The sequence below is a fragment of the Ovis canadensis genome, chromosome 3 (assembly GCF_042477335.2).
Source record: "Ovis canadensis isolate MfBH-ARS-UI-01 breed Bighorn chromosome 3, ARS-UI_OviCan_v2, whole genome shotgun sequence".
NCBI classification, from domain to species: domain Eukaryota; kingdom Metazoa; phylum Chordata; class Mammalia; order Artiodactyla; family Bovidae; genus Ovis; species Ovis canadensis.
In genome coordinates, this window is record NC_091247.1 from 229,273,793 (window position 1) to 229,417,971 (window position 144,179).

A 144,179-nucleotide genomic window follows, 5' to 3' on the forward strand; every position below is an offset into this window, starting at 1 on the left:
CCGCCTGATGTGAAGAACTGACTCATTTGAAAAGACCCTGATGCTGGGAAAGACAGAAGGAAGGAGAAGGGGATGGCAGAGGATGAGATGGATGAGATGGTTGGATGGCATCACTGACTCGATGGACATGAGTTTGAGTAAACTCCCGGAGTTGGCAATGGGCAAGGAGCCTGTCGTGCTGCAGTCCATGGGGTCACAGAGTCGAATACGACTGAGTGACTGAACCGGACTGAACGGGTGTGCAATGAAAACATCGTCTAAATTGCATTTCCCTGATGACACAGGATGTGGACACCTTTCCACATACTTATTGGCCGTCTTCTGTGGGGAGGTATCTGGGAAGATCTTTGGTCTATTTTAAAATCCGGTTGTTTTCTTATTATTGAGTTTTAAGAGTTCAGAAATGGTCTGGACCTAACAGAAGCAGAAGATATTAAGAAGAAGTGGCAAGAATACACAGAAGAACTGTACAAAAAAGATCTCCATGACCCAGATAATCATGATGATGTGATCACTAATCTAGAGCCAGACATCTTGGAATGTGAAGTCAAGTGGGCCTTAGAAAGTATCACTATGAACAAAGCTAGTGGAGGTGATGGAATTCCAGTGGAGCTGTTTCAAATCCTGAACGATGATGCTGTGAAAGTGCTGCACTCAATATCCCAGCAAATTTGGAAAACTCAGCAGTGGCCACAGGACTGGAAAAGGTCAGTTTTCATTCCAATCCCAAAGAAAGGCAATGCCAAAGAATGCTCAAACTACTGCACAATTGCACTCATCTCACATGCTAGTAAAGTAATGCTCAAAATTCTCCAAGCCAGGCTTCAGCAATACGTGGACCATGAACTTCCTGATGTTCAAGCTGGTTTTAGAAAAGTCAGAGGAACCAGAGATCAAATTGCCAACATCCACTGGATCATGGAAAAAGCAAGAGAGTTCCCAAAAAACATCTCTTTCTGCTTTATTGACTATGCCAAAGCCTTTGACTGTGTGGATCACAAGAAACTGTGGAAAATTCTGAGAAAGATGGGAATACCAGACCACCTGACCTGCCTCTTGAGAAATCTGTATGCAGGTCAGGAAGCAACAGTTAGAACTGGACATGGAACAACAGACTGGTTCCAAATAGGAAAAGGAGTATGTCAAGGCTGTATATTGTCACCCTGCTTATTTAACTTATAAGCAGAGTACATTATGAGAAACACTGGGCTGGAAGAAACACAAGCTGGAATCAAGATTGCCGGGAGAAATATCAATAACCTCAGATATGCAGATGACACCACCCTTATGGCAGAAAGTGAAGAGGAACTAAAAAGCCTCTTGATGAAAGTTAAAGAGGAGAGCGAAAAAGTTGGCTTAAAGCTCAACATTCAGAAAACAAAGGTCATGGCATCCTGTCCCATCACTTCATGGGAAATAGATGGGGAAACAGTAGAAACAGTGTCAGACTTTATTTTTTGGGCTCCGAAATCACTGCATATGGTGACTGCAGCCATGAAATTAAAAGACGCTTACCCCTTGGAAGTAACCTAGACAGTATATTCAAAAGCAGAGACATTACTTTGCCGACTAATGTCTGTCTAGTCAAGGCTATGGTTTTTCCTGTGATCATGTATGGACGTGAGAGTTGGACTGTGAAGAAGGCTGAGCACCGAAGAATTGATGCTTTTGAACTGTGGTGTTGGAGAAGACTCTTGAGAGTCCCTTGGACTGTGAGGAGATCCAACCAGTCCATTCTGAAGGAGATCAACCCTGGGATTTCTTTGGAAGGAATGATGCTAAAGCTGAAACTCCAGTACTTTGGCCACCTCATGCGAAGAGTTGACTCATTGGAAAAGACTCTGATGCTGGGAGGGATTGGGGGCAGGAGGAGAAGGGGACGACCGAGGATGAGATGGCTGGATGGCATCACGGACTCGATGGAAGTGAGTCTGAGTGAACTCCGGAGTTGGTGATGGACAGGGAGGCCTGGTGTGCTGTGATTCATGGGGTTGCAATGAGTCGGACACGACTGAGCGACTGAACTGAACTGAACTGAAGAGTTCTTTACACATTTTGGATAACAGACCTTTATCAGATATGTCTTTTACAAGTATTTCCTCCCAGTCTGTGTCTGATCTTCTCCTTCTCTTGATGCTGTCTTTTGCAGAGCAGAAATTTTCAGTTTTAATGAAGTTCAGTTACCAATTAATTTCCTTCATGAACTATGTTTTTGGTGTGGTATCTAAAGAGTTATTGTCACACCCAAGGTCATCTAGGTTTTCTGTTATCTTCTAGGAGTCCTGCACTTTGCTTTAGGTCCATGATCCATTTTGAGTTAATTTTAAGTGTAAAGTCTGAACTAGAATTTTTTTTTTTTTTTTTTAGCACTGGGAAGCCCAGTTGTTCCAGCACCATTTTTAGAAGCGTGTATTTGCTCCATCATGGTGCCTTTGCTCCTTTGTCAAAGATCGGTTGACTACGTTTATTTGGGTCTATTTCTGGGCTCTGTTTTGTTCCATTGACCTCTTTGTTATTCTTTCACCAACCCCACAGTCTCGACAACTGTGGCTTTTTAGTAAGCCCTGAAGCCAGGTCCTGCCAGCCCTCCAACTTTGCTCTTCTCTTCCCGTATTGTGTTGAGGGAGTTTGTGTCTTTTGGAAACATCTGCAGTTACCCTACTTCCTTATTTTGGGGAAGATACTGGGATCGCATCTTTATTCCCTTTTACTTTTTTCATATGGTGAGACTTTTCCATGTCATCCCATATTATTGCTCAAAACCAGCGTTTTCAGTTGGGTAAACTCGACCCTTTAGAGTGGAGATGTGTTCACGGCTCACTCTTTCTAGATTGCTGGTCATGTGTGGGCTGCATTTTCTGGAATCGGGAAGGAGGCCTCTCATTCCGGAGCAAAGCTGCAGGGAAAGATACAGATTGGTCTCCTTGGACAATCAGCCGTCTCCGGGGCGGGGCTCTGCGCTTGGCCACACCCACTGGAGTGAGTGAAGAGAGGAACCGCTTTCTGTCCCCAGAAGAGGAGGGCTGGTCCTTCCCGGAGGAAGGGAGGCCGAGAGGCAGGCAGCAGAACAGATACCTGCGCTGGGTGAGTCGCCCGAGCTCAGTCCTGGAAAGGAGTGGGCTGGTGCTCGGCAGAGCTCACAGCAGCGCTTCCAGCGAGAGAGGGCGGCCCTTGGGCAGCGCCGCACACACAGCGAGGGGAACCGGCACGTCTGGGTCGTGAATGCAGACAGGCAAGCCTTGGGGAGGGGCAGAGAGTCTGGACAGGTGCCCGAGAGGCCTGCAGCCGGCCGCCCTGCGTGCGGGGGCCTGAGTCTTACCACACAAGTGGTTCGGTGTGGACGACGTCTCAGGAGCCCTGGTTAAGGAACGCGCCCTCTCTCTAAAGTTCCTGCAAACACCTGCACCCATGCTTTGAAGCTGTTCAGTCATCTGGGGCCACATATCTAGAATACAGACCCAGCGATCCTCCCCAAATGCTCTCTCCTTCTCTAGAACTTTCTCCTTCAGACATGTGTCTGGACAGTGCCCGAAGACTCGACTGTGCACTCAAGCTCCTGGTGCCTGGAGAGGCGGCCTTTACCGCTTAGCAGATCTGCTTTCTGGCAACGTGTGACAAGACCAATGTGAGACTCAAGACAAGTTCTCTTTTTAAAGCAAAGACCCGTACCGTTTGGCTGGGAACGCGCTCCCATCTTTTGGGATGGATCACTGCTGCTGGTCGAGAGAGCAAGCTGTGGGTTTTCACTGCTCTTCACTGGTGCCCCCTGTCCTTCAGGCCTCTGAGTCCCGGTCTGCGTGGGAACTGTGCGTTATGGGCCTCATTAATCCACGGTAAGGACGCGGCCCAAGCATAACGTAATGGAGGCGGCTCTAATGACCGTGGAGGAGCCGCAAACCAAGCTTCACCGATTCTTTGCAGCTAAGAAGGACGGCAAGTGAGGGGAGTGAGGCTCACGGCTTCAGGCCGCATTAGAGCTGGGGTGCTGGGGTGTAGGTCCATCAGCAGTTATAAGAGCTGGGCTTGGGGTCCGGATCTTGGGTTGGTCACATAAGGTCCAGTCAACTGATGCCCGCGGGGTTGTGGCCGAGGCCCTGTCCACTAGGACGTAACCTCCCCGAGAGTGGAGACCCCTGCCAACTCGTGTCTGGACGTGGGGCCAACAGAAGGATTTAAATCACGGCTGTGTCCAGGAAACAGGCAGAGCGGTGGAGGCAGCTGGGGTGGATGGGAGGGGCGGGAAGAGAGCCAAGCGTGAGCTCCAGGTGTGAGGTTCCCCAGTGTCCTCCACCTCCAGCTGGGCGCCCCAGAACTCAGTTCAGTCCTCACAGAGACTCCTGGGGTCCGTACAGGCCCCCCCGGCAAGGGCTTCCTTCCACCAGCCTTGCTCCCTCTAGATTCCAGCTGCACCTCTAGGGAACCCTGCACTTCTGACAAACAGCTATAAACGTGGGGGTTATCCTGAGACCCCCTTGCTGTCACTTAGTCGATCAGTCGTGTCCAACTCTTTGCAACCCCATGGGCTGTAGCCCGCCAGGCTCCTCTGTCCTTGGGATTTCCTAGGCAAGAACGCTGGAGTGGGTAGCCACTTCCTTCTCTGGGGGATCTTCCCGACCCAAGGATCGAAACTGTGTCTCCTGCAAGTCTCCTGCATGGCAGGCAGATTCTTTACCACTGAGCCACCAGGGGAGCTGCCTTGGGTACAGTAATTTGCTAGCCCAACCCACAGAATTCGGAAAAACACTTCACTTGTGTTTACCAGGGAAGGGCCCGGCCTGGTGAGGGACATGGGCAGCCAGCCTGAGAGATGGAGGGACAGCCAGCCTGCCTCCTGCTCTTAGGAAACACTGCTGACCAGACCCTGGCTGGGCCCTCCCCTGCAGCCCCGTCACCGCCCATGGAGGCTCCAGGCTGCGGGCACCGAGGGAGGCTGAGCGCCGTGCTGGGGCAGATGGGGCTGGGCGTGTCGCTTTGACCTCGCAAGCTGCAGTGATTGCCCCGAAACGTGGTCTCCTCTTTCTGACATAAACACAAGCTGTTTCCCCAGAAGCTCTGCCACCAACAGACACCAGGCATCCCCACCAAGACCACACACTTGGAACACTGCCCCCTTCTGCATGCCTTCCCGGCGATTCCTGGAAACCTGGCTCGGAGACGGGACTTCTGGGGGACGCCCCCCACCCCTGATGCTGCCCCCCCAGGCCTCCCTCCCTACCCCTCCAGCTGCAGCCCCTCAGGACTGTAGGTGGCACCCCTCTGCGTCCCTGCAGAATCCACACTGTCGGGTTGAACCAGACTGAGCATCTCCCAGCCCAGGCTCCCCGGGGCACCTAGCCCTGCCCCTGACACACATCCTGAGGGCCAAGCACCTTCCATGTGCACTCGACAAAGACAGTGTAGAAGCTCAGAGAGGTCAGGTTACTGCCCGAAGATCACCCAGCTAGAAGGTAGTGGAGAAAAGGCCCAACCAAGAGTCTCTTGATTTCTTAGCTCATTCGTGTTCATTCTCAGTGTGAGTCAAAGGGGGCTTTCACCCAAGGTCTTTCCTTACTGGAGATGCTTCCAGATCTTTCCAAGGAGGGCTCAGTGTGCACGCGTTTCTCGTCCCTTCGCTCTGTGCCACGTGACCCATTTTCCTCATTATGTCTTAGCCTATTAATAACCACCCATTTGTCTTAATTCAATAAAAAGATGATTGATCGTATTTGCAGCAGTTTCATCGAACTTGTGAAAGTGATGGATGGGGCTTTGCTGTAAGAGGTGTTGAGAAAAGCCACGTCCTTGTGCTTGGAAGCAGTTCTCTGTCTCGCTGAGCATTTTGAGACAGAAATTTCAAAATATATATATATATGTTCAGTGTTGTCAGGAATCAAAAGCAAAGCGGAATTTTTACCTTGACATCTGGGTTCTGAATCTTTGGTCCTGGGGTTCCGGGCAGGGAGCTTCAGTTACTTTTTAAAATTCACTCATTGGCTAGAAAACCACTCACTTGTGTGTTTAGGAAGAGCAATAAGGCAGCTTCTGTCTGCAGGGAGGGAGAAGGGACACTCGAAGGGTGCTGTGTGAAGCCAGACCCACCCTGAGTCCAGACTCAGGGCCTCTCCTGTCCACCCGTAAGGGCTGGTCACGCTGGTGCCTGTTTGAGTGGCGAGTTCTCCCTAATCTAACATGAACTCAACACTCCTAAGCTTGCAGCCATTCTAACTCCACTGAGTAAGGCCCAGCTCGCCAGCCGGGCCGTCCTGACCTGGCTTCACAGCAGCACACAGCCCGCTGGGCCTTTCAGCCTTGTGTCCTCTGCTCTGTGGGACCTGAAGATGCCTCCTTTGAGAAACTTCCAGACCACTGTCCACGAGTCCTCACTGTCCCTTCACTGGCATGTGGTGGGTCCCTCCTTCCCTCTTAAAGGTAGAGATCCTGTGCCTGAGTCTCTACACTTGGGGTTCCAGTAACAGACCACTGCACCCCAATCTCTGCCAGGAGACATGTGTGGCTACCCACCTCCCCCTCCTTTCTGTTGGCCCTGGGTCCTCCCGAGGGGTCGGCCTGGCCAGGAGCTGTGGTCACACAGTCACCAAACCAGAAGCAGAAGGATGGGGGCGGAAGAGCAGAGACAACAGCCACCCTGATGGGGATCAGGGCCCTCCTCTCCAGGCCTCTGACCCCACCCTGTGTGGGCAAGACGGATGTCACGAGCACACCTTCTTGGAAACAGCATCCCAGTGCTGAATTGTTCTGTCCCTTATTTTAGCCAGTATCTCAGAACCCCAGAAAAGAGTTCTAATCAATAGGCTGGGAGGATGATAAAAACCTATTACCGGGAAAGAAACATTATTACAAAGATCAAAGGATAATAAGGCTCCAGGAAGGGTGGGGGTGGGTCCTGCTCGCTGTGGTCGATGCTGTGTGTGAGGTTTCCGTGGCTTCTCTTCCTGCGAGTAGGTCACATGTCCAAGTGCCTTCTCTTTCATGTAGTTTCTGTTCCATGAATGTCGCTAAGATGAAATCAAGAATTGTCACTAGCCCTTTTCTTGAGGACAATTTCCCAGAACCCACGAGAGCAGCTGATTGTTGGGTCTTGCCCAGAGATGCTGTGGGTGTTCTCTCCGTTCTGCAGAGCTCCGGGCAAGGGTCCTGGCTACTGTGGGCAGCCCCCTCTTCCAGCACTGACCCTGAGTCCACCGGAGGCTGTAGGAAGCCAGGCTGCCCAGTGCTCGCCCCTGTGCCTGGAACGCTAGACATGAGGCAGGATCTTGGGGTCTGCACTCTTCTTGCTACTGAAGTTGGGGCCCAGTGTTTGTGCGAGAACCCCATGCTCTGGGTGGGCACAGCAGACACACTTCTGGTAGACATTTCCAGACCCTAGACCCTCCCTAGATTACCCCTGGCTTGTTTTCCTCAAGGAGGCTCCCCCAAGTCCCAGGATTAGTGGAGGGAATGAACAGATCACCCCTATTGGACAAGAGAGTCCAGGGGAGAGAGAAGGATGCTTCCTGACCATCAGACAGGAAAGAGAGTCTTCCAGAGAAACTGCGGATTCCCCAGTCTCAGCACCGGGGCATAGCTGGGACCCGTGGTTAGGGGTGCCATATTCAGCCAATAAAGACATAACATGCCCAGTCAAATTTGAGAAAAAATCAAACTGGCAAACTACATTGTTTTACTATGTGTATGTCCCAAAATTGCAAGAGACATATTCACACTAAAACGTGTTTATCAAAAATTCAGGTTTACCTGGATGTCACGTGTTTCATCTGGCAGCCCCAGGCAGGCTCTCTGGCCCCGATTCTGAACCCTTTTCTTCTAGCTTGTTCTCTGAAATGGAAGGCTGTGTGAGAGTGGGGTGGCCGGCTCCTTATTCACTCACTCGCTCACTCACTCACAAGTGAACCCGTTCGCTCCTTGAAGTTCTGTCATCCGATGGGCGTGGGGACAGACGATGTCAGGAACACCGGTGTGAATGAGACAGGGTGTCTCTGGTGAGCTTACCGTTGAGGTGTGACATCCATTTCAACACTTGCATCTCAAGTGTTCAGGCTGCGTCAGACTCACCCGAAGGCACCCGTGATCAGCAGAGCATGACCTTCTGGAAAGGTCTGCACCCCAGTCCTTGAACCTGTGACTCTGACTTCACGTGGCAAAGGGGGCTTGGCAGCTGTGGTTGAGTTAGTGCCTTCGAATGCAGAGATAGTCCAGGGGATCCCACCCTAGTCCCACCCATGGGGTCTGAGATGTGGGATGTGATAGGGAAGGGTGCTCAGAGAGATGCCTGCCACTGGCTTTGAAGATGGGGAGGGGTCAGGAGCCCGGGAATGCAGGTGCTTCTGGAAGCTGGAAAACCCTTTCTCCCCTGGAGCCTCAGAAAAGAAGACTCTTTTGTCTTTTTTCCTTTAACTGCACTGCTTGGCTTTTGGGATTCTGGGTCCCTGACCAGGGATTGAACCCGTGGCCACTGCAGGGGAAGCTGAGTCCTAACCACTGCACCTCCAGGGAAGCCCCTGAGGAGGACACTTGGACCTTTGTGCTTGTGACCCAGATCAGATCTCTGCCCACAAAGCTGTAAGGTCATCAGTCTGTGCTGTTCTTAGTTTCTGAGTACATTTCGATCTGTGCTGGCAGCGATAGAAAATGAATACAGCTTCTTAAACTGCCCAGGGCTTCCGGACCCACATCCAGGAGAGGGGCCTGGGAATCTGCATTTCTATCAGGAGATGCTGCTGCTCTGGACTGCGGATCCTGCGGTGAGAACCGGCATCCCAGAGGAGGATGAGGGAGCAGAAAGGGGAGCCAGGCCCCCGAATTCCAGGAAGGAGAGGGACTGGCGGTCATCTCTGGCTGACAGCAGCTCCCCCGAGGCTGGGCTGGAATGCCAGGGTCCTTGCCTTGAGAGTATGGACCGGCAGGGCTAGTGGGCCCAGACCGGGGCTCCCAGGCCCTGCAGCCCCAGAGGGGACCCATCAGCCTCGTTCACAGGCTGGGGCACTGAATCAGGTGCAGAAGCAATTCAGCCTGGTCCTGAGGACAGTCCAGCCCAGGGCCCAGATCTGGCTTCTCTGAATTCAGGAACTGTGTTGGGGCCGCAAGCACAGGAGAATGAGGCCTTCGGCATCTCAGATGAGAGAAGATCTAAGCTCTAAGGACCCCGAGGCAGCTGGGGACGTCTGGGCCAAACACCAGGCAGAAAGCACTGTGAGTGGAGGGAAGGCTCACGGTCACCGGGGTCCCCGCTTATAACTCAAAGCGCAGCTCAGCCTTGCCTCCCAGCCCTGCTGGGGTACGAAGACAGCGCAGAACAAGGGGACGCACGTGTTGGCGAGTAATGGACCACTGCCCCCCGCCCAGAGGGCCGTGAGCTGCCCGGGGCCCCACAGAGGCAGGAGGGGCCGCCGGGAGCTCCCTCTGGCCGCTAGGCCCCCTTCCGCCCTAGCCGCGGTCTGGAGACAGTGACAGAGAGAGCGTGTTTGGCTGCAGACGCGCGCGCTTCATTCTCGTCTCTCGCTGGCCGTGTTCCCTCCCAGCTCCTTGCTCTCGGCAGTGGATTTATATATCACAGGGTGTCCGCCCCCTCCCAGTCCATTCCAGCAGAAGCCTTTTTGAAGGCAAAATAGATTCCAGAATGATCGTTCACTAAGAGACATTCATCAGTGAGATGTCCTCCATAAAACTGAAATATCATAAAATCGTACACACGTGGGCCTGGAGCCGGGCAGGAGCCATATTTCAGCAGGAACACGGCCCGTGCAGAATACAAGCGTCCGTGCTTGATAAATCGGCCCCCAGTTCACACTGTTCCTTGCTTGTTGGAGAGAGTGAGATGGCCGTTCCATCAACGTCCCGGCTCCCAGGACGGCAGGGACAGCGGCCTCGTCCTCATCTGTCACCGGCTCGGCCTCGGGCACCGCTCTCTGCAGGGCCCAGGCCCCGCGGGCACTTGGGAGCCCTGCTCGGAAGAGGCGAGTCAAGGAGACAAACGATGCCCAGGACGTGTGCAATCAGGGGAGCCGGCAGCAGGTAGGCGGCTGAGGGCCTACTACTCAGCCCCTGCGCTCGGCTGGCGTCCCGGGGACTCGCCTGGCAGGGCCTGGATGTGTCTGCCGTCTGACACGAGATGGGCAGGGAGTGAGGCTGGGCAATGGAGGGAGCCAGGGATGGGCAGGACACAGCGGTAGGGAGTCCCCTGACAATGCCCCTCCGCTGTGTCCTGAATCTCCCTTGGGGCCTCACGGGGTCTGCAAACCCAGGATCTCCCTCTCAAGGAGACGGCCGGGAGGGGAGGGCAGCAGTCGCCTGGCCAAAGCCACACCTGTGCCAGGTGGTAACTCTGCAGTTTAGGCCTTCCTTCCCAAACCCAGCAGTTAGGCTCCTCCAAGCCTGCGAGGGTCAGCCCTGGGCTCGGCCAGGCCAGTTTCGTGCTGGGTCATCGGCAGTCACAGAAGCAGTGCAGTGGTGGGAGGGATAACAGGGCTGTGTGAACTTGCCACGATAGAGGCTTCCAGGAGGCTCAGCGGTAGAGAATCCCCCTGCCGATGCGGGAGACGCAGGTCTGGTCCTTGGGTCAGGAGGATCCCCTGGAGAAGGAAATGGCAACCCACTCCAGTATTCTTGCCTGGAGAAATCCCCTGGACAGAGGAGCCTGGCGAGCTACAGTCCATACAGTTTGCAAAAGAGTCGGACATGTCTTGATGACGGAACAACAGAAGTTTCTGTGACACCCCTCCTGAGCGCGTTGTCCCACGCCTCTCAGCCCTTCTGGAGAAGTGTGCTTGCCGAGTCCACATCAGAGGCCCAGGGCGGCCATGCGCTGGCTAAGGGTGGGAGCAAACAGGTAGCGGATCTGGGTGCCTGGCTGCATAACAGAACCTGCTGTGCACGTCTACCGCTACAGCTGCCGCTGCAAAGCGAAGCCAAGCAGGGCTGTGGGCCCCCAGAGGAGGAGGGCCAGCTGCTCTCCCGGTGGTCCTGATTTCCATGTGGAAATGGCGTGGGGGCCGTGAGCACCCCACATGTCCGGCCACGGGGTCTCCCGGGGTGTGGATCCAGCCCCGTAGCAGAGGTGGCCTCACCACAGAGCCCCCTCTCCAAGGGTGGCGCTCACCTCTGATTCCAACACGGTTTACGAACGTCAGTTAAGTACAGATTGATAAGCGAACGTACTGAGATCCTGAGAAGTGGCTCCAGGTACAGGAGTGATAATAACTTGTTACTGTGAGAAATAGGCCTGGGCAGTGCAATGAATTCTCACCCCTTGATGGCCCCAGGTTCGCACCCGCTCTGGGCAGGGCACCGAAATAGGCAAAGCAGGACTGGGCTAAGATCTGGAGAAACTGAATTTTGAGTTTGGAGGTGAAACCAGGCCCAGGGACAGAGGAGGAGTGTCCTCCAGCCACTGACCAGCCCTGGCCAGTCGCAGCATCGCAGGGGACAGACACCCTCCTTCCGCTCACTCTCCTGGTCCTGCCACCCCTGACCTGTCCCACTTTGCTGGCCTCTCCTCTTCCTCCAGCTCCTCCCAGAGGCGAACATGCCCCACCTTCCACTCTAGTCCTTTCCACACTGACCTTGAGCCAGTGCTCAGGCCCAGCTATGCCACCCGGCAGGGACCCTCAGTGTCCAGTGGCTGGTCCTGACCGCGGCCCTCACCCCATGCTGTCCGTTAGGGGTGTATCTCCCACTCCCTGGGATAGGCCTACGTCAGCCTGCCTGGGCCACCATCACTATAGGACACTACAGACCAGGCCGCCTAAATAAAACCGACCTTGGTTTCGTGCAGTTCTGGGGGCTGAAGTCCATGACCAAGGTGCGCTGATTCTGTTCCTGGTGAGACTCTTCCTGGCTTCAGGCCACCTCCTCACACACTAGGTCCCCACGTGGTGGCAAGGTAGCATGCTGGTTTCTTCCTCTGCTTGAAGGACACTAACTCCACCCTGGGGGCCCCACCCTCATGACCACATCACCTCCACAAGGCCCTACATCCCAGCACCGTCACACTGGGGACTAGGACCTCAACCTAGGCGTCAGGGGGCACCCAGTGGTGAAGAATCTGCCTGCAGTTCAGGAGACCTGGATTTGATCCCTGAGTGGAGAAGATCCCCTGGAGAAGGGAATGGCTACCCCTTCTAGTATTCTTGCCTGGAGAATCCCATGGACAGAGGAGCCTGGTGGGCCACAGTGCATGGCAGCACAGAGTCTGACATGACTGAGTGATTAACACTTTCACTCACATACACACAGTGTCACGTGAATCAGTCTTTCTGCCACGCAGCGTCAGGCAGACACACATACACACACACACACACACACACACACACTCTTTCCTGGAGCAGTCTCCCAGTCCTTCGCCCGGGCTCTGGGGTTCAGGAAGGCTGCTCGCTCTGGCATGGAGGAGGTCTTGGGTGGTCCACTTCTCCAACCACAAGGGATGGACAGGGAGCCATGCGGCCGAGGGGACTCAGTGACACGTTGCTGGGACCTGACGCTCCCTCTGGTCTTGCTGTTAGGAGGATGTAGCTGCCGTCTGGTTAGTAAAACACACGGGCTGAGAGCTGAGACTCCTCCATCAAGCTGTGCCTGCAAGCTACACTGCCTTCGAACCATTCACTCCTGTGGCCCAACACACTCCCTGTGCCTCAGCGGGTTCTCCTGGGCTTTGCTCACTTGCCCCGTTGTCACCTAGAGTGTGGATTACAGGCAAGGGGGGGACGGCCGCCTCCTGTTACGTGCCTTCCAGGAGCATCTGCTTGCCTGACTGAGCTCCGGAAACTGGCTCCGGGACCCTGCGTCCTCCCCGAGCCGCCTGGAGAGAAACGGGCTCCCGGCCGTGTTCTGGGCGGCCTCTGGGCGGCTGCTCCACTTTAAGCCTTTCTCTGCTGCGCTGCCTGCCTTCTGCTTCTGGTCTGGGACGTTGATGTGAATTGCGCTCTTTGTTTTGGCAGCTGAATGTCTGATTGTACGGCTCCCAATTATAGCGGGTATGAGCGCGAATGTTCTGGAAAAAATATGTATGCGTGAGCTGCCAAACACGGTGAGTCATCATATTTCCCAACTTTTAGGCAGGTTCGGGTGCCGGGCTGCGTGACCCATGAATCAAGCAGATGCAGTCTTTGCTCTTGGGGGGGGGGCGCTGATGATCTACTACCTCGGGGGTCAGGGGAGGGAGCATATTTCTTTCTGTCAGAGGATGCTCGGGAAGCGATAAAGAGGGAGCTTGTTACTCCTATAAAAACTGAGATGGGCCTGACAAATTGTCTTTAATAAAATGTTCTCTGAGGAACGTAACTGGGGAAAGTCAGGGCGAACCCCGGCAGCACTGGGACTGACAGACACTCACGGACGGAAGTGTCCATGTGTCGTGGCTGGGGGCACGGCGCTGTGTGTGTGTGTGCGTGTGTGTGCGTGTGTGTATGTGTGTGTGTGCGCCTGGGCAGCCACGCACAGTCAAGGGTGTCGTGTGATTTTACATATACAGGCTTGCCCAGATGTGTGTGCACACCAAGGGCCCAACACATGCATGACAAACGGTGGGGAGACCCCGGCTCACCAGGCCCCTGTGGGGTGTATGCCTGGGTCCTGGGGGTGCCCAGATGGCCAAGGGCAGCTCCAGGCATGGGCTCGCCCCTGAAGTCCACACTGCCCTCCTTCCCGGTGTCCATCTGGGAAGGTCTCCCCCAACTCCAACCAAGGCTGAGGGGAGGTGGGGAGGGACCCTCTCCCAGCTCAACTAGAGCTGCGTCCAGGATCACAGGTGGACCACGCACCTGCCCCTGCCCCCAGGGCTGGGCCGGGTCCCCCCAGCCACCTTTCTCTGTCCAGCCCATGGCCTTGTCTCTGATCTGGTCTGCATGAAGCGCCCCCTTCTCCAGGGAATCTTCTGTCCAAGCCCAGCTGCACCTCTCTGGACCCCCCCGTGTCAGTCAAGCTGGAAGGGGCACCCCCTGGCATACCTCACGCTCTGTGCCCAGGCCCCTTGCCAACAGGGCCAGCAAGAGCCCACCCCTACCTCTGGGACACAGAGCAATGCTGGCTGCACCCTACACGCACGCCCATCAGTGACTCAAGACCCCCACCCCTGGAGCCAGGCGGAGTCCACAGGCACTTGCCCCCCTGGGAGGATGGAGAGGCGGCTAGGGGTGGAAGGACATGGAGGCTGGAGGGGCGGGGGGTGCGCCGGTGGGGGAGGCAGCCAGTGATGGAAAAGCAGGAGAGACATGGCTGGGGGTGGAGGCGTGTTCGCTCTGACGCCTAGAGCTGGAGAGAGTCAGCCATGGACCCCAAATCCCACCTCCCCTCTTCCTTAGCAACAGAGGCAGTGGGAGCCAACCCGAGCTGTGATCTCCCAGCTCCTCCCAGAAGGTGGGGGCTGCGGAGAGGGGGCAGAGTCACTGTAGGGAAGGGGCTTCTAGGGAAGCCCCCTGGGGACAGATCAGCCAGCCTTCTGGGGCCCTCTGCCCCTCCTTCTTCCTACTGCTAGACCAGGAACATCCCCGAGGTGTCTGGGACCAGAGGGTGGAGGATGGAGTTCAAGGCAGAAGATCCAGCCAGCCTGGCCCCCATGGCCCCTGAGCTGCCATGCTGACCTCAGACAGCACAGCCTGGATGCTTCTGGAAACAAGAAAGCAGCCTGTCTCTAAGGTGGAGGCTGGCGTAGCCACCTCTCTACTCCCGGCTGACCCAGGGGATCTCTCTGGGGGCTCCGGGGATGTGCCAGGTGGGACCTTCAGGCAGATAGGACCACTTGGGGTTTGGGGAGAATACAGCCTTTGGGCAAAGGGTGGGCCTGGGAGAGGGGGGCCCAGGGCGGGGGACCAAGAACAGGCTGACCTGCTGCTGCAGGGTGGCTGCTGGATTCAGGGAGCCTGAGAGCCGCGTCCAGCAGGGCAACTCCAGGGATGCAGGGCCGGCAATCAGGGCCAGATGCCTCATTAGCGAGAGGGAGCCGTGTGCAAAGGACTCTGCGAGTCCTGTCGGTGTTCTGGAAGGTTCTGTTTCAGAGGTGGTTGAGAGCATCTTGGTTGCTGATGGGGAAATGTGAGCATTCAGATAACAAAGGTGAAAAGCGGAGGGTGGAGAGAATGGGTCCAGAGGACCCCTGGGCGTCAGGTGGTGGTGGGACACCCCTGGGGGAGGGGTGCCCTAAGAGGAGAAGCAGGCAGTGGTCCTGGGCCACCTTGGGGGAACGCCGAGGACGTTGTGGGGTTTTAAGCCAAGGAGTGACATGGTAGGTAGGGCTTTGTGGGGGCAGACATGTCCGGCGGCAATGCCTGGGGCAGGCGGAGAGGGTCGGGGCAGAAGACGAGACTGGCAGAGCCCCCACGGGGAGGCCTGAGCCTGGGGAAGCCGCTGTCAGGACCCTGGGGGTGGGGGAGCATCCTAGCCCGCCAGGCCGGGTGTGAGGGGGCACCCGCAGACCCCATTTTGAGAGAAAAGTCTAGGGGCGGGCGTTTTACGTTCCTCACTTCGGGGGATAAAAGAAGCTATAAAAATTGCAGGCAGGTGTGCCTCACGTCTTGGTAATTTCCAAAGGATTGCTTTTAATATGATAGGCACATAAAGGAGTTTAAAAGCAACTGCTTTGCATAGACATTACCCGTGCAAGCGGAGCCTCGTGGAGCCAGGGGGGCGCTTTGCCCTTCCTGGAGACTTGGGGGCAGCGGGAGATGCAGGCAGGTGGCTCGGGGGACCAGGTCCGCTCCATCACGTGGAAATGTGTTCTCAGGAGGCAAAGTCCTGCCCCAGTTCACAGATTTGGGCCCTCCTCCCACCCCTGCCCTGCCCTTAGCTTACCCCACATCGTGCAAGGTCATCCCCAGGACTGGGAGGTGCCTATGGCATAGACCCAGAGCCCACCGTCTGGAGCGAGGTAGGGGTGATGCGTTCTTGGGCAGAGGGAATTTCCTGACAGCCCTGTGGGGGCGGAACGTGGGGCCCCAGGGATCAGGGTGTGAGCAGATACCAGCCGGTCACCGTGTGAGCTGATGAAGAAGTACCCACCTGTCTTTCTGGAGAAAGATGCTGGCCAGGAGCTGGAGGTGACAGGAGTGTCCCCCTCCCTATGGGCTCCTCGCAGGCTGCGAGCTACTTTGCGTGTCACTGGTGCGTGAGCTGTGCACCATGCACTTGAGTGTGAGCACAGAGGCGGCTGGGGGCTTGGAAGACCCTGGAGGGGCAGGGAAGCCTGCTTGACATCTGAGCACCGCACATGACGTCGTGCGCAGACGCGATGAGCCCAGAATCCGAACCGTCTGCAGACCAGAGCTAGTGAGAGAGCCCGTCGATTCTATTTGCCGTTCGCTGCGGCTCCGTGCCGTCCGCTTTTGAATCTGTCCCTCTTTCTGGAGGCGAGTCTTTTGATCCTCACTCGCGTCTTCAATTCCCTCTTTTTCCGGTTCTGCATTTGCTCTGTTCTGCATTCCGTGGACGGCGGTCAGAATCTCTGAAGTCTGGGTCTGTTCTTTCCTCCCGATCTTGCTGGGCTTTTCTGCGGGTGATTGTTCATCCCTGCGGTTGTGCAGGTGTTAGTTATGAGATCATAGAGGTTTGATCTCTCCTGTGGAAAGCCAGGGAAGGGCCCGTTTGAGGAGGTGAAGGGGCCTGGGACTCTTGGGTAGGCGTCTCTTCTTCCACCAAAGGCAGGGCTGAGAAAGACCCTTTTTGCTGCTTTCTTTTCTGCAGGACTCTTCCTCCCTCACTCCCCCCACACTCCCATCAGCTCACCGCCTCTCTCCAATGACCCCTGAGTCCTGGCTTCAGGAGGTGATTTCTGGTCCAGTTATCAGTGACTGGGGCGGGGCGGGGGGTGAGTCAGCATTTTCCAGATTGATTGTAGACCTGTTAGTCTCTTCTTGTTTCCCTTCAGCAATTGCCTTGTAGCTCCTAAAGCTTCTTATGTGCATACAAATTTACTGCTACCACTTCTGCTCCCCTGGGGGCTCAGACGGTAAAGCGTCTGCATGCAGTGCGGAGACCCAGGTTCGATCCCTGGGTTGGGAAGATCCCCTGGAGAAGGAAATGGCAACCCACTCCAGTACTCTTGCCTGGAAAATTCCCTGGACTGAGGAGCCTAGCAGGCTACAGTCCATGGGATCGCAAAGAGGTGGACATGGCTGAGCGACTTCTCTAATTCACTTCTGTCCTCTCCCTATTCACCAGGGAGGTGGCATAAGGTAGCTAAGTAGGTCTAGTCTTTGTCTCCGAGGAAATAAAGAAAAGCTATTATTTCATGCATCCTTGGGTGGGCTTTCCGGGCCCAAGCCCTTGGTCTGGCCTCTGGCCTGCCTGTGTTGCTCTTCCTGGCTGCAGGCATAAGCCCCTGAGGGTTCACCCACCCAGGCAGCAACACCTGTGAGCTGTGTGTTTATAAACAGCCTGTCTGCTGGAAATAAATCTTGGTCCTTTCCCCGGGAAATATAGTCTATAAATCACTGCGACATTTGAGACAAGGATCCCCTGCTCCAACTCCTCCCCCTCGCCGGCTGGCCCCCGACGCTGGCTGCAGAGCCTGGGGGTGGCCAACCAGGGTCGTGTGGATGAGGTAGGGAGTCAGTTAGAGATGAGATCAGTGGCGTCTTCGAATGTCAGCTTTGTCGCTGCAGAAATGGCCTTGTGCTGCAGTGGTGGGGAAAGATGAGTCTGGAGCATTCAGTGCGAGGGCTGCTGCTACTTTTCTTCATCCTGGCCTTAGGACACCTCTGACATCACAGCGTGCAGTCAGGTTTTAATCCTGTGATGGGAATTTCACGTGTCCGCTTGGCTGGGCTTTGGTGCCTACTTGTTTGGTCAAATACCAGCTTAGATGTTGCTGTGAAGGTGTGTTTAAGATGGTCGAAGCGAGCATACGTGCTCAGTCGTGTCTGACCCTTTGCGCCCCAGGCTGCTCTGTCTATGGGGTTCTCCAGGCAAGAATACTGGAGTGAGTGGCCAGGCCCTCCTCCAGGGGATCTTCCCAACCCAGGGATTGGACACAGGTGTCCTGGATTACAGGTGGATTCTTTCCAGTCTGACCTACCAAAAGACCTTTTTAAATGAGAAAGAAAGTGAAAGTCTCTCAGTCATGTCCAATTCGTTGCGCCCCATGGACTGCAGCCTGCTAGGTTCCTCTGTTCACGGGACTCTCCAGGACAGAATACTGGAGTGAGTAGCTGTTCCCTTCTCCAGGGCATCTTCCCAATCCAGGGATCGAACCCAGGTCTCCTGTATTGAGTCGGACTCTTCTCCAGCTGAGCCATCAAGGAAGCCATTTTAAATGAGATGAGCATTTAAATCAACAGATTTCGAGGAAAGCGATCACCTTCCATAATGTGAATGGGCCTCATCCAATCAGTTAAAATCCTTAAGAAAAGACTGAGGTTCCCTGAAGAGGAAGGGATCCTGTCTTCAGATCACCTCCAGATTCAAGGCTACAACGTCGACTCCTGCTGGAAGTTCCAACCTGCCAGCCCATCCCACAGCCTCGGACATGCCAGCCACCTCAGCCTCAGGAACTGACTCTTTAAAATAAGCCAATCTTCCTCTCTACCTATAGCTAGCTAGAGAGATAGATGGATAGATAGATAGATAGAATATCTGTATTTGTATTAGTCAGGGCTCTCCAGAGAATCAGGACCAATAGGAAAGAGAAACAGATAGATAAATGATAGGTTGGTACTGTTGGATAGATCATTCTAATCCAAAAGATCTTTCTATCTCTCATTATCTACCTGCCATCCATCAGTCAATCTATCTGCCTATCATCCTACCTATCTGTTTATCTATCTATCTATTTACCTATCATTCTCTCTATCTTTCTATTATCTATTATCTGTCTATCTACCCATCTAGCCATCCATCCATCCATCCTATTGGCTGTTTCTCCGGAGAACCCCGACTAATACAAAAGCAGACGGTTGGTGCTCATTTAACATTTTTGCAGCGGGACAGCTTGAAGAAATCACATTTGAGTGATTCACTCAAGGCCACAGGACACCAAGTCAAGAAAGGGAGATGACAGAAGGCAGAGCACTGCTTATTGTGCCCTCCACCCCGTGTCCTTCAAATCCAGCACCTGATCCTGACGAGCCCCCCGCTGGAGGCACCTGACCCCCGGCTTCTGCTTAGTGTTCTGAAGTGGACCACCAGTCTGGTATGATAAGTGTTACTTGCTAAACAGCTTGTTTGTGCTTCTCCAAGAGAAATGTAAGGACTGGTGCCTGGAGGAGGTGCTCAACTCAGTTTCCACTGAAATTGCTGAATTATGGTCATGAGAGAGCTAGTTACAGCTTGTGGAGTTGAAGTGTGGAGAGTCTCAGTTTGGGAATCAGATTGAGGTTTAAATCCAGCTCATTCGTGTCCTTAGTCATTCACCCTCTTTGGGTCTTGCTTTCCACGTACAAATGAACACAGCCTCATCTGCCTCACTAGATGTATGTGCTGGGCTGTTGCTTCCATTGTGTCTGATTCTTTTCAACCCCATGCACTATAGCCCACCAGGCTCCTCTGTCCATGGGATTCTCTAGGCAGGAATACTGGAGTGGGTTGCCATGCCCTCCTGTAGGGGATCTTCCCAACCCAGGGATTGAACCTGTGTCTCTTGCATCTCCTATATTGGTAGATAGGTTCTTTACCTCTAGCACCACCTGGGAGGCCCAACTACACACACACAGGCACACGCATTCATCGACACTTCTGTGCTTTTCTCTTTCCTCCCTGCCTTGGAAGTCCACGCTGCTGCACGGTGAGTGCTCAGCGCACGCCTGTGAGAGCACCTGTGACTCGTGGACAAGTGGGCCCGCAGATTGCATGGTTCTTCACCATCCGTATTTTAGGTGCATGGTGTTCCTGTGTGGGGATCAGATCCTTTCCCCTAGATGTTGGGTAAAATTCAATTTTCAGAGGGTCCGAGAGTTGAAATCCAAATGGAATCTGTTTGGACCCCAGCAGTGAGTAGACAGGAAGGGCAGCACTTCTCACAGATTCAGAGTCTCGTTCAGTTGGGGCTTCCAGTGACCCCGTGTGCTGGACCTATTATTGATGTGATCGACTGTGGGTAGAGAATGGGGAACTAGGGCTATTTGGGTGTTACATTAAGGGCTCCAGTTAAGCTTAAGGGAGGTCTACAAGGTGAGGAGTGGCCTTGGCTGGCATGGCCCTTTGCTCCACCATCCTCCTGCTCTAGGGAAAGAGATGTGACCCAAGGAGGGAGGGCACGTCAAGGGCATTGGCGCCTCTTGCCCAGATCCAAGGATGGCTCTGCAATGAGCAACTGCTGGAAGGGTGTCATGGGCTGAATGCTCATGTTCTTCCTGCCCCCTCCCAATGCTTATGTGAAAGCCCTGACCTTTGCTGTAACTGTATTAGGACATGAGACCTTTTGGAGGTGGTTAGGGCATGAGAGTGGAGCCCTCATGAATGGAGATGGTGCCCGTATAAAAGGGCCCAGAGAGCCCTCTCATCCTTTCTGCCATGTGAGTGCAGCAAGCACATAGTCCTCTATGAACCAGGATGCCAGCCCTCATCAGACACCACATCTGCCCGCGTATTGATCTTGGACTTGCCAGGTTTCAGAACTGTGAGAAAGAAATGTGTTTTGCTTAAGCCTCTAAGTCTAGAGTAATAATATCTTATTGTAACCACTGAAACTTGCTAAGACAGGACACTAGGGGATAAAAGAGAAGGTCCAGATAAAAGTGGGGAAGGAAGAAGAAAACTCAGATCTCCAGAAGAACAAAGCCGCATTTTTAACACTAGGTGATAACATCAGAAGAGGCAGCCCTAGAGTTCTGAAGCTACAAAAGCTATTCTGGTCCACTCTTTCCTTCTAATAATAATGGGAAATTATGTCACTTAAACTTCAGCAGCAACAAAAGATTATAGTTGAATCACATGCAAAATTAGTATAAGAAAAAATAAAAGAGAACAGTTAGCATAATAGTAACTTTACCAAAAAAAGTTAGGCACAACAGAAAGCTATATCCACACACAAAAAAAACTTTAACTTTCAGAAACAATCTATTTTTTTTTAACAAAAATCAAAATTGGTGAAAGAACAGAAAACACTAAAAATGACACATACATTAGATGATTAAGCAAAGACAAGGGAAAGAGAGCTCACAGAACTCAGTGAATAATTAGAAACAGAAGGGAAAAGATCAATTAAAAGGATATGAAATTAAATATCTATCAAAGAAAATGCCGTTAGAGAAATGAAAATTGTAAAGAGGGAAATATGTTAAAAAGATAATTGGAAAAGACATTAAAACTGTTTGAAAGTAATAAAGGAGACTGGAAAAGAAGACTCAATATATGTGCAATGGGGGAAGCTGAGGCGCAAAACCAACTCGTCAGACAATGAATCCCAAAACCAACATTTTAAAAATACACCTTCTAAAAGAAGACTTAAACTTAGATATTAAAAAAGGACACACTCCAAGTATGGGAAAATCTACACAGCATGATCAACGCAAAAGCATAGTCTTGTAAAACTGTTGGGCTTTAGGTTTAAAAAAATCATTCCTGGATATTCATGCAAGAATGGGGATCTAAAAGAAATAAACTGATACTGACCTTAATTTTTGACAAGTCTTTATATCAGAGGAAAATAGGGGAAATGTGAGTCAGCCAGACTGACTGACTTTCAGGTATACAAACTTATGAAAACTCAGAAAATGTTGCTATGAATCCTTCTTGAAGTGTGTAGCTGAGAACCAGGGTTTGCAACAGAAATAACTGGAGAGGCACTGGCAGAAGGATAGGATGGACGGTCAATGAGGTGGACCAGGTGTGCCCGCGGAGGTGGACCGGGTGTGCCCGGGGAGGTGGACCGGGTGTGCCCGGGGAGGTGGACCGGGTGTGCCCGCGGAGGTAGACCGGGTGTGCCCGCGGAGGTAGACCGGGTGTGCCCGCGGAGGTAGACCGGGTGTGCCCGCGGAGGTAGACCGGGTGTGCCCGCGGAGGTAGACCGGGTGTGCCCGCGGAGGTAGACCGGGTGTGCCCGCGGAGGTAGACCGGATGTACCTGCGGAGGTAGACCGGGTGTACCTGCGGAGGTAGACCAGGTGTACCCGCGGAGGTATACCAGCTGTGCCCGCGGAGGTATACCAGCTGTGCCCGCGGAGGTAGACCAGGTGTGCCCGCGGAGGTAGACCAGGTGTGCCCGCGGAGGTAGACCGGGTGTGCCTGCGCAGGTAGACCGGGTGTGCCTGTGGAGGTAGACCAGGTGTGCCTGTGGAGGTATACCAGATGTACTTGCGGAGGTAGACCAGGTGTGCCTGCGGAGGTAGACCAGGTGTGCCTGTGGAGGTAGACCGGGTGTGCCTGTGGAGGTTACATGAAGTAATGGCTATGAGGAAGATAGGAAGTGTGTGATGACCATGTGCTCAAACAATGTTTAATCTGGGAAACTATCAAAATTGGGGAAAAGATAGTGAAAAAGAAAAAAAAAACACCAGAGTAATACAGCTGATTACTTTATAGGCATTCACTGAGAAATGCAACTGCGCTCCTTCGAGTTAGTTGCTTTGGGAGAAGAAGGGTAGAGGGAGGGAGACACTAGGGGGCTGGTAATCTGTGTCCAGGGAAAGAGATGATGATGGAAACATAAAGGTATTATTGGAAAGATGTTCATGAGAACAAAAATACGAGCCTTTCTGTATACCTGAAGGTATTCCTAAGAAAGAGAAAGATAAATATATAAAAAGAGCAAATAGAACATGATGGGCGAGTATATGAGTGTGTGGTACATACGTCATTTACATACGTATGCATACTTCACAACGATGACAGAACGTGGACAAGCGTTGATTGTACTGACAAGTACTGTACAGAAATGGACTGAATTCAAATAAAAGAAGCATGACTCTCAGATTGGCTAACAAAGCGAGTCAGTAGTGTGCTGTGTGCATGAAAGCTGCCTAAACCAAAGCCGTTTTTTTAAAGAATTAAGAAGAAAGGACCCAATAGCATGGAAGCAACTTTCAAGGGGGTGGAGACTGCAGGAGATAGAAGGAGAAGGGGACAAAGGAATGCTCATAACCGAAGAATTCTCTCCGCCACTCTCAGTCCAAGAGAAATCCAGAGGACGCACTCAGGAAGGAGATGGGAGAGCCAAACGCCATGACTAATGAGGCAGGCCCTATAGAGACGTATTGACCTCTGAACTCTGGTAATCGAGAATACATCATTTTAAAAGTACATGGAACATCCCCCCAAACTGACCACATCTTATGCTGTAAAGAGAACCTCATTAAGTTCTAAAGCACAGAAGTAATGCAACCAGCATTCTCTTACCATGAGCAATAAAATTAGAAGTTAATTATAGCATTAACCAAACAAAAAGCCTGCTTACAAAGATATGCTATCAAATAACTCTTGGAACAAAAGCAAACTCAGTATGAAATTACAAAACTTCATAAAAATAACAATAACGAAAACCAAAAGTATAAGAAGCCAAACAGTACAGTGAAAGCAGTTATAAACGAACAACTCTAGCCTTAAAAATGAATGTAAATAAAAATGAAAATATAAAAATAAATAAATATCAAATACAAAAAGTTAGAAAAGGAGCAGCAAAGTCAGCCCCCCAAAAAAGCAGAAAATGGAAGGAACAGAAATACTACAGTGTGAAAAAAAACTGAACCAGTAAATGCACCCCAAATCTGATTTTTAGATAAACTATGAGGCTATCTCAAAAAAGGCGCTGTTGAGGGTTGAGAGCGAGAGAGCACATATTAGGAATGACAAGTGTAAAGTGAAAGAAAGTGAAAGAAAGAAAGTGAAGTCCCTCAGTTGTGTCCGACTCTGTGCGACCCCATGAACTGCAGCCCACCAGGCTCCTCTGTCCATGGGATTCTCCAGGCAATACAGGAGTCGGGTGCCACCGCCTTCTCCAAGTAGCCATCAAATCTAGAAGGGCATATTTTTAAAACAAGTTTATTCTGTAAAATATTTTTAAAGCAAGATCACTTTGTAAAATTGCCTGCAAATAAAGTTAAATGCCAAGATGGAATATATAACTTTTTAGAAAAATACAAAGTATAAAAACTGACCCCGTTAGAGAGAAAAGATCTAAAGAGGCCAGTTACCACTGAAAAAATACAGACAGTAGTTAAAGGTCACTAACTCCTCCCAGCACCATTTGCACAGGGGAAATATACCAAGTTTTAATTAGATCAGTTCATAGCAATACTACTTAAATCATTTAAGAGAAGAGGAAAAGGTGGAAAACTTCCAAATTCTATGACAAGTAAAAACCCCTATAACATGACAGAGCTTTTATTAAAGAACCAAATTACTGACCAATGTCACTTATAATTATAGACACACCAAAATCTTAGATAAAACATTATGTAGCAGAAGCAAATAGCAGTTTCAAAATACAGCGTCATGATCAAGTGGTTGTTTTACCAGTAATGGGAAGGGGGTTCAATATTAGAAAACATATCCGTCTGATTTATTACGTGAACAAGGACTAAGCAAAAAATCTGATCACTTCGAAAACAGAACAGACTTTCTACATTAATTAAACACATTTGTGCAAAAATACTCGATAAAATATCAATTGGTGTGCGCAAAAGCTAGCACAAAACTCAGTGGCTAAAACAAACATCCTTCCAGCTAAAGACAGGAAGAAAATAGCAGGGCACGCCCCTCTGACCTTTTAGAATTGCAATTAGAAGAGAGGAAGAAAATAGAGGCACAGGAACTGGAAAACAGGAGAAAACAAGATCATTTCTATTTGCGGATGATTTGCACAATAATTTGCAAAATTAAATATTTTGAAGATACTCCCAAATCAAAGGAAAGCGTCTCACAGAAAAGGGATGGGGACCATGTGAACGTGAACGTCACTCAGTTGTGTCTGACTCTTTGCGACCCCAGGGACTATACAGTCCATGAATTTTTTTCCAGGCCAAAATACTGCAGTGGGTAGCTGTTCCCTTCTCCAGGGGATCTTACCGGCCCAGGAATGGAACCGGCGTCTCCTGCATTGCCACTGTTTACCAGCTGGGCCAGCAGGGAAGCCCAGGGCATTAAAGTAGCATACTGTAAAAGCAACATTTAAAAATCACTAAGAACTTGAGATGGAATAACTCCCCTTATTTCTACCACTAAAACCCCTGGACACTGTGTATAAAAGTAAGGAGTCTCTAGGAGGGGGAGAGGCAGAGACAGCCTGACTCGGGGACCCAGACAGTGACACAGCCGTGAGTTCTCTGGGTGTGGATACTTTCGCCTCATACATCCGGGGCTTGGAGCCGAAGATACAGACAGTCTGGAAATACAAGCAACAGCAACGCAACGAGAACAACCCTGCTTTCTGCGGCCGAGGGGCGAGGAAGGGGGCAGCTCTGCAATGTTTGGGCAGCAACTGCCCCGCTCCAAGAAACACCAGAAGAATCTGGGGCCCACCTCACTCACGTCGGTAAAGACCTCTCCCACTCATCAGGAGGGAGACAGCCCTCGACTCCTGGCGGGGTGGGTGTCAGAGGGGTGCAGTGAAGAGTGAGGGTGCTCAGCCCCACCCACCAGGTTGGGAGGGAACCCCATTTGCATCAAGAGCAACAAAGCACCCTGCCCACATTGGGAGTTGAGGGAGGTCCAGTGGGGAACCTGGCCACGTGCGTCTGCCTCCACTGACCTACAACGAGAGAGACTGGGAGCACGGTCCCCCTCCCCTCCCCTCCTGAGCAGCGCGAGAAGGAAAAGAAGTTGTCACCTGTAGACCTGCTCTGCAGCTGACACAGGCTCGCATGAAAGCCCGTCTCATAATATAACACAAAAGTGTCTAGGCTTCACTTGCAAAATCACTTGTCAGACCAAGAATTGGGACGATCTTAAGCTGAATGGGAAAGACAGCCACCAGAGGACAGAGGTGTCAGAGTGACCTGATAAACCTTGGAGAGCATCTCTGATAAAAAGGCTCCAAAGAGCAATTATGCACACACTGAAAACAATGAAACAGAGAAAGCAAAAGCAAAGAAATACGGATATGAAGAAAAGCAAATAAGAAATTCAAAACTGAATACTATAACAGAATGAAAAAGCACCGTGGGGTAGAGTGGGTTCAACATCAGGATGGAGAGGGGGAGGACCCATGAACCAGAGGATGAAGCAAATTTAAAAACAAACAAACAAAAACAATCAGTGCATCAGAGAGAAAGTTGCTTGAAAAGAAAAGAACAAAGCCTCAGTGACCTGTAGGATGATAGCAAAAGCCTAAAATGTGGGTTATTTTGTTCCCCAAAAAGAGAAGTAGGGAGGGGCTGAAAAGTACTGGCAGAAATAATGACTGAAAACTACCCAAATTGTCAAGACACAGACATCGACAGATTCAAGAAGATGAAAGAACCTCAAACAGGATAAACCTACAGAGACCTGTGTCAAGATACATCATAATTAAACTTCTGAATGGTAAATACAAGGGAAAAATTGGAAAGTGGTCCAAGAAAAACGCACTACTTGGAGATAAAGCAGTTTGAACAACAGTGGATTTCTCAGGGGAAACCAAGGAAATACTACTTCAGATACTGAGAAGAATGAGCTGCCAACCCCAAATCCTATCCTCGGTGAAAATCTCTCTCACGAATGAAAGGGAGCCAAGATATCTCAGATGAAGGAAAACCAAGAGAGGTTGTCACCAGCGGACTGACCCTGGAAGAACGGCTCAAGTAGCTCTTTAAACAGAAAAAAAAAAAAAAAAAGAAAAATTATGAAGGGACCTTAGCATACCAAGAAGGAAGACAGTGCAGTGAACAGAACCGTGGGCAAACGCCGCAGACTCCCCTTCTCCTCCTGGGTCTTAGAAATTACATCTGACGCCTGCAGCAAAAGTACAACAGTCTCTGACGCGCCGCTCAAAGTATGCGAGATGCTATCGAGGCAATGTTATGTGTGATTAACCGTGGAGATAAAGGGCTGTACCTCATACACTACAGATGAACCAAAATGGAATCCTAGAAGATGTTCAAATAACCCACGGGAAGACGGGAGGAAGTAAACGAAAAACCCCAGAGAGGAGGAACAGCAAACAAGAATTAAAGTCGCAGAGTTAACTCCTCGCATATCAGTAATTGCATCAATATGGATATGCTAATTAAGATACAGACAGTGGAGGACTGAGTTAAAAAGCATGACCCAGCCATGTGCTGTCTGCAAGAAACTCACTTCAAATACAATGATACTGGCAAGTTGAAAGCAGAAGGGTGGAAAAAGATGTACGGCGTAAACATTAATCAAAGGAGAGCAGGAGTAGCCAAATTGATATCAGGCAAAGCAGGTTTCAAAGCAAAGAAAATCACCAGGGGCTGAGAGGGACACTCCATAATGATGTTAAGGTCAGTCCACCAAGAAGACTGGGGGCTTCCCAGGTGGCCCAGTGGTAACGAATCTGCCTACCAGTGCAGGAGACACAGCAGACTTGAGTTTGATCCCTGGGTTGGGAAGATCTCCTGGAGAAGGAAAGGATTTATCTGTAGTGTATGAAGGACAGAAGGCTTCCCTCTCTTTACAGCCCTGGAGAAGGAAGTGGCAACCCAGTCCAGTATTCTTGCCTGGGAAATCCCATGGATGGAGGAGCCTGGTGGGCTACAGTCCATGGGGTCACAAAGAGTCAGGCGTGACTTAGTGAGTAAACAAGGACAACCAGGAAGACGAAGAATCCTAGATTTGGATGCAGTGAACAACAGTGCTGCGGAATCGATGAGACAAACTCTGTAGGATAGGCAAGGGAAAAAGACAAACCACAGCTGGAACTGGAGACTTCCACAGCGCTCTCTTGACAACTGATGGAAAACCTATACAGAAAATCAGCAAGATAGAAAAGCGCCCAGCAACACCATGAACCAATAAGATCTTATAAGACACTCTGGCCAACAAAAGCAGAATACGTTCACTTTTCAAGTGCCCACAGAAGTGTTGGCAATACACCAGGATAGAACACATCCTTGGTCATGACATTTCTTTCAGCAGCTTTTAAAAGAATTGAAATCACACAGGGTGCTCATTCCACAGTGGAATCAAACTAGGAATAAGCAACCAAATGAAAACAGGAAAACATCCAGAACATTTGAAACCTGAACAACACCCTTCTGAATAATCCGAGGGTCAAAGAAGAAAATCTCCAGGGAACTAAAACAAATACTCGAGCTGAACACGGATGGAAATAGAATGAATTTGTGGAGCACAGATAAAGTGGGGATGAGAAGCAAACTCGTAACACTGAAGGTACATGTCGCAAAGAGGGAAATTCTCAGACCAATAATCATAGAAGCTCCCACTTCAATCAAGAACCGGAAAGCAGGAGAGCACAGTGGAGTCACAGCGAGCAGAGAGCAAAGACGGGAGTGGGGATGAACAACAGGAATGTCACGAAGACGTCAGCTTCACCCAAGCTGGCACACAGGTTGAAGGCCACGCCTATCAGTCTCAGAAAGAGTTCTTCCTATATACAGATAAGATCATTGTAAAATTTATATGGAAAGGCAAAGGTACTTAAAACTGCTAAATTTTACATTTTGAAAAAGAATCACGTGGGAAGAATTGGCTGACTTGACTCATTTTCATTTCTCATTGTGGTGGGCTACATACAGAATAGAAATCACCATCCTAATCACTGAATTGCACCGTTCGGTGGTGCTAAGTACGTTCACATGGCTGTGCAGCTAATCCTCGGGAATCTTTTCATCTCGCAAAACTGAAACTCTGCCTCATTAAGCAGTATCTTGTCCTGTCCCCTCTACCCAGCCCCTGGCACCCACCATTCTACATCTGTCTCAGTGAATTTGGCTACTCTTGGGACCTCATATAAATGAAATTGTGTAGTTCAGTTCAGTTCAGTCACTCAGTCATGTCTGACTCTTTGAGACCCCATGGACTGCAACACACCAGGCCTCCCTGTCTAGCACCAACTACTGGGGTTCACCCAAACCCATGTCCATTGAGTCGGTGATGCCATCCAGCCATCTCATCCTCTGGTGTCCCCTTCTCCTCCTGCCCTCAATCTTTCCCAGCATGAGGGTCTTTTCAAATGAGTCAGCTCTTCACATCAGGTGGCCAAAGTATTGGAGTTTCAGCCACCAGTCCTTCCAATGAACACTCAGGACTGATCTCCTTTAGGATGGACTGGTTGGATCTCCTTGCAGTCCAAGAGACTCTCAAGAGTCTTCTCCAACACCACAGTTCAAAAGCATCAATTCTTCGGTGCTCAGCTTGCGTTATAGTCCAACTCTCACATTCATACATGACCACTGGAAAAACCATAGCCTTGACTAGATAGACCTTTGTTGACAAAGTATTGTCTCTGCTTTTCAATATGCTGTCTAGGTTGGTCATAACTTTCCTTCCAGGGAGTAAGTGTCTTTTAATTTCAGGGCTGCAATCACCATCTGCAGTGCCAAACTGTGAAACTGTATAGTGTTTGTCTGTTTTTAGTATTTGTGACTGGCTTGTTTCTCTTAGCATGAAGTCTTCACGCTTCATCCATGTTGTAGCTGGTATCAGAATTTCTTTCCTTTTTAAGGCTAAGTAATAAATGTCCTATTGTATTGAAGTTCCGATACTTTGGCCACCTGATGTGAAGAGCCAACTCATTGGAAAAGACCTTGATGCTGGGACAGATTGAGGGCAGGAGGAGAAGGGGGTGACAGAGGATGAGCTGGTTGGATGGCATCACCAACTCAATGGACATGAGTTTGAGCAGACTCCAGGAGATGGTGAAGGACAGGGAGGCCTGGCATGCGCTACAGTCCATGGGGTTGCAAAGAGTCAGACACAACTTAGCAACTGAAAGACAACATCCTATTGTGCGTACAGACCACATTTTGTCTGAAAAAATCATTTGCTGCTGGACAGTTATTTGAGTTTTTTCCAACTTTTGACTTTCGTGAATGATGCTGCTATGACTATGGGATAGCACGTGTGCAAACCCCGTTCACACCCTGCTTTCAATTCTTCTGCGTAGCCACTGGGAAGCAGAGTTAGTGGATCACATGACAACTCTGTTTTTATTCTTTGACGAACCTCCACACTGTTCCTCAGCAGCTACACCACTTTGCATTTCCAACAGTGCACAAGGCCCCAATTTCTCCACATCCTCGCCAACACTTACTGTTTTCTGTGTTTCTGACAATAATGGGTGTGAGGTGACATCTCAGAGTGCCTTTTACTTACATTTTCCTGGTGATTAGTGAGGTTGGAAATCTTTTCATGCGCTTAGTGACCGTTTGTGTGTCTTCTTTGGAGAAATGTCTATTCAATACTTGACCACTTTTTTGATGATGTTGTTTGGTTTTGTTGTTATTGCTGAGTTATGGGAGTTCTTTATGTTTTGACAATAGCCTCATACAGATGCACGATTTGCAAACTTTCTCTTCCATCTTGGAAGTTGCTTTTTCACTCTGTTGATTGTGTTTTTTGATGCACTCCAAGAGGACGTGGCAAATCCACTCCAGTTTTCTTGCCTGGAGAATTCCGTGAGCTGTCTATAGTCCATGCAGTCACAAACAGTCAGACGTGACTGAAGTGACTGAGCACAGGCATCTGATTTTAAGAGGTTTTAAAAATAGCTACTGTATTCAAGGCCAGTATTGGCAGAGAATACCAGAGACAAATAGGGAACCCACAAATAAGTCCACACAGATATGTCAACTGATTTTCGACAAAAGTGCAAAGCAATCTAATGGAGAAAAGATACTGTTTTCAGCAAATGGTTCCAGGGCAAAGCCCAGAACCCAAACCAAACAAAAACTCAGTTGGTTTCTTGCATATGATTTCACATTGAAAGGGACTGCAGACTTGAATGAAACCTATGGGAAAGAAATACAGGAGAAAATCTTCAGAACTCAGGGCTAGGCAAGGGACTCTTAGACTCATCCCTGAAAGCACACATGTACACGCTAGTGAAGTAATGCTCAAAGTTCTCCAACCAGGCTGCAGCAATACGTGCACCGTGAACTCCCTGATGTCCAAGCTGGTTTTAGAAAAGGCAGAGGAACCAGAGATCAAATTGCCAACATCCGCTGGATCATGGAAAAAACATGAGTTCCAGAAAAACATCTATTTCTGCTTTATTGACTATGCCAAAGCCTTTGACTGTGTGGATCACAAGAAACTGTGGAAAATTCTGAAAGAGATGGGAATACCAGACCACCTGACCTCCCTCTTGAGAAATCTGTATGCAGGTGAGGAAGCAACAGTTAGAACTGGACATGGAACAACAGACTGGTTCCAAATAGGAAAAGGAGTATGTCAAGGCTGTATATTGTCACCCTGCTTATTTAACTTCTATGCAGAGTACATCATGAGAAACGCTGGGCTGGATGAAGCACAAGCTGGAATCCAGATTGCTGGGAGAAATATCAATAACCTCAGATATGCAGATGACACCACCCTTATGGCAGAAAGTGAAGAGGAGCTAACAAGCCTCTTGATGAAAGTGAAAGAGGAGAGAGAAAAAGTTGGCTTAAAGCTCAACATTCAGAAAACGAAGATCATGGCATCTGGTCCCATCACTTCATGGGAAATAGATGGGGAAACAGTGGAAACAGTGTCAGACTTTATTTTTGGAGGCTCCAAAATCACTGCAGATGGTGACTGAAGCCATGAAATGAAAAGACGCTTACTCCTTGGAAGAAAAGCTATGACCAACCTAGATAGTATATTCAAAAGCAGAGACATCACTTTGCTGACTAAGGTCCATCTAGTCAAGGCTATGGTTTTTCCTGTGGTCATGTTTGGATGTGAGAATTGGACTGTGAAGAAGGCTGAGCGGCAAAGAATTGATGCTTTTGAACCGTGGTGTTGGAGAAGACTCTTGAGAGTCCCTTGGAGTACAAGGGGATTCAACCAGTCCATTCTGAAGGAGATCAACCCTGGGATTTCTTTGGAAGGAATGATGCTAAAGCTGAAACTCCAATACTTTGGCCACCTCATGCGAAGAGCTGACTCATTGGAAAAGACTCTGATGCTGGGAGGGATTGGGGGCAGGAGAAGAAGGGGACGACCGAGGATGAGATGGCTGGATGGCATCACTGACTCGATTGACGTGAATCTGAGTGAACTCTGGGAGTTGGTGACGGACAGGGAGGCCTGGCATGCTGCGATTCACGGGGTCGCAAAGAGTCAGACAGGACTGAGTGACTGAACTGAACTGAGTAGGAAGAGCTCACAATTTGGAACTCATCAAAATGAAAAACCTTTGATTTGTGAAAGATGGCTCAGCTGGTAAAGAATCTGCCTGCAATGTGGGAGACCTGGGTTCAGTCCCTGGGTTGAAAAGATCCCTTGGAGAAGGGAAGAGCGACCCACTCCAGTATTCTGGGCTGGAGAATTCCATGGACTACAGTCCATGGGGTTGCAAAAAGTCGGACGTGATTGAGCGACTTCCACTTTCCATTAAAAGAATGTGAATAGAAAAGCTATAAAGTGGGACAAATTACTTGCAAGCTGCATGTTTGAGAAAGGACTAACATATATAAAGACATGTTAAAACCTAATAGCAAAAAAGATCCAATTAGAAAATGACATAAGAGATAGTTCATGAAAGAGGCTATTTCGATGGAGAACATGAAAATATATTCAACATCATTCGCCATTAGGGAAACATGTAATAAAACTGCAAGGAGGGATCACTACCCACCTATCAGATGCAAATATGCAAATCAGCAGAACACGGATCACAGATGAGCATGCAGAGAAGCAGCACCCTCATATACAACTGGCAGGAACGTGTAATGAGTGTGTTCAGTTGTGTCTCTTTGTGATCCCAAGGATTGCAGCCCACCAGCCTCCCCTGTCCATGGAATTCTCCAGACCAGAATGGTGGAGTGGGCTGCCGTTTCCTACTCCAGGGATCAAATCTCTGTCTCTTGCATCTCCTGCACCAGCAGGCAGATTCTTTTATCACTGGGCCATCTAAAATGACGGGGGACCTGTCAAAAGGAATCAGACAACAGGTAACCGTTCATGTGTTTGGCATGTTGGCACGTTTCCAGGGTTTATCCACCTGGCCAGCAGGTGCCACGACTTGGACCTTTCTATATGTGGGCCATATTCCATCGTGAGCCTGTTCCCCGTTTTGTTGGTTCAGTCATCTGTGGATGGATATTTGAGTTGTTTCCACCTTTGGGGCATTTTGAATAGATATGTTAAGAGCATTTCGGCACAGATCTTGCCTGGGATGATGACATTCTGGACCTGGATCCGGGGATGTTATGCAGTGCCGTGGATGTGCTGCTAAATGTCCACTGGAAGGTGGTTCTGGTGGGGAGTCTCCTGCCGTGTGATTTCACCGCAATTTAAAAAAATCCTTAGAAAAGAAAAAGAATAGCGGGGGAAGAAAGGGCTCAGAGCTAAGCTTGAAGAGGTGCTCAGAAGCGAAGACGGGGCAATTTCAGCCTCATTAAACTGATGAACTCTGATGGATGGAACACGATGACTGTGTTTAAACCCTTGAGTTTGTATTAACGTGGAACACTGGTCACTGCTAAAGTTTGTCAGGCTCCTACTCATTGTTTTGAAAATTGCTAAATAAAGGGAAAGGAATAAGTATTTATCCCTGCTTTGCATATAAGAATTTGACTTCTGGGTGAAGAGATAGGTGAAACGGGAGGTTTCTTGGGATAAAAATATTGTAGCTGTCAAGTAAAGAATTAATGTTAGAATTAGAAGGTCATTGTTTTCAACCCTTCTTGGATTGATGGGCTTGCTCTGATCATCAACAGTTGCTAAAATCAGAAAAAGAAGCAGACACCGGAGGGGCTTCCCAGGTGATGCTCGTGGTAAAGAACTCGTCTGCCAGTGCAGGAGACCCAAGAAACAGGGATTCGACCCCTGGGTCAGTAAGCCCTTAAGAAGGAAATGACAACTCAGTATCCTTGCTTGGAAAATCCCATGGACAGAGGAACCTGTAGGGTCGCCAGGAGTCGGCAGCAACAGAGCATGATCACACGCAGCAGACACCAGGCGTCCCCGATGGAAGCCCAGCCCAGCCCTGCGTGTGAAATCCTGCTGCCAGCAATGAAAATGCAATCTGATATCAAGCCTCAAAATCTAACTCCAGCTTCAGGAGAGCCTCGGGGCCAGGGAGATGCATTTATCATCAGAATCCAGGCTCAGAAAGAGCTCCAAGAAAGTAAACCCAATTTCTTTCCCCAAAACATTGTGAATGAAGGAGCGTGGGGGTGGCAGGTCTTCAGATCAAAAAAAAAAAAAAAAAAAGAAGTTTTTAGAGATTCATGGACCAGTCTCCAAATATAGATTTTACTTGGATTCAAATTCAAACTAACAAAATTAAAAGTGTAGCTAGTTGGTCAAATTGAAACATATTATTGGATATTAGATGCTACTGTGGATATGCTTTAAAAGACCTTTGTTTTAGAGAGGCACACTAATATATTTACAGATGAAATCTAATCACAATTTAAATTAAATGTTTACTTTAGGAAAGATGAGTAAATAAAAGGAAAAAAAAAAAAGAAAACCCTCTCTGCCTCTCTCCTCAGGCAGACATTGCTCTCTGCTCCAGGCTGGTCTGCTGGGGTTGCTGCCACTGTGTCCCAGCCCCTGGGGTGAGTATGGACTCTGCACCTGGCTTCCCGGAGCCCCAGTCTGGCTCCAGAAGGAACTGTGCTCCTGTGCCAAAGGGAAGGACACCCACATTCTGTCTACTGGGGAAAGTGGCTCGTGGAAGGTTCACCAGGAGTATGACGTTCTGAAGGGCAGTAAGTGGTTGCATTTCTGAGTCCAGGAAGCCAGAGGGCAGAGGAGCAACCTGTGGAGGGGTCATGACCTCTGCACTCCAGGCTGTTTGCGGTGGACCACAAGCCCTGCAGTCCCAGAGGCACTTGCTGGGGTCCAGCCCCGGTAGATCCAGGGTAATTCAAAGGGGAGACGGAATCAGTGTTCCAGGAAAAAATTTATTTAATTACAGATATACAGGGAGACTAGAAAAAGATAGTGTAGTAGGAAATATTAATGGAGAAAAAGAGGCTGAATAACTTGGTTTACGTGGAATACCAATAAAACTCCAAGACAAGGAATTTGCACCATCTATGTTGGGCCACTGGCGCCCATTTGAATATTGGAGGGTGCCCCGCCTTGGGCTCCCTCTCTCACGGATCTTAGAAGCCAGGACAAGTAGGTATACGTGGTGAGCACCCACGCTCCAGATGGGAATTCAGCCAGAAGGGGAAAGAAAGAACAACACGGGGGAATCAGTCTTTCCAGACACTGATCCATTGTCTTTATTTTCAGGTTTGCTTATATACTTTTTGTTATACATTGGGATGAATACAGAGTCACATGGGGGTCAGCAGACCTGAACTTTATCAAAATCAGGTGCTTCATATAAATGTATGCAAAGATCTTATGAGTTTTACATCATCTTCTGGCCATGAGGCCTGCTGACATTTTATGGCCCTTTCTGATAACGATCAGTCAATCAGAAAACTTATTTTTTCCAGGGGTGATTTTTCTTAAACCAAGCGCCACCCTCCAAATAAAGTTGCATTCCTATAAGGTGAGGGTGTAGTGGGTTACAATCAATAAAGGAATTTAAGGTTTAACATGATTAATCTTAAAGGTTAATACTTACTTCTCCTATATGCTAGTTATATTCATTATAAGGGCAGGGAATATGGAGATTTAGCAGCAAATATTGGCTCAACAAATGAAAAACCATTCACCAATATAATTTCTTATCAACCCACTAATACTATACTAATAATTTGTAACTTCTCAAAAGAATCTGTATATAGAAAGTTTAAAGCATCTCGTGCCTCTCATGGTTGGGAGGCTGTAAACAATCACATGCGGCCGGACGAACCTGCTCAGGCAGGCTAGAGAACCTTCAGAGGAGTTTGTAAGTTGAAACACTCTTGTCACACCCAGGAATTTTTATTAACTTGGAGCTGTAAGTTAACTCCTTCTCTGAAAGAGGTGGTAGGGAGTCAGTCCCCCGTAAAGTCAGAGGTATAGGTGAGAGCATAAAACAGACTCTGGTTTGGGGGGTAGATGCTCGGGAACAGGGGGTTTCCTGAGGCTCAATCCCGCCTTTGTGTATGCCGAAGCCTCCTTCCTCATGACCTTTGCCATGGACGGAGTTCCTCACACTGGCTCCCGGCAGGCACTCAATCCCGAGTGCTCACTGGAAGGACTGAGGCTGAGGCTGAAGCCCTAATACTTGGGCTACCTGATATGAAAGAGCCAGCTCACTGGAAAAGACCCTGATGCTGGGAAAGACTGAGGGTAGGAGAAGAGGGGGACGACAGAGGATGAGACGGTTGGATGGCTTCACTGACTCAGTGGACATGAGCAAACTCCGGGAGACAGTGAAGGACAGGGAAGCCTGGAAGTCCATGGGATCACAAGTCGGACATGACTCAGTGGCTGAACGTCTGCAAAATCAGGTCCTGCAGGAGCTACGAGATTCAGGCCATGCTCCTCCCCATCCTTGCTGAGCGATGTGGGACACCTCATTGTCCTCTCTGAGCCTCAATTTTCTCACCTATAAGTGGAAATGACTGGGACTTGGTTGATAGGGTTGTTGGGGACAGTAAATACGGTAATGCTGATGAAAGTCTCAGCGCAGTGCCCACGGTCTCCAGTGCCCACTGTGGGGAGCGGCCCTCCTCACGGGCAGGTGGGTGGCCTCTGTCTGCAGCTGTTTCTGCAGGAGGTTGTATCTAATGTCCTCTTGTCCTGTCAGACTGTCAGCGGCTGCTTTTATTCTGCTTATGCCCCTTTTCATGTATTTGCATCTTTACAGGACTTTTAATAGGAAATTGGAAAGAGGTCTATTGGACATTTGAAGCAGGAGCCCAGGGAGCCCAAACCTGGGTGAGCAGCCAGGGCAGGGGAGCAGGGCCGAGGGTGAGACGGGGCAGTGGAGGTGGGGGTAGCGCTCCCTGCAGCCCAGGGGTGAAGGTGCCAACAGGAGGGCCGTCCGTGTAGACCTGCCGCCGAGTCTGGCCTGCTGAACCCCTGAAGGCAATCCCAGGGCTGGAAATTCAGAGGCCGTGGGGAGCTTCATGTCCCCAGGGGAACTTTGTGAGTCCAGTGCGGGGATGGGGCCATTTGTGCTGGGTGACCAGTGTGTGGACAAGAAGGAGGAGGATCCAGGGAGAGCAGGCTCGGAGGCAGGGGGGCCCCGGGAACAGGACTGGGCTTGTCTGCTGATGTGTGTGTATATATGTGTACGTCTGTCTGTCTATAAACTGTTTATCTTATCTATCCATCCATCATCTATCTATGAATCTATCTACATCTGTCTATCCTATCATCTACCTATTACCTATGTATTCAGTTCAGTTCAGTTCAGTCAGTCAGTCGTGTCCAACTCTTTGTGACCCCATGGACTGCAGCACACCAGGCCTCCCTGCCCATCACCAACTCCCAGAATTTACTCAAGCTCAAATCATCTATATATAATTTATCTCTCTCTCTCTCTCTATCTATCATCATCCATCTGGCTTCCTAGGTAGTTCAGGGATAAAGAATCCGCCTGTCAATGCAGCAGATGCGGGAGACACAGGTTTGATCCCCGGGTCAGGAAGATCCCCTGGAGGGGGAAATGGCAACCCACTCCAGTATTCTTGCCTGGGAAATTCCGTGGACAGAGGAGCCTGGCGGGCTACAGTCCATGGGGTCGAAAAGAGTCAGACACGACTGATTACCTACACACACGTCATCTATCTACCTACCAACACTTACCTGTCTGTCTATCTCTCCACCCACCTGTCTATCTAAATGTGTGAATGACTGGGGTCCAGGAGAAACCCAGAGGATTAGAGAGAGGGTGCTTCCTTCCTCTAGCTAGAGCACGTTGGCCTGGGCCTGCAAGGTATCAGCCCAGTGAGAAACCTGGGTACATGTGAGCAGGTGTGAGCGGCAGGTGGGCTGGCAGGGACTCCGCAGTTCCAGTGTCAAGGCAGAGTGCTGGAGGAGGCCCGCGGAGACGGCGCCAGCCAGCCAGAGTGATGAACGCACACCTGGGCCCGGCACTCAGGTGAGAGTGGGATGTGTCACAAGGCTTGCCCCTCATGCCCCGTGGATGGGAAACAGCGGGAGTGGAAAATAATTACCAGCTTACACCTCTCTCCTCGGTGCAGGCAGAGGGCGGGCGGGTGGCACTGCGGGTGGAGGGCATGGCCGGGCGGCGCTGGACGAGAGCATCTCTGCACGTGGCTGTACACCCTGGCTGCCCCAGCTTGCGGGCACTCCCAGCCTACGGGAAGGGCAGGGGGGCAGCTTGCTGAGCCAAAGGGAACCCGGTGGAGTGCTGAGTGGGGAAGGGTCTTGGCTTCGCTCAGCGCGGCCTTGATGGCTTCAGATGAACAGAAGCTTCATCTGGGAGCCCAGGGCTGTGATCAAGGCTCCCAGCTCCCTGCCCTCTCCTCCTTGTCCTCTGCCAGTGTCCGCAGACGCCTGGTCCATGCCGGACGCCACCACCACTCCCCCGCCTCCACCCCCACTAGAAATGGATTTTTACTGATTTTTCCTCCATTATATTCTTCTGATATTACAGTATTTAAAATTCCTGAGCCTCTAATGAGATGCATCCTCGACAAATGCATTCATATCTCTGTCTCTGGGAAACAGTCAAAAGATTTGGGGAGGAGAGGCGGCTTTGTGGGGGCAAGAGTTCAAGCCCTCGCCCTGAAATCCATTCAGAGTAGCTCTGAGTGCATTAAAAACTGTGTGGGTCCCAGAGTCCTCATCTGTAAGTTGGAAATTTTCATAGCTAAGGTTTATTGAGTCTTACTATGTGCTCAGTACTTGTCTAAGTGTTTTCTATGAATTATTCATGCAGTTTCAACCCAAGCGGGAGCCGAGCCCAGAGGCCATTGTGGCTGCCGCCAGCATCACCACCGTCTTCATCACCATTGCCATCGCCATCGCCGTCACCACCATCGTCACCGTCTTTGTCCAGCCTGCACAGCTGGATTCCACTCCACCCTCCCGCTCCGGGAGAATTCAAAGGCTTCCGCACTTCTGTTTGTGATGGCATACGCATCATGCCTGGTACCTATGGAATGCTCCATAAACGTTTGCTCTCTTGTTCCCTAAAGCGCATCGTGGTTAAGATGCAATCAGCTCCTTATCCAAAGTCGCTGGCTAGCGTGGTGCCTGATATAAAGGCCTCTGAAAAGAGTCATGTAGCTGTGCGCATGCAGAATGCTCTCGTTGTAATTCTGGGTGGACACGAGATCCCTGAAATTCCTTTTGGCGTCCTCTTCTGGCCTCGTCCTGCTCGGCGCTGGGAGCTGCAGATGGTGGAGCAGGGCTGCGAAGGGCTGACAAGGCCTGTCCATCACCCACCCGGGGGGCTCCTCGGGGACCACCTGTCTCTCCCGTTCTTCCACGGGAGCTGACTGCATGGACAAGCAAACTGTCCAGCAGGGCAGGGACCCAAGCCTAGGGCGGGAATGCATGCCTGACCAGGTCCAAGGAGGGTGAAGTGGCCCCAAGATGGCCCGTAGGCCCAGGCTGGAGCTGGGTGGAGGCTGCTGGAAGCCCTTCAGGCAGAACCTGTGGGTCCTTGTGATGCAGAGAGGGCTGGCGTGCAGACAAGCCGGCTCTGTCCTTGACAGGGCGCCTGTAGCAGCGGGTGTCCAAGCGAGGCTGCCCAGGGAAAGGGGCTCACCCAGGTGCTTTCAGGGACCAGGGCAGCGGGCCCTCTCTGTGAGCCGACAGGGACAGCTTGGAAAGGAGACCACGTGGCCCCACGCGCCCTTGGGCCGCACCCTCTGCAAGTCCTGTTCTTCAGCTTCCGCTCGACACCAACCTGTCGGCTTAGCCTCGGGGCCCCCTCTGTTCACTGGTGAAGACAAATGCCGTCGGAAGCAGGACAGCTGCCGGCGGTGTCACAGTGGTGGGCGTATTTCTGGTCCTTTCTTCTTAACCAGTCGGGCAGACGTGTCCTCACGGGGGCTGTGCCGTCATCATGACCGAGGGCCCCCAAGGCCGCAGACCTTCCCCTCCGGGAGCTGCAGAGCAGCCAGCTGGACTCAGGGCACCGTGGTTACCCGGTTTCCTTGACTCATCCACCCGGCCCGGGAGGGTCCTCCCGCGTGCTGGGTGCTGCCATCTGGACGGGTGTGTGGCAGAGAGCAGGGCAAGGCTGGAGCCCCAGGAGTTTCCTTTCTAGTTGGAAGGACGGAGGAGAGAGGAAAATTAGCAACAAGTGAATACCTGTGTACCCATAGTGACGCACAGCCTGGACCCACACAGGGGAAGGATCTGATCTTAGCCTGGGGCTAGGGATGCCGTCGGCAGGAAGTGACTTTCAAACTGAGAAGTGGGGGCTGAGAAGAGACCCACCGAGCATGACGAGAGAGCCCCCCGGCCACCACGGTGGCAGCGGTCCCGCCCTCGGTGGAGAGAAACGCAGGTGTCCATGCTGTGAATGCGGAGCCTGCCCAGGGAAGGGGAGCGGCCGGAACAAGTGTGGGAAGATGGAAGCGGCTGGGCCAAGGACGGCTGAACCTGCTCTTGTCGTTCGGGCTCTGACCTGACACCCGGCGGGAAGGCACTGCAGGACTTTCAGCACGACGGTCACCCGCCAGGCGCAGGGCAGATGGCAGAGACGTGGGGGTGCAGGGCTGGAGGTGGGTCAGGGGGCTACCGCAGGGGTCCGAGGGGCAGGGAGGTGCCGACAGTGGTGGGGCTGTGATGGCGTGAGAGCGGCCAGTCCGCTGTGTGCTGAGGCTGCCGCTGATGGGATCTTCAGTCTCTTGAATACAGCGTTCACAGAAAAGAGGCAAGGCCAAGGACTGCTCCAATGTTTCATGTGTTTGCTTCCACGGACAGCTGGGGATAGAACAGAGCTGTTTGATGGGGAAGACCAAGGGAAACGGAACCTTGTGGGTGGTATTTGTATCCTGGAAGAGTGATGCTGAGTGGGTCTGGAGAGAGAAACGGGAGAGTTTGAAAATTCTTTGAGGGTGATAACAGTCGAGTCTGGATGAGGGCATGAAGGCAAGCGAGGGGTCAAGGCTGATTGCTGGGGCTCTGCGGCCCATCCAGGGCAGCCTGGCTGGTTGCGGGTGGAGCACACTCAGGCTCAGAAGCGTGTACTCAACCTCCACGTTCTAAGCACCCCTCTTTGTGAGGTTAGACCAACACAGTGCTCATGCTAATGATATTTCCTGAGCACCTGAGAGGAACCAGGTATCCCCCAGATGGCTGTCCAAGCTGCCCACAGAGAGACCAGCTAAGGAGAGAAGTCCCAGGGCGGCAGTGGCCTGGCAGCACCATTCATAGGTGGCTACACTGTGAGGAGAGATGCAGACAAGGCTGGAAGCAGGACTCAGCGTAGGCGCAATTTCCTCAGCTACCCAAGAGCGCAGCAGGCTGAAGGCCCTCGTCATTTCCACAGACCACGATCTTCAGGCAACTTAGCACATTCGGGAACGAGCCAGTGTGAAGGAAGGGGTTAAGGAGTTTCAGAGATCTGTGTTCAGTCCTGCAATTTACCACTATTTAGTCTTAGGGAAGTGATTTTAAGTTCTCTGAGCTTTATTTGGAAAGAAAAAAAAGATCTAGCACTTATGTTGCAAGTTGCTTTGAAATGTGCAGATAAAGTGTGAGACACCATGAGCGTCTAACTGGGCACTTGGTGCTGACTGACAAATGGCACAGAGAGTGATAACGAGATGGTGGCGGTGATGGTGGTGATGGAGGTGATGGAGGTGATAATGATGGTGGTGGAGCTGATGCTGCCCGTGGTGATGTTGGGGATGTTGATGACGGTGGTGATGACGATGGTCGTGGCAATGATGGTGATGACGATGGTGATGGCAGTGGGGATGGCGATGATAATGGTGATGATGGCCGTGGGAATGGTGATTAAGTTGACAACATCAATAAGAATAAACGTTTGTCAGCAAATGCATCATTTCCCCAGGAAAATTATATATCGGTTCCAACATTTCCAAACTGCCAGTACTTTTTACTTTATAATGTAAAGTTGTTTTTTTTTTGCACTTACCCATGTTAATGTTATTTTGGGTGTGAATATTCCACTTGATGCTACACATCTCAGTGAAAACTGAAAGTGCAGTCAAACACGGCAACACGCTCAGACATCCAGCTGTAGTGACGCTCTGCCCACCAAGCACGAGGATATGTGAGGGTTCCTTTTTTCCGCTTCCATTCTGTCATTTGGCATTGGACTGACTTGGGTGTTGCAATAATAGCTATCAGGAGATATGAATGTGCACCAGACACTTGAAAAGAATTCAAAGAGAATGGCATATTGTTGCTGGAATCTGATACATGAGGAAAACGCAGGCAGGCTGCTCCTCTTGCGTGAAGCTGAGTGGCTGCTGGAGGAAGGGCTAGCGCGTCTGCTTGGGGCACAGTGTCTTTTCTGCACGGACTCTTAGGTGTGAGGCAGTCTAAAAATAGCCGGGCTCTGCACTGGGTTGTCTGGGGAATAGCTTTTGGACTCTCAGCTGCTGCAGCTACAAAAAGCAATATGCTCTTTGGAAAGGTATTAGGCTGGGGCTTTGTTCTGCCAGCGTTGCTTCAGACTGTCTCTCCTGGAACAAGCAGTGCCAAGCCTCCTCCTTTGAGGGGGTGGAGGGGGAGAAAGGGGTGAGGGAGCGGCTGCCAGGAAGATCTTGACTCGGAGCCACACACCTGTGAGGGGCACATGCATGAGCACAGGTGTGCAGTGGGCTCTCACACCAGAGAAGCTGCGCGCGCGCACACACACACGCACACACACAGACACACGCACACAGGCACACCCCCAGGTAAGTCAGAACTCCAAACTATCTTGTCAAAGTACACAGGTCATTGGGGCAGATCTGGAATAGGCCTCCGGTGATTTCTGCTTTTCCAATAATATTTTAAATGGTCAGGAAAGTATATTCATAGTTTTTCAATATCATGTTTTCATAGAAAAACAAATAAGTCCTTTAAACTCTTGGAAATGAGAAGCAAGTTTATGTGCTTAAATAAGATATTCCAAGTGAAGCTCTGAGTACATTTCCTGGCATGTAATGAAGACTCAGTCAAAGCCAGTTCTCCCCATCTCCACCACCACCACCAGCTTCATCACCACCACCAGCACCATCAGCACCACCAGCTCCACCACCACCACCAGCTCCACCACCGCCACCAGCTCCTCCATCACCACCAGCTCCACCACCACCACCAGCTTCATCACTACCACCAGCTCCTCCATCACCACCACCAACTCCATCACCACCAGCTCCACCACTACCACCAACTCCATCACCATCACCAGCTCCACCACCACCACCAGCTCCTCCATCACCACCATCTCCATCACCACCACCAGCTCCTCCATCACCACCATCTCCATCACCACCACCAGCTCCTCCATCACCACCATCTCCATCACCACCACCAGCTCCTCCATCACCACCATCTCCATAACCACCACCAGCTCCATCACCACCAGCTCCTCCATCACCACCATCTCCACCACCACCACCAGCTTCATCACCACCACCAGCTCCACCACCACCACCATCTCCATCACCACCACCAGCTCCTCCATCACCACCATCTCCATCACCACCACCAGCTCCTCCATCACCACCATCTCCATCACCACCACCAGCTCCATCACCACCAGCTCCTCCATCACCACCAGCTCCTTCATCACCACCATCTCCACCACCACCACCAGCTCCACCACCACCACCATCTCCATCACCACCACCAGCTTCACCACCACCAGCTCCTCCATCACCACCACCAGCTCCACCACCACCAGCTCCTCCATCACCACCAGCTCCTCCATCACCACCAGCTCCACCATCACCACCAGCTCCACCACTACCACCAACTCCATCACCAACACCAGCTCCACCACCACCACCATCTCCATCACCACCACCAGCTCCATCACCACCACCAACTCCATCACCACCAGCTCCACCACCACCACCAACTCCATCACCATCACCAGCTCCACCACCACCACCAGCTCCTCCATCACCACCATCTCCATAACCACCACCAGCTCCATCACCACCAGCTCCTCCATCACCACCATCTCCACCACCACCACCAGCTTCACCACCACCAGCTTCATCACCACCACCAGCTCCACCACCACCACCATCTCCATCACCACCACCAGCTCCTCCATCACCACCATCTCCATCACCACCACCAGCTCCATCACCACCACCAGCTCCTCCATCACCACCATCTCCACCACCACCACCAGCTTCATCACCACCACTAGCTCCACCACCACCACCATCTCCATCACCACCACCAGCTCCTCCATCACCACCATCTCCATCACCACCACCAGCTCCATCACCACCACCAGCTCCTCCATCACCACCATCTCCATCACCACCACCATCTCCATCACCACCATCTCCATCACCACCACCAGCTCCACCACCACCAGCTCCTCCATCACCACCAGCTCCACCATCACCACCAGCTCCACCACCACCACCAGCTCCTCCATCACCACCAGCTCCACCATCACCACCAGCTCCACCACCACCACCAGCTCCTCCATCACCACCAGCTCCACCACCACCACCAGCTCCACCACCACCACCAACTCCATCACCACCACCAGCTCCACCACCACCACCATCTCCATCACCACCACCAGCTCCATCACCACCAGCTCCTCCATCACCACCAGCTCCACCATCACCACCAGCTCCACCACTACCACCAACTCCATCACCACCACCAGCTCCACCACCACCACCATCTCCATCACCACCACCAGCTCCATCACCACCAGCTCCTCCATCACCACCAGCTCCACCATCACCACCAGCTCCACCACTACCACCAACTCCATCACCACCACCAGCTCCACCACCACCACCATCTCCATCACCACCACCAGCTCCATCACCACCACCAGCTCCTCCATCACCACCAGCTCCACCACTACCACCATCTCCACCACCACCACCAGCTTCACCACCACCACCAGCTCCACTACCACCAGCTCCATCACCACCACCAGCTCCACCAGCAGCAGCTCCATCACCACCACCAGCTCCATCACCACCACCAGCTCCTCCATCACCACCATCTCCATCACCACCATCAGCTCCATCACCACCAGCTCCTCCATCACCACCAGCTCCACCACCACCACCAGCTCCATCACCACCACCATCAAAAGCATCATTGTTATCCATCTAACAAAAAGGTGAAGAGATGTTCTAACACAACCTGAGCTCATGAGCATCGACTCTCCACATTAGGGGACCTCAGTGAAAGATGGACTTGTGACTCCTCTGGAGCTTGGGATACATGGGGTCTTTCCTGAGTTGGGAGCAGGAGGGTTGTGCTGACCACAGGCCCGGGGCTCTGCACCAAGGCAGGCCATTGCCCACCTGATGGGGAAGTGGGCTGTGACTGATTGGCTGTCCAGGTTTAATCTTCGCAGGGTTGGAGGACACATGGAGGGAGATGAACTCTGAATCATTTAGAAGTTTAATCTCAAAGCCAAACACCAAAGGGTTTCTCTGGTTTTGTTTTAATTTTCTTACTGAACTGACGGGCTAAGGCAGGCCACTCTTTCTACTACTTCATGCACAGCATTTGACAAAGCTGAGAATTCTTACATGATTCCCTTGAAACAGAGCCTGACTGAGTCTGAGGCCATGGATGAGCCTTGCTGGTGGGATTGAAAGGAAGGAGAGAGGAGGACCCAGGAGAGGTGGGGTGCCCTCAAGGAGCCTCTCAAATGAGCTGGGGTGATCAAACAACACTTTGTTCCCCTTCCACTCAAGGCCTCAGAGTGAGACTCAGCTCCTGGGCAGATGGCATTCACAGCGGCAGTCAGGCCCTCACTGCCCGCAGACCACAGACTGGGGTGTAACCTTAGCTCCCAGGTGACCCTGCCAGCCTCTCTCCCCATATCTGACAGTGATAGAGCCCAGGAGCCCTGGGAGCTGGGGGGGTCACAGAGTAGGTTCTTCCGCAGGACGCCCCAGCCTTGGGCCCCCAGTATCTTTAATTATAACCCATGGGGTTTCACTGGTGCCCACTCTCTGAGCCCTTCGTGACTGCCCCTGCCCGGGACTCACAGGGGAAGCGGGTCCCTGAAGGAGCAGGACGAGCGTGGCCTTCCAGCTGGACCAGCACTGCTTCCTTGGTTACCTGGCTCACCTGGAGCCTGGGCCTGAGATCGGAGTGAATCTGGCTCTGGGTTCCCTCAAACCTCCTGCCACCTCTCTGCTGAGGACCTTGGCTGGCCCAGGAGACACCAGCCCTGCTCCCCTGCAGCCGGAGCCTCAGGACAGGAGCCTGGGCTGGAAACAGATGGGGCTGATGGATGGCTCCTGGTCCAGGCCCAGAGGGTGTGCACCTCCCACTCAGCACCCCCGCACCATGTCCCTGAAGCATCCAGGGAAGGGTCTCTCTGGCCCATGGGGAGGCTGACCTGAGCAGAGTCAGCCATGCTGCAGCCATTACTGTGATTACTGGTGGCCCGAGATGGGACCCGCAGGTGACACTTCCCGCATCCTGGCCACTGGGCACCTCTCCGGATGGGCGGATCAATAAGGACGTGCTTTCAATGTGGCTCCAGGGCTGAGGGCTCAGTTCAGTTCAGCAGAGATGCTCTGACTCCCGAGTGCTCTGGGCCTGCCTCCTCCTCCACAGTTTGGGGCAGAGGGGTGGCTCAGGGAGAAGCTGAGTTTCATAAACAAGATTTTGCTGAAGCACATGCCCCCCTCCCAGTTTAGATTCCCTTTTCCTTTCTTTTCTGTCTCATTTTTTCTTTAATAAACAGAGTTTGGCTATTAATAGAAACGGAGAACACATATATTTACTGGGTTATATTTAAAGATACTTCCACCAGTAAATGTTTGATGGCTTGTGAGTTGAGCACAGTGTTCTGGAAAGGAATCTAATTTATCCACAGGAACACTCTTATAATTTCCTCCTGTTTCCACTAAAGATAATGCAAAATATTATTGTTATGTACGAGCTCGTGTTTGGCCGTGAGGGTGGTGATGATGTTGAGAATGATGAGAGTGATCACAGTGATAATAACACTGAAGATCTGCGATTAGGGGCCTCGCTTGGCTTTCTGAAAATTAGTCTACATCCCAACTGTTTTCTCCTGATCCTGGCTGGGTGGGGAAGTGTCCCTGTCTCCACACTTCTGGTTAATTGAGTGTTGTCAGCTGTTGTGCCCTCTGATAGGGTCATTGCAGGCATCGTTTCTGCTCCTCAATCAGAGGACGAGAGGATTCTCATGTCCCAGGGAGAAAACGCAGCCTCAGAGATGCAGGGAGACGTGTCCTGCAGCTGGTGGTGAGCCTCTGAATCCAGAGCAGCTGGACCACAGCCTGACTGTCCCCCTGCGGCACAAAAATGTTCAGGGATGGCTGTGTGTTCTGTACAGAACAGATCCTGTGGTGAGTGTACAGTCAAGGGGTGGGATGGGACTGAAGGACACCCTCCCACACCCCAAGCTGTTCACTTTGCCAGGAAGGCTCTCACCCTCTGTTCAGGGCCAACACCTGCCCCTCTGTGAAGCTCTGTCACAAAATCCAGGTCCTCTGAAAGTCCCCACTGCTTCTGTTGGTGGAATTAATCCCTCTAAAGGAAATCAGTTCTGAAGGAAATCAACCCTGAATATTCACTGGAAGGACTGATGCTGAAGCTGAAGCTCCAGTGCTTTGGCCACCTGATGCTAAGAACTGACTCACTGGAAAAGGCCCTGATGCTGGGAAAGATTAAAGGCGGGAGGAGAAGAGGATGGCAGAGGATGAGATGGTTGGATGGCATCACCGACTCAATGGACACGAGTTTGAGCAAACTCCAGGAGATGGTGAAGGACAGAAAAGCCTGGCGTGCTGCAGTCCATGGGGTCACAGAGAGTCGGACATGACTTAGTGACTGAACAGCGATGACAGCATCCTGGCCCACTTCACTGTGTGGAGGCTCTGCCCCCCTCTGGGCACAGCTGTGGGGGTGCCATGTGGGCTCTGTGTTTGTCCCTGTCCTGCTCCATCAGCATTGTGAGAGGTGTTTCCCACCCCCAGACCCCACCAGGGACTCACGGAAAGTCGATGCTGCAGACGGTCTCTTGGATGACTGAATGCATGGACAGGTGGAGAGGCAGGTGAAACCTGCAGGGAGGTTAGATGCCGGGCCATGGAGTCCTGTCTGTACTCTGCAGGCCATGGAGAGCAACATGAGGCTTAGGGCAATGCGGGGAGGTGGATTTTGGGAAGGTTCACAGGATAATTGGGAATGACTTATTGATGCAAAAGGGCCTGAAGGTGCCTGGGACCTGCTGGAAGGCCCAGGGATGAGCGTTGAGCTGCATGCCCTATTGTCATCCCCCCAACTTGATCCCAGCCCCTGGTCAGGCAGGGAGGCGTGGGAGTGACCCCCTGAAGTGAACGCTAGCTTGATTCTGTACACTTATCTAGGAGGTGGAGCCTGGTCTTTTTACTGAGCGGCGCTGCCAGGCAATGCAATGGAAAGATGGCAGCTCTGCTGTCCAAGGGCGTGCCTTCCGGTCCTGCGCCAGCTAGCTCTGTCCCACCTGGGCACAGGTTTGAGCACACCCCGTCATGGACTCTGCCCCCTCCTCTAGAGCTGGTTGGGACTCACTGGGGGCGATGACTGTCTAGAACAATAGTGCTAGTAAATGGGAAGGAGTATTATTCCTAGCCATCATTATTAATTATACATGTGTAGGAGTCCTCCCTTTCTCCTGCCCTTGAGTCCTCTGCACCGTGGCCAAGCAAACTGACAGCCAAATGAACACTTAAATCATCTCACAGCCTCTCCTCCCTCTGAGCCCTGAGAGATGCAGCTCTCCGCACCCTGTGTTGTCCCCAACCTCAGCACTCCTGGGCATTCACCTGCCATCGCCCCCGATGTGGAGGAGAGGTGATACCTGGAGGAGCCCTCTGGCTATAAGTCTTCATCCTCCTCCTCCCTGGGTTGAACTAGCAGCAGGCCAGTACTGTGCAGAGCTGACTATCAAATGCTCATAGAGGATTAAATGGTACTGACCCTTGGAAAGCAACCGTGCATCCAGAGAACAGTGTTACCTCCTTCTCTAGGACATAACTACCTTTTACTCAAGTGGCCACTAATTGACTCCTTGACAAACAGTGTCTGTGATGTTGCACATGGGTCCCTCGATAGAGCTGGGCATCTGGGCTTCCTGACAAAATAAACTCTCAGCCTCTCTCCTGCACGTGCAGATAAAGTGCTTTTCTTTGAAGAGAGAAGATCCAGAGAAGCTCATTTTCCTTTTGAGCTCAGTCCATATTGCCGGGCCCTGAACATCCTGCTCTGAGCTCCAAGAGGCTTAGCATGACCAGTCCTCTGGAGGACATTGGTCTGGGCTGGAGGCTGTTGTGTGGCCGCTCGCTGAATGGTGGTGGCTGATCCCCACTGTGGTCTCTGTCAGAGCCGCTCAGGATGTCCAGGGGTGTTCTGGCCACTCACGTTAACCCCACATTCTTGAAGGCTGTGAGCAGTCTGAAATTTACGGAAGCGTTGATTGGAGAGGAACTCTCCCCCTTTGCTGATAACTCCCTCCTCCTTCTCCTCTGTCTCTTTCCTTTCCTCCTCCATCTCCTCTTCCTCTTTCTTCCTCCATCACCTCCATTATCTCCTCCCCCTCTTCTTTCTTCTTCATCAGTTCCATCTGCTCCTCCTTCTCCCCATCCTTCCCCATCACCTTCATCTTCTCCATCACCTCTTCCTCTCATCCTTTTTTTTCTCCATCTTCTTCATCAATTCCGTCTCCTCCTCGTCTTTCACTTCATCCTTCTCCATCACCTTCATCTCCACCTCCTTTCTTTCTCCCCCTCCTTCTTCATTTCTTTATCACTCTTTATCCCCTCCAGCTTCTCTTTCTCATCTTTACCTTTGTCATCACCTTTCTTTCTTTCTTCTTCAGATCTTCCTCTAGCCTCTTCTTCCTCTGGTAATGCACACTAGGATATTTTAATACAATAGTTTTTAATTAATTTACTCAAGCTAGCAAACCTAGCATTATAAGGAAGATGCTGGGTGTTGAGTAGGCATGAGAGATTGTTTTGAAAAAAACTCTTTCCAGAGTGATGTTGGCCTGAGATGGCCCCAGACCCCCAAGATGCCAAGTCTTGAGAGATGTGTGGTCCCCAGAAGATATCTGTGGTCCTGCGGTCCCTCAGCCACCTTAACCACAGGACCCATCTGGACTTCAGGCTCCTCTGGAGTGAACCTTGGCTCCAAGATCAGGTTCTGACTCAGAATGCTCCGACTCTAGCCTGCACTCCCGTCGGAGCTCTGCCCTCACGTCCAGCCTCAGATCAGCCAAGGATGGATCATCACTCGTGGAAGGTCCTTCAGCTTGGCTGCCTTGCTGTCTCCCAACCCAGGAGGGAGCAAGTCCATCAGCTCCCACCCATCGAGAGAACGCTATGTGAAGGCAGCTATGAGTTAGGTCAGTGGCAGCAGGAAGGGCTGCGAGGCAGAGGGAAAGGGATATACCCTTCCAAAGTGGGCAGAGCTGTTCTGTGGCAGGCGGATTGGTCTCTTGTGGCCTCAAAAACCAAAACAAAACCAAGGTGGATTTTGTCTTAATGGAGGTGTTTCAGGAAGAGGGACCCCTTCCAGGGCCTGAGAGTGGGCTCTCGTCTAATACTCAGAAATGAATTGCCTGAGGAGACACATGTGTTGACAAAGCAAGGGACTTAATTGGAAAGACCATCCAGCTTCCCTGGTGGCTCAGCTGGTAAAGAATCTGCCTGCAATGTGGGAGACCTGGGTTCGATCCCTGGGTTGAGAAGATTCCCTGGAGAAGAGCATGGCAACCCACTCCAGTATTCTGGCCTGGAGAATTCCATGGACTGTATAGTCCATAGGGTTGCAAAGAGTCAGACACAACTGAGTGACTTTCACTTCACCAGGAGTCGGGGGGCAGGAGAGCAGTAGGGTACGGGAACCCAGGAGAACTGCTCTGCCATGTGGCTTACCATCTCGGGTTTTATGGTGATGGGATTAGTTTCCGGGTGGTCTTTGGCCAATCATTCTGACTCAGGGTCCTTCCCAGTGGTGCACACATTGCTCAGTCAAGATGAACCCCAGCGAGAAGGATTCTGGGCGGTGGTTGGACACGTGGCGTCTCCTTTTGACCTTTCCTGAGCTTTTCTGGTTGGTGGCGGCTTATTAGTCCCCTGATCCTTACTAGGACCTCCTGCCATAAAATAACTCACGCAGATGGTTACATGGTGCCGGCCAGGGTGGGCGGTTGCAATCAGTGTGCTTCCCCTGACAGAGGGACCAGTTTTCAACCTCTTAAGGTTATTGACTGAAAATTTTGCACGACCTAAAAGCTGAGAATTATGTTTATTTGGCTCATATTCTTAGAACTTAAGCCCAGAAGACAGCTCAGATCAGTCTGAGGAACAGCTCTGAAGAAGCCAGGGAGGAGTCAGTATATATAGGGGGTTTTGCAACAAAGACCAGATAGTCTGAACATCAAAAGATTATTGCTTATTAAAGAAAACCAGACAACTCAAGTTAAGGATTATAGTGCTTTCTATACATAGGACATGGAGAAGGCAATGGCACCCCACTCCAGTACTCCTGCCTGGAAAATCCCATGGATGGAGGAGCCTGGTAGGCTGCAGTCCATGAGGTCGCTAAGAATTGGACATGACTGAGCGACTTCACTTTCACTTTTCACTTTCCTGCATTGGAGAAGGAAATGGCAACCCACTCCAGTGTTCTTGGCTGGAGAATCCCAGGGATGGGGGAGCCTGGTGGGCTGCCGTCTATGGGGTCGCACAGAGTCGGACACGACTGAAGCGACTTAGCAGCATCAGCATACATAGGACAACGCAAGGGTCTGGGCTCATTGAAACTTTCCCTTTAGTGTGCACCTCAGCCACGTGGGACCAGCATCCTGAATCCCTTCAGGGGCACCCTTAAGGGCAGTGGTGGTGGCTGAGGGCTGCAACAGCCTCTGCTTACTGATATGGTGGGCAACATTTTTCATACACAGAGTTAACTTTATGTGGAATGTTAAAGTAAAAATCAATCACAATACTTGTTAAAAAATAGTCAGACGGGCTTTATTCAAGGTAGGGGGCTAGTCCAATGGGGTTCTGAGATTGTGTAGGAGTGGGGAAGTTTTAACCTAAAGGGGCATACATGTTCATGAGGAGGCTGAAGCACAGGAGAGTTCAACATGGAACTGGGGCAAAGGTCCACAGAGCCCAGGCTTTGATTAACTGAAGTCAGGAGGGCTGATGTCATCTTTCCATCCTCAAACTGGGAGGGAGCCTCAGTGCCTGCAGCACACAAAGACATGTTGTTATGTGTAGGGCTGTGCCCCAGGCCTGCCCTGTTGTTTCTCGACTGTTCCCCTTTTGTTCCTCTGCTCCTTCACTTCCGTTAAGATCCTTGATTAGTGAGACTTGTTTAAGGGCAAACACTGTGGCCTCGCTTGTAGAGGTCCAAGTGGCTTTGGTCAAAAATGGCTTCTATTACATCAAGAAAGCCACACCTGGTTCTCTTTCTCTGGGGACCTCCTCTCCAGCTACTTACAAAGTGACTGTTACCAGGCAAGAGAAATAGCTATAACAAAGCTAACGAATCAGTCGTGAGGACTCCTAATTCTGATTCAAAGGTGAAGATCAGCCTGCAGGTACAAACTCCCTCCTGCACTCAACCCCCAGACCAGCTGGAGGGTAAGGAATGTGATGCCGACCTTCGCTGACCTCATGACTTCACTCACCTGGGTGCCTGCATTTCGCCAGCCTACAGTGACTGCGGCCTCATTTTAGTGCTAAAATGTCTCCCCCAAGAACGGCCATCACTTTTGAACACGGGACAAGTGTTGGAGCATGTCGTCATTTAGAGCCCCACCCTTATGTAGCAGGTCATGCTGGCCCTTCCGTGAAGATGCATGAACCCTTAGCTCTAAAGTCCGCCCATCTTGCCGGGGAGACAGTGTTCTGAGCACTAACTCCCTGTTTTGATGCAGAACAGGGCCCCGTGGGGCTCCAGGGCCTGGAAACCTTTGTGTCCCCCATTCTTTACAGGCTCCTCCCGTACCTTCAGAACTCCCCGGTGGCTCAGAGGGTAAAGCATCTGCCTCCAATGCGGGAGACCCGGGTTCGATCCCTGGGTCAGGAAGATCCCCAGAGAAGGCAACCCACTCCAGTACTCTTGCCTGGAAAATCCCATGGACAGAGGAGCCTGGTGGGCTACGGTCCACGGGGTTGCAAAGAGTTGGACTCGATTGAGCAACTTCACTCACTCACTTCTTATAGGCAGGCCTCTGGCCTCCATGACCTTTTACTCCAAAGGGTAGAATAGCTGCTAATCAAAGGAGAAGCAGTGAAAACACCTGAGGCAGAGGCTCCTCAAAACTAGACCACCTAGGACCCTGCACATAGCCTAATCTTGTCAGAAACTCCACCCTTTTGAAACTGCAGAAAAAAGAATACAAGACTATTGCTGACTTGATCCTTGTCATATACTCCCGGCTGACTATAACCTTTCCCTACTTACCATGGCGGGCGGGGTGCAGCTCTTGAGGCACGAACCTACTGTGTTCCCCCTTTACCTGGCAAAGTGCTAAAGCCTCTCCTTCTTTCTCTTCCGTAACTCTGTCTCCACATTTCTGTTTGGCATTGGTGCAGAGAGAGCCAAGATTTGGGTAACAGTCTCTCGGCTTGTTACGAGTAATACACCCTTCTGCTTTGATAGAAAGTACCTGGGGGGCTCCTGGCTGTGCACTCTGAATGGCAGGCCTATTGGTGCCAGTGAAATGATCAAATATCCAGGGTGGAGGGGACGGTCTACACAGACTTGGCAGAATTCCACCTAAAACTCGACAATGCACAGAGGTACACAGAAGCCCAGGAGTCAGGGCCTGCTTGGGAAGAGAGTTCAGAGGAGCCTGATGGAAGTTTGGTCCCAGAGGGACTCAGTCCGGAGTGGGGTGATCTGGGGCATTGGTGGGCTCCCCACGCCAGGGCAGAGGCTAGAGGGCCCTGGGTGCTTTGACCATCTGACCTCTGCATCTGCATTAAAGCTGAAACTTTATGCATCTGAAATGAAATGGAGACCAACTTGAGCCCAAAGGCAGGCTCGGAAATTCTGCAAGCAGCCTCATTATCGAATGACTTGACTCCTAATCTCATACCCGCAATGCAAATGGGCCTCCGGAAGCTGGTTATCGGGAAAAATCTAATTTAATTTCACTGTCTGATGAAGATGATGTCTAGATGGGCTTTATATTCTCGCCTGGCTTTATTGAACGTACGTTAATGTTAAGTGTCTTTGAATATTAGACTTCCAGGTACTTGCAGGGGCTGCTCCCCGCCATGAGGCTCAAATCTGAATGTTAACAGCAAGGCCCGCTCTCAGGATGCCAGAGCAGCTCTGACACCCCAGTTAAGTCCCTTTAGCTCCCTCAGATGCAGGGTTCTTACCAGAAAGATCAGGCAAATAACTGGCTGCTTGGCAGGCTTGCTTCCAAGCTCTGTATAACTGGAGCTTCTAGACACAGATAAGAGGGGGATTACTGTCCAATTTTCACGTCTGGGGAGACCATGCTCCACATCCTTGACATCAGTGCCAAAGCACGGTGATGCCGCAGAAACAGATCAAAGGTTTGCGGACAGACACTTCCACGCCCTAAAATGATTTCTCCTGGGTCCCGGAATGTGAAAAGTTGTTGGAGGGGAGAACTTGGAGGCTATTTAGAAACACAGCAGGGTAGCATAGACTTTGAGAATAGTATTTGCATCGTCATTCATTTTTTTGTTGCTGGTGTTGTTCAGTCACTAAGTTGCGTCCAACTCTTTGTGACCCCACGGACTGCAGCACGCCAGGCCTCCCTGTCCTGCACAATCTCCCGGAGCTTGCTCAGACTCATGTCCATTGAGTCGGTGATGCCAGCCAACCATCTCATCCTCTGTGGCCGCCTTTTCCTTTTGCCTTCAATCTTCCCCGGCATCAGGGTCTCTTCCAATGAGTCAGCTCTTCACACCAGATGGCCAAAGTATTGGAGCTTCAGCTTGAGTAACAGTCTCCTACAAACCCACATTTATATAAATGTGGGTTTGTAGGAGATCAAACCAGAAAATCCTAAAGGAAACCAACCCTGAGTATTCCTTGGGAGGACCGTTACTAAAGCTGAAGCTAAACTGGATTTCTGTTCACTTGTCACTGTGTCTTCAGCCTGGCTGTGGCTCAGGAGCCAGCGCTGGCTGCTCCCTCCTCCTTCCACCCCAACCAGCTCGCTGAGCGGAGCTGCTGAGCGTCTACACGGCCCTCCCCCAACCGTTACGTCATTTGGTCCCTACAGCACCACCTGACAGTCTTAGGTTGGAGAGGTGAGAAAAGCACAGGTGATGCTTTGTGTGAGGGACGCTCTGCCCAAGGTCAAGGACAAGGTCAGATAGAAGAGAACAGAACGGAAAGGCAAAAGGGGTCTTGGGTTTTCTGATGTAGAAGACCTGTACCTCGAAGTCGCCTGGGAGCTGCGTTCGTGGAAACAGTGACTGCTCTGTGTCAGGCGCCTCAGCCTGGAGCTGGCGTCTGCCTGGATAAATCTCTGCTGGGGGGCCGTCCTGGGCACTGGAGGTGTGAAGCAGCACCTGGGGCCTTCACCTGCTTGACGCCTGTAGCGCCCCTCTCTGGTGGTCGCCCAGTATTACTGGATGTCCACCCCCTCCCCATCGAAGGGGGCCAAAATTGACCTTGATTGAGAGCCACTGCTCTGTCACAACAATTTTCCCAAACCCTTGTTTACAGAAATAGACTTGCTAAAAGGTGTGCATTTTAAAAGATTTAATAGCACAAAGGAAAAGGCCTTTATTTCATCCTCGTTTTCCAGTTCTTCCCACAAAGGCACCCGTAGCTACCAGTTTCCTGCTTATAATTACAGAAGCCGTTTATGAACACACACACACACACACACACACACACACACACAGTCACTGCATTCTCTTTCGTAAGAAACATAAGGTTTTTTGTATCTTCTTTCATGTAATGATTTGTCTTGGGAATTTTTTTTTTTAAATCAGTGCATGTGTTTCTTTCATGTAATGATTTGTCTTGGGATTCTTTTTTTTAAATCAGTGCATGTGTAGAGGAGCAAAATCATCCTACCAAAAATGGAATTAACTATTCTTAAAAGACTTTTCAACGGCTTCCCTAGCGGCTCAGAGGTAAAGACTCCTTCTGCCAACGCAGGAGACTCAGATTTGGTCCCTGGGTTGAGCAGATTCACTGGAGAAGGGATCGGCAGCCCACTCCAGTATTCCTATCTGGGGAACCCCGTGGACAGAGGAGACTTGCTAGCTACAGTCCATGGGGTCGCAGAGTCCAGCTCCCTGGTGGTTCAGTGGTTAACAGTCTTCCTTCCAACGTAGGTGACAGGTTCAATTCCTGGTCAGGGAACTAGGATGATTATTATCATGATTGATGACAATTACCTCCTATTATATGATCATAATTTTTATATTTATTTTGGTCTTAAAACAATTCTTAACAACTGAACAGAATCAGTTTTTATGTCAACCATTTTGCTATGGTTTCTTTCCTTTCTCTCAAGAATTATATCCCTTGAATCTTTGAATATTCAAAAATATTTGTCTCTTGCTCAGATGTTTGAATGAAAGTCTAGTTGAAACAGAAAGTCTTTGAAGACTGGAGGCATGGTTTCTTAATCTCCTGGAACTGAATCATGTTTTTGGACAAGGTGGAGGCTATTTAGAATTGTTTTCCCTTACAAACATCTCGATACGGTTTTGTATGTGTTCAAAGACTTCTTTGTGATTCTCAGACTCCAGTAATTTCACTAGGCTGTGTCTTGGCATTGATTGTCCTCTCTTTTCCTTTTCTCTTGTGCAATGGTGAGGCTTTGCTCTTTAGAATCAGTTTTTCTTTTACTTTAGAAAAATTTTCTTGAATTATGTCTAGATCTCTTTTGTTTGGGTCTGCTGATTAGGGACACCAATTATGGTTCTGTAAGATCTCTTTTATTTCTTATATTTATTATTTCCTCTTTAATCATCTCAAATTCTTTGTTCAGTTCAGTTTTATTTCATTTTTTTCCCCTCAGTCATGTCCTGTGTGTGCCTTTTTCCAGAGTGTTTTGCTTTTTCAAAAGTTTTGCTTCCACGGCGCCATTTGTTTGATGGGGGATATTAAGTTTTCTTTTCAACTCCTTCTCCAAGTTCCACCAGCCGATGCCTGGTTCACCTCCTCAGGCTGTTCCTCCACTTGCATTCAGAGTCTCGTAGCCCTGGTCCTGCTCTCTGCTGGTTTCATCAAGAGGGTCCCCTAGACTCTGGGCTGGCCTGGCTGGTGGCACGGTCTCCCCTGCAGCCTCCATCCCCGTTGCTCCTCTCTTCCTCCCTTCCCCTTTCTGGGTCTGCATTCCACTCAGGCTCAGCTCCCTTTGTGATGACTGGTCCTACTTACGTGAGGTGAGCACCATTATGGGGTGGTGCAGGCATCCTGATTCTCCTGGGACTTCCTGGTTTTTGCACAGAAAACCCCATGTGCCAAGACACTCAATCCTGGGTAGACTGGAAAGGTTGGTCAGCCTGGTGTTGAATAGACAGTTCTTAATCAGCAGTTGTGTAGGGAGAGAGCCAGACTGTGTTCAGGGCCAGCCGGGGCCCTTCCTGCTTCAGGGGAAAGCACTTCTTGTGTGAGGCTCTTTGCCTATGTGTGATTTGCAGGATAGGGAGAAAGGCAGGGAGTTAGGTACTTTCTTAGGGATCCATGGGCTTCTAAGCCCCTTTCCTCCTTACTTGTTTCTCTCCTTCCTCATCCTCAGAAGTTGGTGAACTTTCTGTCTTTTTTTGATAGGAAAACTAGGTTTTTTTAGCATCAGTCTTCCTTCCTAAATTAACAGCATCCATATGTTTTTTTGATACTTAAAATATGCCAGTTCTTACAACTCCAGAAGAGATTTTTCTTAAGATTTTGATATTTACTATGGTTAAAAAAATTTTTTTTAGTGTATCTCTAAAAATCCCTACTTCTCCCCAGTGAGTTGGCTGCCTCTGAGTGAACACGGGGAAAGACCAGCCGAGGGCGTGTTGGCACATTTAGAAAGCTTGGCTTTTGGTCTCCAAATTTCCCTCTGGTTCTAGCATTTTAAAACCAAAGTGGGGATGACTTTACGATTCTGCTTTTTTATATACACGAGGGGCCAGGGAAGCAGAAGGTGGCCTGGATGAAGGGAGACGTGGTGGCCATGTTGGTGGGCAGCTGAGTTATGGGGACAGGGTTACCGTGGGAGTGGTCATCCTGTGGGTGGTGATGGTAATACTGGTGATGGTGATGGTGATACCCTCTGGCCTTGAGGGTATCGAGGGTGATAGGGGTCAAATCCTAAAAACTAACATGTGTCCTCGAGTTGCACTTTTTTTCCTGATGTTATGGGTGCTTGCTCAGTCGTGTCTGACTTTTTGCGATCCCGTGGGCTGCAGCCTACCATGGACAGCTCCTCTGACCATGGGATTTTCCAGGCCAGAATACTTGAGTGGGTTGCCATTTCCTTCTACAGCGGATCTTCCCGACCCAGGGATTGAACCCACATCTCCTGTGTCTCCTGCACTGGCAAGTGGATTCTTTTCCCCTGAGCCACCTAGGAAGCCCAAGTAGCTTTTTCTTGACGGAAACCCCAAAATGTGTAAAATGTTTTTCTAAGAGGTCAACGGCTGTCTGATGAAAAGTCTTCGTTTGTAGCTGATAAACGAAAGGACTCAAGAAAAGCCACCTCTGACGGAAGTGCAGTGGGTGCCCACAAAAAGGCTAAAGTAAGAACAGAATTCTGTGAAGACTGCACACTGTCAGTGGCCCTTCCGTTGTCACAGGACACTGAGGGCTTTGAGTCACCTTCAGACGCCCCCATGTGGCTTCATCATCAGAAAGTGAAAGGTGAAAGTGTTAGTCCCTCAAGTCGTGTTTGACTCTTGGCCTCCCAATGGACTACAGCACGTCAGGCTCCTCTGTCCACGAACTTCTCCAGGCAAGAACACTGGAGTGGGCAGCCATTCCCTTCTCCAGGGGATCTTCCCAACTCAGGAATCCAACCTGAGTCTCCTGCTTTGGCAGGTGGATTCTTTACCATCTGAGCCACCAGGGAAGTTCAGAAGGGCTTCTATGCCACTCTGCTAACAAGCAGGCAGCCATGAACATCCTGTATAAATCAATGTGCAAAGAATGAAATGTGAGATTGCCTGATTGACTGTGGTCCCAAAGCTAATGAGGCCATAAAACATGATTGATCAGAGGAATGTTTGCAAAAGCTTGATTAGTTTCCCTTCCATTCCGACCTGTGGAGGTGAAGCTCTTGAGGACAAACACTGGCCACACAATGAGGTTTTCTCAACACCTTTGTTCTGGAACACTTTGCCTCAAACACCCAGGTGCCATCTCTGGTACCTGCAGAGCAGCCCAACTGTGGATAAGCCCTAACCTAATGTGTGGAAATGGCAACCCACTCCAGTGTTCTTGCTTGGAAAATCCCAGTGATGAGGGAGCTTGGTGGGCTTCCATCTATGGGGTTGCACAGAGTCGGACATGACTAAAGCGACTTAGCATAGCAATGTGTGGGAGGGAGGAAGGCAGGAGCCACGTGACAGCACATGAGAACTGCCTGCCAGAGCTGTCCAGAGCGTTTAGGGTAAATAAGTGCAGCTGTGTGAATAAGTGGACAGTGTCTGCTTCTGGTGACCAGGAGAAAGATGAGCATAACTCGGCCAGTGCTGGCCTAGGCATTCATGGAAGACAAAATCCAAGGGCTGCTTCCAGGACTGTTTATTGAACGTCCATGTTGGACCAGGAACCATGCTGTAATATTGCAGCCCTGCGTTCTGGGAAATAAACTCACTCAGAAGGACAACGCAGATAGCGGAGGGCAGTTTGTTACACAGCTGGGCCCAAGGCAGAGTCTCCTCTTAGCCCAAGACCCCGACCAGTTTTTGTGAAAACCTTATATACCCTAAGTATACGTGCCTAAACCCCCCTCCCCAAATTCCCTGAAACTAGTCTGAACAAAGGAAAAGAAAGATACAATCAAAGTTAACCCGTGATTCATAAGACTTAAGCCTAGGTAGTTAACAGTGGACAATTATCGACAGGCCTGTGGTCATACCCCAATAAGCATAATAGAATTTATGATTCTATATGGTTACACAGATAATTAGGGTATTCTTTTAGGCAACGGGGAGTCTAGGTATGAGCCCTGGGGCTCTTCCTTCCGGGGGGCCTGGTTTTCTAATTGGTATGTCGTTTCCATAGATACAGGGCATCTAGCTCAGAGTCCACAGATGGAATCCTGCTTTCAAGAGGGAGCCTGTTCTGTCTGTCTCCTCCTTCAGTAAGAGATTCCTTCTTGATAGCAGTCCACTGAAGCCTGTAGTCCTGAGCTTAGTTCGTCTGTGTGTCCTATTTTCCAGATGAGGAAATTGCAGCTGTCGTGTGTTTGGCTAAAGATTCTTAGTTTATAACCTATTTGAGATTGCTGTTGTTCAGTTGCTAAGTCCTACCCGGCTTTTCGCAGTCTCACAGACTGCAGCATGCCAGGCTCCTCTGTCCTTCGCTGCCTCCCCAACTTTGCTCAAATTCACATTTGCTGTGTTGTTGCTATTGGTTTGGGGAAGTTAGAGGGACTATTGGGAATCTGTCTGTCAGGGTGTGAAAGGTTGTTGCTAAACCATGAAAGACTCCGGGATTCTTGGCCTCCGGAGGAGAAGAATTCAATCTGGAACCAGGGACGAGGCTTGATCGCTCAGAGCTTTGGTATAATACAGTTTTATTAGAGTATAAAAGAGGTAGAGAAAGCTTCTGACATAGATATCAGAAGGGAGCAGAAAGAGTGCCCCCCTGCTAGTCTTTAGCTGGATGTTATATAGCTACTAGCAGTCTGCTAATCAGAGAAAGGAAATGTCTCAGAACTCAGAGAATGGCCCCAAGCCCCTCACCCACAACATGCATTTTGAGATAATCTTGGCACCAGGCGAGTCATCCCGGGCCATAAAACATTGACAGGAATCTTGAAGAAAGGCAGATTTCCATACAAATATATCGTGTCATTAACGTAGATTAGGAGAACAGTGCATGAGTATAACATACTGGGTTGTCAAGTGGGTTCTGAGCCGTTAGGTGGAATGGGCTTGAAGACAGAATCTTGGGTAAATCCATAGTACATTAACATAGCTTACAACAAACATCTCCATAAGAAAAATGCATTGGTTAGCTCTAGGCTTGAGAAAAGTTAAGTTCAGGTGGAACCAGGTGTCTTTGTGGCAACACAGAATTTTAAGAGAAACCTCTTCTTAAATTTGTATAGAGAAGGAAAAAATATAACGCTTGTTTGCTTCCTCCTGCATCTTAAGAGACAGAGAAGAAACCCTTGCAGCCGACTTCCTCCGTTTGGAGACCCCTGGCCTTCCTGCCCGTTACCCTCTCAGGCTGATCGAGGAAAACCAGCTGCTAGAGAAGCTTCAGCAGGGTGTTGAAGTCAGGGAATCAGATGTCTTCGAAGACATCTGGAGGGCTGGGGGCCCGGAGTTCAGGAGGAGAAGCTGTTATGTGGCTGTGATGCGCTGCACGAAAGCCACGTCCTGGGTCTCGGCTGCTCTCAGCACCTGGACCGAATTCATAGGGGCTCATCCTGAATCTGTGGTGGCTTTCAGTCGCCCGTCCATCCACACACCTGAGTCCACCGAGGGAAGCGCGGCATCTGCGTCTGCTCCTCACATCTCACCTGAGCCTCTCCCGCTGGTAGAACCCCGGGAGCCTGCCGGAGGAGCAGGAGCCTGGCAGTGCAGGGGGAGAGTGTGTGGCTTCTAGCACACAGAGAGCGAAACTTGGGAGTTGGGGAGGGGCTGAGTGTCCACAGACAGAGTCAGCACAGTGCAGGCTGCTTGCCTCTGCACTGAGGAATCAGAGGCCAGGAGGTCGTGGCTTGGTGTGCCAAGATGTCCCAAGGGTTAAAACAATAGTGCAGCCCTATGAAATTAAAGTCCCCGGTGTTGGGAAAAGATCGAGGGCAGGAGGAGAAGAGGGCCTCAGAGGATGGGATGGCTGGATGGCATCACCGACGGAATGGACGTGAACTCGGCAAACTTTGGGAGGTGGTGAAGGACAGGGAGGCCTGGCATGCTGCAGTCCATGGGCTGCAGGTGCAGAGCTGGACGGGACTGAGCAACTGAACAACAGCAACGAGAAGTTAAAAGAGGCTTTTTCCTTGGAAGGAGACCATGACAAACCTAAGAAGCAGAGACCTCACTTGCTGGCAGAGGCCCGTCTAGTCAAGGCCATGGGTTTTCTGGCGGTCATGTACCGATGCGAGAGCTGGGCCACAAAGGAGGCTGAGCGCCCAAGAACTGATGCTTTTGAACTGTGGTGTTGGAGAAGATTCTTGAGAGTCCCTTGGACAGCAAGGAGATCCAACCAGTCCATCCTAAAGGAAATCAGTTGCTGAAGCTGAAGCTCCAATACTTTGGCGACCTGATCCAAAGAACTGGCTCATTGGAAGAGAAGGGTCTTTTCTATTGGTAAAGAATGCTGGGAAAGATTGAAGGGAAAAGGAGAAAGCATGTCAGAGGATGAGACGGTTGGATGGAATCACCGACTCAATGGAAAAGAGTTTGAGCAAGCTATGGGAGATGGTGGAGGACAGAGGAGCCTGGCGTGCGGCAGTTGAAGGGGACGTAAAGAATCTGAACAACAGCAACAGATGAAGGCGTGGAAGCCTGCAGAGCCATACTGTGCGCTGGTTCCTCATCATGACACTTGTCCCACTTGAGAAAAGTCAAACGTGGTTCTGGTGATCAGGCTGTTGACGGCACCCCTTGCCGTCAGTGCCATCGTCATCACCAAGGTCATCACCAAGGTCATCACCGTCACCAGCTGGCCTCCCGTGCACCAGTGGGCTCTGTGTCATCTGGTTGCATGGTGTTTAATCTTGAGAAGTCAGTGGTTGTGAACGGTGCTGTGATGTCCACACAGATTGTGCGTACTGGGGTGTCCATCCAGCCCCCGCTACTGGGATGCAGACTGCCAAGGCTGCTCCCCTCTGCTGGTGAATCGCCCTCAGGTGACAGAAGCCACCTCCCAGGAAGCAGACTTGACCGTGGGGTTCTGACCCTGACACCACTCTTGGGTCAGCTGGCAACGAGGATCCCACCCCGGGAGGCGGGGGGTTGTTAGTCCCCGGCGTGCGGGAGCAGCCAGCTGCAACAGGTCTGCCTCTGTGAACAGGAATCCAGAGCAGGTGAGGGGTTTGCAGCGAGTCCTGCAACATCGCTGCCTCGGCTGGGCCCTGAGAGAGAAGGCACAGGACTCTAGGACAGGATGCAGTCTCTAGGACAAGATGTGGTCTCCAGGAGCATCTTGCTCCTCTGGCCCCTTGGGTCTGCAGATGTCGTTTAGACAGAGGAGGGCCCCCTGCGGACCCCAGCTCAGCAGCGGCCTTGCACACAGCATCACCAGATTAAACAAAGGAGCCCAGTGACACTTGACCTCCTGACGTGCAATGGTACGTATTTAGTATAAAGGGAGTCCCATAATCGAGAGGCGATAGTGAGTGTCGGTCAGTAGCAAGCAGTCCATTCCAGCATGACCACAGATCTTTCCTTTGATTTTTTCCCCCCATGGGCCGCTGTCCTGACTGTTCTGGAAGCTCTGCTTGCGGTAAGCACTTCATTTTTAACAAGTATGTGAAAATTAGTTTATTGTGGTAAGTGCTACTGTGCATGCAATTGCCATCAATGGCAATTTTTAAGATGTTTTCTGTGTTAATTCTTGCTTTTCCTCTGTCTTTGTTGCTGCTAAGTCGCTAAGTTGTGTCTGACGCTTTGTGGCCCTGTGGACTTGCCTTTGTGGAGCCCCTTTGTGGCTCACCAGGCTCCCCTGTCCTTCACTATCTCCCGGAGATTGCTCAAACTCATGTACAAATCATCCTCCTTGTTCACAGTATAATTGATTTATTATCTTACTTTCTTGTTGGTTTTGAAGAGTACTTTATATATTGAAGCGATTTAACTTATATATTGTTAAGACATTTTATGTTTGCTATTTTTAAAACTGAATTCTGTTTATGTTAATTTTGTAGTAGCTTTTAATCTTTATGCAGTTTAATACATAAACTTTCTCTATGAACATTACTATTTGCTCTTAAAGATCTGGTTTACTTTGCTTTGAGATGAGATAAACTTTTTCCTGCATTTTACACTAAGTTTCATGATTTTCTTTTTTTCCGATTAAGCTCTTTAACGCATCTAAGTTTATTTTTGGAATATGCTCTGAGGTGCGGGTTGGACCTTTTAAATGTCTGAATGTTTACACGTCGCATTTTCTTGGCGATTCATCAGATCAGCAGTCTCCATCCCTTGAAATTCTGTTATCTTCAGCTCTATTTCTGGAGATTTTATTTTCCTTTCCATGTCTACCCTTGCTTCATCACTCTCTTGCTTTAATTGCTTTGAATAATAATACAACTTCATATTTGATGTGAGTCTCTTTTTTAGTATTATTCTTTGTTGCAATAGGTTTGGGCCATCCTTAGCTTTTAGTTTTCTAGATACATCTGAGAATCCCTCAAGTTTTAGAAGCACTCTGGTTCTGCTGGGAAGTCCATCAAATGCATAAATGCACTTGGGGAGAGTTTTGCAGAGGCTGTGTCAGGAGGCTTTGCCATGTTTGTAGAATGTGTGTCTGGGCTTGGCTCGGCTGCCAGGAGGCTGCTAGGGTGGTGAGACCCCTTTTTCTCTCTTCTGGGACCAGCCAGGGCCCGCTCGCAGCCGGTCCCTCTGTGCTTGTGTGATCCAGGCAAGGTCAGGACCTATGGGCTAAGCTCTCCCGTGGCCCCTGCCCCCTGCAGCCTCTCTCATCTTCCTGGGCTTGGGGCAAGAGTGAGCGGGTAATGGGGGTCATCTTCTCACTTCTCATGAAAGTAGTGGGGAGTTCCTCAAGGTTTCACACGCATCTTAGATGTTAATCTCAGCAGCACTCCCAGCAGAGAGATGGTAACCCATAGCAACTGGTGAGCGAGCTGGGGACGAGAGGTCTTCTAATCAGCCCCAAGTTCAGCTGGTTGACAAAGGCACCAGGATCCAGCCCCGGCCTGTCTGTCTCATTGCTTCTCCTTCTCATTATATTACAAGCTGGACGTTGGCTGGCACTGAGGGCTGGGGTGCCCGGAGTTAAGCCACGCACAGAGCCCTAGGAGCTCACCTACAGGGTCCAGCTTGGCCAAGGTCCAGGCGCTGACTGCTCCCCACAAATTGAACGGATTGGTCTCTCCCTTGCTCTGATGCCCAGCTGACACCCGGAAAGTGTCCACACTTCAGATGAACAGTAGCAAATTAACACCTTGGCAAGCATCACGTCTCTGATGCCTGGCCAGCCCTCACTCTCCCAGCCCCGTGTGCCTTGGTTTCCTCCCTGGAGATCTGGTGAGGGCTTATGCCCTGACCTCCAGGGACCTTCAGCTGCTGCAGATAACAGGGAAGCCGCCCTTTCATGCACAGCCTTATCACTCGGAGGGCATTGCTCTGTCTTCCAAGAAGTCACTTATTAACATGTCTTCAGAACCCAGTTTTCATCTCCCACCCACGTTCCCTCCCTCCCTAGGGGACTTTGAAACCCCAGAGCTTTGAAGAAGAAAGCCGCCTGCTTCTCAAGTAGAGCTCTTCATCCGTTCCCCGTGCGTCATCCCGGAGGCGTCCTGACACCTTTTTGATCGCCGTGAGGCTGAGTGTCCTGCCCAGTGACCCTCCTGATCTGCACTGACATCCTTCCTTCCGTTCTGAAGTGTGCAGCTGGGGTGGGGGGAACCAGATGGAGTTCACTGCAGGCGGACTCCTGCATTGATAAGCTCACGGCTAAAAACTGGCTCCCCGTCCCCTGCAGTCGCCAATCACTGAGATGCAGATTCAATGGAAAAGAACCCCAGGTGTCCCTGGCAGCTGGAAATCAGCCTGCATTGAAATGGGAATAGACCGGCAATTGGAAGCCGCCTTCTAAGCTGAGGAACAGGGAAACTCCCTTCTCTGTCAAGCTGTCAAATTACTCACCCAAGGGGAGAGGCCAGACTCTTAGTTCCCCTGTCTTCAACTATCCGCAGGGGCAGGCAGCCAATTGTTCTGGACTCTACCCACCTGTCCGTTGCTGGATGGGCTGATCCTGCCAGGGACAGATGCCCAGGCTGTCTGGGGTCCCCTTTCGGGGAAGGAGGAGCTGGAAGTTTCTAGTTAAAAGCTTTCCTTCACTAGCCTCTGTAGTCGATGTCCACAGAGAGACTTCCTTTGTCACTCTGCCCGCCCCATGAATAAATAGCAGCTGGTGACTGTTGCCATCCAACCAGCTATGGCTTCTGCAGCTTTTTGACAAATGTAACTGATTCTGACACCAGAGTTTTGGCTCTGTTTGTGATTTTCACATCATTAATATCTTTTTTTTTTCCCCTTATAAACTTAGGGTCATTGAGGGTCTGTATGTTGAAGATTGTGTTGCAGTGAGAAGGCAAAAAGAGGAATGGCTTTTTCTTTTCCTTCCCGCGAGCAAAGAAGATAAAGAGAACAGTGAACAGGCCTGAGGTTTTCCTTCACCTGTTCCTAACCTGCGCATGCGGGCTAAGTCGCTTCAGTCGTGTCTGACTCTGTGACCCCATGGGCTGCAGCCCACCAGCTCCTCTGTCCGTGGGATTCTCCAGGCGAGGATACTGGAGTGGGTTGCCAGGCCCTCCTCCAGGGGATCTTCTTGGCCCAGGGATCGAACCTGGGTCTCTTGTGTCTCCTGCCCTGGCAGGTGTGTGCTTTACCACGATGGCCACCTCAGGAGCCCCTTCCTAATGTGTAGCTGTAACTAAGCTTGCTTTTCTGCCCCCTAACTTTGTGTGAGCTACAGTTTGCACTTGCTATCCTTGGACTGTATGCTAATTACGTCCTGTATCTGGGGCTTACCTTTACAGCACTCTTCACAGGTCACCCCTTGTAGTTTTTCTCTGTTTGCAAAATAGAAAGAAGGCTTAAGTAACATATGTGGGCTTCCCTGGTAGCTCAGGTGGTAAAAATCCACCTGCAACGCAGGAGACCCCAGTTTGATTCCTGGGCTGGGAAGATCCGCTGGAGAAGGGAAAGGGTGCCCATTCCAGTAGTCAGGGGCTTTCCTGGTGGCTCAGACGGTAAAGAATCTGCCTGCAATGCGGGAGAGCTGGGTTCATTCCGCGGATTGGGAAGATCCCCTGGAGAAGGGGACAGCTACCCACTGCAGTATTCTGGCCTGGAGAATTCCAGGGACTGTACAGCCCATGGGGTCGCAAAGAGTCAGACACGACTGAGCGACTTTCATTTCACTTCTCGTCTCTTTTGTTGCAGAGCACAAGTGCCAAGCACAAAGGCTTCAGCAGTGGCGGGCACAGGCTTTAGCTGCTCCATGCATGTGGAATTTCCCCAGACCAGGGAGCAAACCCGTGCCCCCTGCATCGCTTTGCTCCTCACCACCGGCCCCTGATTGTGAGCCCTCATTTTATATAATCCCCCAGGCTCCTCATTGGCGGGGTGGGGGGGGGCACAGTTCTTGAGACAGGAGCCTGCTGTGTGCTCCCCCCCTCAAACCACCCCCCCCCCCCCGAGGATTAAAGTCACCTTTCTATTTCCCTCGGGCTCTGTCTCTGTATTTTTTATTCAGCTTCAGTGGGCAGAGAAAGCCAAGGTTTCGGTGGCAACCACTGGTCTGTGAATTAGTTTCTAGCATATATCATACTGGCAGAGACATGGAGCTGGGAGAAGCTTCTGGAATCACCCAATCACTCCCTGTGGTTAATCCATGGGGAAATGGAGGCCCAGAGTGCCACCATGGATGGCCGTCCAAGGCCACCTGGCAATCTGGAAGCTGAGTTTACAGTTTTTTAGGACTGTACAAATAAGACCTTCTGAACTATCAACATCCCATTCATTCACTCAGCAAACAGCCTGGGAGAGGCCTGCCACCCCGTCCGTGATTGACTGTAGGTCAAATAGAAAGCAAGACACCACATCCTCTCCATCGAGGTGGCAAGGACTTCAGGAGAAAGGGCAAACGGAGGTCACAAGATTGGAAGCCTTTGTTTCCTGTGAGTGGTCAGTGACACTGTGGAGATAGGACTATGGGGAGATAAATGCTGTCTAAGCCTGATGGTCAGAGAACAGAGGCTGCATGCAGGCAGATGGAGGCAGAGGTGCCTTTGGACTCCACCTCCAAGGAGGAGCCAGGTTTCCATGGGGACCTGTGGATGGAGAAGAAAGACAAGAGCAGCTCAGAACAAAGCACACTCTTTGAAACTTAAAAATGTTACCTGAGCCCAAGTTTGGTCTGCTCAGGGCATGACAGTGCAATTAACCCAGAGATGAGATGTTGAGGCAAAGACTACTTTATTCAGAAAGCCAGCTGACCAGGAAGATGTCAGACTAATGTCTCAAAATAACCATCTTATGGCGTCTGGATGCAGGTTCTTTTATGGAATAGAGACGGGGGAAGGAGTTGAGGAAGTAAAGACCATTATCTTCCAGACATCTCCTGGAGCGGCCAAGCTCAAGGAGGAGTGTGTTAGGAGTGTGTTAATCAGAGGGTCAGAGTTCCCTGAAGTAGGCCATTATGTGTGACTATAATAACAAACCTAGACAGCATATTAAAAAGCAGAGACTTCACTTTGCTGGCAAAGGTCCATATAATCAAAGCTATGGTTTTTCCAGTAGTCACGTCTGGATGTCAGAGTTGGACCATAAAGAAGGCTGAGCACCCAAGAATTGATGCTTTTGAACTGTGGTGCTGACGAAGACTCTTGAGAGTCCCTCGGGCAGCAAGACGATCAAATCCTAAAGGAAATCAACCCTGAATATTCATTGCGAGGACTGATGTTGAGGCTGAAGCGCTAATACTTTGGTCAACGGATGAGACAGTATTTGTCTGTTTGTGACTGGCTGGCTGATTTCTCTTAGCATAACGTCCTCAAGGTTCATCCATCTTGTAGCCAGTGTCAGAAGTTCCTTCTTTTTTAAGGCTGACTAATAAATATCCTATCGTATTGAAGCTCCAATATTTGGGCCACCTGATGCAAAGAGCCGACTCACTGGAAAAGACTGATGCTGGGAAAGATTGAGGGCAGGAGGAGAAGGGGACAACAGAGGATGAGATGGTTGGATGGCATCACCAGCTCAATGGACATGAATTTGAGCAGGCTCTGAGAGATAGTGATGCTCAGGGAAACCTGGTGTGCAGCAGTCCATGGGTTGCAAAGAGTCATGCATGACTTAGCGACTGAACAACAACAACAACAACAACGTAACGAAAGCAATGAAAAACAAAGGTTAAAGTCAAAGAAGCAGATCCATATGGATTCAGAACCTGCTCTTTCCTGCAACAAAAATATGAGTGTCATCCAAATACAGAGAGAGCGCTTATCAAAGACGAGCTTGCCTCACTGCACGGGGAACAGACAGGACAGTTAACTGTCTCCAGACTTTCTTTACAAGTTTGTTAAGGACACTGAGATGTTCAGCCAGAGCCTAGCCGCACAAGCAAGCAGAGGCTAATCCTCACCTCGGACTCAGTGTGAAAGGAAGTGTGCCCGCCATGGCCACCTGTATCTCTGCCCTTGATAGACGTTAGGGTCAGCCAGGTTCCTGCCCCTCGGGAGGGGCCATGCTCTGAGCACCCTTCCTGATGCTGGACCCCAGGAGGCCTCGCACACTGACAGTGCAACAGAGCTTCTCCTCCAGGGCTGAACGGCTCCCAAAGCACCTTCTTGGTGTCCAGGTCTTGGAGATGGCTGTATGGATTCCAATCACTTATTCCAAGATAACCATCATGCAAGTATTCTGATTGTTTCTTCTCCTCCCTGATAAGGTTTGGAAAGTAATAAAGAAAGGTGCCCCAAGGGGACAAGATAACAGGATTAAAGCAAGAACAGCCTGGCAATGTCTCTGAGAGGGTCCTGATGACCTGCAGCCAAATCCTTCCTCTTAATTGTCACTAAAGGGATTATACAATTTCCTTCTCAGATGTAAAGTGTTGTGACTAGCAGTGCGTAATTAAAGTACATTCCAAAGGGAAAAGATAGCGGCTCAGGTAGGCCTTGGAGAGTCTGTCTTGGGAAGAACCTCATTTGTGCTCTTTCCAGCATCCGTATCGGGAGGCGGGGAGATCTGGTTCGGGCCTTGGGACTAGGAGTAATTAAAATACCTTTAATTGCAAGATTCCATGATGCCTTCCAAACAGCAGAGCATAATTGGCAGCCTGTTCCTCTGGCCTCCTGTGGGGAGCCATCGAGAAGACCAGAATTCTTCTCAAGTGGGAAGGGGTTTCAAAATGGAGTTTGGCTGTGGCTGTGTCTACCCTCGTGAGGCCCAAAGTTGCTGTTGTTCACTTGCTCAGTGTTCAACTTTCTGTGACCCCATGGACTGCAGCACGCCAGGCTTCCCTGTCCTTCACCATCTCCCAGAGCTTGCTCAAACTCCTGTCCATCGAGTTGGTGATGCCATCCAACCATCACATCCTCTGTCGTCCCCTTCTCTTCCTGGCCTCAGTCTTACCCAGTCTTATCAGGGTCTTTTCCAATGAGTCGGCTCTTTGCATCAGGCCCAGGGAGCAGCTCTTGAACTGTGAGGGCAGGGGATTAGTCCTGGGGGCCCCCGGCAGAATGTGTGACTAACGGAGGAGTCCTGTAGGGAAGGACAGACAGACAGAAGTGGTGTCAGGGCTGAGAAACAAAGGCCTGTCCATGGCGGGGAGACTGATGATATTTGAAGACTGTGCTCACTTTTCTCCTGCTGCTGGAAGAAATGACCGTGAGTGTAGTGGCTTGAAACCACACGGATTTACGATCTTATGGTTCTAGACATCCAAGTCCCAAGCGGGTGGCAGGGCTGCAGGCCTTCTGGGGTGGGGGTGGGCTGGGGGGAGAACTGGTTGCTGCTTATTCCAGCTTCTCGAGGCTGCCAGCATCCCCAGGTTGGGGGACCCTTCCTCTGTCTTCAAAGCTAGCTTCTTCCAGCCTCTCTCTGACGTGTGTGCCCATCCTCACATGCCCTCTGATCTCCTGTCTTCCTCCTGGAAGGGCCCTCGCAGTGGCCCAGCGTGTCCAGGGTCATCTCCAGCCTCAGACCCTTCCTGGCCTCTGCAGAGTTCCTTTTGCCCGCAGGCCATGTTCACGGATTCCCAAGATCAGAATGAGGACACCCTGGGTGGGTCTTGAATGCACCCACATGAGCTCCAAGGAGGAGCCGGCAACTAAACAGTCACAGAGCCGGTGCCTCCAGGGAGACCCTGGGGTAAAGGAAGAAGGAAACGCCACCTCCGGGTCCTCATCATATTTGTTTTAAAGAAAACCGTGGTGAGGCACACATGGACATGAAATTTACTACATTAACCATTTAAGACTTGCGCAGGAGGACCTGAGGCTGAGCTGACTTTGATCACCCCTGGTGGCAGAGGATGAGATGGTGAGGTGGCCTCACTGACTCAATGGACATGGATCTGAACAGACTCTGGCAGCCAGCGGAGGACCGAGGAGCCTGGGGTGCTGCAGTCCATGGGGTCGCAAAGAGTCGGACACGACTTAGTAACCGAACAACAACAATAACCTCTCCAACAGGACCGCAGTGGTTCAGTGATGTAACAGTGGGTATGGCTAGATGAGACAGCCCCGAGGAGAGGGATCCCGGAGGGAGTTGTACTGATGCCTGAAGAATGACCCGCCTGGTGACGAGGATGAGTGGAATTCGAACCACCGTGGTGACGACCTTCCTTGCTTATTTGATTCCTAGGCCCATGCTGGCACGTCTTGTGTGTTGGGGGGAGGTGTTCAGGACCCTGAGAACTGTTTGTGTCCACCGAAAATGTGATTCCAGGGTCACTTAGGGCCTTATGTTTTAGAAACTATTATTTGGTTTATTAAAACCACACATTAAAAAATAACTTCTTTACCCCTTTAGATTCAGCTGTGATTAATGTTTGACTTTATTTTAAGTGGAATGAATATATCTGATACACTTTCTTTTCTTTTTCGTATTTCAGCTGATGGACTAGCAAACAAACCTCCAAAGCACTTAAATGTGCTTGCCATTCTAATAAGTTAAGCTAACAAGTATGGAGTGTCTTTAACTCCCCATGTTTCAATCAGTCTTGTGAACTCAGTGGTTTTCTCTTATTCCTCTGAAGATACCCTCTTTTAGAAAATATTAAAGACCCATGATCTAAAGGGCTTGAATGAGCGAGGCACCCAGAGAAAGGACACTCTTGCCGCCGACAGGGAGATAGAAATGTCAGCTTAGAAGCCTCCCTGGCAGCCGCTCCCAGCCATTGCCCATTGAATGGCACTACTGTTCTTCCTGTATGGCCATCGATTTCCCCCCCAATCTTACATAAACGGCATCACACACTTGGCCCTCTTTTGAGTCTGGCACCTTTCAGACCCATCAGGTCTGTGGGGTGCGTCCCTGTGGTCCAGGGCGCCAGTGGGACATCCCTTCCTGTCGCTAGAGCCCATCGCAGGAACTGATGCTGTGCGTTCATCGATTCTATTAATCCTAACGAGGGGCACTCGGGTTCTTCCCAGCATTTGCTAATAGAACACTGCCCCGTGGCGGACATGTCATCTGGGGCACGTGCAGACACATTTTGGTTCTAAGAGTAGGACGGCTGGGTCAGAGAGGAGGCGATGTTTATTTTCAATAGACCATGTCCAACAGCTTCCCAAAGTCGCATACCATCTCCACTCCCAGCGGTACCATCTGAGTTTCTGCTGCTTCACACCTTCACCAGCACTTGGTGTGGTCAGTCTTTAAAAGGCAAGCCGTTTATGTGAGAACACTGCTGGAGTTCTTTCTGGTTTTCAAATACATTTACCCGACGACTAACAACATTGGACACTTCTTCATATTTATTGGCCATCTTGCTATCCTGTTTTATGAAGTTCAAGTCTTTGCTCGCTTTTTCTTCACTGTCTTCTATTAAGAAACAGGTAAGAGTTATTTTCCCTCATTTGCCGTCCGTATCGTGAACATACTGTAGATATTTCCTGCTCATCTTGGTCTGTCGCTTGATTCATTTATTCCTTCCCCTCCGGCCCGTTCTGGCAGCCACCTGCTTGCTCTTCATCTTTATAACTCTGCTTCTGCATCGCTATCTTTGTTCATCTGTTTTCTTTCTTGGATTTCACTTATAAGTGATCATGATGATGCTAAAGCTAAAGCTCCAGTACTTTGGCCACCTCATGCGAGGAGTGGACTCATTGGAAAAGACCCTGATGCTGGGAGGGATTGGGGGCAGGAGGAGAAGGGGACGACAGAGGATGGGATGGCTGGATGGCATCACGGACTCAATGGACGTGAGTCTGAGTGAACTCCGGGAGCTGGTGATGGACAGGGAGGCCTGGCGTGCTGCGTGCGATTCATGGGGTCGCAAAGAGTCGGACACGACTGAGCAACTGAAGTGAACTGAACTGAATGCATTTGCCCTTCTGTCATTCTTTTCATCCTGTGTCTCAGCACAATACCCTCTGGGTCCATCGCTGCTTCTGAAAATGGTAAGATTTTTAAGGCCGTGTGATATTCCATTGTATACATACACCACATCTTTTTTATCCACTCCTCTATCAGTGGGCACTTTCTTTAGGTTGCTCCCGTTTCTCGGCCATTGTAAATAGTTCTCTAATGAACATAGGGGTGCAAATATCTTTTCTAATTAGTGTTTTCATTTTCTTTAGATAAATATCCAGAGTAGCTGGCTCCTTGAAAAGATAAACTAAATTGATAAATCTTTAGTCAAACGCATCAAGAAAAAAAGAGGACCCAAATCGATACAGTCAGAAATAGAAGAGGATGAGTTACAAACACCACAGAAACGCAAAGGGTCGTAAGAGATTACTATGAACAATTATATGTCAATAAAATGGACAATCTAGATGAACTAGAAAAATTCCTAGAAATATGCAAACTTCCAAGACTGTCTTGGAAGAATCAGGGAGAAATACAAAATATGAATAGACTAATTACGAGTAAAAAAAAAAAAAAAAGAGCCAATTGAAAAAAGGAAAATCTCCCAGTGAACAAAAGCCCAGGACCAGATAACTTCACAGGAGGTTTCTCCCAAACATTTAGTGAAGAGTTAATGCCTATCCTACTCAAAGGTTACCAAAAATCTGCAGAGGAAGAAATACTTCCAAACTCATTCCCTGAGGTCTCTCCAAAGGGCCTGCTTTCATCTATGTATACGCTTTTGCTGGGATACTTTGGTTTGCATGTTTGTGGAGGGCTGTTAGAGCTTCCCTGGTGGCTCAGCTGGTAAAGAACCCGCCTGCAATGCAGGAGACCTGGGTTCCATCCCTGCGTTGGGAAGATTCCCTGGAGAAGGGAAAGGCTGCCCGCTCCAGTGTTCTTGCCTGGAGAATATCACGGGCCGTAGCCCTGTCTGTGGGTTTGCAAAGACTCAGACACGACTAACACTTCTACTTTTCAGAGCACCGTTAGTCATACTCCTCACTTCTTGATGCTCTGTTTTCATCACTAGCTGTGAGCCTGTTGCTTTCTCTGCCCCTTTTTCCTGTTTTTCCTTCACCCCAGACTGTGATCCTCCCAGTCCCTTCTTTTACACCCATGGACTCACTCTTTCTAATAAACTTCTGCTAAAGTTGCTCAGTCGTGTCAGATTCTTAGGGATCCCATGGACTGCAGCCTCCAAGGCTCCTCCATCCATGGGGTTTTCCAGGCAAGAGTACTGGAGTGGGGTGCCACTGCCTTCTCCGAATACATTTCTACCTGTCCTTAAATATTTGTGCAACTTCAAGAATCTCATTTTCAAAGAAATTTCCTTACACGCTGTTGTGCCACAGACCGCATTCTGTTTATTACTTTTATTTTCTCACTCAACACTACGCTTTTTAAAATGTGCCTGCCTACCTCCAGGGACTCCTGACCTTTGGTTCATCGCTCGCACCTCCCAGAGCCCCCACATCTCACCTGCTCTGTTTCTCTCCCATGGACACTTGGGTATCTCTGGTCTCCCTCCCCACTCTCCCCCCAACACTACGCCCTTGTGTTTGACCTCTCTCGGTTCCCACCCAGGAGCAGGCTCGCCGGGCCCGGTGCCGCACGGTTAGTCTCACTAGGGGCAGCCAGCTGCTCTCCACGCTGGCGTGACGGGCCGTATCCCACCAGCAGTGCGCGAGGGCCTCTTTTCGCCGCACCCTCACCGACATTTTCAGGCTCTCTGCAAGTTGTGCCAATCAGAGGGATGGGTGGGGAATGCATTCTTATGATGGCTTTAACTGGCACCTCTGGGGTTCCGAGAGAAGCTGCCCATCTCTCCATCACAGAGCAGCTGTTCAGCTCTCCCCTTCTATACGCTTCACTCACTTAATGAGCGTGTGGTCGCCGTCTTGTTGGGTTTTGATCATCCCTGGCATATTCCAGGTGTCAATTTCTGGCTGACTTCTTTTAAGAAGCAAACTTCCGTGATGTGTCATCGATCTGTTTAATGACGTGATTCTGTAACTTGAACCCAAGTCTTTATATTGTCATGGTTAAAGTCACCTATTAATATTTTTCACTAGTTTTCACACTTTCTGAGTATCATATGAAAGTGCGTATTCGGTTCAAGATTACATTTTTCTAGCACTTATTTTATTAGCGTTATTATTACGCTTATTGCATTTGTTTCTAACCAAGCTAGGGATCATTTTTCCCAGGGTGTCAGGGAATTTGTGTTTTATCCACAAAGTGAGCTCTTCGTACCCAATATTATCAATTAAAAAAATCTATTCCTCTCACTGAAGTGTGAGGTCATCTTTCTCAGAAAATAGGTCCCCGAATACATGAGTCTGCTGTTGAGCCTTCTGTCTTATTGTGCTAGTGAGGAGAAGGGGGTGGCAGAGGTTGAGATGGTCAGATGGCATCACTGACTCAATGGACATGAGTTTGAGCAAACTCTGGGAGATAGTGAAGGACAGGGAAGCCTGGTGTGCTGCAGTTCATGGGGGTTGCAAAGAGTCAGACACGACTGAGTGACTAAACAACAATTCAATAATTCTATACCCAAACCACATTTCTTGAAAATTAGTGCTTTGTAGAATTTCTTCATATCTCGCAGGCTTAGCCCCCTTTCACGCTTCTCCTCTTTCTGAAATTGATTTCTTTCATAGACCTTTATGCCTCCATATAAATGTTAAAATAAGATTGTTCAAGTTTGCAAAACTTACTCTTGAAAAATTTCATTGAACTCTCAGTAAAATAAGGCTTTCGCAAAGAATTAGAATTGCCATCTCTGAATGCTAAGCCATCCTGTCATTGGATATGGTATATTTTCCCTCTATTTTGATCTTTCTTTATATCCTTGAATAAATTTTACAACTTTTTCCATCAAAGTGTCATGAATTCTTTATTATATTTCTTCTTGGACACATTGTAGCTTTTCTAGCTATTGTAGAGATTATATTGTTTTGCTATGATGTGTTTTAGTTAGAAATGACCAGTGGGAAGGAACCCTATTGCGCTGTAACACTGAGCCTCTAAATTTTGTGGAACTTTTGTCAGTTCCGATATTTTGTCTATTGATTCTGATGACTTTTCTGTTTACGTGATCATATCGAGTACAAATGAGGACCACTTTCACGCTTCTTGATAAATTCTTCTAACTCTAGCTAAATTAAGATTGTTCTCTTAATTTTCTCTTGGTCAGGGTATTGCAAGGAAAGATAGTAATGGCTGTTTTTCTTGTTCTGGTCTTAAAGGACCCATGTCTCAAATTAATTCACTGGATATGGTGATTGCTATAGAATATAAGCTCATAGTTATCTGATAAAGAAGATTCCCCTTTATTTCCAGTTTTCTGAGTTTTTATTTAAAAATACGTTGTATATTTCCAAGTACAACATTTTTGGACTTCTACTGACCTAGTCAATATTTTTTGCTTTATTAACTTAGTACCTTAAGGTGATAAATTACGTTCATAGATTTTCTGATGTTCACCCTTCTTTTCACTCCTTTGATAAACTCTACTTACGATGATATATTATTTTTGATGCAATGTTAAAGTCAATTAGAAAATATATAAATAAGCTTATTTCTAAGTGAAATGAGTCTGTACTTTGCTTTTTGAAGTGTTTTTTGACAGCTTTGGAATCAACAGAACCCTAGGTGTTTAAAATTAATAAAAGCATTCTCATTATCTGGAACAACTTGAAACTACTGGAGATAGAAATTCTCCTTTGAACTTCCAACACAACTTTCTGTGGAGCTTTCTAGGGCTGGTTCTGAGGTTGTTTTGTTTTGTTTTCCCTTGGGAGGAGTTTAATTACCATTGCACATTTTAAATGGAAATCTACTTCTTGCTGCAGTTGGGGGTATTGTCTCTGAGAGATGTATCCCTTTTGCTTCTCTTTGCAAATGGATGGCTTCATCTAGGAAAATCTCTGCTGCTCACACAGTTGTCTTCTCTTCCGGGTTCTGTGTTCTGTATATCTGCATCCTCCCCTCACTCTATTGATCAGATTTGCCAGAGGTTTGTGTGTTTCGCTAATCCTTTAGAGAGAGAGCTTTCGATTTTGGTAATCTTCTCTATTTCATTGATTTCTGTTCTTATCTGTGGCGCTTCCTTTCTTCTTGTCTCTTCAGGTTGCTTCTGTTCCTGTTTTGTTTTCTCCTTGAGCTGACTCAGGCGGCTCAGAGGTGAAAGCATCTGCCTGCAATGCGGGAGACCTGGGTTCTATCCCTGGGTCAGGAAGATCCCCTGGAGAAGGAAATGGCAACCCACTCCAGTATTCTTGCCTGGAGAATCCCGTGGACGGAGGAGCCTGGTGGGCTACAGTCTAGGGGTCGCAAAGAGTCGGACACGACCGAGCGACTTCACTTTCACCTGAGTTGACTGCTTAGCTCCTTTCTTCCACGCTCTTCCTTATTTTCTGACGATGTGTAAATATGTGCAGCAGTCGCTATAGTACCGTTGTATTGTCTTGTGTGTCTTTTATGCTTTACTCTGTCCTAGAATCCCAGGGACGGGGGAGCCTGGTGGGCTGCCGTCTATGGGGTCGCAGAGTCGGACACGACTGAAGCGACTTAGCAGCAGCAGCAGCAGCACTGATTTTTTTAGCAGAATTATTGATTACTTTGTTTGTGGACATCTGAGGTTTTATTTATTTTTAATCATCTTTTGTTATTGATTTCTAATCTTATTGCTCAGAGAATATATTATGCCTGGATGGATTGCTTGGGTGTCAGACCTTCCAATCTGCTTCCTTATCTGTGGTTGTGAAAGCTCGCCTATACACACACAGACACACACCACGCATTTTACTTAGAGCTTTTTATGAATCTTGTCATTCAAACTTTATATGTATTTACGCCTTTTTGTTTTTGGCATTTTTGTTCCTCTGATCTACCAGTTTCTAAGAGGGCTTTGTTAAGATCTTGAATAATAAATTTTGCTGCCTTCTTTTTCCCCTCACAATTCTGTCAGTTGTTACTTTATGTATTGTGACACGAAATTTTAAAAGGCACATATATTCACAACTACGATGTCTTCTTGATCTATCATTCTGTTTTGTCAGGATATAACATTGCTCTTTGTCACAGTGGTGCTTCCCGCCTTAACAGCTATTTAGTCTAATAATGAAAAGTGTTACCGTGTGTTTTTACAAATTTCTTTTTGTAAAAATTGAGCCAAGCTTTGTAAACTTTCCATACACCTCCTTTTAAGCGAGTTCATTCATTAACTTAAGCAGATTGTCGAACCTCTTTTTATCTCAGTATAAGTGAATACATAAGTACTCTGGACTTAGAGTCTTGGACAACCTGCTCTTGGTGGCTGAGAAGTAGTTCTCAGTGACGGGGGCTGGAGCCCCGCTAAGAACCACAGTTCTGTCCTGTCTTCCAGGAGAAGAGCCTCCTGTCTTCCCCTCAGTTGCTCCCTGACGCGAATCTCTTTTCCCTCTCTCCTCCCTTCTTCCCCTTTTCTTTCCTGCCTTCTTCTCTCCCTCCTTCTTTGCTCCCTTCCTCCCTATCTGATTTTTTACTTCTTTTCCTGAATTTTAACACAGATACATTGTAAAGGGCACAGAGCATACATACAGGCTGACAAATGGGTAAAATGAGGCTCCCCTGGAGCCAGCTCCCTGGCCACGGGATACAGAGTTACCTGCAGCCTAGGGTCCCCCGCTCTTGCTCCTCTAGATAGCAGCAACCTTGGCCTTTGAGATACTCTTGCCCATGCTTTGTTGCTTTATCACCAGACATAGAATTCTGCATCTGATGAGTTTCAATCTTCCCAGGTGGCGCTAGTGGTAAAGAGTCTGTCTGCCAAGACAGGAGATTTGAGAGATGCAGGTATGATCCTGGATTGGGAAAATCCCGTGGAGGAGGGCACGGCAACCCACTTCATTATTCTTGATAGGAGAGTTCCAAGGACAGATGAGCCTAGAAGGCTATAGTCCATAGGGTTGCTAAGAGTCAGACACAGCTGAAGTGACTTAGCAAACATGTGCTGATGAACCTCACGCAAATGGAACCATCGCCTGGATTTCACAAGGGTGGAATCTCGAGTCTTCCTGTTTCACTGAAAGGTGTATTTTGGCATCGCATCCGTGCCTCACTTATTTCCGGCACAGCCTAGTAGGCACTGTGAGTTTCACCGTGCTGATGGCTGCCGGTCAGTTTCCCATTTCCGGCTTTGCAGGCCAGGCTGCTGTGAGCATGCCCACGTGTCTTGGTGGGCATGCTGGTGAGAGAGGCATGTGTTGGCACAGTGTGTCTTGCCTTTCCCTGATTACCGATGAGAGAATATTTGTCATGGGCAATGCTAGCCATTCTGTGTCTCTGTTTTTAAGGATCTGAAGTATCTGTTCTCGTTCTTCTAGCCATTTTCCTTTTGAGTTGTTTCTCTTTTTTATTGATAGGTAAGATTTTTTTTTTAAAAAAATAATATGCTCTGAATATGAACTTTTGGGTTACAGGTACTGCAAATATCTTTCCTATTCTGTCTTGTTTTTACATTCTCCTAGACCGTCTTTTGATGAACAGAAGCTCCTAATTTCACTGTAGTCAAATGCATCAATCTTTTCATATGCCTGACAAATCTCATCTTACCCTAGCATTAAATAATAGATGAGCTTGCGCTAAGTCTGAGCATCATTTTTCCTTTAATATGTAAAGATGATTACACCATTGCCTTGCTTGTGACACTGACTCGTATGATACAACTTGATTCTTATTCATATTTACGTGCATGATTTTAAACACTTCTGTTGGAAGCATTTAGATGTTTTTATCTTTGATGTTTTGAAATTTACTTTATCTACTTTTGCTTTCCCCCTTATTTGTTGTTTTAGGGCATTCTGAGTTCTTTCAATTCAAGGTTTTCCATTTTCTATTTCTTGCTAATTTTTGGTGGTCAGTTTTTTTTTTTTTTTTTTTTAACCGCATTTTCTGTCTTCACTCTCCTCCTGGGACTAGGATGCACTTCTGGCATTTTTATCACTTTGAAAATAAGTATGTCTCGTTTCTATTCTGTCTGTATAGATCCTTGTATTTTAATCACGGTCCCTCAGTATGATTCTTCACATTGTGACCTCAATTCCCTGGGGACGTTGGCCGCCCGAGCTGGTGAGGGGCGGGGACGGTGTCCCCTCCAGCTGGTGGCCTTCCCGCGTGCTTGGCTCAGAGGAGAGAGGCCCTCCAGGGAGCAGCCCACGTCACTCTGAGTCTCGGCTTCCTCGGGTAGCCTTTCATGACGCCTGCAGCCTCCGCGCTAACCGCCAGGTCTGGAGCCAGGGAGGGGCGGCTGGGCACTGGGGCCCGGCCCCCAGGGCTTAGTTCTTCCCTCCTACCTGCTGTGGCGCCCACGTTTGGAGCCGCTGAGAGAGTAAAGGCGGGAGCCAGGGTGTGACCTTCATTTTGGAGGCTCGTTAGAGGACCGGGGCTCAGGCGGAGAGCACGCTGGGGGTTCTGGAGCGTCCCGGGGTCTGGGGGGGATCTTCAAGCTCCGGTGAGGTCTGGGCAGGTGACCTGCGCCGGGGTCTGCGAGGACTCACCCTTGGAGGAAAGAGGCTCCCTCTGCAGCTTCCCGGGGCCCTTCGGCACCGCTGAGGGGGCTTCTGGGCTGGGCCCAGAGCCGGGGCAGCCAGCGGCGCTGGGGGCTTAGGGGAAGGCCAGCCCCCTCACCCCTCACAGGACATTCGAAACGATTCCAGCAAGGCCCCCGGTCTTGGCTCTTTTCAGGGAGTTATAGCAAACCAGAGCACGGGGAGGATCTCTTAGATGCTTACCTGTTTCCCTTGGAAAGTCAGTAGCTGCAGGAGAAGGGACGTGTTTTAAAACTGAAACTGTAGTTGGCGGAGAGTCGCTGTGACTCACTCCTCACCCCTCCCTATTTCTGCGTTTGTCCGCAGCCTCCAAACACCCCCTGCGCGGTGCTGTCTTCTTCCACCGTGTGACGGAGAAGTGTCGGGCTGGTTTGGACTCCACTGGGGCCTCACTGATTTTGAGGGACTAAAAAACACTTAGCTTCCCCCCAGGGAAGACCCTTTCTTCCTTACAAATCCTCCCTCCATGCCACTAGGGGAAGGGCTGGGTGGACCCAAGGGTGGGCTTTGGGGAGGAGGGGTGGGGCAGGGGCAGCTCCTTGATTGACAGCTCCTGACGTCCCACCCTCCCCCCCCCCCCACACTTCCCCTGGTGGCTCCGACTGTAAAGAATCCACCTCCAGTGCAGGAGGCCATACAAGAGACCCAGGTTGATCCCGAGTCAGGAACATCCCCCGAAGAAGGGCATGGCAACCCACTCCAGTGTTCTTGCCTGGGGAATCCCATGGCCAGAGGAGCCTGGCGGGCTGCAGTCCACGAGGTCGAAAAGAGTCAGACACAGCTGAGCTAGTGACACCTTCACCCGCTGCCCAGAAAGGGCCCCCAGGACTCTGGGGAAAAGTCTCTTGACTAGTGCCACGCCCAGAGTTTGCTCCTCCTTACCTGCCCCTCCTACTCCCTCCCTGATACCCTTACCAGAACCATCTAGAAGGCAGATCTGAGAGCGTCCAGCCTTCTGGAAGCCCCACTGAGGGCCACCTGACTTCTCCCAGCCCAGATACTGTCCCCCTGGCCCACTGCCTGGCCTCACCCGCCATCCTGCCCCTGGAGCTTCACCTCTATTGAGATGCAAGCGCTGTGTGCGTTTTTCATCATCTGTGGTGGAGGAAGAATATTTTTTCCCTTGTCCATCACAGATGGTATTTTGAAAATTACAGCAAAAAGAAATTACTCAGAAAATGAAATCAAAAGGCAATACAAAACAGACTCCACGCTTTTATTAATAATTTCAACAGACATAAAATTACTCTGTCAATTTTCCATAAACATCTCTAAATGCCTGCGCTCAATTTTCGTCCTCTCCCCCGCGCTCTGTGACAGCCCTTTTGGGGACCGGCGCACCCCACAAGACCCACCGGGAGAGGCGCTCAAGGAAGCTGACGGGCGACCCTGACGTCTGCTGTCCGAGGGCTGATCCCGAGCGCCCTCTGCTGGGCGCCGCCCGCCCTCCGTGGACCACCCGCCTCTCGCCCCTCCCCAGTTGGCAGTCTCCCTGGGGCACCCTCCTGCACCCTTGTCCAAGCGGAGAGCCCTCCCTCTGTGCTTGTGCCCGACCGCTGCTGGCCCCTTCCGGGGGTGCTCACGATGTGTTTCTTAAGTGAATGGATGTGCACCTGAGCGCAGAAAGATCCAGGTGGGCCCTAGATGAGCGCGCCTCAAGGTGTGGGCCACGGTTTTCAACTGAGTGTTGCCGCTTCCGGTTCAGAACAAGCGAACGCTTCCTTCCTGTGATCCAGGGAAGGACACAGCCCTGGCTGCGTGGGATCTAGGAGGTGATTTGCAAAGCCACGTGGCGCCGTCTGCCTACATGCCAGGAAAGTGTGCTGTGCTTGGGTGTCCATTTGTAGAGTCTGATGAGAAACACTGATGTGATGGCTCTCAGCATATGGCAGCCACAGCATTAAAACTCGGATCACCGGAATCCATATGCTGAAAACGTTGCACAGAGGCACTGTAGATACCAAAAACGCCCACATTAAACTTCTAGAGATGAAAGCTGCAACGCGAGAGGTGAAAAGTGTACTGGAGCCAGGTGAAGAGCAGATCAGACCTCGCAGAGGATAACCTCAGCTTGAAGGTGTTCCTAGAGGAGCAATCCAAGACGAAACAGCCAGAGGAAAGAGGGAACTTTGGAACAGTCTTCTTTAAGGAGAATTCCACTGTTTGGCTAGCTGATGCTCTGATGGTCTGTCCGACAGTGGACGGACCCTGGGCTTGTTTCCAGCTTTGCACTATCACAAGCAAAGCTGCTGGGACGTTTCCAGTACAAGCCTTTGTGTAGGTAGATGCTTGTGTTTATCTTGTGTGGAATCGATACGTTTATGATGAGTTGATTGATTTTTTTAAACGTGACGTTTGAAAGTTTACTTGCTTTTCTGGTTGCACGGGGTCTTCGCTGCCGCTCCCGTCTTTCTCTCCTTGCTGGGGGCAGGGGCTGCTCTTCGCTGCAGCGCATGGGTCTCACCGCGGTGCCTTCTCCTGTCGTGGCGCACAGGCTCTAGGGTGCGTGCGCACCGCAGTTGCGGCTAATGGGGCTTTAGTTGCTCCGCGGCCACTAGGATCTTCCCAGACAGGGGACTGAAGCTGCGGCTGCTGCACTGGCAAGCTTAGAATGATTACGGTCAGGCCTCTGATACGTTTAGAGTCAGTTCTGCAGACGGTGTAAGGTGAACATCTAAGTCTCCCTCCCCTGAACACCCACTCCTCCACAACTGACCCTGAATGTTGGGATTTATTTCTAGACTCTTAATTCTATTCCAGTGATCTATAGGTCTATCCCTATGCCAATACCACCAATGCGTAAGTTTGGAAATGGGGAAGAATAAGTCCTCAAACTTTATTCTTCTTTTTCAAAATGACTTTTGCTCTTTTTGGACTTTTGTGTTTGCATGAATGCTTTAGGGTCAACATGTAATATTAAGGAGCTTCCCTGTGGCTCAGATGGTGAAGAATCTGCCTGCAATGCAAGAGACCCAGGTCCAGTCTCTCGGTTGGGTAGATCCCCCGTAGGAGAAAATGGCAACGCACTCCAGTATTCTTGCCTTGGAAATTCCATGGACAGAGGAGCCTGGCAGGCTACAGTCCATAGGGTCGCAAAGAGTCGGACACGACTGAGCGACTAACACTTTCTTTCTATAATATTAAAAAAAATTTGAGAGTATTTTATGTTAGGGCTTCACTGGATCTGTGAATCAGTTTGAGGAAGAATTGCCGTCCTAGCAAATAGAGCCTTTCAATCCATGAACATGGAATGTTTTTTATTTATATCTTTAATTTATCTCAGCAACTTTATAGTTTTAAATGTACAAGTTACACTTTTTTGTTTATTCCTAAGTATTTTATTCCTTTCAATGCTCTTTTGAGTGGAATTCTTCTTTAAAATTTCACTTTTAGTTAGCTCATTGCTAGTATGTGGACATGTAATTAATTTTTGTGTACGGAAATTGTATCTTATGATCTTGATGAATTCATTTTATTTGTTCTGTTGGGTTTTTGACGACTCCTTAGTATTTTCCTCATTGTGGAACCGTATTGTTAATGAATTAAATACATGAAGCAGAAACTGGAAAACTAGAGGGAGAAAAAGATATGTTTATGATCTTACGTGGACATTTTAACACCTATATTTCTGTCTGATAGAACAAACAGACACAAAGTCATTAAAGATTTGGAAGATTAAAAAAAAAACTATCAACAAACCTGATCTAATTGACATTTGTAAAGTCTGCTTGACAGTTGCAGGGTACACATTCTTTTCCTCTGTAAATAGAAGTTCACTAGGGTGGAATGGCCATATGCTGTGGCACAAAGTAAGTCTCCGTAAATTTTGCAGGATTGAAACAATAAGCATGCTCTCTGGCCACAGTGCCGTTAAACAGAGCAGGAGGGAGCCGTTCACAGACTGCTCTGTGATGCCAGCATAACCATGACACTGAAACACGACAAAGACATTACAGTCAAAAGAGAAGCTAAACAACAGTAAAATGCCCAGATAGGTGGTAAGTGGGCACACAGCTACAAATAACCCATGAGTCAAAGGCCAGATCAAAATGAAAATCAGAAAAATATCTTTAAATAGAGGAAAATGGTAGCACCACACATCAAAATTTATGAGCCAAGGTTAAACCTAGGAAAGAAACCGATAAATTTAAATGAGTAATTAGAAGGGAATAAAAATTTGAAGTTAATGATCTACCTTGAGAAGCTAGAAAAATAAGGGCAAATTATTTCCATAGAAAGTAGGATAATAAACCAATAAAGGAAAGAGCAGAATAAAATGAAATAGAAAACCTGCAATTAAGAAATTAACACAGTGAAAAAAGTCCTTTGAAAAGGTTAATAAAATTGGTAGAACCTTAGCAACACAGATAATAAAGAACACATTTACACACACACAAACCCCACAAAGGGGAAGGGGAAAGAAAAGCTGCAAGCGACCAGTATCACGGTGAAGGTGAGGATATCACTCAAAGGTCTACAGGCAGTCAACGAACAAAAAGAGAATAGTATGAATGTCTCTATGTCAGTTGCTTTTACAAATTAAATATGATGAATGCATTTCTTCAAGCAAAATATGTATCAAAGAAAGAAGAGACAAAAACTCTGAACAGCTCTCTGTCTATAGTAACAATGAGTTCATCATTAAATACCTTTCTGCAATGGAAACCCTAGGCCAGAATAGTCTAAATAATGAATTCAACCCTAGTATTGATGATGATACCACCATTATGGCAGAAAGTGAAGAGGAACTAAAAAGCCTCTTGACGAAAGTGAAAGAAGAGAGTGAAAAAGTTGGCTTAAAGCTCAACATTCAGAAAACTAAGATCATGGCATCTGATCCCATCGCTTCATGGGAAATAGATGAGGAAACAGTGGAAACAGTGTTAGACTTTATCATTTGGGGCTCCAAAATCATTGCAGATGGTGACTGCAGCCATGAAATTAAAAGACGCTTACTCCTTGGAAGGAAAGTTATGACCAACCTAGACAGCATATTCAAAAGCAGAGACATTACTTTGCCAGCAAATGTCCGTCTAGTCAAGGCTATAGTTTTTCCAGTATTCATGTGTGGATGTGAGAGTTGGACTATTAAGAAAGCTGAGCATCAAAGAATTGATGCTTTTGAACTGTGGTGTTGGAGAAGACTCTTGAGAGTCCCTTGGACTGCAAGGAGATCCAACCAGTCCATCCTAAAGGAGATCAGTCCTGGGTGTTCATTGGAAGGACTGATGCTGAAGCTGAAACTCCAATACTTTGGCCACCTGATGCAAAGAGTTGACTCATTGGAAAAGACCCTGATGCTGGGAAGGATTAGGGGCAGGAGAATGGGACGACAGAGGATGAGAAGGCTGGATGGCATCACCAACTTGATGGACATGAGTTTGGGTAAACTCCGGGAGCTGGTGATGGACAGGGAGGCCTGGTGTGCTGCGATTCATGGGGTTGCAAAGAGTCAGACATGACTGAGCGACTGAACTGAACTGATTGATTATCAGAAGTATTATCAATCTCACACACTATTTCAAAGCATAACAGAAAAGAGACTGTGTTGCAAATCGCTGCATGATGCTAGTATAGCCTTGAGAGTAAAGCCTAACAAGGATGTTACAAAAAGTAAAACCATAGACCAATCTCCTCATCATTATGGGCACAAAAGCCCTAAACATGACATTAGCGAGTAGAAAGCAATATTATATAAAAATAAGATATACCATGACTAAATGGCGTTTATCCCAGGAACACAATGCTTGCTTTTCAAAAATCAGTCAGTGTAATTCATCAGATTAACAAATAAAGGGCGAATATGAAAAACCTACAGCTATCATGATGCTGCGGTGAAATGCTGAGTGTTTGTTCTGTAATAACAGGAACAAGGCGTCAGCATCTGCTTTTATCATTTCTATCTAACATTATACCAGAGGTCCTAACTAGATTAAGGAATCAAAAAAAAAAAAAAAGGAATTGTATAAATATCTGAAAGGAGAAAGTAAAACTATCTCTGTCCAAATTATAGCATTATTGGCTGCATAGAAATTTCTTAAGTAATCTTGAAAAAAATCAGATAATTTAGTACATTTAACCATGGTCATGGGAATCAAATCAACATAAAGTCCTTTTTAAATATAAAATAGCAGCAACCATTTGGTTTTAAATATCAATAATTTTTAAAAGCAATTTAATTTGTATCAGGAAATAAAATACTTGAGGATAACATTAACAAAAGACGTATGTGACCTTCTTATGTAAAAAATAAAATATAGTTTATTGATTTAAAGAAGAGCTAAATAAATGCAGAGATACACCATATTCAGAGATTTGGAGAATTAATATTATTAGTATGTCAGTTCTCCCCAGACTGATGTGTAAAATAAATGCAATTTCATTCAAAATCTCGTCTCTCTCTCTCCCCACCACCCCCCTCCCTTTCTCTCTTCTTGTTTTTCTACTCCCTCTTTCTCTTCTTTGGTAGTAACAAGTGACTCTCAAGCTTATAGTACCATGCAAAGAAACTAGAATAAAATATTTTTAAGAGCTAAGTTGGAAGTCTCATAACAGTTATCCGTACTTATGCAGGAGATGCAGGAGACTTGGGTTTGATCCCTGGGTTGTGGACGATCCCCTGGAGGAGGGCATGCCAACCGACTCCAGTATTCTCACCTAGAAAATCCCACGGGCAGAGGAGACTGGACACAAAGAGTCAGACACGCATGCACTTTAAGGTTGTAATAAATAGAATAGTGTGTTAATGGCATACATTTAGATACACGGATCAATGAAAAATAATACAGAATGCAGATCGACTCATACATATAAAGCAATTGATTTTTGACAAAGATGTCAAGATAATTCAATGGAGAAAGGAAAATCTCTTTAATAAATGGTACTCTAACAATTGGATATCCATACAGAAAAAAATGAAATTCAATCCCTATTTCACACCACTCACAAAAATTAATTGTGATTATAGTCTTTCATGTAAAACCCTCACTATGACACTTTTAAAAGAGAATCAAAGAGTGCGATCGTGATTTCGGAGTAGGCAAAGTTTCTTAGCAGGTTACAAAAAGCAATAACCATAAAAGAAAATAAATTGACAATTTGAGCTTCCTAAAAATTAAAAGCTTTTTCTCATCAAAAGACACCACTTCATTAAGAAAATGAAAGGCAAGACACAGATTGGGAGAAAACATTGGCAAAACAATATAGCAACACGGCACAAACTTTTATCTCAAGACAAACAGCTCATTTTACATAATAGAAGAATATCGTTTAAACCAGTTATAAAAGGTCAAGGAAAGTAGCAAAAGAATGAATGACTTCATAGCTGCTCCACAGATGCAGGTGTCAGGGTGTCAGAGTTGCTGCTGCTCAGCTGCTCAGTCCTGTCCAACTCTTTGCAAACCCCTGACTGCAGCACCTCAGGCTCCCCTGTCCTTCACTATCTCCTGGAGTTCACTCAAACTCATGTCCATTGAGTCGGTGATGCTATCCCACCGTCTCATCCTCTGCCATCCCCTTCTCCTCCCACCTTCAATCTTGCCCGCCACCAGGGGCTTTTCCAGTGAGTCAGCTCTTCGCATCAGGTGGCCAAACTATTGGAGCTTCAGCTTCATCATCAGTCCTTCCAATGAATATTCAGGGTTGATATGTCAGTATGTGAATGGAAATGGGTTAAAAACTTATAAGTGAAATACAAATAAAAACCACAACTAATTACGTCTTCCCATCCATATTAAAGATTGACAATAAACTGTATTCAATATCCTGTAATAAATCCCAATGGGAAACTATATACATACATAGATAAACACATACATATATATGTATGTATGCCTGAGTCACATTGCTGTACACCAGAGACCAACACAACATTGTACATTTACTATACCTCAGTTGAAAAAGAGATCGACAACATCTGATGTTGTCAAGAATATAGGTATATTAGAATTCTTTCGTGTTGCTTGTTGAAGTAAAAGATGATGCTTTGATTTTGGAGAACTACTGGTCAATTGTCAAGAATATAGGTATATTAGAATTCTTTCGTGTTGCTTGCTGAAGTAAAAGATGATGCTTTGATTTTGGAGAACTACTGATCAATTTCTTGTAAGTTTAATGTATACCTACATGGCAATTTCTGTTCCAAGAGGAATAGAAATGTACTTGCTCAGAGGCTTGTAAATGAGCGGTATATTCCTTTTATTCACAGAGGTCCAGAATTGCAAACAACTCAAATAGCCATCAACTGGAGAAGGAATAAACAATCTTTTGGAACACTAACGTAGTGACATATTCCTTATAAATAAAAATAACTTACTTTGATTTTTATGGGAAGACATAAAAACATGGGGAAACATGAATGAACCCAGAAACTTGTGGTGAGTGAAAGAAACCAGGTACCGAGAGAGCACGTATTCTGGGCACACATTCATACAAAGCGCAAGAAGAGGCTTGCAAACCTGAGCAGTGGGATGGAAGTCAGAGCAGCGATTGCCTGCAAGGGTGGGAGTGACTGGAGAGGGAGGTGAGCAGATTCTCGAGGTGATCAAAATGTTCTGAATCTTGACAGGTGTGTGTATGCCAAAATCTGTACAATCAAGGCCTCTGCCCTTCATAGCATGCAGATTTTCACCTCAACTTTTTGAGAAAAGGGAATGTGGATAGCGGATATGACTTACTCAGAGTGAGTCTACATTCTCTTCCCAAAGTTCATTTCATGCTTCCCTTTGAAACTACGACCAATCATAAACCACTCTCCTGCTTCTTCTTGTTGAGCCACTAAATTGTGTCTGACTCTTTTGCTACCCCGTGGACTGTAGCCCATTAAGCTCTTCTGTGCATGGGATTTCCCAGGCAAGGATACTGGAATGGGTTGCCGTTTCCTTCTCCAGGGGATCTTCCTGACCCAGGGATTGAGCCCACATCTCTTGCATTGCAGGCAGGTTCTTTACCAGCAGACCACCTGGGAAGCTCATCCTTCTGCTGACAGACATCTGGATGTCTTGAGCACTGACCCTCAGGCAGGAGGACTTGGCCCTTTTCCTCAGATGATCTCTGCTTTCTCCCCAGCACGCTCCTCTGAGGATCACTGTGGTGAGGGAGGGCTGCTCCTCTGGCCCATTTTTTTTCAGTGGGAACCCCAATCCACAGTGGTACTCACTTAATTTCAAATGAAGCTCTTCACTGCTCCTGGAGTCCGTGGAAGAAGCTTGGAGACAGATATCTTGTTTTATGCAACGCTTGCGGAAGAACGGATGGATGGTCACTTGAAAGTTATGCTAGCACCTTGGAAGGAAAGTTCCTTTAAAATACTGATCCATTCTTTCCTCCCCAGTGAGGAAGGGGGATCTATGGCTCGTTCTCCTGGCTCTGCCTCAGCTGTCCTTGCGGAGCACTTGGCCGGATCCTGTCCTTCCTGGGAGTAGTTCTCTGAGAGACTCTACATGTGATGCTGAAGTTTTCTGATGTTAGCATTATGAAACAAGAACCAGTTGACGACGCTCCTTTTGTGAAAGGACAGACTTTTACATAAATGTGTAAACATTATCGTTTTTCAAGAATGTAAGTGGAGAGACTTCACTAGTGGTCCAAGTGGTTAAGCATCTGCCTTCCCCTGTAGGGAATGTGGGTTTTATTCCTGGTTGGGGGACTAAGACCCCATACGCTGCAGGGCAGCTAGGCCGGAGCATTGCAACCACTGAGCCCATGCTCCTGACGCCCGCGTGCTGCAACGAAAGGCCCCACGTGCCGCACCTGAGACCTGGTGCAGCCCAATGAATAAACATTTTAAAAAAGAATGAAAGTGGAAAAGGACACACACAGCTATGATGTCTTCTCTTACAAACCCTGTCCACTCTGTACTTTCTCCTCTCCCTCCTCCTTTTCTCCATTTTGGTCGCCATGAAAAATGGGCTGCTCAGATCTCCTGCTGAGGGAACCCTCATTCACCCATGGACCTGGATGGCGCCCCCATGGAGGCACCACCACCTGTGACTCCGTGTCTTCTTGCGTAATCCCTGCATCCAATGGTTGAGCACCGCAGGGGTGCTAATCTGGGCCCACACACGTGGGAAGAGGACTCATCTGATGGGCAGCTTTGGCTTGAGGACTTGCCATCAACCTGGCCGAAACTCTCTTGGAATGTGCTGCCATCCGAGACTCTTTCTACGTGATCCCCCTCCTTCCTCCCCCTCACATCTTTGACCCACGCCGTGGTCTGAAGTTCCTCCTTGCCTTCTCCTGCTCTCTGCTTTGTCCTTCACAGGCATTTGCTCAAATCCTGACTTGGGGTCCACTTCTCATCAGATGCAACTTCCCATCCCTCTTTATCCTCATCTCTCTCTCTTTTCCATCTACCTCTCTCACCCCCTTCTCTTCCTTTAATTCTTCCTTTGTCCTCCTTTGGGTTTTTTGCTGTTTACCCCCACTTGACTGTGTGCGGAATTCTGTTTCCAGAGATATTGGAAATCAAACTGGGATGGAACGTGGCTGGATGACAGAACAGAGTTGACAGTTTTACCTTTTCTAGCCCAATCAATGAACATGTGTTTAATTAACTGTGAAGATATGAAGAACTGGGGAAGGTTGGCCAGAAGATAAGAGACGCCTGGGTGGAGTTTGAGAGAGCAGAGATTTGTTGGAGTGCACAAAATCTCCAGAGGAGTGGATGTAATATGGACTAATATTTCGGTTCAAGATAAGGAAAAATGTACCAAAGAAAGACTTATGCATAAACAAAACGGTTGCCTTAGAAAACTGACAGTTCTCCACTAGCAGACATTTTCCCATTGATTCAACTGAGAACTGGTTAAGGTTTTTAATAGCAAATGAGTGCTGGCAGGAACACGTGAATGCAAAATCTTCCAAGCAGGGAAGTTCTTTCCTTGTCAACTGCTGGAAATAAAAGTGTACAACCACTGAGGATATTTTATATATTTTGATAATTGACATTATGAATCACAAATAGTTGTATCAAAATACCCTGTGGTTGAGTTAGGTTATAACAAGAGCAGCTATAATAATAACAAAATCTTTAACTGATTTCACTGTCTGATGTAATAAACACAATGACTCAACTTGGTCTTCTGCAAGAAATTATGGTGTACAACCTACTGAATAGTGAACGTTGAGAATCCTTAATGGGAAGTGTCCTGAATATGCATATAGGCTGCTACTTAACATTTTTCTGAATACCTTGCCCAATGCAATAAGACAAGAAAAGAGGTAATATGTAATATGGAAGAAATCAATGGCCATTTTTGAAGATAAGATGTCTATTTAAAAGTATCAAGCAAAAGAAAATAACAACACACTTGAAATACATTTTAGTAATAAGAGTTCAGTAAGAGGGCTGGGTGAAAAAAATCAACATATGATGAAAGGGTTCCTCATACAGAAAACCCCAATTCCTTCCTTGAACTCGAGATTCATATAAACAAAATGCCTGCTCGGTAACACTTCTTACCTTTCCTCCTCCTTCCTTTCTCTCACAGGCGTCCGTGCAGTCCGTGTTACATGTCAGACCTTCTTTGAGTCACTGGTTAAGGAGTATAGCAAAAGAGAAAAGCAAGTTCCTGCCCTCATGGACCTTGCACCTTGCACTGTAGGGTAACCAGATGGTTGAAAATAAATATTAGATATGGCGCATTTGATGGTGATAACCTCTAATGGAAAATAAAGCAAGGAAAAGAAAGGGAGTATTTATGGGCAGGGGGTTAGGATTTTAGGCAGGATGGAAGAGGAGGCCTTACTGAGAGGGTGTAGTGATCTGAGGGAATGGAAAACCAGAACTGTGGCGGGAGAGCTGTCCAGAAGCATAGGGGCCCTGAGCTAGCGGCCTTGCTTGCATATTCTTGCAATGCTGAGAGCCAGGGGATCTGGAGAAGAGGCAGGGGAGGCGATGGCTGCAGGAAAGAGGGTCATTTGGAAATGCCAAATCACTACGGAGGTTGCTTTAGTGTGAGAGAGGATGCTATTGGCAGACTGTGAGTGAAGGAGTGGCCTGATTTCTACTTGACATTCAAGACAGGCTCTGGGTACCCTTCCCAGCACACTCTGAACCTTGCTCTCTCCCCACATTTCCACATACGAGGTGGATTCTCTCTCCCTTAGTCTCTCAGGCCCTGGTCCTTGGCTCCTCTGTCCTTCCGTAGGTCCGCATCAAATCCACCATCAAATCCTATTGTCCTTACCATTGGTATGTAAATGTAAGCTTCCTTTCAAGATTTGGGATGCTGATATAAGATATAATTCTCTCTCTCTAGCGCTACAGCAGGAGACGCTAACTGGTCCCCTAATTCCATTCTTGACCATCTACACTGTATGTTTCATGGAGGGGTTCAGAAAGAGTCTTTAAAATACAAAAACCAAACCACGCATTCTGCTGCTCAGAACTCTCTGATTGCTTCATGTCAGTTTATGAAAACACATCATGGATTGAAGGGCTCGCAGCATCTTCTCCTGCTGCCTCCCCACCTCATCTCTTCCCGTTTTTGCCTGGCTCACTCTAGTTCCAAATCATCACACACCTTGTTATCTCTCAAACATTCCTAGCTCATGCTCTCCTGAACACCATTCCACTTTCTGTAACCTCTGCAGAGAATGCCCTTCTTCAGGATTCACTAGCTCACTTAATGCCAGTCTCTGCTCAAGCTTCATCTCCTAAGAAAAGACTTCCCATGTAGCCTATTAAATAGAATTTCCTTATAATGCATTTCAAATACGAAAGTTCTCTACAAATTACTTTACAGGATCAGAGAAATCCCTCTTCTAAAAAAAATTCCAGTGAAATCTGTGTGCTGCTCGACAGATTGCTTTTAAAGTTTGTGTGAAAGAAAAATTGCAAGATTAAGTAGCCCAAATCATTGTTTTTTGTCTTGATTTTATAAAGGCAAACAAGAGAAGAGTTGCTCCATGGAATAGCAAAACACAGCACAATGCTTAGGCAGTTAAAGCAGCGTGCTATTTGTGTGATAGAAAATACTAAAATGAATGGAATAAGGGCAAGAAATACAGTCATATAAATGTCAACTTCTAGTGTATGATAAGCCTGTAAAGGAGGCATTTCAAATTCATGGAGAAAGGTTAGATTACTAAATAAAGGACGCTGGAACAAATGTCTAATCATATAATGACAGATAATATCATAAACGATAGAACAGGAGAAGAAAAGATAAATATTTTCTGTGTTTATTTGGAATATAAAAGTTCTTCCAAAACAAAGCACAGAATTTAGAAACCATGATAAAATGAGAAATAGAGAAAGATTTGACCTAATTAAAATAAAAATAAAATCTGATTAATAAATGACAACAGAAACAAAATCGGAAATTTTTACTCTAATAAAAAATTATCATTACCTGGGATGTTAAAAATAACACCTATTACCTAATAAGGAGAAGGTCACCCAATGTGAATGGTCAAAGCATTTGGCTAAATAAATTTTGTTTGGGAAATACAAAATAGCAATGAACAACATAAAAGATGATCAATGTCATGAATAGTCATGGGAGCGGAAATGAAAATATTAATGCAACTTTTTTTGCTTAAAAATTGTAATTTTAAATCGACAGCATCAAGTGTGGGTCATGTTTCGGTTTTAGGCACACACATTCACCTCGTATAGCTGCTCGATTAGTAGGTGTGGTAGTGAGAGCGGCCGCTGATACTTGAACTCCTTGATTCCCAGGCCCGTGCGTTACGGGGAGAAAGTCCATATAGCCGTCCGACTGGCAGCATGGCTGCATATCCTGCGAGATGCAACCCGTCCTCTCAGGACCTTGAGTCCCACCGCATAGTAGCTATCTCCAGCGTGCCGTCTTACCTTTCAATCAGGCCATCTGCTTCGGCATGGGTGATGGAGCGTGAGGTAAGACCATTTAATTCCGTGGGCATAGGCCCTCGACTGCCCTCTCTTTGCTGTGACAGGGCTCCCTGACCAGCTGCAGTGCTGGGAGGAACTTCATGTTGGCAGATGATGCATCCTGTGAGCCCGTGGGCAGCAGTGGTGGAAGAAGCGTGCCAGGCAAGGAAAGGCAGATTCCACATCCACAAGACGTGATTATTCTTGTGTGTCTGCATCTCTGCCTCCTCCGTGATGTGCGGCACTTAATGTAATCGGCCTGTCACCAGGTGGCCGACTGGTCCCCTGGGGATGGTTCTAAACCCTGGGAAGCCCTGGCTATGGCCTCACGGCAAGTGGTGATGGGATGGGATCTGGTGCCAGGTGGGTCTACGATGCTTGCTCAGCCTGGAAGGATGAGGGAAGGGAGGGCTCTGGGATGACCTGGGGCTGGAACCCAGTCTTGTGAGATGAAAAGGGGTTTCCTGAGAGATGTGGCAGGTGAAGGTATGCCCAGCTGGGCACCAGTGATACTGCAAAAGGGCAGGGTGGCAGACCCTGGCATCAGTGTGGTTTCCCCCAAGAAATGGCCGCAGAGTTTGTGCGATGAGGGCTGGGGGCTGGCAGGTCTGTGAATCACAGGCCCTGGCATCACCACTCACTCTTAAATATGAGTGTGATTCACAGGGAAATAGGCTGAGAAGCAATTCAAATATATTCAGAGTCCATATCTCACGCTGTCCACAAAGGGATGCGTGCCACCACCGAGCTCAGGGTTCCTGTGGTCCTTTCAGGGATCCCGGCTGGAGCCTGCGGGGAGGACCGTGGTCACCTGGGTCTTTCCTCACTGCCTCTGCTTCTCAGGGGCTGCTGGAGGCATGAGCTGAGCCAATGCCAGCCCCGTCCTGTCCCTCCCCAGGACCCGGAGCAGGTGTGACCGGTATCCTAGTCATGCCAGGTGTTCCAGGGAAGCCGCAAGTGTGCTTCCGAGGTGTCGACAGAAAAAACCCTGGCTCCAGCTGCTCCCTCGAGGAGCCAGAAATAGAAGAAAAGAAATAGTCCATTTGTGCGTATATAAATGCAGGTGGCTCAGTGGTAAAGAATTCAGCTACCATGCCGGAGACGCAGGTTCTATTCCTGAGTCGGGAAGATTCCCTGGAGAAGGAAACGGCAACCCACTCCAGTATTCTTGCCTGGGGAGTCTCATGCACACAGGAGCCTGGTAGGATACAGTCTATAGGGTTGCAAAAGAGTTGGGCATAACTTAGCAACTAAAGCAACAGCAATGACGTAAATGAAAGGCCTCTGCATGTGAGTGTTATCCTAGATCAGCCTGCCTAGTCTCACCCGCAAGGGCAGGATGAGGAACCTCTGGGCTGCTTTTTGCCGAGCCGGGTGGAGGAGGTGCGTTCACAAAGGTGCACGACAACATGCTTTCCCCAGCGATCTGCTCACCGAGCTGTTTGCTTTCAGCAGGATCCAGGCTCCTCTTAGAGCAAGAGCAGTCTTGCAGAAATGCACGTGGTTGGTCCCCCGTGGGCCAGGCTCCACGGCGACAGCCCTGCCTCTCTGGCCCATCCGGGCAGCAGCACAGAATCCTTGCCCAGGCCGTGAGTCATCCTCTGGGCTGGAGTAACGACGGCACAGGCCCGCTCCTGGCTTCTGGGTGAGTCCGGAGAGCGGAGGGCTGCCTCCCGTGTGCTGTGAGCACAGTTTACTGCCGGCATGAGTCACCCTCGAGTGGCATTTTAAGGGAAAAGGAAACTGCACTCGGGACAGGGAATGAACCTGCCAGCCACCTCGGTTAGGATGAAAGGTGAGGCTGCAGGAGCTCAGTGCTGGGGCTGGGGGGCGCGGGCTCATCTGTGGTCAGAGAGGCCGTAGCAGGGGCATCAGGAGACCTGCTGGCCGGCTGTGCGGAGGAACCCGAGGGCATCCACGGGGCTACAGTGTCACCCGCTGGCTCTGGAACCAGCCTCGCCAGGAGCTGGGAGGCATTCTCCAGATCACCTGGAGGTTCCAGGCCCCTGGCTAGGTGTTGCCAGGTTGGGTAGTTCATCTTCTCCACCATTCTTTAACATTGGTATGAGCAACCTTTCTTTTTTAAATAAGTTTTAAAAAACTGAAGTATTGTTGATTTATAATATTGTTTATGTCGCAGGTCTACAGCCCAGAGATTTAGTTATAAATGTATATGTATATTTGGAGAAGGCAACGGCACCCCTCTCCAGTACTCTTGCCTGGAAAATCCCATGGATAGAGGAGCCTGGTGGGCTGCAGTCCATGGGGTCGTGAAGAGTCGGACATGACTGAGCTACTTCACTTTCACTTTTCACTTTCCTGCATTGGAGAAGGAAATGGCAACCCACTCCAGTGTTCTTGCCTGGAGAATGCCAGGGATGGAAGAGCCTGGTGGGCTGCTGTCTGTGGGGTCACACAGAGTCGGACACAACTGAAGCGACTTAGCAGCAACAGCAGTATAAGTATATGGGCTTTGCTGATGGTCAAACAGTAGCATCCGCCTGAAGTGCAGGAGACACAGGTTCTGTCCTTGGATTGGGAAGATCCCCTGGAGAAGAGAATGGCTACCCACTCCAGGATTCTTGCCTGGAGAATTCCATGACAGAGGAGCCCCACTGCATGGGGTTGCAAAGAGTTAGACATGACCTAGCTATGAACACTTTCACTTTCACTATAAATATATATATAAGTATCAGTTCAGTTCAGTCACTCAGTCGTGTCCGACTCTTTGCAACCTCATGAATCGCAGCACACCAGGCCTCCCTGTCCATCACCAACTCCCGGAGTTCACTCAGACTCATTTCCATTGAGTCAGTGATGCCATCCAGCCATCTCATCCTCTGTCTTCCCCTTCTCCTCCTGCCCCCAATCCCTCCCAGCATCAGAGTCTTTTCCAATGAGTCAATGCTTTGCATGAGGTGGCCAAAGTACTGGAGTTTCAGCTTCAGCATCAGTCCTTCCAAAGAAATCCCAGGGTTGATCTCCTTCAGAATGGACTGATTGGATCTCCTTGCAGTCCAAGGGACTCTCAAGAGTCTTCTCCAACACCACGGTTCAAAAGCATCAATTCTTTAGCGCTCAGCCTTCTTCACAGTCCAACTCTCACATCTGTACATGACCACAGGAAAAACCATAGCCTTGACTAGACGGACCTTAGTCAGCAAAGTAATGTCTCTGCTTTTGAATATGCTATCTAGGTTGGTCATAACTTTTCTTCCAAGGAGTAAACGTCTTTTAATTTCATGGCTGCCGTCACCATCTGCAGTGATTTTGGAGCCCCAAAAAATAAAGTCTGACACTGTTTCTACTGTTTCCCCATCTATTTCCCATGAAGTGATGGGACCGGATGCCATGATCTTCGTTTTCTGAATGTTGAGCTTTAAGCCAACTTTTTCTCTCTCCTCTTTCACTTTCATCAAGAGGCTTTTTAGCTCCTCTTCACTTGAGCATTCTTTGGCATTGCCTTTCTTTGGCACTGGAATGAAAATTGACCTTTTCCAGTCCTGTGGCCACTGCTGAGTTTTCCAAATTTGCTGGCATATTGAGTGCAGCACTTTCACAGCATCATCTTTCCGGATTTGAAATAGCGCAACTGGAATTCCATCACCTCCACTAGCTTTGTTCATAGTGATGCTTTCAAAGGCCTACTTGACTTCACGTTCCAGGATGTCTGGCTGTAGATGAGTGATCACACCATCGTGATTATCTGGATCGTGAAGATCTTTTTTGTACAGTTCTGTGTAGTCTTGCCACCTCTTTCTTAATATCTTCTGCTTCTGTTACGTCCATACCATTTCTGTCCTTTATCAAGCCCATCTTTGCATGAAATGTTCCCTTGGTATCTCTGATTTTCTTGAAGAGATCTCTAGTCTTTCCCATTCTGTTCTTTTCCTCTATTGCCTTGCATTGATCGCTGAGGAAGGCTTTCTTATCTCTCCTTGGTATTCTTCGGAACTCTGCATTCAGATGCTTATATCTTTCCTTTACTCCTTTGCTTTTCACCTCTCTTCTTTTCATAGCTATTTGTAAGGCCTCCCCAGACAGCCATTTTGCTTTTTTGCATTTCTTTTCCATGGGGATGGTCTTGATCCCTGTCTCCTGTACAATGTCACGAACCTCACTCCATAGTTCATCAGGCACTCTATCTATCAGATCTAGGCCCTTAAATCTATTTCTCACTTCCACTGTATAGTCATAAGGGATTTGATTTAGGTCATACCTGAATGGTCTAGCGGTTTTCCCTACTTTCTTCAATTTGAGTCTGAATTTGGTAATTAGGAGTTCATGATCTGAGCCACAGTCAGCTCCTGGTCTCGTTTTTGTTGACTGTATAGAGCTTCTCCATCTTTGGCTGCAGAGCATATAATCAATCTGATTTTGGTGTTGACCAGCTGGTGATGTCCATGTGTAGAGTCTTCTCTTGTGTTGTTGGAAGAGGGTGTTTGCTGTGACCAGTGCATTTTCTTGGCAAAACTCCATTAGTCATTGCCCTGCTTCATTCCACATTCCAAGGCCAAATTTTCCTGTTACTCCAGGTGTTTCTTGACTTCCTACTTTTGCATTCCAGTCCCCTATAATGAAAAGGACATTTTTTGGGGGTTTTAGTTCTAAAAGGTCTTATAGGTCTTCATAGAACCGTTCAACTTCAGCTTCTTCAGTGTTACTGGTTGGGGCATAGACTTGGATTACCGTGATATTGAATGTTTTGCCTTGGAGATGAACAGAGATCATTCTGTCGTTTCTGAGATTGCATCCAAGAACTGCATTTCGGACTCTTTTGTTGACCATGATGGCTACTCCATTTCTTCTGAGGGATTCCTGCCCGCAGTAGTAGATATAACGGTCATCTGAGTTAAATTCACCCATTCCAGTCCATTTTAGTTCGCTGATTCCTAGAATGTCGACGTTCACTCTTGCCGTCTCCTGTTTGACCACTTCCAATTTGCCTTGATTCATGGACCTGACATTCCAGGTTCCTATGCAATATTGCTCTTTACAGCATCAGACCTTGCTCCTATCACCAGTCACATCCACAGCTGGGTATTGTTTTTGCTTTGTTTCCATCCCTTCATTCTTTCTGGAGTTATTTCTCCACTGATCTCCAGTAGCGTGTTGGGCACCTAGTGACCTGCGGAGTTCCTCTTTCAGTATCTTATCATTTTGCCTTTTCGCACTGTTCATGGGGTTCTCCAGGCAAGAATACTGAAGTGCTTTGCCATCCCCTTCTCCACTGGACCACATTCTGTCAGACCTCTCCACCATGACCCGCCTGATATATATAAATATACATATGTATACATGTACTGGTTTCCCAGGTGGCTCTGTGGTAAAGAATCCGCTTGCTGATGCGGGAGGTGCAGGTTCGATCCCTGGATGGGGAAGGTCCCCTGGAGAAGGGAATGGCCACCCACTCCAGTACTCTTGCCTGGAGAACCCCATGGACAGAGGAGCCTGGCGGGCTACGGTCCATGGGGTCACAGAGTCAGACATGGATGAGGAACCAAGCAACAGCCGCAATGTATCCATGCTTCTCAGATCTTTTCCCTTGCAGGCCCTATAGTTCCCTGTGCCCCGCAGGAGGCCATCATTGTTTATCTGTTTTATATGTTGCTGTTTGGTTGCTCAGTTGTGTCCGACTCTTCGCGACCCCATGGACTGTAATCCCACCAGGCTCCTCTGTCCATAGGATTCCCTAGGCAAGAATACTGGAGTGGGTTGCCATGTCCTTCTCCAGGGGATTTTATATGAATATGAAATCACAGCCTCCTGTTATCCCTCCCCTCAGTCCCCTTTCTCTTTCTGTAACCATAATTTTATCTTCTGTGTCTGTTGAGTCTCTTACTGTTTTGGAAATAAGTTCATTTGTGTCTTTTTTTCTTTTAGATTCCAAATATAAGGGATATCAGTTTTTCCAGTAGTCATATATGGATGTGAAAGTTGGACCATAAAGAAAGCTGAGCGCCAAAGAGTTGATGCTTTTGAGCTATGCTGTTGGAGAAGATTCTTGAGAGTCCCTTGGACTGCAAGGAGATCCAACCAGTCCATCCTACTTAAAGGAGATAGTCCTGGGTATTTATTGGAAGGACTGATGCTGAAGCTGCAACTCCAATACTTTGGCCACCTGATGGGAAGAACTGACTCATTTGAAAAGACCCTGATGTTGGGAAACATTGAAGGCAGCAGGAGAAGGGGATGACAGAGGATGAGATGGCTGGATGGCATCACCGACTCAATGGACATGGGTTTGAGTAAACTCTGGGAGTTGGTGATGGACAGGGAGGCCTGGCATGCTGCGGTTCACGGGGTCGCAAAGAGTCGGACACGACTGAGCGACTGAGCTGAACTGAACTGATGAGTGCTCTCATGTGATGCTCGTCTCTGACCTACTTCACCTTGTAGGATACTCTCTAGGCCCATCCGTGTTGCTGCAAACGGCATGATTTCATTCTTGTTTATATTAATCTCTCTTAGGAGGCAAGGACACAGATGGAAGGAGAGGAAGCAACTCGCCTGTGAGCACAGCGGTCTCAGGTGAAGGAGCCAGGGTCACCCAGGGGTCCCGCCCTGCGCTCTTCAGCCGGCGCATCCCCTACCCCTCTCTCTGTGCCTCTATCTCCACCTCTGTCTCTCCCTCTGTCTTCCTTTCTCCTGACTCCCCAGGCACCTGGGTGGACGTCTCCTGAGGCTCTTTTTCCATCGGGCCCTCAGAATGACTTGTCTCTGGCAGCCTTGGGGACTGAGTTTTCCCCACCTGCCCTTGGAAGCCTTGTCACTTAGGTCGACAGAAGGTGCAGCCCACCTCCCTCATCAGCCAGCATGGCAGGAACCCAAGCTTCCAGCAATGTCTTCTGAAGGGATGGCCCCCTCTCCTTAGCTGTGTGGCTCAGAGATGAGAGGCTGGGCAGGCCGTGCCATGGACCACTTCTCCACACCTCTGGACGCAGGAAGGAGGGCTTCTCACCTGATGTCTGAGCTGCGATTCTGGGAGGGAGTCTCATGGCAGCCTGAGTTCCACGCGTGTCTGTCCCTGCTTCCCACTGGAGAGATGTCTCCATGCAGAGGACGGTGGTCACCAGGTCGGGTTTATTCCACGTGTGCCTTGTTGGTACTCACAGCGTGATGCGAGAAGCCCAGCCCAGTGGTTTAGGCTCTGGGCTGCCGCGAGCAGAGTGCTGGGGTGGGAGGAGGCCCCCCAACCTGTCCCGCGTTACCAGGATTCCTGAGAGCTCCTGGTTCTACTCTGCACCACAGCACTGCAGGTTTAACGTCCTGGGCTGGGAGCAGGCTGCTATTCAGCATGATCTGTTCTTCCCCTTGAAGACTGCTTCAGACACCGTGAGCTGTTTTTCTGAACTTCTCCGGGAAATCAAAGGTTTCGCTGTCCTTAGACCTGCGGCATTTCCGAGTCTCACTTGCCCCCCGGCACTGCTCTATGAGATTTCTGTGTTTCCGTGTTTCCTGATGGTGTCTCTGCAGTTCACGGCTCCCAGCACCCCTCAGATCCAGCCCACCGCATCGCTTCCTGCTGGGTCCTCACTTTCTAGAGGAGCTCTGTCGTGAGTTTTTGGCGTTGCTGATGCCCTTAAGGGCTTCCCAGGTGGCTTGGTGCTAAAGAGTCTGCCTGCCAATGCAGGAGCTGCAAAGGACATGGGTTTCATCCCTGGGTCGGGAAGACCCCCGGAGAAGGAAATGGCAACCCACTCCAGTGTTCTTGCCTGGAGAATCCCTTGGACAGAGGAGCCAGGCCGGCTACAGTCTGGGAAGTTGCAAAGAGTCAGACACGACTGAAGTGACTTAACACGCACGCACACTGCTGTTAAAGGCGCCCCTCTCTCTGGAAATCTGATAGCTGGAAGCAGCTCCCTTGATCATCACTTCTGGGGAGTCTAGTGGTTTGCTGGCGACTGTTTCCTTCACTTGTCCTCAGCTTTCTAGGCTGGGACAGGACGCTTAAGGTCCAAGGGCAGGAGGTGGCAGCCTGTTTTAACCCTGGACTCAGTGGGCTCACACTCGGTAGCAAACGGGTCCCTGGGATCTCCTTCTGGTCCTTTGATTTCCTGATGCCTGGGATCCAGTGTGGGAGTCCCAGATGCTGGAACTGGTCCCAGGTGGACACAGGCTGTCAGGTGAGGCCGAGGGCGATCGCACCCATCCTTTGTCATCCCGTCATCCATCCCCGAGCTCTGACCTGTTGGGAGGGAAAAAGGGGAAGGACACAGGAGCCCCAAGCTGTGAGACGGTGGCCTCACTCCTGGGCTCATTAGGAAACAGCGGGGTCCAGTGGAGACCGCAGAGATGTGGGCTCTGATGAACTCAAGTTCAAGTCTCAGCTCCACCACCCACAACGGGTCACTCGTGTCTAGAAATGGGAGTTCTCTCCGTCTCATTTGCCTCATATATATAAGAATGATGACTGTGAAATGAGAATTAACCATTTAACAGTATCTCAGTAAGCACTTCTGCATGCCACCAGGGAGCCCTGAGTGTAGGCTCCATCTAGCCCCGCCCAGGAGGGTGGGGGCCACACCACCAGCAACCAGGGCAGCTGAGCCTCGGGGAGACTGACACTTGTCCATATCCCATGGAGCCGTGGAGGAGGGCAGGGTGCCCCTGTCCTGGGGCACAGCACCCATCCGCCGGGGCTGGCGCTCCACCAGGGAGGCAGTGGAGGGGAGGGGAGCAGGGTGTCCCCATCCTGAGGCACAGCCCCCACCCCTGGGGCTGGAGCTCCACCAGGGAGGCAGTGGAGGGGAGGGGAGCAGGGTGTCCCCGTCCTGGGGCACAGCCCCCACCCCTGGGGCTGGAGCTCCACCAGGGAGGCAGTGGAGGGGAGGGGAGCAGGGTGTCCCCGTCCTGGGGCACAGCCCCCACCCCTGGGGCTGGAGCTCCACCAGGGAGGCAGTGGAGGGGAGGGGAGCAGGGTGTCCCCGTCCTGGGGCACAGCCCCACCCCTGGGGCTGGAGCTCCACCAGGGAGGCAAGCAGGCATGAGCTCTCAGAGGGCGATGAGAGGCAGCATCAGCGACAGCTGTATAGAGCTGCCGTTCTCAAACTCAAGTGAGTTTGCACAGCCCCGGGCACCGTGTGAGCACACAGTCTGGGCCTCGGCCAGGGAGGCATCTGAGACCCTGCCCGTGTAGCCAAGTCCAGCTGGAAATAGGCCACCCTGTCTGGAGGTGGGCACGGGGGCTCTCTGTGAGCCGGGCGCTGCCGGTACACGTGCCGGGGGAAGCGGTTTACTCAGATCCTAGGAGTCAGAGCCCTGGCCGAAGAGGGCTATCTCAGCAGGGAGGCCTCAGGGCCAGCCACCAGCCACCCCCTCCCCAGATGCCCTGTCCACAGCCAGCTGCTCAGACCCCCAGCCCCCAGCCTCTGTGGCTCCCTTCACAGCCCTTCCTGAGTGTGTGAACCCCAACCTTCACTCCTCGTCGGGCTGAGCACTCCCTGCAGCCCACCAGCAGCCCCGTGGGAAGCGGGGCTCTGCCCGGGGACATGTTTCAAGGGCAGCCGCAGGGGACTGCCTTGTCTTGTCCAGTTTCTGCCTGATCTTGACCTTACAGGGGACCCTGGACATCTCACCTCACCGTGGCCCAGATGCCTGTGTGTGTGTGCGCGCGCATGGTGCTGGTGAGTGTGCGTGGCCACACCTGTGTGAGGGCGCATGCATGCCGGGGGGCTGCCCCGCCCACATCCGTGCTGGAGAAGGCGGGGGTCTCCCGGGGGTCTCCCCTCGTCTCTCTTCGCTCCCTGCTCTGCCGACGGTGTTTCATGCACTGCCCAGGCCAGGGAGAGGAGTGCGCCGCCTTCTCCCACACCGTCCCTCCCTCTGTGCTTAATAGTCCGGAGGTTTACTTATTGCAACGGCCTTTTTTTTTAAACCAAAATAAATGTTCTTTGCTTTTCTGCACTCCCATTAATCGTGATTTATATGAATTTAAAAGTCTTCCAGAACAGCATTTGTATTTGGAAGGCCTAAATCTCAGGAAGTAGCTTTCTCTTAGAACACACACCATCACACAAACACATACCTCACACACATACCATCACACACACACACACACCATCACACACACACCATAGCACATGTGATCACACAAACCCCATCACAACATCAAACGTACACACACAACACACATAGCCACACACAGCACACAAACACATACACCATCACACACACACACCATCACACACACACACACCATAGCACACATGATCACACAGCCCCCATCACACACATCAAACACACGTATACACACAACACACACACAACCACACACCATCACACAAACACACACCATCACACACACACACCATAGCTCACATGATCACACAACCCCCATCACACACCCCCCATCACACACATCAAACACACATATACACACAACACACACAACCACACACACCATCACATATATCAGACACCCCCACACACACCCCCCACACCCACATACACACCGTCACACGCACATATCCCATCACATACATTGGACACACGCACACAGACCACACACACACACACACCCACACACACAACCACATACGGCACACATCCCATCACATACATCAGACGCACATACACATACGCACACACACACCCTTCTTTTTTCAAAATTAATTTATCTTTTTATTGAAGGATAATTGCTTTACAGAATTTTGCTGTTTTCTGTCAAAACTCAACATAAATCAGCCATCAGTTCAGTTCAGTTCAGTCGCTCAGTCGTGTCCAACTCTTTGCGACCCCATGAATCGCAGCACGCCAGGCCTCCCCATCCATTACCAACTCCCGGAGTTCACTCAGACTCATATCCATTGAGTCGGTGATGTCATCCAGCCATGTATACATATATCCCATCCCTTTTGAAGCTCCCTCCCCATCCCACCCGTCTAGGTTGATACAGAGCCCTGTTTGAGTTTCCTGAGCCATACAGTAAATCCCCGCTGGCTGTCTATCTTACATACAGTAATGTAAGTTCCCAGGTTACTCTCTCCACACATCTCCCCCTCTCCGCCCCTCTCCCCGTCTCCATGAGTCTGTTCTCTCTGTCTGTTTCTCCACGGCTGCCCTGTAAATAAATTCTTCAGCACCATTTTTCTAGATTCCGTGTATATGTCTTAGAATACTGTATTTATCTCTCTCTCTGACTCACTTCACTCTGTATAATAGGTTCTAGGTTCATCCCCCTCGTGAGAACTGACTCAACTGTGTTCCTTTTTATGGCTGAGTAATACTCCACCGTGTATGTGCACCACAGCCTCTTTATCCATTCATCCCTCGATGGGCATCTAGGTTGCTTCCATGTTCTAGCTGTTGTAAATGGTGCTGCAGTGAACAATGGGATACATGTGTCTCTTTCAATTTTAGTTTCCTCAGGGTATATGCCTAGGAGTGGGATTGCTGGGTCATATGGTGTTTTTTCTTAGTTTTTTAAGGAATCTCCATATCATCTTCCATAGCGGCTGTATCAATTTACCTTCCCACCAACAGTGCAAGACCATTCCCCTTTCTCCACACCCTCTCCAGCATTTATTGTCTGTAGGCTTTTTGATGAGGGCCATTCTGACCGGTGTGAGGTGGTATCTCATTGTGGTTTGATTTGCATTTCTCTAATAATGAGCGGTGTTGAGCATCTTTTCATGTGTTTGTTAGCCACCTGCATGTCTTCTTTGGAGAAATGTCTGTTTAGGTCTTTTCCCACTTTTTGATTGGGTTGTTTGTTTTCCTGGCATTGAGTTGTATGAGCTGCTTGTATATTTTGGAAATTAATCCTTTGTCAGTTGTTTCATTTGCTATTATTTTCTCCCATTCTGAGGCTTGTCTTTTCACCTTGCTTATCGTTTTCTTTGCTGTGCAAAACCTTTCAAGTTTAATCAGGTCCCACTTGTTTACTTTTGGTTTTATTTCCATTGCTCTAGGAGGTGGGCCATAGAAGATCAAGCTTTGATTTCTGTCATTGAGTGTTCTGCCTATGTTTTCCCCTAAGAGTTTTATAACTTCTGGTCTTACATTTAGGTCTTTAGCCCATTTTGAGTTTAGCTATGTGTACAGTGTTAGGAAGTGTTCTAATTTCATTCTTTTACGTGTAGCTGTCCAGTTTTCCCAGTGCCATTTATTGAAGGGGCTGTCCTTGCCCCATTGTATATTCTTGCTTCTTTTGTCAAAAATAAGGTGCCCATAGGTGCATGGGTTTATTTCTGGGCTTTCTATCTTGTTCCATTGGTCTATATTTCCGTTTTTGTGCCAGTACCATACTGTCTTGATGAATGTAGCTTTGTGGTATAACCTGAAGTCAGGAAGCTTGATTCCTCCAGCTCCATTCTTCTTTCTCAAGACTGCTTTGGCTATTTGGGGTCTTTTGTGTTTCCGTATGAATTGTGGAGTTTTTTGTTCTAGTTCTGTGAAAAATGCCATTGGTAATTTGATAGAGAGTGCATTGAATCTGTGGATTGCATTTGGTAGTATAGTCATTTTCACAATATTGATTCTTCCTACCCAGGAACTTGGAATACCTTTCCATCTGCTTATATCATCTTTGATTTCTTTCATCAGTGCCTTATAATTTTCTGAGTACAGTTCTTTTGTCTCCTTAGGTAAGTTTATTCCTAGATATTTAATTTTTTTGTTGCAATGGTGAATGGGATTGATTCCTTAATTGTTCTTTCTGATTTTTCATTGTTAGTCTATAGAAATGCAACTGATTTCTGTGTATTGATTTTGTATCCTGCAACTTCGCTAAATTCACTGATTAGCTCTAGTAATTTTCTGATACTATCTTTAGGGTTTTCTATGTACAGTATCATGCCATCTGCAAACAGTGAGCGCTTTACTTCTTTTCCGATCTGGATTTCTTATTTCTTTTTCTTCTCTGATTGATGTAGCTAGGACTTCCAGAACTATGTTGAATAACAGTGGAGAAAGTGGACACCCTTGTCTTGTTCCTGATCTTAGGGGGGATGCATTCAGTTTTTCACCACTGACAGTAATGTTTGCTGTAGGCTGATCATATATGGCCGTTACTATGCTGAGGTAGGTTCCTTCTATGCATATTTTTTGAAGAGTTTTCATCATAAATAGGTGCTGAATATTTTCAAAGGTTTTTTCTGCATATATTGAGATGATCATATGGTTTTTATCTTTCATTCTGTTAATGTGGTATATCACATTGATTGATTTCTGTATATTGAAGAATCCTTACATCCCTGGAATAAACCCAACTTGAACATGCTGTCTGAGCTTTTTGATGTGTCGCTGAATTCTGTTCTCTAAAATTCTGCTGAGGATTTTTGCATCTCTGTTCATCAGTGACATTGGCCTGTAGTTTTCTTTCTTGTGTGTTGTCTTTGTCTGGTTTTGGTATCAGGGTGATGGAGGCCTCGTAGAATGAATTTGAAAGCGTTCCTTCCTCTGCAGTTTTACTCACATGCTTCTTGATCCCAAAGTTGTTTCCCGGTTCTGTACTCTTGCTCTTCCCTGGCCTGGGTGGGAGGCAGGGCAAACGTCGCTGCATTTTTGAGAGAGGCGAGGCCTCATTCATGTGGCACCATGGCTGGGATAGGAACCTCGAGATCCAGACTTTTCCTCTCTGGCCAGAGACCCGGCTAAGAACTAAAGGTGGGCTCAGTGGTTTGTCCCTGACAAATAGAGTCCAGGGTAGGGTAAGTCCTCAACTGATTGAACAAGGCCCACCCACATTGTAGAGGCCAATTTGCTTTACTCAGAGTCCAGATTGTAGATGGTCATCACAGCTGGACACATGCAGACTGGTGTTCAGCCAAACATCTGTGCACTGCAGCCCAGCCTAATGGACCTGTAGAATGATCCAGCAGTGTGTGCAGCCCTTGCTACAGTCCTCCAAGACAGGCCACACTCGATTCTTAGTGATTATTTTTAGCTTGTACCAGGGGATACTCACTGTCTATGGAATTATTTACAAGACAATAGATTTCAGTATGTTCATGGAATTAGACCATTAAGAACCTAATACAAACTGTACACACTATTGTATAGCATTTCGGGATGAAGTCTTGCTGAAAAAGCAATGTTTTGTCTAGATTAAGCACTCAGTAAAGTCCTTCCTGGTCATAATTTCTGTGATTTCATTGTGCTATTAGGCTTCTTCTGGCAAAAAAGCATCATTTGGGGGTAATAAAGAAAGCAAAACCTATATACCTGTGAGGTTATAAGCATACATAATGTCTCTACTTGGAAGCATTTTGCATGCCTGTTCCCTAGCGTTGACACGATAGTCCCCCAGCTAGAGCTTCATCCTCATGGCCAGAGTGATGCCTTATCTGTGAAGATGAACAGAGGAAAACTGTGTAGAAATCCTGATTCCATATAAGCAGGTCCGTGGGGAGGTGGTGTTTTCACAAAGAAGAAACACTTGCAGTGAAGTGGATGGAGAATCACACGACTTTTCCATTTTCTCTTTCAGACTTTCAAAATGTTGAAAGAACCCCACCAATATTGATATAATTATTATACTTTTCTTTCTTATTTGTTCAGAGAAAAATTTTTCAACCCGAATTGTTTCACAGGTAAATTTCCTCAACAGACTTTTGCATTAAATTCCCTAAAACTTTTAACTCTCGGAAGGAGAATGCTGCTGGTGTATCCTACGCCACTGTGATTTTCTACATGAGCTGTTAATGGCCCCTGGAAATTTCTAGCAGTGGATGGGGCTTCAGGATGTGCAAAGCCATTTTGGAATTACTGTTGAAACTGTTGCACATGCTTAGAGTAAACAAATGCTTGTTTACATTGGACAAAATTTAATTAAAAAAAATTTAGCAGGAATTTGTGTGAATTTCACAAATACATCTTACACGTTTGAATAACTTCCTCATTCAGATTATGTTGCCTGACCCAAGATGAGGCAATACGATATTTTCATGACTTTACAACTCTCATGTAAAAAAGATGAAGTTACGCCACTGCCCTTTGGAAAGCTTCTTGAATTCTCCGTACTGTGCAGAAATGGGCAGACTCCTGCATCCTTGTGGCCCATAAAGTGAAAGAGAGGGAAAAATTAGACAGCAAAGGAACTTTCCTGGTAGCGTTAGAACCAAAGAGACTTGAAATCTCTAAAAGCTAGATATTTGTGCTAATAAATAGCTGAATTTTAGGCTGGACACATTGAACTTGTGGTAAATATTTTATAGCTTTTATCTTTTGCATTTTACCGAAATAAACTCTAACTACTGTAAAGGATGCATGGGATAAATCTGATACATTAAACCACAGGCCGCGATTGTCTTTTCTGTTAATTTTACCATGTACTAGTATTGCACACTTACAAGAAATCTGTGGTCACTGACACAAAGTACACAAGTAGAACCTAGCCATCTCTACCTCTCTATGTGTGCATTGCCACCTACAAACACACGTGTCCACAGAAAATCTTAGAGTGGACCCAGGAGAAACTCCAGAAGAACCTCACGCCACTTGCACACAATTGCTCAGGATGGATTACTGAGGCGTGGCAGGGATCCGCTGAGCGCCTGAGACCTGAGGGCTCGCACGTGTGGCCGAATGAGCAGGCGGACACAGCCTGGTGTGTCATGTCTGACATTAGCGCATCGGTATCAGTCCGAGCTCTTCGGTTCCAGGTGAATAACCCTGCTGACTCCAGCTATGTTTCCTGAAGGAGGGACTTGCTCCTCAGACACCTGGAGGGAGAGGCGGGGCTCCAGGACTCAACAAAGCTGTAAGGACTCTGTCTTATCACCATCATCTCGCTTCTCTCTGAGATCCAACCAGATCCCCCGGGTTCTCTTACACGCCTCTGAGGCGGGGCCACAGGGCCAGGGTCTCATCGCAGGGCTCCCGACGGCAGAGGGGCTGTGTGTCTGTATCTCCAGGTATTGAATATAGGGAAGCCCCGGAGCAGGCTTCCTATGTGCCCACCTTGGTGCAGGCCCAGGAGGAGAAGGCCTGGTGGCTGGCCTGCCCGGGCTCCCTGGCACTCACCTGTAGGGCACTGGGCAGGAGGCAACACTGCATTTCACAGCCCGGGCAGGGGCAGCACAATCGCACCAAGAAACGAGGTGGGGCTGCTGGACAAGGCTGACCCGAGTCCACTTCCCCACTGCTTCTCAGGCGCAGGTCTTTGGGAAGAGAACAGGGGTCCCCCAGGACCTGTGGGGTGCACAGAGGTCTGGTAGGGGAGGGTAATGGTGTGTCAGTCAGCCTGGCTGGGCTGCGCTGTGTGACAAGTACATGATGAAATCTCACACGCTCAGCAGAAGAAACTTTTAAGCTGCTTCCATCACCCTCCCAAGAGGCTGGCAGTCAGGGGAAAGGGCACCTCCTCCATGCAGCCTTCCAGGGACCAGTGTTCCCTCTGCCACTCTGGGATGGTGTCCTTCTCAATGCTTGGCTTCAGGAGTGTTTTCTAGGGCAGTGCATGGAAGCTTCATGTCATCATTTTTTTCCTGCTGGTTGGAGGTAATCACACAGCCCTGTCCACATGCAGTGGGGTGTGAGATGTGGTTTTCCTGTGTGCTCAGAGTGGAGGGATCAAAATGCGCAAATACAGCATCACCTCCGAAATTATAAGGAAGGCTGTTTCAGGCACAGGGGACAAATTTGGCAAAGACTCAGAGGTATGGCTGAGCCAGGTGGTAGGTCACACAGTGCTCTAGACCAGTGCTCTAAGGGTGGCCGCTGTGTGGGGGCAGGCAAGTCAGAGGGGATGGGGCTGTGGATGCAGAGTTTTCAGGAGGAGGACACGCACAGCACGTGAGTGTGGAGGTGTGTGCTCCAGGAAGGCCTGGCTCGTGTTGACCCAGGGACCATGATCCTGGTGGGATTGGCCATGGTGAGGATTCCAGGAGCCTGTCACAGTCATCCTTGCAAAGGAACAGGGGGTCTGGATTTGAGGTGTCCAGAGATCAGCTGATGGCTGAGAAATATTTCCAACCTGGGAGACGGACTGCAGTCTGGGACCTGCAGGGGGAGGTCACTGAGGGCTTGGGAAGAGCAGCTAAGAGGAATCTAGTCCTGCATCTCCAAGAAGAAACAAGAAAAGTAATTGGGAGAAAGAGGTGGAAGAGTCAGCAACATTGGACCAAAACTGAAGAATGTTCTAGTCCATCAGGTCGCCGGGCTTGGCCCCCCTGAGTCTGGTTCTCTGCTCTTTCTGAGATACTCCACCATCTCCTGTCACTTAAATTATGGTCTGTTTGACATGGACCCCTGGCTTCCTGTGTGTGGCCCAGACCTCTCCCATGAGCTCCTAACATGTGTTTGCAATCGCCGACCAGAAAATTCCAAGGTGTCTCCCAAGAAGCGTCGGCTCAATCTGTCAGAAACTCATCTCAGAAACTTTCTTTCCAAACCAGTGTTCTCCTCCCAGGACCGACCCCTGTCTCCTTGGTCGCTCAGGCCAAGAATGTGAGAGTATTTTCACATCGGTCTCTACTGAAGCCAACGACCAAGTCCTGCCGGTTGCTCCGTCTGAAATCCGCCCTGTGCTGTCCCTCTCTCTTCATCACCACCTCTAACGCCTTCCTCGGACTAAGCCTATGTCCTGGGCTGCTCCCTCACCTGGACCCTCACCTGGGCCCTTACTCACCTGGGCCCTCACCTGGGCCTTTGCTCACCTGGACACTTACCTGGGCCCTTGCTCACCTGGACCCTTGCTCACCTGGACACTCACCTGGGCCCTTGCTCACCTGGGGCCTCTTACTCACCTGGACACTCACCTGGACCCTTGCTCACCTGGATGCTCACCTGGGCCCTCACCTGGGCTCTTGCTCACCTGGGCCCTTGTTCACCTGGACACTCCTCTGGGCCTTCACCTGGGGCCTCTTACTCACCTGGACACTCACCTGGACCCTTGCTCACCTGGGCTCTTGCTCACCTGGGCTACTCCCTGCTTCAAGGCTTGCTCTTCTTCAGTGTGTTTTCTGCAACACAACCAGAATGGTCTGTTAAGAATGCAGCTTCAGTTCTGATCATGCCGTTTCTGTCAATCCTTCCATGACTTTCCATCACTCATCAGTTAAATTCCAAATTTGTAACCTAGACATATTTTAATATAACATGATCTGGCCCCCACTGAGTTCTCTTCCCTTTCTCCCTGGGTTTTCCTCCAGAGTAGATACCAGCAGTTGGATGGCCTTCTTCCACTTCCCTGAATGGTTCAGGCCCCTTCCAACCCCACCTTCAGCCCCAGATCCTTGTGCACACTGGTTCACCTGCTCATCACGCTCTTCACCTGCTCTTCATGTTTCTAACAGGATTCAGCAGAAATGTCACTTCCATCAGAAAGCCATCTTTAGCCCTCCAGACCAACATGGGCCCTTGGGATCCTCCTTCCAGGTTTGGCATTCTCTCAGTTCAGTTCAGTTCAGTCGCTCAGTCGTGTCCAGCTCTTTGTGACCCCATGAATTGCAGCACGCTAGGCCTCCCTGTCCATCACCAACTCCCAGAGTTTACTCAAACTCATGTCCATCAAGTTGGTGATGCCATCCAGCCATCTCATCCTCTGTTGTCCCCTTTTCCTCCTGCCCTTAATCTTTCCCAGCAGCAGGGTCTTTCCCAATGAGTCAAATCTTCACATGAGGTGACCAAAGTACTGGAGTTTCAGCTTTAGCATCAGTCCTTCCAATGAACACCCAGGACTGATCTCCTTTAGAATGGACTGGTTGGATCTCCTTGCAGTCCAAGGGACTCTCAAGAGTCTTCTCCAACACCAAAGTTCAAAAACATTCTCTCAGTTCAATCACTCAGTCGTGTCCGACTCTTTGCGACCCCATGAATTGCAGCACGCCAGGCCTCCCTGTCCATCACTAACTCCCAGAGTTCACTCAGATTCACATCCATCGAGTCCATGATGCCATCCAGCCATCTCATCCTCTGTCATCCCCTTTTCCTCCTGCCCCCAATCCTGCCCAGCATCAGAGTCTTTTCCAATGAGTCAACGCTTCTCATGAGGTGGCCAAAGTACTGGAATTTCAGCTTTAGCATCATTCCTTCCAAAGAAACCCCAGGGTTGATCCCCTTCAGAATGGACTGGTTGGATCTCCTTGCAGGCCAAGGGACTCTCAAGAGTCTTCTCCAACACCACAGTTCAAAAGCATCCATTCTTTGGCTCTCAGCCTACTTCACAGTCCAACTCTCACATCCACACATGACTACTGGAAAAACCATAGCCTTGACTAGACAGACTACAGGTGTAAGCTTTGATGGAAGTCTTTCCTTTCCATAGACGAGGACTCAGTAGGGACAGGGGCCATGTGTAACTTTTGTTAACTTTGAATTCCAGATTTTAAAACCATGAAAGTGAAAATGTTAGTCTCTTAGTCATGTCCGACTCTTTGTGACCCCAAGGACTATAGCCCGCCAGGCTCCTCTGTCCATGGGATTTCCCAGGCAAGAATATTGGAGTGGGTTGCCATTTACTCCTCCAGGGTATCTTCCCCCACCCAGGAATCTAACCCAGGTCTCCCACATGGAAGAAGATTCTTTACTGTCTGAGCCACCAGGGAAGCCATTCAAAGCCATGATTGCATATGAATATGCTTAGTAAGTGATTTGCTTCACATTTTCGGAGTTAAAGGAGGGCGAAAACATCTGTTGCTTGTCTGCTTGGGACCTCCCAGGGTTCCCAAGCTTGTGTTTCAAAATCTGAATCTTTTCATGGCCTTGTGGAATCTCAGTCTTTGGCAGCTGTCCTGCAACCGACGGGAAGCAGCAGAGCGGCTAGGAGCACAGAATGGGAGTCAGGCAGCCTTAGCCCAACCCTGCTCTGCTGGTTACTAACTGTGGGACCCCGTGGGTGGTTCTTCATCTGTCTGCGCCTCACTTTCTTTCTGTCTGAAATGGGGGTCACAACAGTATCTATCCTACAGGTTTGCTGTGAGGAGGAAATGAAATAATTGACACAGAAGACTTAGAACCAAACTTGACATGTGTTAATTGGTTGGTACGTATCGGTTGCTATTGTTGTGTTATGATTATCATTATTAATATTGCTATTATACGCACCAAATTTACAAATAGTGGCATCAATCAAAATGTCAGTGTATTAAATCAACCATCAAATAAGCTAGAAAAACCAATATCTGCTGTCTACGTGAAGCTCAATTATAACAGCAAAATATTTAATTTGAAGTTTTGATTTTGAAATATTGTCATTAAGATTAATAGAAGTAATCATCACTGTAATAATTTTTGAATTATTGTAATTGTGTTGGTTATATCACTGGACACCTGTTTCGCAATATTCACGTTGCTCACGTTAGGATCACAGAAACCCTGGGAAGGAAGGAGTCCCCTTGCAGCTATGATCAGTTAGCAGTAACGGACCATTCTCCCACTGAGAGCTTGAAGATATGGATTAAAAGAGAGTTTGGAGGCATTAGAGAGACCCTGCAGCAGACAGATTTGTGGCCCTAGTTTCCCAGAGAGAAAGAACGAACAGAAAGGCAACCCTAATGTTCTCAAGCCTCAAGCCATTGGCTGCTAAGTGGCCAAGAGCAAGAGCAGCAGGAAGGCTGGTAGAGGTCTGGACGGTCACACAGAGCTGGCAACTGAAGGCGGGTGTAGAACCTGCCACAGAGGACACACCCTGGAACCTTCCTCCAACCCGCGGCCCGGCTATCAGCCAAAGCTCCACATCAGAGACACACAGGAGTGTCTGGACCAGGAAACACTTGATTGAATCCCAGCCTCGAAACAGCTCGTGGCCTGACTGCGTTGTTCTCCTCTCCTCATACGGCTTGGGAGGCAAGCAAGTGCAAGGTTTCAGGGGACAGATAGTAAACAGAACCTCTAAAATCTCCCCACACAAGGCTGGAGTCAGTTTAGAAACTAGTAGGTGGATCAGGAAATAGAAACAAGAGAAGGCACTGGTGATAGACTCGGATCCGCGGGTGGCCCTTAGCTCGGGGGCATCTGACGTGGATTTAAAATAAGGAAGAGTGGAAGGAAATAGCAGAAACTAACCAGAAGCCACGCAACACCGCGCTGCAGGAGGAGCTGGGATGCGGGGGCCTTGCTTCGACTTTGCTTTCCGCTGGCCTTATGAATGGCGCGAGGACAGTTCTTTCCCAAAGCTTCAGTTACTCATCAGCTAAGGTGATTAATAGCGGTTGGCCTGGCTAGGGGCGTGGGGATGGATGATATGAGCTCTTGGGAAATGCACTCTCCAAACACAAGACAATCCTGATGTTGCTGTTAATTCATTAGCACCTATTTGGAAGTAAAGAGAGGTGTACCCTTAGGCCCCTCTCCTGGTTTAGCATCCAAACAGTCTTGTCCGTTCTACAACGTGAGTGCTTCATAAAGGTTTAGTGATGAACTGTTTTTGACTTGAGAACATCTATTTTCTTTTTTTACACCTATTTTAGCAGTGAAAATATTTATTCTTATAGTTTATAAAAAGATGAAGAAAAACATATGTTTCTTTTTTCATATTTTCCCATTATGATTTATTACAGGAATAAACCGTATTGAGTAGAGATCCCTGTACAGTATAGTAGGACCTTTCTGTTCATCCATTGTTTTTGGTTGAGTGTGTGTTTTTCTAATATTATATTTGTTTAATTTAAAAAATTATTTGAATTATAACATTTGTTTTATAAAATAAATTGATGAGTTTATACAAGCAATTTTTGGCCAGGCCACATGGGATCTTTGTTCTTAATTAGGGATGCTCCCTCTGGAAGCATGGAGTTTTAACCACTGGACTGCCAGGGAAGTCTATATAGTAGTTTGTATCTGCCATTCCCAAACTTCCAATTTATCCCTCCCCCAAGAAATTCTATTTCTTCACTAACAATCCAGGTTTCCTTTTATTGATTCTCATATTTTATTTATCCACCTGTTTATGTGTTTGTTTATTTATTTGGATTAGATATCTTTATCCAAATGCATATTGGTAATAAATCAAAGCATTTTGAAGATTCTAAAACTCTTTTAAAAATCTCCTGTTTTGATAGATGCTGCTCTTTCCAAAAAGAGTTACGAAATGAATGGGCATGAGCTTAACAAGTTAACATGAGTGAAAGGAAAGATTTGGAAGACTGTGTACAGTCATAGGTGAGCTAGACATTCCGAATCTGATTCTTGCTTCTGATTGTTTTCATTCAACATATATTCCCTTTTTATGTGCAGTTTACCCAGCTTCTGGAGTAACTGTTTCTGAAGAGTTACGCAGGGATGGAGGAGGAAATGGCAGCCCACTCCGGTATTCCTGCCTGGAGAAGCCCATGGACAGAGGAGCCTGGCGGGCTGCGGTCCACAGGGTCACAGAGAGTCAGACACGACAGAGCGACTAAGGACGGCGACAGCAAAGCGGGGACACAGAGACTGATGCCGGAGCACATTAACTCTGAGGATTCGAAGAGGAAGCAGAGCTGAGTTGCAGAGTTTAGAGAATTCGGAGAAGTTCTTAAGCCCTAAATCTCCTAATAGATTTTTTCCCTGTGGAATCTGCAGCAGTTCTTTCTGTGATGGTAAAGTCCATGTACTTAAATGCTGCATTCTGTTGGCGCTTGTCTTGTATTACGACTACTGCTGTCGTGCTTGCTGATAGGTCTTGTTTTCTTCACCCACCTGTGGAGGATGTTTGAGCGACGTGAATAGTACCAGGGTCACCGGAATGGATGCTGTTCACACAGTCCTTGTGAAGGAAAGGTCTGGAGCCCAGGGCGGGTCTGTGCTGGAACATTTCCCAGTGTTTCAGTGAAAAGGACCAAGCATGTGGCTCCTGAGAAGCCAGGCAAGTTGCAAGTGCCTCCTGTAAGCTTTGAGGTGAAAAATGGCCTTTGGCACAGCATTTCTTAAGGCAGAAAGAGAGATTAAAAGAGCTGATCAGCCACCATTTCTGGAACCTCTCAAGATGAGACCTAGAAGAAAAATAAAGAACTTTCTGAGGGAGAAGCTAAAAGTGACAAAGAATAAGAAAACAGAACTTGGGCCTAAAGCAAAAACTCCCCACCCTCTACTAGAGGACCTCACATCACTTGGCACCTGGATTGCAGGATGATTGTGGACCAGGGACTCTGGGCACCTGCTGCTCTTCCCGTTTCAACGCAAGTGTCAGAGACAGCAAACCTGTCTTTGGGCCACCGTTACTTTCTCTATGTGTGGGAGGCAGATAATTAAAAAAGCAATCCCCAGGTCTAGAGGAGTTACATCCAAACCTGATGAAAAGATAGCTGTAACTTCTGGGCTTCATGTCCTTTGGGGATGTCTTGCCTAGGGAGGAAGGAGGTGCACGTGCCAGACCAAGAGGGTGACTTCGGAGACTGCAGGACTGGTCAGAAGGTACGCACTCTCTTCTACGGAGTTCTGCGCACTTCTCCTGCCCAAGGAGAGAATCCTTTCTGCATCACTGACACTGGACTTGGCCATCTAATATCCTCTGGCCATTGGAACGCGGATGGAGACGACAGCAAACCAAACAAAGGGTCTAAGAGACAAAGGTCAGTCTTCCTTTCATGCTCTCCCCTTGACCAGGAGGAACCCCAGCTCAGAGAGTGTCCAGTCCTTTAGTCCAGACCCTGAAATTGGATAAACACGGAGCATGCCTGAGCCGCATCCCTGCTGCAGCCGAAGTATCAAGATCTGGGCTGTTAGTGTGGAATCAGTATTTGTTGTTTTTAAGCTTCTGAGATATTGAAGGGCTGTTAAGTGACATCATTACAAGAAAACTGACTAACCCAGGCAGATTAAACAATAAACGCCACTGATGAGACCGGATGGTTGGAAGAAATAATCTTCACTTACACTCTGCACCGAAGTGCACACATGCATTAAAAATGCAACATGTTTAAAGTACACAAACCTATGAATAAAATATGGGTGCAGATAATCAACTGACACCAGAACAGGGAGGACCCTTGTAGGGGTGAGCTAATGGAAGAAATCACAGAGGAGATCAAAATAGATTTGACTCCATTAAAATCCTTGAAATTCCAAAATGGGTAACCAACAAGGACCTTCTGTTTAGCAAAATAATGATGACAAAAAAAAAAATTGTAAAAAAAAAAAGCCAAGCTGCCTTTTAGCTTCTGGGGTTGTGATGGAGGAGGAATTCCCCCATATAAATAATAACCCTAGAGAAAGAAAAAAGAAGAAAGAAAAGGAGAGCCAGTGCTGCCCCAAGCCAAGTAAACATCATGTCTGATCCTAAAGGTTTTGCCCTGAGGGATAAACGACAGCATGTAATAAGGCAGTAATAATCTGCACATGAAATTAGTGATATTTTATTTTGACTTGACTGTAGAAGATAATAAAACACAATTGTTAAAAACAGTGAAACTTCTGTAGATCATAAAAAGTCATCAAATAAAAATTCACAAACTGTGGGGAAACACGTCTGCCAGGTTAGAGTCCTTTAATCCACATTTGACACATGGGAAGGTGAAGCTTAAAGTGGTCACATGACTTGCACTTTAAATCGCCATAAGCCTGGAGTCTTGTGATGACATCAGACGCTGACAGGGTGATTAAAGAACAGGACGCCTGACACCGGGGGCTGGCCCTCGTCCCCGGGTCCTCTTGGACCCGGTCCAGTTTCCTAGAAGTTACTAATGGACTGGGCACTTCCCTATTTTTGTGAAGGAGTCTGAGTTATCATGTATTAAATTCCACATATGTGATTGACTGTCCAGCACAAATTACACCCTTGAGATGTGTTCCTCACCCGAACAGTGTAAAAGCCATTCCCAGAGTGGAAAGTACGAAGACTTCTTATTACAGACAGAGATTGGAAAACAAAATCTGGTGCAGCGAGGTTTAAGTTTGAAGTTGTTTAGCCCTGGCAAGGACCACATTGGAAATCTCATTCACCATCACCCCAAATTCCATCTTCAACAGAGTCTAGATGAGAGCTGATAGCAAGTAAAACTCAATTTCCTCTGATTGGAACTGAATAGAATACCCTGGACAATGAACCCATGGGAGGGAGTTGTGAAATATTTGAGAACCTTTCATATTGTGTTGGGCAACTTTGGAAAACAGATAAAATTGTCAGTGCTACTTTATTTTGTTTAGATTAAGTCAGAGGTTTTCTCCCAGGGATTCAAGCGTGTGGCACTGGTCCTCTACAATCTGACCAGGGTCCCGGCTATTTTCATCTCTGTCTGTGGCAGATGACACATGGACCCAGGCGTGTAGGATTCCACGAGATGGAGGGAAATGAGAAGGTGGGGCAGATAGACCCTGGGGTGACTCCTTGATCCCATCTCCTGGGGTATCAACCCCTGCCCTGGAGTGTGGGTCAGGAGGCTGTGAATTGCGGCTAGCAATGGAGTATGGCACGTCCTTCCCACTCCAATGGTAGGTGAGACCCATTTTGCTGGCACACTCTTTGCTGGCTGGAGATCTCAGTGACCACGAAGGGGGATCCCCTGTGCAAGGCCCTGTGTGCAGCCTCTAGGGCCTGAGGGTAGTCTCTTGCATACGGTCATCAAGAAACCAGCACCTTCGATTCTGCACAAATAAGAAAATGAATTCCTCTGATGACCCCAGGGAGCTTGCAAGCAGACCCTTCATGCTCTGATCCTCCAGGGAAGCCCTCAGACTTGGCTAATGCGTGGAGCAGCCTCTTGAGACCCTAAGCCAAGCGCCCAGCTAAGTTCCGCTGGACCCCGCTCCTCAGGGACAGTGAGATGACAAACGTGTGCTGTTTTAAGCCATTAAGCTTGTGGTCGCTGATGATACACGATGAACAGCACAAAGAGGAAGAGAGACGCAGGCATACAGGGACGGGGCGAGGCGAGGGTGCAGCAGACATGCTCGAGGGGCTTCCCGGCTGGGCTGTGCTCACCACCTCGGGTTTTGCTTGGAGTGGGATGGTGCAGTGGTTAGTTGTTCATGTCCACTTGACTGGGTCTGGAATGCCCAGTACCTGGTCCAGCATTTGTCCTGAATATACCTGTGAGGGTGTTTCTGGAAGAGGTTAGCCTTTGAATTGGTGAGCCAAGTAGATCAGACTGTCTTCCTGAAGATGGCGGAGTCTTACCCAATCCACCAAGGGTTGAATAGGCAGAAACATGAAAGGAGGAGGGGTTTGCTGCCTCTTCCCGACAGCTTGAGCTGAGACGTCCGTCTCCTGGTCTCAGGCCTTCAGACGGGGACTAGAGTCCACATTTCGGCTCTGCTCGGTGGTCTTCCAGCCACACTGGCCTCTGTAGGCCTCGCCATGCAGACAGCAGACCGTGGACTCCTCAGCCTCCATCATCTGTGTGAGTTAGTTCCTCATAGCAAATCTTTTTCTAGGTGTCTGTATATACTGTTGGTTCTCTTTCTCTGGGGAACCCTAACTGACATAAGTTTTGGTTCTGAGAGGCATTCTAGAGGATAACATTTTAAAGATGGCTTTTTTTTCTTTCGAACTTTGTATTTCGTATGGGATATGTGTGTGTGTGCATGTTAAGTCGCTCAGTTGTGTCCCACTCTGCGACCCCATGGACTGTGGCCTGCCAGGCTCCTCTGTCCGTGGGATTCTCCAGGCAAGAATACTGGGGTGGGTTGCCAGGCCCCCCTGCAGGGGATCTTCCCCACCCAGGGATCAAACCCGCGTCTCTTACGTCTCCTCCATTGGCAGGCGGGTTCTTTACAACTAGCGCCACCTGGGAAGCCCGTATTGGCCTGTAGCTGATTAACAATGCTCTAATAGTTTCAGTGAAGGGACTCAGCCATACATATACATGTATCCATCCTCCCCCACACTCCACTCCCGTCCAGTCAGCCACATACCATCGAGCAGAGTTCCCTGTTCTATACAGTAGGTCCTTGTTGGTTATCCATTTTACATATAGCAGTGTGCAAAGATAAGTTTTATGAAACTGGGTCTGCGCTTCCTGGAATCTGCTCTCTAATCCAATCAGACTTAAAGACGTCACTCCGCTGACTCTATTTCTGGTGGTAAGTGGGACACAGGTAGCCTGGATGGTGTCAGCTAGCAGTAGACACACAAAGTATCGGCATTGGATTCTCTTAGTCAACTGCTTATAAAAGGCAAGGAGCTGGGTGGTTCTGTAAATGATACTTTCAATTATTTTTGGAAAAACAACAAATGTAATGATTTTTGTTGGTGGCTCCTGATATTGTCACCTTGCTTATTTAACTTATATGCAGAGTACATCATGCCACATGTCAGATTGGATGAAGCACAAGCTGGAATCAAGACTGCCAGGAGAAAAATCAATAACCTCAGGTATGCAGATGACATCACCCTTATGGCAGAAACTGAAGAGGAACTGAAGAGCCTCTTGATGAAAGTGAAAGAGGAGAGTGAAAAAGTTGGTTTAAAACTCAACATTCAAAAAATTAAGATCATAGCATCCAGTCCCATCACTTCATGGCAAATAGATGGGGAAACAATGGAAACAGTGACAGACTTTATTTTTCTGGGCTCCAAAATCACTGCGGATGGTGACTGCAGCCATGAAATTAAAAGACGTTTACTCCTTGGAAGAAAAGTTACCAACCTAGACAGAATATTAAAAAGCAGAGACATTACTGACAAATGTCTGTCTAGTCAAGGCTATGGTTTTTCCTGTGGTCATTTATGGATGTGAGAGTTGGACTATAAAGAAAGCTGAGCACTGAAGAATTGATGCTTTTGAACTGTGGTGTTGGAGAAGACTCTTGAGAGTCCCTTGGACTGCAAGGAAATCCAACCAGTGCATCCTAAATGAAATCAGTCCTGAACATTCATTGGAAGGACTGATGCTGAAGCTCTAATCCTTTTGCCACCTGATGTGAAGAACTGATTCATCTGAAAAGACCCTGATGCTGGGAAAGATTGAAGGTGGGAGGAGAAGGGGACAACAGAGGATGAGAGGCTGGATGACATAACTGACTAGACAGACATGAGCTTGAGCAAGCTCCAGGAGTTGGTGATGGACAGGGAAGACTGGTGTACTGCAGTCCATGGGGTCGTAAAGCATCGGATATGGCTGAGATGGAATTAAACTGCACTGATATCCCTGGACAAAGTAAAGAAGAAAAGGATGAGCTCAGGAATGGATTTCCCAGCTTGAGCTCAGCATAAATCACGTGGAAGCTTCTATGTGTGTCCTGGAGAATCTGCCTTTCGGAGGACTCTGTGCAGAGGAATGACAAGATCTGACTTCTGCTTTTTCAGAAAGGACCGTACGAAACCGGTCAGAGCGTCCCCACGGTCCAGGTGAGAGTATGGTAGCCTGGCTGAGGCAGTAGAGTCTGAGTTACTGGTGGGCAGATGCTGGGGTTCTGGGTCTGTCATGGACGAGGTTGGGGAGTGTTTGCCAATGACTTGGTCTCAGGTTATGGAAAGACAAGAAGGAAAGGAAAGTTATGGATGACTTCAGGGCTTCCAGCCCCTGGGAGGGTGGGATGGGCTGGCCTTTGCTGCTGCAGTGCAGGGATTCAGTGGACCAGGGTCAAGAGCCCTATGTTGGCCATGGTGAGTCTGAGCTGACTGTGGGTCATCCACTGTCACACGAGTGTCGAGGAGTCAGGGAGGAGCCTGGGCTCGAGACATGAGGCTGGGTCCACAGAGGGCATATTTAAAGGCAAAGCGAGGTTGATGGAAGAGCAAGTGTCGCTCTGCGCTGCTTGGATGACCTCGTAGAGCGTGGTCCGTGCTGGACCACAGAGGCTGAGTTAGAGGATGAAGTCTCTCTGTGTGTGTTCCGTCAGTCACACTGGGTCTCAGACGGTGGTGATGGGGTGGGTGGGGGACAGGGAAGCCCGTTCTCCATGGACTGAAATGTTCCAGGCTCTCCAGCCTCAATTTTGCTTTCCAGACACCCTCGCACCACCCACCATGACTTCCTTCTGAGGAGCAAGATTTCAATGGGAAGCCAGGAGCTCACGGGTTGCTGTAAAGTGAGGGATTCCACTTGGAGGCAGAGAAGACAGCCTCCTCTCCCCGGGGGCTCTGCGTGCACTTCAATCTGCGGAGACGTGTGTCTTTAAATCCCCATCTTCAGTCACCTGCTGCCGGCATGCTTCTGCGCCCGAAGTCGGCTCCTATCAGAGGCTCCTAAAATAGGCCCGTGCTGACCAGCCAGGCTGCTTATGTAAGATTCCGTGGAGTCCTCGGCCTGGGTCCGTCAGGGATGCAGTGTGACAGGCTGTGCTGGAGCAGCTCCTGGTGATGGATTTCCAGCCAGATGAGAGCTGACTCTCTGGGGGCCGAGGGCACACTGCGGAGGCCGGGGTGGGGGACGCAGTGGGGGGGCGGTGGGGGGCTGGGGAGGCGGGGGGATGGGGGAGGCGGGTGAGGCCCTGCCTGGGGGTGCAATGGGCTGAGGTCCTGCCCGCTGGGGCGGGGCGGGGAGTGGATGCCTAGCCTCGCATGGGGCTCACACAGGCTCTCCTGATCACACATGGGCAGCTCTTAGGCTGCTCACAGCTGTCAAATGTGCTCATGACTGATCCTCAGTGAGGACCACAGAGAGGGCAGAGCTCCCGCCGAGTCCAGTGGAGGGGGGCACCCGTGGACCACAGCACAGGGCTCTCCCTGCCACACGTGGTCCAGGGCAATGCCAGGCCGGTGGAGTGGCCACTGGCTAGATCAGGGTGGCGGTGAGTCCCACGCTCCTCACTGACCAGAAGAGATCTGGTGGTCTTCTAACATGGACGCAGGAGGAAGCCCCCACGGGTGTGGGTTGAGACGCATCTCCTCTGGCGTCCACATCTCCATCTGGGGATAAAGTGAGACTGCACAGCCGAGAGCACTTCCAGGGAGTCCTCACCCCTGCCTCTCCCCCAACCCCATGACCTCCGGTCCTCCCGCCCTGGGACCCCAGGGTGGACTGCACGGCCCTTCGTCACCGTGTGGCTCACAGCACGGCAGCCTGGGAGGCTCTGTGGTCGGCTCTCCGCTGACCCTTGCCCCTGGCTCCTGAGCCCCTTGCTCCTGCTCTCTGGAGCCCCTTGCTCCTGCTCTCTGGAGCCCCTTGCTCCTGCTCTCTGGAGCCCCTTGCTCCTGCTCTCTGGAGCCCCTTGCTCCTGGCTCCTGAGCCCCTTCCTCCTGCTCTCTGGAGCCAGCATTCAGGGTCAGCCGGCTCCCTGCATCCTAGCTCTTCTCACTTGAGCTGAGGTCTCACCAGCAAGACTCCAGGCTGCCCATCATCGGTCTTCCCGCCTGCGCCTTCTCTCGGACAGCCACTCCACTGTCCCCACATGACCGACTCTCAGATCCCGTCTCGAGTTCCAACACGAATGCTATAATCAGGCAGAAACCTTCATTTCTCTGTTGTTTTTTTTTTTTAAATTAAATCCATCTCTTGTGATTCATTGATTTTCTTAAAAGGAAAGCAAATCCATTTTTTATTTTTCTCAGCTTACTACCAGACACTTGGGTCTGGGACACACTGAACAAGAATTCTGTTAAAAGTGTTCAAAATGTTTCCAAGTCAGAATCGATAAGGCTGCATGAACATATATACTTTTTAGTCTTACAAAGAGCACATGTAGAAAATTTCATCAAAACATGCTACTTGACACCACCAGGTAGAGCGTGGCCGCTCTGCTTTGAGCAGACACAAAGCATGAGGGCTGAACAGAAGGAGCCCGAGACGCACACGTGTGAACGTCTCCGATGCAGAGTCAAGCATACGTGGCTCTGAATCTGGGTAAGTTGGATTACCCACATTCCCCCTTAACTCTCCCACTGATTATCCCCGTACATGCTGGCTGGAATATGTGAGACAACTATTTAAAGACTTGGGAAAGTGGGGAGCAGCAGGTAACTTGGGAAAGATCTCCAGAATTTAATGCCACCAGATGAAAAGAGTTTACTGTTCCCCGCTCCGCCCCCCCCCCCCCCCCCCCCGCCAGTCTACTCCTGCTTGAATTCACTGCACTGTAAACTCACAAATGGGCAGGTAGACGAAGTTCCAGGAGACATTCCAGCTACGGCTCAAGGAGCAGGAAAGGGGACCCCTAACACAGAGGCAATTCCCTAGTGCTGTTTCCTTCCCTATCTTTAATTCTGCACGCTCCAATTCCTCAAGCAGTAGCTTAGAGGCGGTGGCAGCAGCCGGAAGCGAGAGTCCGCAGGAACCCTCGCTGGAGGCAGGTAACTGTCCTCTGTACACAGTGGGTCAGGAGTTCCTGGGGCGGGGGGGCGGGGAGACCACACCACACGCTGCCCCCCTTCCCTCTTCCTGGGCTGCTCGACCACAGATGAGAGTGGTCCAAGGAGCGGACGGCAGAGCAGATGCTCTGAGAGCAGGATCCCAGTTTACAGCTTGAAGAACCTGGGAAAGTGATCCTTTAGGACAATTTCTTAATTCCCAGGGCCAGTACCCTCTTCCACCAACAAGCTGTGCAAACATTTTGGGGACTGAACTAACAGACAAACCACAGATCAGGTCCTAGACCGGCTGCTGAGGGGCGCGTGTGCGGAAAGAGTCTACTAGAGTTGCAAAGGCTTGGAAACCTGAACTGCCCATGTAAACGCTGCAGGGGGTCCAGAGAAGGCAAGCTGGAACTCGTGGGCCAGGTGCAAACAGGCCAACTGCCTGCGTCAACAGAAACACAACATTCTCCTTTAGAGAATGACCCAGAGCCTCAACATAACATTGTGCATGTCCAAGATATAACCCAGGATGACTTGGCATATGGTGAATGAAACAGAGAAGTGGGCAGCAGAGGATGAGACGGTGAGATAGCATCATCAGCTAAATGGTCATAAATCTGAGCAGACTGGGAGACATAGAGGACAGGGAAGCTAGTGTGCTGCCATCCAGAGGGCTGCAAAGAGCCAGACGCGAGTCAGAGGCTGAGCACCAGCAGCTGATGTGCAGTGATGTGTTAGTTCCAGGCACACAGCAAAGTGATTCAGTCACACACACACAAACACTCTCTCACTTCTCTTTTAGCTTCTTTTCCAGGACAGGTTATTGCAGAGCATTGAACAGAGATCTCTGTGCTGGGCAGTAGTATGTCCTTATCAGTTATCTATTTTATGTGTTCAGTTCAGTCGCTCAGTCGTGTCCGACTCTTTGCGACCCCATGGATTGCAGCACGCCAGGCCTCCTTGTCCATCACCAACTCTTGGAGCTTACTCAAACTCATGTCCATCAAGTCAGTGATGCCATCCAGCCATCTCATCCTCTGTCATCCCCTTCTCCTCCTGCCCCCAGTCCCTCCCAGCATCAGGGTCTTTTCCAATGAGTCAACTCTTCGCATGAGGTGGCCAAAGTACTGGAGTTTCAGCTTCAGCATCAGTCCTTCCAATGAATATTCAGGACTGATTTCCTTTAGAATGGACTGGTTGGATCTCCTTGCAGTCCAAGGGACTCTCAGGAGTCTTCTCCAACACCACAGTTCAAAAGTGTCAAATCTTCGGCACGCAGCTTTTTTTATGGTTCAACTCTCACATCCATACATAACCACTGGAAAAACCATAGCTTTAACTAGATGGACCTTTGTTGATAAAGTAATGTCTCTGCTTTTTAATATGCTAGCTAGGTTGATTATAACTTTCCTCCCAAGGAGCAAGCGTCTCTTAACTTCATGGCTGTAGTCACCATCTGCAGTGATTTTTGAGCCCAAAAGTTTAAGTCTGACACTATTTCCACTGTTTCCCCATCTATTTGCCATGAAGTGATGGGACCAGATGCCATGATCTTAGTTTTTTGAATGTTGAGTTTTAAGCCAACTTTTTCACTCTCCTCTTTCACTTTCATTAAGAGGCTCTTTAGTTCTTTACTTTCTATCATAGGGGTGGTGTCATCTGCATATCTGAGGTTATTGATATTTCTCCCAGCAGTCTTGATTCCAGCTTGTGCTTCTTCCAGCCCAGCATTTTTCATGATGTACTCTGCATATAAATTAGATAAGCAGGGAGACAATATACAGCCTTGATGTACTCCTTTTCCTATTTGGAGCCAGTCTGTTGTTCCATGTCCACTTCTAACTGTTGCTTCCTGACCTGCATATAGGTTTCTCAAGAAGCAGGTCAGGTGGTCTGGTATTCCCATCTGTTGAAGAATTTTCCACAGTTTATCGCGATCCACACAGTCAAAGGCTTTGGCAAAGTCAATAAAGCAGAAATAGATGTTTTTCTGGAACTCTCTTGATTTTTCCATGATCCAGTGGATGTTTTGATCCAGAGACAATTTGATCTCTGGTTCCTCTGCCTTTTCTAAATCCAGCTTGAACATGTGGAAGTTCATAGTTCACATACTGTTGAAGCCTGGCTGGGAGAAGTTTGAGCATTACTTTGCTAGTTTGTGAGATGGGTGCACTTGTGCAGTAATTTGAACATTCTTTGGCATTGCCTTTCTTTGGGATTGGAATGAAAACTGTTTCCAGTCCCGTGGCCACTGCTGAGCTTTCCAAATTTGCTGGCATATTGAGTGCAGCACTTTCACAGCATCATCTTTTAGGATTTGAAACAACTCAACTGGAATTCCATCACCTCCACTAGCTTTGTTTGTAGTGATGCTTCCTAAGGCCCACTTGACTTCACATTCCAGGATGTCTGGCTCTAGGTGTTATCACACCATCATGGTTATCTGGGTCATGAAGATCTTTTTTGTACAGTTCTTCTTGCCACCTCTTCTCAATATCTTTTGCTTCTGTTACATCCTTGCCACTTCTGTCCTTCATTGTACCCATCTTTGCATGAACTATTCCCTTGGTATCTCTAATTTTCTTGAAGAGATCTCTAGTCTTTCCCATTCTATTTTTTTCCTCTATTTCTTTGCATTGATCGCTGAGGAAGGCTTTCTTATCTCTTCTTGCTATTCTTTGGAACTCTGCATTCAGATGCTTATAGCTTTCCTTTTCTCCTTTGCTTTCTGCTTCTCTTCACAGTTATTTGTAAGTCCTCCTCAGACAACCATTTTGCCTTTTTGCATTTCTTTTTCTTGGCAATGGTCTTGATCACTGTCTCCTGTACAATGTTATGAACCTCTGTCCATAGTTCTTCAGGCACTCTGTCTATCAGATCTAATCCCTTGAATCTATATGTCACTTCCACTGTATAATCGTTAGGTATTTGATTCAGGTCATACCGGAATGGTCTAGCGGTTTCCCCTACTTTCTTCAATTTCAGTCTGAATTTGGCAATAAGGAGTTCATGATCTGAGCCACAGTCAGCTTCTGGTCTTATTTTAGCTGACTGTATAGAGCTTCTCCATCTTGCCTGCAAAGAATATAATCATTCTGATTTCAGTATTGATCATCTGGTGATGTCCATGTGTAGAGTCTTCTCTTGTGTTATTGGAAGAGGGTGTTTGCTATGCAAAGTGCGTTCTCTTGGCAGAACTTTTTAGCCTTTTGACTAAAGTGTGTGTATGTTAAGCTGGGCTTCCCTGATGGCTGCAATAAAGAATCTGCCAGCAATGCAGGAGACCTGGGTTTGATTCCTGAGCTGGAAAGATCTCCTGGAGAAGGGAATGGCTACTCACTCCAGTATTCTTGCCTGGAGAATTTCAAGGACAGAGGAACCTGGCAGGCTATAGTCCATGGAGTTGCAAAGAGTCAGACATTTCTGTGGGACTAGCATGCACGCACACACACACGTTAAACTAGTTATTGTTAAATATTCCCAATGAGCAATCACAAACATATTGGAAATCATTAGCAATTTAGAAAATGAAAGTTAAAGCTCTGAAGAAAAGAACATTAAAATAACAAAACTTCACAGATCAGCTCAGTAACAGAATGGAGATGATAAAAAAAAAAGGAGTCAGTGAACTCAGAGACAGATCAATAGAAAATACCCAATCTAAACAACAGAGATGAGGATTTGAAAAGAGAACTGAGCCTAGGGACCTGTGGGTCAACACAAAAGTTCCAGCATCTGTGTCATCAAAATCAAAGGGAAGAGTGCAATGATGAAAAAATATTGACTGAAGCTTCCCAAATTTGGAAAAATGCGTAAACCAACAGAATCAAGAAGCTCAGCAAACCCCAGAGAGAATAAACTCAAAGAAATTTACACCCGGACATATCATAATCAAACTGCTGAAAACTAGACACACACAGAATTCTTAAAGCAGCCCCCCCAAATGTGTTCCCTATAGGGGAGAAGCAATTCAGTTGGCTGCGGATTTCTCATTCAAAACCATGGAGGCAAAAATGGAGAGGCGCAGGACTTTTTAATGTGCTGAAAGAAAAGAGTTGTCAACCTAGAAATGTATATCCAGAGATAAATATTAATACCTTCAGGAATAAAGATGAAAGAAGATACTCTCCGCTGAAAGAGAGCTAAAAAAGTTCATTGCCACCATCACTGGTCTAAGAGAATTCTTTACAGAAACGTTCAGATAGAGCGGCAACGATAGCACAGCAGACTGGAGTGTACACAGCAGCACGTCTCACACAATGATTGACTCAGAAAGTATCATTGCTCTCAGTGCAAAACAGAGAACTGTAAAGCCTTTGAAAGAAGCCATCAGAGACCAAAGGCTGGGAATGTGTTCTTAGATGTCACATGACACCCAAAGGGGAAAAAGTGGATACACTGGACTTCACCAAAACTCAACGCTTTTGTTGTAAAAGACCTCAGTGAATGAAAAGACGAGGGTTATGAGGTCAACGTTTTCCCTCTCAAACCCACGTGCTGCAGCCCTAATCCCCAGGACCTCAGAATGGGGCTTTATTAGTCAATAGCATCTTTACAGAGGCCATCCTGTTAGAATAAGATCATTACAGTGGGTCGCAACCCAATACGGCTGGCGTCCTCATGGGGAGGGGAGTGATGGACTTGGAGACAGATGAGAGGAAAGATGATGTGGAGAGACTCAGGGAGGAGTGGGGAGGGGGCGGGAGCACCTCCTTCCTGCCCGGACCGCATGCCTTGGCCTCAGACTTCCGGCCTCCACATCCGTGAGAAGCAGCACCTCTGTGTTTCAGCCACCGAGTTTGTGGCACTCTGCTACAGCGTCCACAGGAAATGTACAGTGCAGACTTCAGACTGAGTTAAAGTACTTCCTGTCTGTAAACTGCCTGTTCAACAAAACACTTGTATCCAGAATATATATATATATTTTAAAAAACTCTCCAAACTCAACAGTTAAGAAAAATAAAAACCAGATGGGCTATTTGAACAGACACGTAATCCCAAAGAGAACACAAGGATGGAAAAAGATCACATGAAGAGATTTCTGGGTCACGTGCCAGAGGGCAGAGGGTGAGCTGGTTGGAGGGCATCACCGACACAACGGACATGAGATTGGACAGACTCCGAGAGACAGTGAAGGACAGGGCAGCCTGGCGTGCTGCAGTCCATGGGGTTGCAAAGAGACGGACACAACTGAGCGACTGATAGCAACAACAAACGAGATGCCAGATGCACTTATTAGGGTGGAGAAATAAAAAACACTGGCCAAGCCAAGTTCTAGCGTGACTGCGGTGTGTGTATGCTAAGTCACTTCAGTCATGTCTGAGTCCATGACCGCATGGACTGTAGCCCGCCAGGCTCCTCTGTCCATGGGCTTCTCCAGGCAAGAATACTGGGGTGGATCGCCATGCCCTCCTCCAGGGGCATCTTCCTGACCCGGGGACCAAGCCTGTGTCTCTTGCGTCTTCTGCACTGGCAGGCGGGTTCTTAACCACTAGTGCCACCTGGGAAGCCCCCTAGGGTGCCTGGGTCTCTCACATTTTGCTGTGGGGATGCAAAATGGCGCATACACTCTGAGAAGCAAATTGGCAGTTTCCCATCTATTTAAACCAGCACCTACCATATGACCATGGCATTCTATTACCAAAGAAACTTACATTTGCACAAGTGCAGGGGTTCTTGTAGCAATTTATTAATAATCATCCCAAATGCAAACAACCCAAGTGTCCTCAGCAGGTGAAAAGATAGACGAATTGCAATGCCCACACTCAGCCATGAAACGAATGAGCTGGTGACATTCGTAACAAGGTGGATGAATTTCAAGGACATTATGTTGAAGGAAGGATGTCAGTCTCCAAACTTCATATTCTTTATGATTCGATTCATGTGAAGCCCTCAAAAGCGCCACCACAGTAGGGCTCTTTCTCAGCGTCCTCATATGTAAAATGGGATGATTGTAACCAGCACATCCCAGATCTGTGGGAAAAAGGGAACCATGGGGATCCAGGACTCAGCACAGAGAGTGCTGTTTCTCACGCAGGGCTAGGCCTGTTGTTCAGTTGCTCAGTCGTGTCTGACTCTTTGTGACCCCACAAACTGCAGCACACCAGGCCTCCCTGTCCATCACCTTCCCCCAGAGTTTGCTTAAACTCATGTCCATCGGGTCGGTGATGCCATCCAACCATCTCATCCTCTGTCACCCCCCCTCTCCTCCTGCCTTCAGTCTTCCCCAGCATCAGGGTCTTCTCCAATGAGTCGACCCTTCACATCAGGTGGCCAAAGCATTGGAGCTTCAGCCTCAGCATCAGTCCTTCCAACGGATATTCAGGACTGATTTCCTTTGGGATGGACTGGACTAGCAGGGCAGGTCCTAGAACTGCTATTATCATTAAAAACAGGTGCAGACCTCAAATATGTCACTGTCAGTGCTAAAAACATGGGCTCTGGGTCTATATTCTGATTCTCCCATGCTATTAGGACTCTTTGTTACAAGAAATGGGATAGAATTTAAATTGCCTTAAACAACAATCACCATGAAATGTATTACTTCATGTAACTGGCCAGTTCAAGGGATGGCTTGCCTTCAGGCACGGTTTGATCCAGAATCCCTGATGACATTATCAGGACTTGGTTTTGTTTTTCATTCCTCCATTGGTCCTGCTTGACTGTGTGCTCTTATCCGGTCCACATAAGGGAAAGGTAGTCCCCAGCAGCTGAGGGACTACCCGTGCGTTCACCAGTGTATCTGTGAATGGGTGCAAAGCTTCCCAGAAGTTTTGTTAAGACAGAACTGTGAGCAAGATCCTATTTAGGTCACGTGCTCTTCTCTCCTGCACCAGGTAGTTTTTCCCTCAGGGATTTTGAGTTCTGGTCCATGAGCTGGTTGGCTGGGTGGAGGCCATGTGGCTACCTCCATGCCTGACATCAGGGTGGGTGGATATAAGGAGAGGTTGGGTCAGCATCATTTAAGCGGGATGGAACGGGCAGGGCCAGAGGTCAAGACTGGGATGCACTATCATGATACTACTAGACTGGTTCTTTAGGAGCGGGGGTTGCCTTCAGGAGGGGAGTATGGATGGCGGGACAGACCAGGGGTCGTAGCTGGCGCGTAGCTATGCGTCCTCAGACAGTGACCGAGACGGGGATGATGGCAGTGCCTCCCCCAGGCTTGCAGGGGCTCTGGGGGAATAAAGCTCCTGCAGAACCTTGCAAGAGTCTGCGTCGCCATGAGGACTCAGTCACTGAGGCTTCTGCTGCTATGTTGTTGTTATTAGGATATGCGATTGCTTTGGTATTGCCTTGAAAATTACACCATCATGCAAGAACTAAATTAATATTAGTGGCCTTCATTTGCAGTCCCACAGATACTTCAAGCACTTTAATAACTCAGCACATCTGCAAATTCCAGTCCTTCTGCCTGGGAAGCTCCTGCCCCATCCGCAGAAGAGTGCCCCGTGTTTTAGGAGTGACGGCATTTTAAAGGGCACTTGCAGCTTTGCACGCTCTCTGCCTGGCCCTGGCCCCAGCATCACAGTCATCCCTGCTCCCCCTTGACACAGGTGGCGCCTGTGGTCCACACAGCACGGCGAGGACGTCAGCCCGTCTGGCTTGGCAGTGCGCTGCTCACCTTGTCTGCGCTGGCTCCTCGGCCTGCAGAAGGCAGGATCCGGGGCCTGTCCGTCACTGTGTCTTAAGGTCTGGGTGCACCCAGGGGCTGCAGACAGCACTGCAGTCATGAGATAACGCCCATCATGAGATAACGCACGGAATGGACAGCACGCGTGTGCGCCTGGCGGTTACGACGGCCAGCATCTCTGTTTCTCATCAGGGCAAGGAGCGTCCTGGAAGAAGGGGAGCCCCCTGGGAGGGCATGGCATGGGAGGGAACCAGGAGGCCTGCACATGGACCGCTGCTTCCTGGGGGTCCCACGTCTGCCTTGGTTTCCTCAAGCCCGCTGGAGACCCCATTCTGGTCTGGCCGACACTGAGCACCGCAGGATGGATGAGGTGTGGACTGGTTGGGCCGGGGGCATGGAAACAGAATGGGGCAGGAAGCAGCGGCTCCTTGGAGGGTGCTTCTAGAAGGAGTCTTTCTCCATCCATTATCGTCTGTTTCCTCCCCACCTGGCCGCGGCAGAGCAGGGTCAGATGGCCTTGCGGCTTTGTGCACATGTGTCCAGGCTTCGGACCGTGAACACGATGCGGCTTCTCAGCGCTTCAGCCTCCCCATCAGTCATACACGGGGAACGTGACTGCCCAGTGGGCCTTTTCAAGGATTAAATAAGGTTGAGTGAGAAAGAGGCGTATCAACTTAATTTTACATCCCTTAGAATCTAAATGCTATCGAAACATTTCAATGATATTTTTAAAAATCCTGAAAAGTAAGAATCATTTCAGCTGCCATGCTTAGCTGCCGGGATTGCATCTGAACACCAAATACAGTAATGAGAGAAAAAAGGAAGTGAATGGATCCTACCAGCTCAGTGAATGTGTGTCCGTTGCTGGAGGCGGATGGAGGCTGCCAGGCCACAAGAGATTCTGTTTCTTTTAAGCTGAAGTACAGTTGATTTACAATGCCGTGCTGATCTCCTTCTGTAAGGCAAAGTGATTCAGTGATACAGATGGACAGATTCTTTCTCATTTTCTCTCCCACTATGGTTTATCACAGGATGCTGAATAGAGTTCCCTGTGCTACAGAGCAGGACCTTGTTTATGCATTCTATAGATGGTAGTTCGCGTCTGCTAACCCCGGACTCCCAGGCCTTCCCCCTCTCATCCCCTCACCCTACTTGGCAACCACAAGGATGCTCTTGGTCTGTGTGTGTTTCTGTCTCATAGATAAGCTTTAGATTCCACAGCTAGGTGATGTCATACGGCATCTGCCTTTCTCTATGTGACTCACTTCTCTCTGTGTGATAATCTCTAGGTCCATCCACGTTGCTACAACTGACATCATTTCCTTTTTTATTACTGAGTAGGATTCCGCGGCAATGGATTCTTGGCTGTCTCTGCCAAGCCAAGTCCGTGCTGCAGCCACCTCTTGGGAACACACCTCGGATCGTCTCTTCTTTGGTTATCACTGGGGTGGCTCCTCACGGCCCCAGAACTCACACTGCCCTCTTCTTAGGATGACACAGGCTTTCTGAGACCTGGTCCCAGCCATAGCTTCTGCCTTGCAACACTTTCCCTCTCCTGGAACAAATGAGAACACCGTAAGAAGCAAGCTGAGAACATCTCTGCATGACTGTTGACGGGAGCAGACAGAAGGGCAGAAGGTGCATTCAGCTCAGTGATGTGGGAAACCTGGGCCCCCTCCTGAGGAGCTGACCCTTCCCTTAGCTCATAGCCAAGGACAGCGAGCAGCAAACCTGCCCTGGAGGTTTTCTGGCTTGAACAAAGGTGGGTTTCCAGTCTCGAGTCAGGAGCTGGCCTCAGATGAAGATGTGAGGGGAGAAGAGGAAGACCACCTTCCCACGGAAAAGCTGCACCAGCCCCTGAGTTCTGCGCAGTTAGGACCTCAGTCCCGGGACTGGCCGCTTGATCACATTGCCGACTTGGGACCTGCTCACCGAGCACCGAGGTCAGGGGCATCTCTGCCGACAGCCCAGTGGGGCCCGTGCCAATGAGGTTTATCTGGCCCTTGGGGAAACTGTTTCCCGAGTTGTCCGAGCCAGGATGGGTTCTGAAGGCCAGCTCCCCGCGGTGGAAAGGCCAGAGAATCTCCATCTAGGAGATGTCACCGTAGGGGGAGCTCAGCGCAGGAAAGCCTGGGGCTCAGTCCCAGAGGCTGCTCACCAAGCTCCCTGGTAGGAATGGAAAGACTGTGGGGAGCTTGGGGCCCCCCCGGGTGACATTTCAGGACGACACGAGCGGCCGCGTGGGTCCTGGTCCAGCTGTGCGCCTGCACCTGCGGAGCTCAGGGAGAGCTGTGCTTCCCTGGTGATGGGCGTCGCCTTAGTAAAGCTGTGGCCGTTCGCCGTCTGGACGAAGCCCCCCGGGGGCTCAGGCTTGGTCACGCTCATACCCAGATGGGCAGCTCACGGCAGACAAGTGAGAAACCCGGGGCTTTGGCTTTCAGCTCCAGGAGGCTGCGAGTCAGAGCCTCCCAGTCTCTCTGGAGGCGTTACTGGCTGGTGACATATTCGATTCGCTCCTGCTGCCCTTCCACCCTGGGAGCATCAGCAGGTCTCGACAGGCCCTGTAACAGGGTCCCAGACCCCACTCTGCCCCAGCCCTGCCACCATCAGACCACCCGCTGCAGGCCGGCTGCCTTATTCCGCGTGGGCTACAACTCACTGACAAGGAGTCTTTGACCTCTTCTCCAGATGGATGGATTTCTAGCTCGGAACCCTGCCCAGAGGGCCTGACATGGACAAGGCACTCCTCGCCCCCATAAAAAGGCGACACGGACCCCTCTGTCTGCGAGGTCAGGACCAGGGCCACAGTGGGCACATGGTGTCCGACACGATGGAAAACTCCATGCAACTGGACACCCCTGACTTCCAGGCTGTGTGCGAGGGCATCTGGCTGCCCCAGGGCTGGCCTGCCGTTTGCCAACAGGAGCGCAGGGCACTTAATATGACACCAGAGCCGTGGTAACACTGCCTGGCCACTAACCTCAGTGTGCCCGGCGGTCAGTGTGGACCGGTTTAACGAGTGAATGGTGAGAGAGCACTCGTGCCCTCCTCTGCTGACCGAGCACCTCTCTTGTGCCAGTTCTGGCCCAGGCTCGTGGGCACCAGGGAGGTGCTCACGCTGATGCCAAACATGGAGCCTCAGTTGCCCAGCTGCCCAGGTGCTGCCTGTGGTGCCTTCTGGGCTCAGAGAGAAGACTGGACGGAGGAGTCCTGGGCAGATGAAGAATCCCACCCTACGGGGCTCACCGCAGCGGACACAGACGTGGTGGACGCAGTGCAGTGAAGGACGTGGGGCTCGCTCCGTGACAGCGGGCTGGGTGGCCTCGTGTGCCCCTCTCAGGGATGGTCGACTTGGCCCCTGTGCTTGGAGGTGGCGCGGGCTCTGGGTGGGAACCCCTCCACCCCTCCCGGCTCTCCTCCCTGCAGAGGTGCGGGCGGTATTTCTGGCTTGGTTGCTATGTCAACCCTGAGCTGCGCCTCTGTGTCTGGCATCAGGGCTGGAGGTGGTTCATCCACGAGACCCCTCTCTGCCCCTGGATGTGGATGGAGTCACGGCTGTAGGCAGTGGGCAGTGGCCACCCACATGGAAAGCTTCTCTCTACCTGGACGTGTGATCTCTGCGCCCCGGTACCCGCTGGTAGGATCCAGGCCCAAGCTGGGCTGTGGCCCTCACTGACGGCTCAACAGGATCTGTCCGATGGCGGGGCAGGTGCTGTGAAGGGTGGGACAGTCCCGGCACGCAATGGATGACAGCAGGGAGCCGTGGAAGGAGGGAAGGTCCAGATGAATCAGTGACCCGGGAAAAGCAGGGCTGTGTCCAGCATGGGGAGAGGGGTCATCAGCAGGTTACTTTAGCAGAGGACACATCCCTCCTGGGCCTGAAACGGTGACGCCATGGTGCAGTGTAACACACAGCGTGCGTACAGCACCCGGCGGGAACGGAGTCTTCACGTGGGCTGGGGGGTGGTCCTAGCCATACTGTGTGAATGGACTCACCCTGGCCTGACAGCGAGCCGCTGCTCAGGCATCGGTTGCCGCCGTGGCCGCTTTATATACCACGCAGCAACACAGAGAAGGCAGATGGAACTCTGAGATCTAAGGCATGCATGCTGTCCAACTTGGAGGAAACTTGGGGGCGATCGGACGGCCGGTGGGCAGGGGAAGTGAGGGCGGCTCCGTGTCGGAACAGTGGAAGGCTGGCTCAGCCTTCACAAGTGGAAGGCTGGCTCAGCGTGCAGGCGCGGAGCTGGTGGTCTGAGTGGCGGGAGTGGAGTGCTGGGAGGCTGGGGTGGGCAGTGTCAGGGGACACAGCAGAGGTGGGACTGTGCTGGACATGGCCAGGGAGATCCTGGAGGCTCAGGGCAGAGGCCCGCTCACAAATGTGCCTTCGGAGCCAGGGAGAAGATTCTGGGGGAAGCCTGGAGTCAGAAATGAGAAGTCCCATGGCGTAACTGGAGTGGCTCTGACTCCTCCCAGGAGGAGGGTGCAGGGAGATGGGAGACAGTGGGTGACGCCACTCCCCAGAGATCCCAGCCCTGGCCTCTCCTCCCTCACCGCTTCCTGCCTGGCCCCTTGAGGCTCCACTGGTCTCCCCGCTGCTCTGGCCTCCTCTCCAGTAGAAAGTAGCCACTGGATCTCAGGACATGCAGCTCCTCCTGGTCTGAGTTCTCGCTCTATCTGATAGGAGTACAGGGTCCTGGCTTCCCAAGACCACCCTTCATGCCAGGGGTAGAATGGTTGTAGGACCCGGGCTCTGATTATGCCAAAGAGGCCCCTTTGACACATCTGAGTCACCCCTTGGGTCAGTGCGCTCCAGTCTCTGTGACAAAGGCCCACCCATGGGGCGGTTTGAGCAGCAGATCTATCTCCTCACAACCTGGAGGCTGCAAGTCCAAGGTCAAGGTGTGTGCAGGGCATGTTCCTCCCGAGGCCTCTCTACTGGGCATGCAGAGGTGGTTTTCTCCCTGGATCCGCATGTGGTCATCCCTCTGTGTGTGTCTGGGTCCTAATCTCCTCTTCCTATAAGGACACTAATCCTGTAGGATCAGGGTCCCACCCTGTGACATCATTTACTGTGATTACCTCCATAAAGACCTGCAAACAGTCACCCTCTGTGGTTCTCCAGGTTAGGGCTTCAGCACAGAACTCGGGGTCACAGCTCCGCCCTCCATGACCCTCTTGGGGGCTCTGGCATCAGCCCCTCCTTTCCTGCCTGCCCCATGGCCAGAGGCACCAGTCCTGGTCCTCTCAGGCTTCCAGGGTTGGTGGTGGTCTGGGACCACCTGCCAGGCCTCCTTTCGTCCCCTTGCCCCCTCCCCAGAGAGAAACCCGCTAGAGCAGCGAGTGTTTGCTTAAAGCTGAGCATTCCCCACGGGGACGCCTGTGGGGAGTCCTGCTCGGAGTCTGTGCTCCAACCACACATCCTCAATCCCCAGTGGGCAGCAACAGAGGGGGAGCTAGGGGGTGGGCTCAGGGAGCTGGTTGGAAGCCGAGAGCCTCAGACATCTCGAGTCTGCGAACTGCAGGGGCCCGTCTGGGTTTCCAGTCTTTAATTTGCTTTATTAGCGGGCTCTAGTTGTCTAACCGGTACACATGTTTCCTCACATAGGAGGAGAATTCTCCTCCGATCCCAGGAGAGAAACACATCCCTGGTCTTGAGACAGACAGTATTTTCATGGTATTTCTTAATGTCTTCTAGTATTAAACTTTGATGATGGCTTAAAAAATTCAAGAAGGAACTTGGAAACTCCAGGCATCGTGTGATCTTTACTTGTCAGGGAGGCAGCTCTCTGGAGTGGGAGAAATGGCCGGGTTGGAATCAGACAGCAGTGGATTCAAGTTCAGCCGGACCTACGACCAGTTCCCTGTTTCTCCAGCCTCCAATTCCACAACTATAAAGTGGGTGGTGGGGCCTGGGGGAGCCTTGTGAGACCATGTTTGAGGCGCTCAGCAGATGGTACCAACTCATAATCGCAGTCAAAGAGCTGAGTTGATGTAGCAATGGATGCGTGAGCCACTGGGAGTAAAAGATTTCTGCCCGAGTCAGAGGCAGCAGCCTCCTGGGCCTGGCTGCACCTGCCCACTGATGCTGGCGGTCAGGAAGGTCTGAGCCTCGGCACAGCCAAGGTTGGACTTGGACTCTGGGCTTGGTGGTGGTACTTGGGGGTCCTGGCCTTATCACCCTCAGATAAGAGTCACATCTGTGTGGTTGCATTTGCCACTGTGCTCCACTGCCTTTGAGGATGTAATGAGCTACCCTTTGCTGTCTGGCATTTTCCAGGGGCCAAGAAGGGACAGAGCAACACACTAAAAGCATCATCATCTCTGCTCAAAGGGCCTCCCTGCTGCCTGGGGAAGCAGTCTTGCACAGCGAGAGCAGAGCTGTTAGGGAGAGGGCCAGTCTGGCCCTGAGAGTTTGCATCTGTAGGACCTGAGGTTTAGAGATGAGACAGGTGGGCCAAGGACCCGGGCACTGGATGGGCAGGGGAGGAGCTAAGGATGGAGTCGCTTTCATCTGCTGAGCAAGGCTAACAGAGTGTTTACTGCACACCACACAGTAATCAATCCTGAAGGAAGTCAACCCTGCTTACTCTTTGGAAGGACTGGAGCTGAAGCTGAAGCTCCGCCACTTTGGCCACCTGATGCCAAGAGCCAACTCATTGGAAAAGACCCTGATGCTGGGAAAGATTGAAGGCAGGAGGAGAAGGGGACGACGGAGGATGAGATGGTTGGATGGCATCATCGACTCAATGGACACGAGTTTGAGCAAGCTCCGGGAGTTGGAGATGGACAGGGAGGCCTGGCGTGCTGCAGTCCATGGGGTCACAGAGAGTCAGACACGACTGAGCGCCTGAGCAACAACAGTGCACTCTTCTTTCAGAGGATGTAGCAATGCAATCCTAACTCCCTGCTCAAGACAGCCCCGCTCCAGTGGCAGACAAAGATGCATGAAGGAATGGTTTCAATGACATGCACAAGCCACTCGGGGACAGTTGGTTTTTTCACAAAGGAGAGGTGCTGGCATGCAACAAATGGAACACCCACCATGTGTGTGTCCTGTGAAAGGACCTTGGAGGCATGATCCTTGCCTTCCAGAAGAAGAAAGTCTGAAAAATGCAGAAGGACCCTCACCCACTGAAGCAGCAGAGTATGAGAGATGCTGAGCTCGAGACCATCAGGCTCATCACAGGAGCAACATGTGGTCCCTCTGACACATTTAGGAGATTCCTTGCAACCCTGGGGTGGGCCAGGCTGTGGCGAGCCAGGGCCAGAGGAGAGCAAGGCGTCTAGTCCTACAGAGTCTCCCGAGCCCAGTTAGAAAGTGTAGACAAGATACCAGCATCAATGGGGAACTCGCCGCACTCTGGAGTGAGGCAATAGTACATTCAGAAAGATGACTGTATGGGACTAAAATGGTCTACCGAGCAACACAATCACTTCCTCTCCCACCAGAAATCCCATAACAATGACGGACTAAGAAAGAAGAAGTGGGAGTAAGCTCTACGAGCGATGACAGCCAGGGAGGATGTCAGGGAAGGGGTGGAAGTGCTGCAGGATTTCTGGGGATGGAAAGTCACATCAGACTGATGGGGAAGCCGGAGGGAGCCTTCAGCGAGAGTGAGCAGGAGGGCCTACTGCTGAGATCAGAGCGGTCCTCCCCCAGGAGCCCGGCCGGCATCAGGCAGAGGGTGCGGTGGAAGCCGTCTCCAGGTGATTCTGAACAAACGGGCCCGGGGAAGAGCATCAGAAGCTTTTTTTTCTGAACAAAGCCTGGGGCTGGCGAGGCTGGATGACCCCACGGTGGAGCCCTGTTTGCTCCGGATCAGCCTCCCCAGGTCTGAATCCCAGATCTGTTCAAGGTTCTTATGACGGGAATCCCGAGAATTATCTAACTCCAGGTGTCTGGCTCGCTGTCAGTATCACCGGATGTTAATTCCTATTTGGTTTGTTTTGGAAGCAGATTGGTAGCTAAGAATGAGGCTGACAAGGGTAGAGAAGTGTCAGAAGGAAGCGGAGCTCTGCTTGGGGGACCGTGTGCCTTCCAGCTAAGTCTTCAGGAGGTTGTGATGGTGGGCCTTTATTCAGGAGACATCCTCAGATTACATCCTAGGACATAAGAAGAAAAAGAACCAGCAATAAAAATGATCAAAGTACTTGGAGATTAGATATCATTAAAATCCCCCCAAATGGGCAAATAGCAGAACCGTTAGAGCCAAATACTGAATTGCTTACCCAGATGATTCTTACGGGACTTTACAAAAAATAATGGAAAAGAGAGACTAGAGACTAAAGGAGAGAAAATGCTCATAGATGAAAAGAGTTTTTTCCTGAATTGAGAAAAGCTATGAGTTTTTCATCCAAAGTGTCTAATATGGGACAAGAAGATTAAGAAAAAAATGAAGCATGTGGATACAGTCTGGATAAATGCCAGCACTCAAAAAATCAAGAAACTGTCTAAAAATCTTCATAACTGCATTAAAGACAGATTCCCATAATGGAACAAAGATCACATTGGTGTCAAATTTTTAATAGCAGCACCACACCCTGTGAAAAATAAAAAAGTCTTCAAAGATCCAAAAGAAGTTTGGTTTTATATTTCCATGCCTGGGAAGACTATTCCTCAACTAGCAGAGAAAATCAAGCAATTTTTGTGCATGAAAAATCAGAAAATTAAATTTAGCTTCTATGGGCACTTTTTAAAAAGTAGCTTCAATCTATACCTATACAAAATAAACATAAACAAAAGTCATGAGTCCAATAAGAAGGTGGATTTGGGACTGAGAAAAATGGTGAGGTAGAAGCCAGTCAATCTGGTAGTTAATGTAAATGAAGTTTTAGGTTTAATGTTTAAAATGAGAACATATGTAGTTCAACTTGTTTATTGTAAATAATAATCATACATATTTAAGGTATACAATATGATGGTTTGATGTATATATTCATAGAGAAATGATTACTCAGTTCAGTTCAGTTCCGTCACTCAGTCGTGTCTGACTCTTTGCGACCCCATGAATCACAGCACGCCAGGCCTCCCTGTCCATCACCATCTCCTGGAGTTCACTCAGACAAATGTCCATCGAGTCAGTGATGCCATCCAGCCATCTCATCCTCTGTCGTCCCCTCTTCCTGCTGCCCCCAATCCCTCCCAGCAGCAGACTCTTTTCCAATGAGTCAACTCTTTGCATGAGGTGGCCAAGCTTTAGCATCACTCATTCCAAAGAACACCCAGGGCTGATCTCCCTTAGAATGGACTGGTTGGATCTCCTTGCAGTCCAAGGGATTCTCAAGAGTCTTCTCCAACACCACAGTTCAAAAGCATCAATTCTTCAGCACTCAGCTTTCTTTATAGTCCAACTCTCACATCCATACATGACCACAGGAAAAACCATAGCCTTGACCAGATGGACTTTTGTTGGCAAAGTAATGTCTCTGCTTTTGAATATGCTATCTAGGTTGGTCATAACTTTCCTTCCAAGGAGTAAGTGTCTTTTAATTTCATGGCTGCAATCACCATCTGCAGTGATTTTGGAGCCCAGAAAAATAAAGTCAGACATTGTTTCCACTGTTTCCCCATCTATTTCCCATGAAGTTATGGGACCAGATGCCATGATCTTCATTTTCTAAATGTTGAGCTTTAAGCCAACTTTTTCACTCTCCTCTTTTACTTTCATCAAGAGGCTTTTTAGTTCCTCTCCACTTTCTGCCCTAAGGGTGGTGTCATCTGCATATCTGAGGTTATTGATATTTCTCCCAGCAGTCTTGATTCCAGCTTGTGCTTCTTCCGGCCCAGCATTTCTCATGATGTACTCTGCTTATAAGTTAAATAAGCAGGGTGACAATATACAGCCTTGACATACTCCTTTTCCTATTTGGAACCAGTCTGTTGTTCCATGTCCAGTTCTAACTATTGATCCTGATCTGCATAGAGGTTTCTCAAGAGGCAGGTCAGGTGGTCTGGGATTCCCATCTCTTTCAGAATTTTCCACAGTTTCTTGTGATCCACACAGTCAAAGGCTTTGGCATAGTCAATAAAGCAGAAATAGATGTTTTCCTGGAACTCTCTTGCTTTTTCCATGATCCAGCGGATGTTGGCAATTTGATCTCTTGTTCCTCTGCCTTTTCTAAATCCAGCTTGAATCTCTGGAAGTTCACGGTTCACATATTGCTGAAGCCTGGCTTGGAGAATTTTGAGCATTACTTTACTAGCGTGTGAGATGAGTGCAATTGTGCGGTAGTTTGAGCATCCTTTGGCATTGCCTTTCCTTGGGATTTGAATGAAAACTGAGCTTTTCCAGTCCTGTGGCCACTGCTGAGTTTTCCAAATTTGCTGGGATATTGAGCGCAGCACTTTACAGCATCATCTTCCAGGATTTGAGAGAGCTCAACTGGAATTCCATCACCTCCACTAGCTTTGTTTGTGGCGATGCCTCCAAAGCCCCCCTTGACTTCACATTCTAGGATGTCTGGCTCTAGGTGAGTGTTCATACCATCGTGATTATCTTGGTTGTGAAGATCTTTTTTGTACAATTCTTCTGTGTATTCTTGCCACCTCTTCTTAACATCTGCTTGTTAGGTCATACCATTTCTGCCCTTTATAG